Here is a 144,179-nt window from a genome sequence, read left to right as displayed (position 1 = left end):
CCCGTTTTCTCCCGCACTCCAAGATAATAAAATGTGAGGCTGGATGAACACAGCAGGCCAAGCAGCATCTCAGGAGCACAAAAGCTGACGTTTCGGGCCTGGACCCTTCGAAGGGTCCAGGCCCGAAACGTCAGCTTTTGTGCTCCTGAGATGCTGCTTGGCCTGCTGTGTTCATCCAGCCTCACATTTTATTATCTTGGAATCTCCAGCATCTGCAGTTCCCATTATCTCTGATACTCTTCTCCCGCACTCCAACCCTCTTTCATCAGAAACTGAAACAGCCGCAGCCAGGAATGCTTGTTGAACCTTTGTGTGAGCTCTCAGTGAAATACACACCACAAGGACAGCCAGCAATGATTCCCAAAGCTGCAGAAATTCTTTGTTCCTCACACTGATCGACTTTCGATTCTGTTGACCACTCTCTTGTCCAATTGCTCAGTCTCTCTGTTGCGTCCTCTTCATGATCCTCATTCCCGCTCAGTTTCGTGTCAGCCACAAGTTTGAAAAGACTGTATTTGGTCCCACAGAATGGGTGTGGATAGAGATTAGGCAAAGCTCAAGCCCCACTGGACATCAACAGATTGTGAAAGTGATCGGTCTGTTTCCACTGCCCTGTTAGTTAGTGGGTTCTAGATCACAGCTACCTGCAACATTAGAGGAAATCACTTCGCTTCCCAATTGCTTAACTGCTCACCTTAAATCCACGTTCCCTACTCGCCTTCTGCCGCTGGAAACTGTTTCCCCTAAATTACTCACCCAAAGCCCTTTTTGATTTTTGTTTAAACACCATGATTAAGTCACATTGCTGATCTCGGAACTGCTTCACTCGGTCCTCAGAACCGATCTCTCTCAATTACACACTGTGCATACTGTTTGAATGAATCTCTGCTGCACCCTCCTCGTGGCCCTGATTGCGCTCCCTTTCCCTCTGGAGAGCCTCGCAGAGTTTGGGCGGGCTGACAGGTACAAACCTGGCAGCGGGAGAGAAGGATCTACAAAGTCCAGCGATACTGGCCCGCATTTCCCTACCTGGTTCTTCCTCCATCTGCTCGCTCCTGGGCTCAGGACTGAAGCTGTTTATATTTCAGTGGTGGTGAAATGCCACTGAAGTGGTCAGTGGCACTCCGCTCATGCCCATGGTAATGAATCCCTGGTGCTGGCAGGAGTGTTTGTCATTGCCCGGCTAGTGAAACAGACGAGGCAGATCGTGGGGAATAGACTGCTGTTTCCGTACAGCCAGGGTGAGCTCGACACAGCAACTGGGGCTGTGGTTACAGCTAAACCAGAGGAATGTTCACCAACTCGTTAGCCCAGGGCAGGAATGAGGAAAAGGCCCATTGTACTTCTCCTACCTGGAGTTTTTGAAAGGGTGCACTGCAGTCGGTATTGCTGATAAGAAGATTTTGTGCTTGTGGCCTGTTTTGTGCGGTTATTTCAGAAACTAGAATGTCATCCAACAACTAGAAGCTGTTGCTGATCATTCAGCAGGCTGTGTGGGTCACATCACTGTCAAAAACTAATCCTATTTCACATTGCACCCAGCACTCAGCGGAAACTGCAAACCCGCAAACATCACAGAGCCCATCAGCTGGCAGCTCGGCAACATTAGTTACTACAAATACTCCCACCACCACACATACACACACATCCTCACTCTTTCGCACATTCGCTCACACACTAATGCACACACTCTCTATCTCATAAACATGCACAAATACACACTTTCTCACCCACACTCTCTCACACACCCAATGTCACACATGCACGCTCTCAGACAGTACACATACACACTGTCACAGAGAAAAACACAGGCACACTCACTGACACACCTACGCACAGTCACATACCCACATTCTCACACTTTCACACACAGACACACATATGCTAACTCAAAAACACTGATACACTACCTTGCAAACACAAGGCTGCAATAACATGCACACTGACAACAGCACACTCTCACAGACCCAAACACACTCTAACTCACACATCTACACATGCATTGGCGCAAACACACTTGGTGACACACATGCCCACACCAACCACTGGGGATGGTTGCTGATGGTGGTACAGTGTTCAGCACCGTTTGTGACTCCTCAGATACCGAAGCAGTCTGTGTTCACATGCAACAAGATCTGGACAATATCGAGGCTTGGGCTGACAAGTGGCAAGTAACATTCATACCACACAGATACCAGGCGCTGGCCATCACCAATAAGAGACAATCTAACTACCGCCCCTTGACATTCAGTGGTGTTACCATCACTGAATCCCCCACTGTCAACATCCTGAGGGTTATCACTGACCAGAAACTCAGTTGGACTCACCACATAAACACAGGGCTACAAGAGCAGGTCGGAAGCTGGAAATATTGCAGCAAGTAACTCACCTCCTGACTCCCCAAAGCCTGTCCACCATCTACAAGGCACAAGTCAGGAGTGAGATGGAATACTCCCCACTTGCCTGGATGGGGACAGCTTCAACAACACTCAAGAAGCCCAACACCATCCAGGACAAAGCAGCCGCTTGATTGGCACCACATTCACAAGCATCCACTCCCTCCACCACTGACGCTCAGTAGCAGCAGCGTGTACTATCTACAAGATGCACTGCAGAAATTCACCAAAGATCCTCAGGCAGCACCTTCCAAACCTACGACCACTTCCATCTAGAAGGACAAGGGCAGCAGGTACATGGGAACCTCACCCCCTGCAAGCTCCCCTCCAAGCCACTCACCATCCTGACTTGGAAATACATCGCCGTTTCTGCACTGTCACTGGGTCAAAATCCTGGAATTCCATCTCTAAGGACATTGTGGGTCAACCCACAGCACATGGACTGCAGCGTTTCATGAAGTCAGCTCACCACCACCTTCTCAAGGGTCAACTAGGGATAGAGCAATAAATGCTGGACCCAGACAGCAACGTGCACATTGTGAAAAATGAAAAACATCACACACAAAATCACAGAGACAGGGAAAATGCCGATGCTGGAGAATCTGAGATAACACGGTGTAGAGCTGGACGAACACAGCAGGCCAAGCAGCATCAGAGCAGCAGGAAAGCTGACATTTCAGGCCTAGACCCTTCTTCAGAAATGGGGGAGGGGAAGGGGGTTCTGAAATAAATACGGAGAGAGGGGGAGGTGGATAGATGATGGATAAAGGAGAAGATAGGTGGAGAGGAGACAGACAGGTCAAAGAGGCGGGGATGGAGACTGTAGAGGTGAGTGCAGGTGAGGAGGTAGGGAGGGGATAGGTCAGTCCAGGGAGGACGGACAGGTCAAGGGGGCAGGATGAGGTTAGTAGGTAGGAAATGGAGGTGTGGCATGATGTGGGAGGAGGGGATAGGTGAGAAGAAGAGCAGGTTAGGGAGGCAGAGACAGGCTGGGCGGGCTGTGGGATGCAGTGGGGAAGGGGAGATTTTGAAACTGGTGAAGTCCACATCGATACCATTGGGCTGCAGGGTTCCCAAGTGGAATATGAGTTGCTGTTCCTGCAGCCTTCGGGTGGCATCGTTGTGGCACTGCAGGAGGCCCAGGATGGACATGTCGTCTGAGGAATGGGAAGGGGAGTTGAAATGTTTCGTGACTGGGAGGTGCAGTTGTTTATTGCGAACCAAGTGTAGGTGTTCTGCAAAGCGGTCACCAAACCTCCGCTTGGTTTCCCCAATGTAGAGGAAGCCACACTGTGTACAGCGGATGCAGTATACCACATTGGCAGATGTGCAGGTGAACATTTCCTACCTCCATTTCCTACCTACAAGCCTCATCCCACCCCCTTGACCTGTCCGTCCTCCCTGGACTGACCCATCAACTCCTTAACTCCTCACCTTTACTGGCTCTATCCCCGCCTCTTTGACCTGTCTGTCACCTCTCCACCTAACTTCTCCTCTATCCATCTTCAAGCTGCCTCCCCCCTCTCCCTGTTTATTTCAGAATCCCCTTCCCCTCTCCCACTCCTGAAGAAGGGTCCCGACCCAAAACATCTTCCTGCTCCTCTGATGCTGCTTGTTCCTCTGTGCTGATCCAGCTCTACACCTTGTTATCCCACACACAGAATCACACACAGTTTCGCCCACAGTAATTCAAGCACACACTAACACTGACTGTCGTGACCGATTAAAAGGCATGTTATTTATCCATGAATCTCATTGGCTAACCTAGAACCTTGGACATTGGTTTGAGGAAAAAACAGTGAGAAAAGAGCTGGCCACTGAAGGCACTGCCCGGATAGAACAGGGGCTCACTGTAATCTGGAGAGGAATTCCTAAAGAACATACCAGGAACTGTGCAGGACACCCTGAACAGCCTGGCTCAAAGTAATCCCACCTGCACATGTGCTTCTACCACTCTCTCTGGGGATAAGGTTCAGGAAAGCTTGCTTGTAAAGATTCCTGAATGGCAGGTCAGAGTATCCGCATTAAATAAACCACGGAACCACAGTGCTGGAGAGAATGGGAACTGCAGATGCTGGAGAACCCAAAATAACAAAGTGTGGAGCAGGATCTGCTGCCTGGCCTGCTGTGTTCATCCAGCTCCACACTTTGTTATCTCTTATTACTGCAGTGCTGGAGATCTGAGAAATTGCTGGAGAAACTCAGTAAGTCTGGCAGTGTCTGTCGACAGAAAGCATAATAAAGGTTTCAAGTGCAGTGACTCTTCCTCGTAAGGTATAGGATATAGGAGCTGAATTGGATCATTTGGCCCATTGAGTCTGCTCCACCATTTGACTATGGCTGATATGTTTTTCAACTCCATTCTCTGCCTTCTCGCTGTAACCTTGATCCCCTTATTAATCAAGAATCTATTTATCTCTGTCTTAAGTGCACTCAATGACTTGGCCTGTGCAGGCCTCTGTGACAATGAGCTCCACAGATTCACAGCTCCATACCCCGGCTGAAGAAATTCCTCCTCATCTCAGTTCTGAAGGCTCTCCCCTTCACTGTGGGGCTGTGCCCTCGTGCCCTAGTCACTCCGACTGGTGGAAACATCTTCTCCTGTACCCAGGCCTCTCAGTATTCTGTAAGGTTCAATCAGATCCACCCTCATCCTTCTTTTCTCCATTGAGGACAGACAGAGACCTCAACCACTCCTCATATGACAAGCCCTTCATTCCCAGGCTCATTCTTGTAAACCTTCTCTGGACGCCCTCCAATACCAGCATATCCTTCCTTAAATACACAGCCCAAAACTGCCCATAATATTCCAAATACAGTCAGACCAGAGCCGTATACACCTTTAGCAATTCATCCCTTGCCTTCCTAACTGCCAACTGAACCTGCATGTTAACCTTAACAGAATCCCGAACTCAGACTCCTTAGTCTTCCTGCGCTTCAGATTTCCAAAGTCTTTCCCCATTTAGAAAATAGTCTATTCTTCGTGTCAAAGTGCACAACCTCACACTTTCCCACATTGTGTTCCATCTCCCACCTCTTCGCCCACTCTCCCAACCTATCCAACTCTTTCTGCAGCCTCCCCACTCCCTCAAAACCGCCTGTCCCTTCCCTATCTTTGTGTCATCTGTAAACTTAGCGACAATGCCCTCAGTTCCTTCATCCAGATGTCTACTTCTTCAGGAAATTCTGTCAACACATTAATAATTGTTGAAAGATACTCGACTGAATCTTCTGTATTTTTTTTGACTAACTCCAAATTGCGTTGAGTATTTTGAAGAGTTTGTCACCATGAGTTCTTTCAAGTGCTGGTTATCTCACCATACCTTACCAAAACATGCTGCAGTGATTCCTTCCCCTGCCCCTATGGCATCTCCCACATTCAATTCTAGTCCCATCTTACCATCTTACACCATTCCTGGGACAACATGCCGTTCATTGGATATCCACTAGAGATTGGCATCATTTATACCCTCGCCATCTTTAAGATGCTGCTGAGCATCTGGACAATAGTTGACAATTTGGCCCAGCCCCTCACTGGCAATGTCGTGGCACACAACAACAAAGCCATGTTCCCGACAGCACACAGCTGCCAAGTCACAAAGTTAAACAGCATGGAACCAGGCCCTTTGGTCCAACTTGTCCATGTTGACCAGATTTCCTAAACTGAACACGTCCTACTTGCCTGTGTTTGACCCAGATCTCTACAAACCTTTCCTGTCCATGTGAAACACTCCCTCACATGCACAGCTCCATTTTCACTGTTCAAACACCAGGTCACACTGCCTCAAAGACCGAAATTGCTGGAGAAACTCAGCATGTCGAGCAGGATCACTGAACAGAGGAACAGAGTTAACGTTTCAAGTCCAGGGGTTCTTCTTCAGAAATTTCTACTGATGCGACTGGAGCAGGGTTACTAGATTCAAAACATTAATCTACTTTCTCTCCACAGATGCTACTGGACCTGCTGAGTTTCTCCAGCTCTAACTGAGTTGTTTAGGGGAATGGTTTAGAATCCTAAAGCCCCGCAGTAGTAGGTTCCTCACTGAGGGTGACATCCTTAGCCCCTTTGCCAAGGCCTATCAGTCACAGATGGCCCTGGCACATGCTCAGCAGACATTGTGATAATAGCCCTGCTTTCTTTCTAGCTCTCTGAGGCTGAGAGCTGGTCTCAGCTTGGCCAGGGGTAGTCCTGAATGTTCCTCAGTTTCCTTTCTCTCCTCTGGCTGTTGCATCACCATTGGGCACAAAGTTCAGTTTGAACCAAACAAGTAATTTCTGTAAATAAAATCAACTCCATTGCTAGAACTGTGTGAACCATGTTCTACAATAACTGCTCCATTTAATTTGTCCGTTTTAATCCTGCTCTTTAAAATGGGAACCACATTGTAATCTCCCTGTATACCTCTAATTCATATCATCTACTCCATTAACACTTTGGAGGACAAAATCTATCAACACAGAGCTTAAACCCTTCCCCCAATTTACACTGCGCTAACTTCTAAACTCACTTCGGAGTCATTCTAAACTAAAACTTTGAAGCTTTGATTTTAAAGTTAAACTGCAACGTCTTCGCTTTGCTTGTCATAAACCCAGCAGTATAAATATTTAATCTAGTAACACAGAATGGTGCTCCCAGATTTCCAAATGCAGTCACATGTTTTCTAGTTACAGAGATAATGGGAACTGCAGATGCTGGAGAAACTGAGATAACAAAGTATAGAGATGGATGAACACAGCAGGCCAAGCAACATCAGAGGAGCAGGAAAGCTGATGTTTCAGGACTTTCTGAAGAAGGGTCCTGACCCGAAACATCAAGCTTTCCTGCTCGTCTCATGCTGCTTGGCCCGCTATGTTCAGGCAGCTCTAAACCTTGTTATCTCACAAGTTCTCTTGGAACTGTTATATTTAGCTCATTGTCTAAATGACTTTCTGACAGTTTTTTTGTTAAAAGTTTTAGACTGATCCACATCCTTCTGCCTCGATATGAAATCCAATCCATATTCTGCACTTTTCAGTACACACTCATCAGTGTTAACCCTTGCAGAGCCAAACATCTTATACAACACTGATTTTCTTTAATTAACCTGTGTTTGTCCAAGTGACATTTAATTTTGTGCTGAGTTATGGTTGCTAGAAGTTTCCCCACCACTGATGTGAAATAGACTGGCCTATTGTCGCTGGGTTTATCCTGAGACCATTGTTTGGTGCAAAAGTATAACACTTCTATTCTCTGGGAGCCCTGGCACTGCCCCAGGCTAAGGAAAAGTGTACAATTATTGTCAGTGTCTCCATTCCTTCTACACGATCCGGCCCCAGTACCTCTTCAAATCTAAGTTCCAACAGTCTATCCAATACATTGCCCTTATCAATTTTGTGCCTTTCTCATGAGTAAGTAGGCTCCTTTCCTAAGTAACACCTGCTCCTTTCTTAAATAAATATTTGGTTTGCACAAAAACTGAAATATCTGCAGATGCTGGAAATCTGAAACAAAAACAGAAATTGTTGGAGAAACTCAGCAGGTCTGGCAGCATCTGTGGAGAAAAAGTAGAGTTAATGTTTCGGATTGAATGACCCTTCCTCAGAACAGAATTTAGTTAACACCTCAGCCATGCTCCCTGCTTCCAGAATTTTTTTTTTAGTTAATTGTGCCTACCATCATTTTACACTCACAGAATTTAGAATTTCTCTTTTCTATTAACTGCCATTCTCTTCTCACATTCTCTCTTCTTTTCCCATCTTTGTTCTGCCACCAAATTCTGAACCTTCAGCCTTCAGCTGAGTTCTCAGCTGTAGTTTCCACCTGATGCACAATCACACTTTATCATCTTTATCTTAATGTCTATCTCTTTGCCATCCAGGGAAGATCTGCCTTTATTTGTTTTAACTTTCACTTTGAAGGAAGCTGCTTTTGTCTCTCCCAGTCACTGAGCCCATCATTTGCTCCTGTTTTCCTACCAACCTTTGATTTATTACTTCCCCCCAGCTCGATTGTCACCTCTGACCTCCTCTTCCAGTACTGCAAATTCTCTTTAACCAGTGGCGCAGCCTCTTTCCGCTTCCCCCTTTTTATCTGTTGCTATCTTTCCTAAGCCCTGTATTGTTTTTTATAAGTTTTGGGACATGGGTGCTACTGGCAAGGCCCGTCCCTAGTTGCCCCCCTGAGAAGGTGGGGGTGAGCTGCCTTATTGAACCGCGCAGCCCATCTGCTGTGGGTTGACCCACAATGTCCTTAGGGAGGGAATTGCAGGATTTTGACCCAGTGACAGTGAAGGAACGGTGATATATTTCCAAGGCAGGGTGGTGAGTGGCTTGGAGGGGAACCTGCAGAGGGTGGTGTTCCCATGTACCTGCTGCCCTTGTCCTTCTGGACAGAAGTGGTCGTGGGTTTGGAAGGTACTGCCTGAGGATCTTTGGTGAGTTTCTGCAGTGCATCTCGTAGATAGTACCCACTGCTGCTACTGAGCATCATTGGTGGAGGGAATTATAGAATATTTAACACTCAGGCCTGTCATTTCTGGAGCCAGGTTTCTGTTATGCACATTAACTCCAATTTTGACTCTAACTTCATTACTTCTCACATCCTACCTAATTCCTTCTCTGGTATTATCTCTCTCTCAATGTGCAGGATCCTTCTCCCCAGTGTACTGGCCAAAATCAATTCTCAACCTGCCTCACAAAAACAGATTCTGTGAACTTTTATCCCATTGCTGTTTGTGAGATCTTGCTGAGCACAAAATGGCTTTTTCATTCTCTATGTTACAATGCTGCTTTCACTACAAAGCAGCTTCTTTGGCTGTAACATGGACAGGGATGAGCTGAGAGATGGGGCTATAGAAACATATGTTCTGCCATTCCACTGGGATGGAGGGGAGTGCTGTAGATGAAACTCTGACCTGGTTTCCAGCCCCATCCTGAGGCCTCCCTGGGGCTGTGGTATCAGCCACCACCTCACTGTGGAATGCACTGATCATTTCAGATATTGTTTCAGCTGGAACTAAACCTTCCTCACTGCCTGCTGACACAGTGCAGAATGTCACAACAATAAACACAGCTACAACCTCTCTTTTTTTGACGTCAAATATTGGGGGAAATATTTGGGCCATGCCCAAAATGGGTGCCAGCGAGCAAGGCATTTGCTGTCAGCGAATTGGAATAGTTCCCAATTGATGTCAGGGATTCTCCACGGTGGAGGGATCGGAGAGGGGGGTGGTTAGTGATGATAGGGTCAGAGCTGATGTACAAACTGAAACAAAACCAATTTGTTTACATGGCCACGTTGACAAACCAATTAAACACTTCCCAGTGGGATCATCACAAATGTAAGCTGGGAGATAGTGCTGGGTATTACAAGATAAACTTGTTTCTCTAGATGCTACCAGGATTTTGGGTTCAATTGCCTGTGGTGAAATATATAACGAATAATTAGCTGTGTGGAGAAAGAATTTGTACACTTTACCTTTCATGTCCAGTCTTCATTGTTATCTTTGAAGAAATTTGCCTTCGACAATCAGTAACAAAATGAAAGGCTGGGAAGGGAAGAACGGGAGCAGACTGGATACAGAATGGGTGAAGGGACAAAGGGTGGCAGTGGTGATGTGAAGGGAGTGGGAGTCAGGATTAGGGTCATTCCCACCGCACCTCCACCACCCCACCACACCCCTCCCCAATCCCTTATGAAGAAGGTTATAGTACCGGACCCAAGTGCACCAGAAACAACAGCAGAGTTTATAACTTGCAGCTGATAACTTTTTTAGATTTTTAACGTAATCAAGGGATAGGGAGAGAAAGTGGGAACATGGCATTGGGATAGAGAGGGTTATGGAGGAGGATGTTTTCTTTTGTACTGGAGGCCTGTGACCAGCGGTGTGCTGTGACCACGATAGGTGCTGGGCCCACTGTTTTTAGTCATTTATATAAATGGTTGCTGTAACTACAAGAGACATGGTTAGTAAGTCAGCAGATGACACTAAGACTGGTGGCGTAGCGGACCATTATCTCAGGTAACAACAATATTTGAACTGGACCAATGGGCCGACAATGGCAGATGGAGTTTAATTCAGATAAATGCGAGGTATAACATTTTGCTAAGGCAAAGCCGAGCAGGGATTGTAGATTTTATGGTAAGGTCCTGGGGAGTGTTGTTGAACAGTGATGAGGAGGTGCTGTTATTGGACTGGGGTATGTAAGGTCAAAAGCCACGCCAGCCCAGTTTATAGTCCAGCAGGTTTGGTCCAGTTAATGCAATCTTGGATTATTTCTTACTTTGGTTAGACCCTCGACATGTGACTCTCATACCCCTCGTATTATTGTCGATGTTTGGTTTGTCTGCAGCACCACCTCATGTTTAATTCTTTTGTAATTATCTCTCTACCTCACTAGAGGTGATGGTCTAGTGGTATTATCGCTGGGCTGTTGACTCTTAACTGCCCTCTGGGCAATTAGGGATGGGCAGTAAATACTGCTCTGTTAACAACACCCTCATCCTGTGAACAAATAAAAAGATTGGATTGTAGGTCATCCTTTCGCATTTTATTCAGCTGTTGACATTTTACTCACGCCATCTGCCACTTTTGATCACATAGAACATAGAACATTACAGCACAGTACAGGCACTTCGGCCCTCGATGTTGTGCCGACCTGTCATACCAATCTAAAGCCCATCTAACCTACACTATTCCATGTACGTCCATATGCATATCCAATGACGACTTAAATGTACCTAAAGTTGGCAAATCTACTACCGTTGCAGGCAAAGCGTTCCATACCCTTACTACTCTCTGAGTAAAGAAACTACCTCTGACATCTGTCCTATATCTTTCATCCCTCAATTTAAAGCTATGCCCCCTCGTGCTTGCCGTCACCATCCTAGGAAAAAGGCTCTCCCTATCCACCCTATCTAACCCTCTGATTATTTTATATGTTTCAATTAAGTCACCTCTCAACCTTCTTCTCGCTAATGAAAACAGCCTCAAGTCCCCCAGCCTTTCCTCGTAAGACCTTCCCTCCATACCAGACAACAACCTAGTAAATCACCTCTGCACCCTTTCCAAAGCTTCCACATCCTTCTTATAATGCGGTGACCAGAACTGTACACAATACTCCAAGTGCGGCCGCACCAGAGTTTTGTACAGCTTCACCATAACCTCTTGGTTCCGGAACTCGATCCCTCTATTAATAAAAGCTAAAACACTGTATGCCTTCTTAACAGCCCTGGCAACCTGGGTGGCAACTTTCAAGGATCTGTATACATGGACACCAAGACCTCTCTGCTCATCTATACTACTAAGAATCTTACCATTAGCCCTGTACTTTGCCTTCCGGTTACTCCTACCAAAGTGCATCACCTCACACTTGTCTGCATTAAACTCCATTTGCCACCTCTCAGCCCAGCTCTGCAGCTTATCTATGTCTCTCTGTAACCTACAGCATCCTTCGTCACTATCCACAACTCCACCGACCTTAGTGTCATCTGCAAATTTACTAACCCATCCTTCTACACCCTCATCCAGGTCATTTGTAAAGATGACAAACAGCAGTGGATCCAACATCGACCCTTGCGGTACACCACTAGTAACTGGTCTCCAGGATGAACATTTCCCATCAACTACCACCCTCTGTCTTCTTTCAGCAAGCCAATTTCTGATCCAAACTGCTATATCTCCCACAATTCCATTCCTCCACATTTTGTATAATAGCCTATTGTGGGGAACCTTATCGAACGCCTTGCTGAAATCCATATACACCACATCAACCGGTTTACTCTCATCTACCTGTTTGGTCACCTTCTCAAAGAACTCAATAAGGTTTGCGTAGCACAACCTTCCCTTCACAAAACCGTGCTGACTATCCCTAATCAATTTATTCTCTTCTAGATGATTATAAATCCTATCCCTTATAAACTTTTCCAACACTTTACCAACAACTGAGGTAAGGCTCACTGGTCTATAATTACCAGGGTTGTCCCTACTCCCCTTCTTGAACAGGGGAACCACATTTGCTATCCTCCAGTCATCTGGCACTATTCCTGTAGACAATGACGAGTTAAAGATCAATGCCAAAGGCTCGGCAATCTCCTCCCTGGCTTCCCAGAGGATCCTAGGATAAATCCCATCCGGCCCAGGGGACTTATCTATCTTCACCCTCTGAAGGATTTCTAATACCTCGTCTGTGTGAACCTCAATCCCACCTAGTCTAGTAGCCTGTATCTCAGTATTCTCCTCGACAACATTGTCGTTTTCTACAGTGAATACTGTTGAAAAATATTCATTTAGTGCTTCCCTTATCTCATCTGACTCTACACACAACTTCCCACTACTATCCTTGATTGGCCCTAATCTTACTCTCGTCATTCTTTTATTCCTTAAATACCTATAGAAAGCCTTAGGGTTTACCCTGATCCTATCCACTAACAACTTCTCATGTCTCCTCCTGGCTCTTCTGAGCTCTCTCTTTAGGTCTTTCCTGGCTACCTCGTAGCCCTCAAGTGCCCTAACTGAGCCTTCACATCTCATCCTAACATAAGCCTTCTTCTTCCTCTTGACCAGAGATTCCACCTCCTTCGTAAACCACGGCTCCCGCACTCTACAGCTTCCTCCCTGCCTGACAGGTACATACTTATCTAGGACACACAGGAGCTTTTCCTTGAATAAGCTCCACATTTCTAATGTGCCCATCCCCTGCAGTTTCCTTCCCCATCCTATGCTCCCTAAATCTTGCCTAATCTCATCGTAATTGCCTTTCCCCCAGCTATAACTCTTGCCCAGTGGTATACGCCTATCCCTTTCCATCACTAAAGTAAACATAACAGAATTGTGATCGCTATCACCAAAGTGCTCACCTACTTCTAAATCTAACACCTGGCCAGGCTCATTACCCAGTATCAAATCTAACGTGGCTTCGCCCCTTGTTGGCCTATCTACATACTGTGTCAGGAAGCCCTCCTGCACACTCTGGACAAAAACCGACCCATCTATAGTACTCGAACTATAGTGTTCCCGGTCAATATTTGGAAAGTTGAAGTCCCCCATGACAACTACCTTGTCTCTCTCACTCCTATCGAGATTCATCTTTGCTATCCTTTCCTCTACATATCTGGACTTATTCGGAGGTCTATAGAAAACTCCCAACGGGGTGACCTCTCCTTTCCTGTTTCTAACCTCAGCCCATACTATCTCAGTAGACGAGTCCCCAAACATCCTTGCTGCAACTGTAATACTGTCCTTGACCAGCAATGCCACACCTCCGCCCCTTTTACCATCTTCTCTGTTCTTACTGAAACATCTAAATCCCAGAACCTGCAACAACCATTCCTGTCCCTGCTCTGTCCATGTCTCCGAAATGGCCACAACATCGAAGTCCCAGGTACCAACCCATGCTGCAAGTTCACCCACCTAAATGACCAACTTACCTCATTGGCTGTAGATAAAGGCATTTTGTACCTGGGTCCATCGCCATGCTTTCAGCTACACACAGAAACTTAGAAGCAGGAGTAGGCCATTCAGTCCAATCTTCAATCCAACTTCTTGCTTGCCGGTGCCATCTTGCTTCCCTGAAACTTTATTTCGGACCACCCTACTCTCAACCTTTTCTATAGTTAAACTCCAATTTTGGTTCCCATCCCCCTGCTGAATAGTTTAAACCCACCCGAATAGCCTTAGCAAATGTCCCCCCCCCCCCACCCCGGTATATCGGTACCCCTCTGGTTCAGGCGAAGACCATCCTGCTTGTAGAGGTCCCACCTACCCCAGAAAGAGCCCCAATTATCCAAGAATCCAAAACCCTCCCTCCTGCACCATCCCTGTAGCCACATGTTCAACTCCTCTCTCTCCCTATTCCTCGCCTCACTAGCAAGTGGCACGGGCAACAAACCAGAGACAACAGCTCTGTTCGTCCTAGCTCTCAGCTTCCATACTAGCTCCCTGGATTTCTGCCTTCAATCCCCATCTCTCTTCCTACCTATGTCATTGGTGCCAATGTGGATCACGACTTGGGGCTGCTCCCCCTCCCCCTTAAGGATCCCAAAAACACGATCAGAGATATCACGAACCCTGGCACCTGGGAGGCAACACACCAACCGTGAGTCTCTCTCGTCCCCACAGAACCTCCTATCTGTCCCCCTAACTATGGAGTCCCCATTGACTAATGCTCTGCTCCTCTTTCCCCCTTCCCTTCTGAGCAGCAGGGACAGACTCTGTGCCAGAGACCTGTGCCCCACTGCTTTCCCCTGGTAAGTCCCCCCCCCAAACAGTATCCAAAACGGTATACTTATTGTTGAGGGGATCCCTGCACTGCCTGCTGGTTCCCTTTCCGTCCCCAGACCGTAACCCATCTGCCTTTTTCCTGTACTTGAGGAGTGACTACCTCCCTGTAACTCCTCTCAATAACCCCCTCTGCCTCCCGAATGATCCGAAGTTCATCCAGCTCCAGCTCCAGTTCCCTAACGCGGTTTTCAAGGAGCTGGAGTTGGGTGCACTTCCCGCAGATGTAGTCAGCAGGGACACTAGTGGTGACCCTTAGCTCCCACATTCTGCAGGAGGAACATTCAACTGCCCTGACCTCCACTCCCATTATTCTAAATTCCCAAGACTTAAAAAATAAAGAATAAAAAATAAATTTGTTACCTTACCAGTCAGGCACACAGAACATTTTTTTTGGTTAGAGGAGGAGGATGGATGGGAGACACTACCCGGGTAGTGTTTCGGGTAACGCAACCACACAAATATATTACCTCACGTACTCACCAGCCCCGTGTCGGCTCCTGCTCAGTGTCCCTCTGCCTATTCACGAGATAAGCTTTTTAAAGATTCAAAAACAGTGACTCACCGGCTTCGCGACAGGCTCCTGCTCCAAGCTCCCGCTCGCGCTGCTGCTGCAACCAGAAAAATGCAGAATCCTATTATTCAGCCAGTCAACCCTCTATTCACACCATTAGTTTGATCCTTTGATCTCTCTGCCCATTGATCTCTCTGCTTTAAACTCTATCTGTGTGCTTCTGCCTCTCACTTCACCTGACGAAGGGGCAGTGCTTTGAAAGCTTGTGATTTCAAATAAACCTGTTGGACTATCATTTGGTGTAACGTGACTTTTGACCTTGTTGAACAGAGAGATGTAGGTGTTCAGATGCGTTGTTCCTTGAAAGTGGCATCGCGGGTAGGCAGTGTGCAAAGGGCACATTTGCCTTTATAGGTCAGAGATTGAGTTCAGAAAGGAGTTAGGGCACCATGTGACTGCTGTACAAGACATTGACGTGGCCATGTTTGGAGTGCTGTGTACAATTCTGGTTTCCCTGCTATAGGAAGGATGTTATTTTGCCAAGAAGGCCAAAGATTGTGGGCAAATGGTTGAGAAACTTATCAACCATGAATGAATGACAGAGCAGGCTCGATGGGCTGAGTGGCCTAATTTCTGCTCCTATGTCTTATGGTCTTATTAAACTGGAAGGGGCGCAGGAAAGATTTGCAATGATGTTACCGAGACTAGACAGTGTGAGTTATAAGGAGAGGCTGGATAGGCTGGGACTTTCTTCCCCAGAACGTAAGAGGCTGAGGGGTGACCTTATAGCAGTTTATAAATTCATGAGGGGCATGGATAGGGTGAGTAGACAAGGCCATTTCCCCAGGGTGGGGGAATCCAAAATTAGAGGGGCGCAGGTTTAAGGTGAGGGGGAAAGGTTTAAAAGGGACCTGAGGGGCAACATTTCCACACAGAGGGTGGTGCGTGAATGGAACAAGCTGCCAGAGGAAGTGGTGGGGGCTGGTACAGTTACAGCATTTAAAAGGCATCTGGATAGGAACATGAACAGGAAAGGTTTAGAGGGATATGGGATGAACACAGACAAATGGGACTCACTCCATTTGGTTGGCACGTATGAATTGGTCTGTTTCTTTGCTGTATGTCTCTGTGTCTCTAGAGGATCAGCCATGATCATAGTGGATGACAGGATCAAAGGACTGAATGGCCTACTCCTGCTTCTAAGTTTCTGTGTGTAGGTGAAAGCATGGCGATGGACTCAGGTACGAATTGCCTTTATCTACAGCCAGTGAGGTAAGCTGGTCATTTAGTTGATCTCATTATGGTTTCACATAGTTTTATATTTTGTGATTACTTGTGGAACAGTTGGGCACAATGAACGATGCTCTTCCCTGAGTTAAAGCCTGACAATAGCCCGTGTAAATCTGAAGAAAGAGTAAGGTGCAGGTGTGCTGCTTGAGGAGAACTCAAGCTGAGAGAGCGTGTATTTCTGGGAATCTGGTGCAGTGAGTGCAGAGGGGAAACGGTGCCTCTTGTATTACTCTCTGTTGTTTATAGTTTGTGAGGAACATCATTGAGAGTGACAAGGACCAGGGAGCAAGGGCTGCAGAGTAATTGATATTCTTTGATATTATGCATCTTCCATAAACTTATATGCAAAGGGGCCAGGTCAGGTCAGGAGAGCCATGGTTGCACTGTGCTACTCCTGATCTAAGTGGGTAGCTGGGGCACACATCCCGAACCAGGGACCAGCATCTGAGCAGGAAGCTGCAGCTCCCAAAAACCTAGGTTTCTGAGCTGGACTGCCAGCTAAGCACACTGCGGAGCGTCTGCGAAGGTAACTGTACAGATAGGTGGTCACCCTGCAATCTAAAACTCCGCAGGCAGAAAGGGAATAGATGACCACCAGGCAGAACAAGAGGACTAGGCAGGCAGCCCAGGAACCCCCTGTGGCTATTCCACAGATATAGCACTCTGGATACTGTTGGGGGTAATGGCCTCTCGGGGGAAACCAGTAACAGCCAAGTTCATTGCACTACAGCTGATGCTGTTGCAAGAGGAGAAAGTGTGGGAATGTAGTAGTTATAGGGGATTCCATTGTGATAGAAACAGATAGGTGTTTCTGTGGCCGCAAACAAGACTCCAGGATGGCACATCACCTCCATGGTGCTGGGATCAAGGGTGTCTCAGAGGAGCCACAGGACATTCTGGACCAGGAGGGTGAACAACCAGTGGCAGTAATACACTCTGTACCAAGGACATAGCTTAAACAAACAGAGGCCCTACAAGCAAATAAACGTGATTTAGGAAGCAAATTGAAAAATAGGAACTCAAAAATAGTGATATCAGGATTACCAGAAGTGCCAGATACTAATCAGCATCTGTGTGAGAAGGAAGGTGAAATCAAAGTGAAGAACAAAAGAGTGAATGGCAAATAAGAAAAGTTGACAAGGAGAGAGATCACAGGCCAGGATCAGACAGGGACGCTGTGAAATATAATGGGAATGAGATATTATTGTGAAAAAGACAAGCCCTCAGCCTTTGTGTCTTAATGCTGAGAACTTTCACAAGAAAGTCAATTCATCACCTTGTTTCTTTTTTAATTTATTCATTATGTGGGATGTGGTTTTCGCTGGCTGGGCCCAGCATTTATTATTTTGAGAAGGTGGTGATGAACTTCCTCCTTGAACCATGTGCTACAGGTTGACCCACAATGCCATCAGGGAGGGAATTCCAGGTTTTTAAACCATGGACAGTGAAATAATGGTGACATATTTTCTGAAGGAGGGTTCCAACCCGAAACATCAGGTTTCCTGCTCCTCTGATGCTGCCTGGCCTGCTGAGTTCCTCCAGCTCCACACCATGTTATTTCCAGTTCAGGACAGTGAACGGCTTGGAGAGGATCTTGTAGGGGTCGTATTGCCATGTATCTGCTGCCCTGTCCTTCTCGATGGAAGTGGTCGTGGGTTTGGAAGGTGCTGCCTGAGGATCTTTGGTGAATTTCTGCAGTGCATCTTGTAGACAGTACACATTGGTGCTACTGAGTGTCGGTGTGTAGGGCAGTACCTGTGAAGGAGGATAGCTGAATGTGAGATAAGGAAAGTGTCAAGGAGAATGACAAGGAGAATCCTGAGGAAGGGTCACTGGACCCGAAACGTTAACTCTGTTTTCTCCTTCACAGATGCTGCCAGGCCTGCTGAGCAACTTTGTTTTTGTTCCTGATTTACAGCATTCGCAGTTCTTTCAGATTTTATTTTGTTCAGGCTCCACATTGCCTGTCATAATATTCCTCCTCGCAAGTTCCCTGTGAAACCACAAACGCTACTCCGCTGCTTTTTCCATTTTCTCTTTGCTTCCAAAGTAGTGAATACCTGGAGATTCACTTTCCACCCCTGGTCACCCTGCAGCCATTTCTCTATAATCTCTCTGATATCATAACCATTCACAACTATTCCTGTGATTTATCGATCCAATCCTGACGCTGACCGAGAGATTTGAGGCAATGTTTCAGTTCAAACCCTTCCAGCACGACTAATGATTGGAAAAAGGAACTCCGTGTCTCTCTCCACAGAAACACTCCCCGACCTGCTGAGGATTTTCCAGTACTTTCTGCTTTTTATGATGGATTTAAAAATAAATAAAATGCTTAAAATAACTGGGTGTGAGAGAAGGAGAATGTTTTTCACAGTGTGTTGTGGTCTGGAACGTATTTGCTAGAACAGGCCATTGGAAGCAGACACGATAATAAGAGTGTCTCAACACGTGTTGATCCAGTCCTCCAAAGAGAACTGGATCAACACGTGTAAACATAGAACATCGAACTTAGAACATAGAACATAGAACATGGAACATAGAACATAGAACATAGAACATAGAACATAGAACACAGATCATAGAACAATACAGCGCAGAACAGGCCCTTCGGCCCTCAATGTTGCGCAGGCCTGTGAACTAATCTAAGCCCCTCCCCCTACACTATCCCATTATCATCCATATGCTTATCCAATGACTGTTTAAATGCCCTAATGTGGCTGAGTTAACTACATTGGCAGGCAGGGCATTCCACGCCCTTACCACTCTCTGAGTAAAGAACCTGCCTCTGACATCTGTCTTAAATCTATCACCCCTCAATTTGTAGCTATGCCCCCTTGTACAAGGTGAAGTCATCATCCTCGGAAAAAGACTCTCACTGCCCACCCTATCGAATCCTCTGATCATCTTGTATGTCTCTATTAAATTCCCTCTTAGCCTCCTTCTCTCCAGTGAGAACAGACCCAAGTCCCTCAGCCTTTCTTCATAGGGCTTGCGCTCCAGACCAGGCAACATCCTGGTAAATCTCCTCTGCACCTTTTCCAATGCTTCCACATCCTTCCTGTAATGGGGCGACCAGAACTGTACGCAATATTCCAAATGAGGCTGCACTAGCGTTTTGTACAGTTGCAGCATGACATACCGGCTCCAGAACTCAATCCCTCTACCAATAAAACCTAACACACCGTAAGCCTTCTTAACAGCACTATCAACCTGGGTGGCAACTTTCAGGGGTCTATGTATCTGGACACCAAGATCCCTCTACACATCCACACTACCAAGAATCTTTCCATTGACCCAGTATTCTGCCTTCCTATTATTCTTCCCAAAGTGAATCACCTCACATTTATCCGTATTAAACTCCATTTGCCACCTTTCAGCCCAATTCTGCAGTTTATCCAAGTCTCCCTGCAACCTGCAACATTCTTCCACACTGTCCACCACTCCACCCACTTTAGTGTCATCTGCAAACTTACTAACCCATCCAACTATGCCTGCGTCCTAGTCATTTATAAAAATGACAAACAGCAGTGGTCTCAAAACAGATCCTTGAGGCACACCACTAGTAACCGGACTCCAGACTGAATATTTTCCATCAGCCACCACTCGTTGCCTTCTCACAGAAAGCCAGTTTCTAATCCAAACTGCTAAATCTCCCTCAATCCCGTGCCTCTGTATTTTCTCCAATAGCCTACCATGTGGAACCTTTTACTGAAGTCCACGTACACCACATCAACTGCCCTACCCTCATCCACATGCTTGGTCACCTTCTCAAAAAACTCAATGAGGTCTGTGAGACACAACCTGCCCTTGATGAATCCATGTTGACTATTCTAATCAAATTGTTGCTTGCTCAATGATTATAAATCCTATCTCTTATAATCCTTTCCAAAACCTTTCCTACAACAGACGTAAGGCTCACAGGTCTATAATTACCTGGGTCATCCCTACTGCCCTTCTTGAACAAGGGCACAACATTTGCAATCCTCCAGTCCTCTGGTACTGAACCTGTAGACAATGAGAACTCAAAGATCAAGGCCAAAGGCTCCGCCACCTCCTCCCTAGCTTTCCAGACAATTCTCGGAAAAATCCCATCTGGCCCAGGTGATTTATCTACCTTCACACCTTCTAGAATTGATAACACCTCCTCCTCACTAACCTTAATCCTTTAAATTCTAGTAGCCTGTAACTCAGTCTTCTCCTCTACAATATTCTCCTGTTCCTCACATGAGAAATAATTGTTTAGCACCTCTCCGATCTCCACAGGGTCCACACACAATTTCCCACTTTGGTCTTTGATTGGCCCTATTCCTACCCTCGTCATCCTCTTATTCCTCACATACCTATAGAAAGTTTTAGGGTTCTCCTTTATTCTACCTGCTAATGTCTCCTCATATCCCCTCCTTGCTCTTCTTAACTCTCTCTTTAAATCCTTCCTAGCTAACCTGAAACCCTTAATCGCCTCACCTGAACCATCTCGTCTCATCGTCACAATGAGCCTCCCTCTTCCGCTTAACAAGAGATACAATTTCTTTAGTAAACCACGGTTCCCTTACTTTATCGCTTCCTCCCTGCCTGACAGGGACATACCTGTCAAGGACACGCAATATCTGTTCCTTAAACCAGCTCCACATTTTGATTGTCCCCATCCTCTGCATTTTGCTAACCCATTCTATGCCTCCTAAGTCTTGCCTAATCACATTATAATTGCCCTTCCCCCATCTATAACTCTTGCCCTGTGGCATGTTCCTATCCCTTTCCATTGCTAAAGTAAACATAACCGAATTATGGCCACTCTCTCCAAAGTGCTCACCTACCACTAAATCAAACACCTGGCCTGGTTCATTACCAAGTACCAGATCCAGTGTGGCGTCCCCTCTTGTTGGCCCTTCGACATACTGTGTCAGGAAACCCTCCTGTACACGTTGGACAAAAACTGATCCATCCGAGTACTAGAGTTATAGCATTTCCAGTCAATGTTGGGGAAGTTAAAGCCTCCCATTATGATCACCCTGTTCCTTTCACTCCTGCCTATAATAGTTTTGCCGATCCTCTCCTCCACATCCCTGGAACTTTGCGGAGGCCTCTAAAAAACTCCCAGCAGTGTTACTCTCCTCTCCTGTTTCTGACCTCAGCCCATACCACCGCAGTAGACGAGTCCTCATCAAACGTTCTTTCAGCCACCGTTATACTGTCCTTGAGTAACAAAGCCACACCTCCCCCTCTTTTACCACCTTCCCTGATCTTAATGAAAGATCTAAACCCTGGAATCTGCAACATAAAGGGAAAAGAAAACTGCAAGAGTGAGGGAATTCACTAATAGAAGCTCAAAGGGCTAGTACAGACACAGATCTGAACGGCCTTGTTGGCCAGTACCTATTGGTCACTACACTAGTGATTATACTTATTAACTACTTTGCCAGCCTGTAAATCATTCTGGGATGTAGAATCCCTACAGTGCCGAAAGAAGCCATTTGGCCCAACATGTCCACACCAATCCTGCAAACAGCAACAAAAAACAGAAACTGCTAGAAAAGCTCAGCTGGGCTCGCAGTGAGGAGTCAATGGCCTAATGGTATTATCGCTGTCTGGTAAACCCAGAGATCCAGATAATGTTTTTGGGTCCTGGGTTTGAATCCTGCCACGGCAGATGGTAGAATTTGAGTTCAATAAATGTCTGGAATTAAGAATCTAATGATGGCCATGAGTCCATTGTTGATTGTTGGAAAACCCCAACTGGTTCACTAATGTCCTTTAGGGAAGGAAACTGCCATCCTTGCCTGGTCTGGCCTACATGTGACTCCAGACCCACAGCAATGTGGTTGACTCTGAACTGCCCTCTGGGCACTTAGGGATGGGTAATAAGTGCTGCCTGGTTAGTGACACTCTCATCCTGCGAATGAATTTAAAAAAAGCACATCTGTGAAGAAAAATCAGAGTTAACGCCTCAGGTATGATAAGCCTTCCCCCAAACTGATGGTAGCTAGGTGAGTGAGGGGGTCAGGAGTAAACAATAGGTGGGGATAGAGCCCAAAGTAAGAGAAGATCCATTGGACAGACAAAGGAGTTGCTAACGATCAGGCTGGGAGGGTGAGTAGCTGTTAATGGGACAGTTAGTAACTAACAATGGCAGGTGAGTAGTGGCAGACTGTGTGGTAACAAGGCCTGGTGTGTGGGGTGGGGGCTGGGACATGGGGAGTTTAGCCCCCAAAATTCTTGAACTCAATATCCGGAGGGCTGTAGGGTCTCCAAGTGGAAAATGAGCTTTTGTTCCTCCAGCTTGTGCTGGGCTTCACTGGAACACTGCAGTAAGCCTGAGACAGAGATGTTGACCAGGAACAGGGTGGTGCATTGAAGTGGCAGGCAACGGGTAGTTCAGGGTCTTTTTTACAAGCAGAATGTAGATGTTCTGCAAAACGGTCGCCAAGACTGTGCTTCGTTTTCTTCAATGTAGAGACCACATTGTGAGCAGTGAATGCAGTCGACTAGATTGTGGGAAGGGAGGTATGTTTGGGCCCTTGGATACTGAGGAGGTAAATGGGCAGGTGTTGCACATTCGCCGGTTACAGGGGAAGGTACCGTAGGGCTGTGGGGAGGTGTTGGGGATGAAGGGAGTGTGGTCCAGGGTGTCCTGGAGGGCACGGTCCCTGCGGAAGGCGGACGATGGAGGGGAGGGGAATATGTGTCTGGTGGTGGTATCTGGCTGGAGGTGGTGGAAATGGCATCTGATGATTTTCTGGATGTGGATGCTGGTGGGATGGTAGGTGAGGATAAGGGGAACCCTATCGCTGTTGTGGGAGGGAAGAGAAGGGGTGAGAGCGGAAGTGCGGGGGATGGGTTGGACCTGGTTGAGGACCCTGTCAACAACGGAGCTGGGGAATCCTTGGTTGAGGAAGAAGGTGGACATATCGGATGCCCCCTTGTCAAAGTTGGTCTCATTGGAATATATACAACAGAGACGGAGGAACTGAGAGAATGGGATGGAGTAAAAACAGAAGTTGCTGGAAAAGCTCAGCAGGTCTGGCAGTATCTATGAAGATAAAACTGAAGTTAATGTTTTGTGTCTGGTGAATAGTCGGATTTCTCCATAGATGCTACCAGATATGCTGAGCTTTTCCAGCAACTTCATTTTTGTTCCTGATTTACAGCATCTACAGTTCTTTCGTTTTTATTTAGAATGGGATGGAGTCTTTACGGGAAGTGGGGTGTGAGGGTGTATGGTCCAGGTCGCTGTAGAAGTCGGTGGGTTTGTAATGGATATTAGTGGCCAGCCTATCCCCAGGAATGGAAACAGAAATGTCAAAGAAGGGAAGGGAGGAGTCAGAGATAGACCAGATGAAAGTGAGGGCAGGGTGGAAATTGGAGGCGAAATTGATTAAGTTTTCCGATTCTCGACGAGAGAGGGAAGCACCACTGATAATATCATCGATATTTCGAAGGAAGTGTTGCGGGTGGGGGCCGAATGGGACTGGAAAAAGGAATGTTCCGCGTACCCCATGAAGAAATGGGTATTACTGGGGCCCATGAGGGTATCCATGGCAACTCCTCTTAGCTGAAGAAAATGAGAGGAGTTGAAAAAGAAGTTGTTGTGGGTGAGGACGAGCTCGGCCAAGTGGAGGAGGGTGGGGGTGGGTGGGGATGGCTCAGGTCTTTGCTGCAGGAAGAAGCGGAGAGGCCTGAGACCCTCCTGGCGGGGAATGGATATGTAAACGGATTGTATGTCCATGGTAAAGAGGAGGTGGCTGGAGCCAGTAAACTGGAAATTCCAAACCTGGCTTAAAGCTTCAGAGGAATCATGGATGTACATGGACAGGGACTGGTCCGGGGAGAGAAGACTGAGTCGAGGTAGGAAAAGATGAGGGAGGGGCAGATGCAGGCTGAAACGGTGGGTCTGTCTGGATAGTCCTGTCTGTGGATTTTGGGAGGGGGTAGAAGTGAGCTGTGAAGGGCTTGGGGACTATCAGTGTGGAGGCAGTGGGAGGGAGATCACCAAATGAAATGGGGTCAGTTACTGTAGTAGATATAATCGCCTGGTGCTCTATGGTGGGGTCATGGTCCAGTGGAAGGTAGGAGGAGGTATCTGAGAGCTGGTGCTCAAGCTTTGCAAGGTAGAGGCCAGTACACCAGACTACAACAGCACCACCCCGATCGGGAAAGTCAGGGTTGGATCTAGGTGCACAGAGTACAGTCAGTCTCGGGGGGGAGATAGGGTGGATTGGGTGAGGGCAGAGTGGCAGACAAATTGAGGGGAAGAGCGTCCCACCCAGACCTGCCTCCCTACCCTATCCCTGCATTTCTCACGGCCAATCCACCCTAACCTGCACAGCTTTGGGCTGTGGGAGGAAACCCACGCCGACACGGGGAGAATGTGCAAACTCTAAGTAGACAGTCGCCTGAGGCTGGAATTGAACTCACTCTTTGGTGCTGTGGGGCAGCAGAGCTAACCGCTGAGCCACCGTGCTGTCATATTTGAGGTTTGTGTTTTTATTTGTTTTATAACCTTCAAAATGTGTCTTGCTCACAGGAAAGTGGATGTCCTTTTGGAATGTTTTTTGCTCAGGCCCTTGTTAGAGGTGGGCAGTTGCTGGATTAATCCTCTTTCCATGTTGTAGACTGCGGGTCTCGAACTTGCTCTCACTGCGGTAAAGCAGGAAGTTTGTTAAACCAGTATCAGTGGTTTCAACTGGCCACCAGCCAATCAACTTCAGGCACACCACCGGACTGGAATGTTACTGGGCAGGTTCAGCATGTTCTGTGGTTTCTCAGATTCAGTTAATATTTACATTGATATCCACAGTACGTGCCTATGTTCGAGCATTTAGGTAGCTGCCGATTCTGCAGATTCTTCCCCCTCTGTCACAGTCCAATCCTCCTTCCTCTTGGGATCTTACACTGAGATACAGAGAGTGTCCAGCCCATTCATTCTGAGCGCACCTTTACACACCAAACAATCTTTCCCCCATCTCCCTACCTCCTCACCCTGGCACTGTCATTGCTGGTGAGAACAGCAACAACAGCTCAGTGGGGCCCATGGCTGATGAAGGCAAGACCCAAGACTCACCATCTGACTCAGAAACAGAATCAAGCAGGAAGTTGCCCACGTACCATCCCAAGTCTTTTCTGAATGGGCTGCTGAGCCAGGATCCAGGACAGAATCATGGAAAATAGGAACAGGAATGGGCCATTCGGCCCCTTTAAGCCTGCTCCACCATTTGTTGTGCTATTGGCTGACAAGCCTGTTCCTGGTTTTACCCCAAGGAACACTGCAGTAAGCCTGAGACAGAGATGTTGACCAGGAACAGGGTGGTGCATTGAAGTGGCAGGCAACGGGTAGTTCAGGGTCTTTTTTACAAGCAGAATGTAGATGTTCTGCGAAACGGTCGCCAAGACTGTGCTTCGTTTTACTCAATGTAGAGACCACATTGTGAGCAGTGAATGCAGTCGACTTGATTGTGGGAAGGGAGGTATGTTTGGGCCCTTGGATACTGAGGAGGTAAATGGGCAGGTGTTGCACCTTCGCCGGTTACAGGGGAAGGTACCGTAGGGCTGTGGGGAGGTGTTGGGGATGAAGGGAGTGTGGTCCAGGGTGTCCTGGAGGGCACGGTCCCTGCGGAAGGCGGACGATGGAGGGGAGGGGAATATGTGTCTGGTGGTGGTATCTGGCTGGAGGTGGTGGAAATGGCATCTGATGATTTTCTGGATGTGGATGCTGGTGGGATGGTAGGTGAGGATAAGGGGAACCCTATCGCTGTTGTGGGAGGGAAGAGAAGGGGTGAGAGCGGAAGTGCGGGGGATGGGTTGGACCTGGTTGAGGACCCTGTCAACAACGGAGCTGGGGAATCCTTGGTTGAGGAAGAAGGTGGACATATCGGATGCCCCCTTGTCAAAGTTGGTCTCATTGGAATATATACAACAGAGACGGAGGAACTGAGAGAATGGGATGGAGTAAAAACAGAAGTTGCTGGAAAAGCTCAGCAGGTCTGGCAGTATCTATGAAGATAAAACTGAAGTTAATGTTTTGTGTCTGGTGAATAGTCGGATTTCTCCATAGATGCTACCAGATATGCTGAGCTTTTCCAGCAACTTCATTTTTGTTCCTGATTTACAGCATCTACAGTTCTTTCGTTTTTATTTAGAATGGGATGGAGTCTTTACGGGAAGTGGGGTGTGAGGGTGTATGGTCCAGGTCGCTGTAGAAGTCGGTGGGTTTGTAATGGATATTAGTGGCCAGCCTATCCCCAGGAATGGAAACAGAAATGTCAAAGAAGGGAAGGGAGGAGTCAGAGATAGACTATATCAAACTCCTTTTCGTATGTATACACTGTGCTGAGCTGATGGTGCCAGTGAATTCACGCTCAGGTAAATAGGGCACTGTCCAGGAATGAGTTATCACATAAACCAGGGCCTCTTCCTACAACTGGTTTCCAGGCAGTAAAATCGTTAAAGGTCCCAAGGTGATTTTGTTACCGACTGAGAGAAGGTCAGAAATGAGAGGTAATTGGATAAAGAGCCAGTGTTTGAACCAGGTTTGAACCTGGGTGCCCAGTTTCCAGTGATAATACCAGCAGGCTGCCTCCTCCCTCTCAACGATATAAGTCAGTAACGGGGGCTGAGAAAACTAACAATGGTGGGCAAGCCGATCAGTTACCCCAGGGTGTGTTACCTGGCTCATGCCTGGGCCTACCATCAGGGACAGAGAGGGAACAGTGCATTGGTCTATAACTCCAGCCTTGCTGAATGATTGTTGGGAGAGCGTTGGTTGGGGGGGTGGGGTGGGGGCGCAAACTGAATTGGGCCTTGTTTTCAGATATTTCTGGAGGTTTGAAGTTTGTGAATGTGTACAGTGATGGATGGGAGAAAGACAGTTAACAACAACCCCTACAGGTTGTGGGTTAAATAACAGCGAGTGTCTCCCACAGCAAACGGCAAACTGGAATTCAAAAAGTGCAGTTTTATCAGCTGCCAGTTTCGCTCAGCGTTACCTTCAGGAGGAGCTGGGATCCTCTCCTCCAGGCCCTCGGCAGCTTAATGTGTCACATCTGTAACACCATGGGCTTTTGGAAAAGAAAAGTCTGAAACAAACGGGGAAACTGCCAGAGTACAGGTGAATGACCATCTAAAGCGATGTTAATGTAACTCTGGTATTCACCGTCCCTCTGCACTCACATGAACTCATTGTGACTAGGGGCAGACAGAGGAGAGCCCAGCTCATAGCCTAAGTGCTGCTAAACTGCAGCAGTCTTCGCAGCCAGCTGCTTATGTTGCTGAGGGACCCAGCCGGGTCGAGACATTTCCCCCGATTGAGGAGTTTACAATGAGGTCACCACTGAACTGTCAGATGGCAGGCAGGGCACTGAGGTGTGCAATCAGCAAGTACTTCCTGGGAAATCCTAGCATCCCTCCTTAGGATCCAGGGGTACTGGGCATCAATGGGAAGCTATGGAAGGCGAGGGTCAGTATATCTTTGGTGATAAGGGATGCTGAGGGAATGGGGTCAGAACACAGGCCTGGCATTTTCTGTAACCTTGGCCACCCCCACTTGCCTATGCACCAGCCGTGGGATGTACTGAGTTCTGGTGGTGGCACTGGGGCAATTTGCACAGAATACACAAATCCTTCCCTCTAACAATTCAATAGTTTCAACAACTTTAATAATACCGAAAGTTGTTCACTTTGGAAGGGAGAAAAAAAGAACAGAATGTCACTTAAATGGAGCTAAGCTGCAACGTAGAGGGAATTGGGGAAACCTGTACACAAAACACAGCGAGCTAGCACACAGGTACCGCAGGGAATCAGGAAGGCACAGGGAATGTTGGCCTTTCTTTCAAAGGGATTGGAGCATGAGAATAAGGAATTCTTACTGAAACTGTACAAGGTGCTGGGGAAACCATATCTGGGATACTGTGGTGTCCAGCTGGACGAACACAGCAAGCCAAGCAGCATCAGAGGAGCAGGAAAGCTGGCGTTTCAGGCCTGGACCCTTCTTCAGAAATGGGGGAGGGGAAGAGGGTTCTGAAATAAATGGGGAGAGAGAGGGAGGCGGACTGAAGATGGATAGAGGAGAAGGTAGGTGCAGAGGAGACAGACAAGTTAAAGGGGCGGGGATGGAGCCAGTAAAGGTGAATGTACGTGGGGAGGTGGGGAGGGGATAGGTCAGTCCGGGGAGGACGGACAGGTAAAGGGGGCAGGATGAGGTTAGTAGGTAGGAAATGGAGGTGGGGCTTGAGGTGGGAGGAAGGGATTAACTTGTCCGTCCCCTCTCCACCTATCTTCTCCTCTATCCATCTTCTATCCGCCTCCCTCGCTCTCCCTATTTATTTCAGAACCCTCTTCCCCTCCCCCATTTCTCAAGAAGGGTTGAGGCCCGAAACATCAGCCTTCCTGCTCCTCTGATGCTGCTTGGCCTGCTGTGTTCACCCAGCTCTATGCCTTGTTATCTCAGATTCTCCAGCATCTGCAGTTCCGACTATCTCTGGGATACTGTGATCAGTTCTTGTCCCTCTTTTAAGGAAAGATATTTCAATGGCAGCAATTCAGAGACAGTTCACTGGGATGATCCCAGATAGGGAGGGATTGTCTTATGAGCAAAGGCTAAACAGTGGGGACTCTATTCACTGGGGTTTAGAAGAAGGAGCGGTGATCACATTGGGATTCTTAAGGGGTTTGACAGAGTAAATGCTGATAGGATGTTTCCCTCATTGGAAAGGCTAGGACCAGAGGGCACAGCCACAGAATAAAGGGGCGCCAATTTATGAGTGAGATGAGGAGGAATCTCTTCTCTCAGAGGGTAGTGAGTTTTTGGAACTCCTCACCACAGAGATCCATGGGGGCATAGTCCTTGTGTATATTTAAGGCTGAGATAGATTCTTGATCAGTCGGGGAAAGACAGTGAATTGGATGAGAGAAATGTTGGATCAGCCATAACCCTATTGTGAACATCACAGCAAGCCTTAGGGGCTGAATTTCTTATTCTGTACCTATTTCTTATGGTCCTATTGCCTTATTATAGTAAAGATGTCAACTACTGACTCTGTAATGCAAGTAATTTTTTTTTATGAGAGCGATGTCCACATCCATAACTCTAATGATTCTCTTCTCTATGTTTACATCAGATTTTGGAAATACACGATAAGTAACATCATTGACAAATAGTGAGTACACAACAAAACATCAATCAACCGTTTCATATGTTGACGTAAATATTTTATCATTAATCAGCATTTATTAGATTCTTGGTTAACCCTGACTTGGTAATTTCCGAACCCTGATTCTTACAGTCTCTGATTCTAGAGAGATTAAAACATGGACTGGATCAGAAAGCTTGAAATCAGATTCTAATTAGTGAGTAACCTGTGAAGGAGGGAAGTGAGATTAATTATCTGGTGCAGAAGTCACCCAAACTTTCCGATGGGCCCAAAGTGAAGAAGTGTGATCCTCTGGTAAAAACCAAGGATGGTGTGGGGGGGTTGGGGAACTGATCCTGAGGCTGGAGGGTGTCGGGGTGGTCACAGGCCATTCAGGGGAAGGGCTTTGGGGACACAGTTTGGGGAAGGGGGTGGGCAGTGTTTGCTGATGACACATTCCTGGAGTAGGAGGCTCTGGTGGGAAGGTGCTGTAAAAGGAGTGAGTGGCTGGGATCAGGGGGAAAACAAAGATTGCGTGAAGCATTTTTCAGGGCCCTGTTAAGGACCCTGCCCCCTCTCCAGCCTCAAACCAACACCTTCTGCAAGCCCATTGGACTCTTCCATGGGACACACTGGGTGGAGTTCTCTCTGATAAAGCTGTAACCATTGAGAGGCAAGATAACTAGGTGTGGAGCTGAATGAAAAGCCTTTTCTGATGAAGGGTCTAGGCCCGAAACGTCAGCTTTTGTGCTCCTGAGATGCTGCTTGGCCTGTTGTGTTCATCCAGCTCCACACTTTGTTATCTCGGATTCTCCAGCATCTGTAGTTCCTATTATCTCTGAAACCATTGAGAGGCAAGCTGGCTTCTGTGTTAAAGTTGGCAATCTGTGACACCCTCTCACGGATTTCCAACTTACACCATGTCCTCAGCAGCTCAACCCGAGCTCACGGAGAAATGAGCTGGCCAGCTCTTGGTTCTGACATTGAAAGGAAAATGTTGCTCATCAGACTGTGTCCCAAACCAGGCGAGGAATCATGGCCAACAAAGCTGAAACTATGGAGGAGAGATTCTGACGGCAGGGCCTTATAGACAGGAGTTTGAAGGTTGCTGTTGTGAATGTGTGGTTGACTCTAGCACCAATTAGAGGGGTTGTTGGTGTGGGTGTACTGTGGGTTCATGTACAGAGCATTAGCTGGCTGCCCATGAGGCAGTGTGCATGATGGTAACTTGTGGTTCCTCTCAATGTCCCGGCTGGTCATCCACTTTTCCACGTCAAAGGGCCAGGCGTAGTCGTTGCTGTAATCAGGATCTGCAGGGATTTCAGAAAACGTTTTGTCAGTGACGTTAACACCACAATGATGGACCCCATGCACCACCCCCCCAAAACACACCGCCAACGAGAAATAAAACTCACATACACCTGACATCAAAGGTTTCAGAGTGAAATGAGCAGTTAAACCCCGACCCATTACAGAAACAAACATTAATGAAACTGCGAGATACTGGAGTCAGACATGAAAACAGCGTGAGAGCTGGAGGAACACAGCAGGATGGGCAGCTTCACAGGGACAGGAATAACACAGTGTGGGGCTGGAGGAACACAGCAGGACGGGCAGCATCAGAGGAGCAGGAATAACACAGTGTGGGAGCTGGAGGAACACAGCAGGACGGGCAGCTTCAGAGGAACAGGAATAACACAGTGTGGAGCTGGAGGAACACAGCAGGACGGGCTGTTTCAGAGGAACAGGAATAACACAGTGTGGGAGCTGGAGGAACATAGCAGGACGGGCAGTATCAGAGGAACAGGAATAACACAGTGTGGGAGCTGGAGGAACACAGCAGGCCGGGCAGCATCAGAGGAACAGGAATAACACAGTGTGGGGCTGGAGGAACACAGCAGGATGGACAGCATCAGAGGGACAGGAATAACACAGTGTGGGGCTGGAGGAACACAGCAGGATGGGCAGCATCAGAGGGACAGGAATAACACAGTGTGGGAGCTGGAGGAACACAGCAGGACGGGCAGCATCAGAGGAACAGGAATAACACAGTGTGGAGCTGGAGGAACACAGCAGGATGGGTAGCTTCAGAGGGACAGGAATAACACAGTGTGGGGCTGGAGGAACACAGCAGGATGGGCAGCATCAGAGGGACAGGAATAACACAGTGTGGAGCTGGAGGAACACAGCAGGACAGGCAGCATCAGAGGAACAGGAATAACACAGTGTGGAGCTGGAGGAACACAGCAGGACGGGCAGCATCGGAGGAACAGGAATAACACAGTGTGGGGCTGGAGGAACACAGCAGGATGGGCAGCATCAGAGGGACAGGAATAACACAGTGTGGAGCTGGAGGAACACAGCAGGACAGGCAGCATCAGAGGAACAGGAATAACACAGTGTGGAGCTGGAGGAACACAGCAGGACGGGCAGCATCGGAGGAACAGGAATAACACAGTGTGGGGCTGGAGGAACACAGCAGGATGGGCAGCATCAGAGGGACAGGAATAACACAGTGTGGAGCTGGAGGAACACAGCAGGACGGGCAGCATCGGAGGAACAGGAATAACACAGTGTGGAGCTGGAGGAACACAGCAGGACGGGCAGCATCGGAGGAACAGGAATAACACAGTGTGGAGCTGGAGGAACACAGCAGGACAGGCAGCTTCAGAGGGGCAGGAATAACACAGTGTGGAGCTGGAGGAACACAGCAGGACAGGCAGCATCAGAGGGACAGGAATAACACAGTGTGGGAGCTGGAGGAACACAGCAGGATGGACAGCATCAGAGGGACAGGAATAACACAGTGTGGAGCTGGAGGAACACAGCAGGTCGGGCAGCTTCAGAGAAACAGGAATAACACAGAGTGGGAGCTGGAGGAACACAGCAGGACGGGCAGCATTAGAGGGACAGGAATAACACAGTGTGGGAGCTGGAGGAACACAGCAGGATGGGAAGCATCAGAGGGACAGGAATAACACAGTGTGGAGCTGGAGGAACACAGCAGGACGGGCAGCATCAGAGGAACAGGAATACCACAGTGTGGGAGCTGGAGGAACACAGCAGGATGGGAAGCATTAGAGTTGCAGGAATAACACAGTGTGGGAGCTGGAGGAACACAGCAGGACGGGCAGCATTAGAGCAGCAGGATTAACACAGTGTGGGAGCTGGAGGAATACAGCCGGACAGGCAGCATCTTAGGAGCAGGAATAACACAGTGTGGGAGCTGGAGGAACACAGCAGGACGGGCAGCATCAGAGGAACAGGAATAACACAGTGTGGAGCTGGAGGAACACAGCAGGACGGGCAGCATCAGAGGAGTAGGAATAACACAGTGTGGAGCTGGAGGAACACAGCCGGGCAGGCAGCATCGTAGCAGCAGGAAATCTGATTGAAGAAAGCAGGACAACAGCATCTTCACAGGACATTTGGGAATGGGCAATAAATGTGCACAAAGATTCTACAAGCACATAGGGAGAAAATATTTCTACAGTCCTCTCCACAACCACAGCGTTATGGGTCAAGGCAAGATGCTCAGGAAGCAGGCTGGTTTAGACCTGGTACAGTGTAACGGAATGATGCTGGATAAATTTCTGTGTGTGTTGAGTATATAACAAGCCGGCTGGATAAAGGGGAAGCAGGACCTGCAGGTTTGGATTTCTGAAAGGCATTTGATAAGTTGCCTGTAAAAGCCACAGCTTAAGACGTGTTTGTGGTGTTGGGATCATGTGTTGGTGTGGATGGAGGCTGGACATTACACAGGAAACATGCAATTACAGCAAACAGATCACTTACAGCTTGGCAAACAATTCCAATGGAATTCCAAAGGACCAGTGCTGGGATCTCAACTACTTACATTCCTTTTGGATAAAGGAACTGAGGGTGTGGTCACCATATTTGCTGATGATGCAGAGATAGGATAGTTAGTTGTGAGGACGAGACAAGGTCTCTGCTAAGGGGTTTAGACAAGGTCGGTAAAGAACAAGCATATGTGGATAAGTATATGGGCACACATGGAATAGTGTAGGTTAGATGGGCTTGAGATCGGTATGACAGGTCGGCACAACATCGAGGGCTGAAGGGCCTGTACTGTGCTGTAATGTCCTATGTTCTATGTTCTATGTTCTAAAATTACAGCACAGAAACAGGCCCTTCGGCCCTCCAAGCCTGCGCTGATTGAGATCCTCAGGCTAAACCTATCATCTATTTTCTAAGGGTCTGTGTCCATTTGCTCCCTGCCCATCCATGTACCTGTCCAAATATATCTTAAAGGACGCTAACATGTCTGCGTCTACCACCTCCACTGGCAATGCATTCCAGGCAGTCACCACCATCTGTGTTAAGAACTTTCCACGCATATCTCCCTTAAACTTTCCTCCTGTCACTTTGAACTCATGACCCCTAGTAATTGAGTCCCCCACTCTGGAAAAAGCTTCTTGCTATCCATCCTGTCTATACCCCTCATGATTTTGTAGACCTCAATCAGGTCACCCCTCAATCTCCGTCTTTCTAATGAAAATAATCCTAATCTACTCAACCTCTCTTCATAGCTAGCACTCTCCATACCAGGCAACATCCTGGTAAACCTCCTCTGCACCCTCTCCAAAGCATCCACCTTTTGGTAATGTGGCGACCAGAACTGTACACAGTATTCCAAATGTGGCCGAACCAAAATCCCATACAACTGCAACATGACCTGCCAACTCTTGTACTCAATACCCCGTCCAATGAAGGAAAGCATGCCATATGCCTTATTGAACACCCTATTGACCTGCGTTACCACCTTCAGGGAACAATGGACCTGAACACCCAGATCTCTCTGTTCGTCAATTTTCCTTAGGACTGTTCCATTCACTGTATAGTTCGCCCTTGAATTTGATCTTCCAAAATGCATCACCTCGCATTTTCCTGGAGTGAACTCCATCTGCCATTTATCTGCCTAACAGTCCAGTCTATCTATATTCTGCTGTAATCTCTGACAGTCCCCTTCACTATCAGCTACTCCACCAATCTTCATGTCATCTGAAAACTTGCTGGTAAGACCACCTACACCTTCCTCCAGATCATTTACATATATCACAAACAACAGTGGTCCCAGCACAGATCCCCGTGGAACACCACTGGTTACAGGTCTCCAATCTGAGAAACTCCCTTCTACTACTACTCTCTGTCTCCTGTTGCCCAGCCAGTTTTTTTATCCATTTAGCGAGCACACCCTGGAACCCATGCAACTTCACTTTCTCCATCAGCCTACCATGAGGAACCTAAAGTTGGCTAAACATTAGACTCATGGGTATAATGTGGAAAAATGTAGGGTTGTTCACTTTGGACAGGAAGAATAGAAAAGCAGAGTATTATTTAATGGAGAGAGGCTGCAGGATGCTGGGGTACAGAGGGAACCGTGTTTGCTGGTCGAAGAACCACAAAAATTCAGCCCACAGGTCCAGCATGTGATTGGGAAGGCAGGTGGATTGCTGGCTCCTATTACAATGGGATGGAGTATACAGCTCATAAGATCACACAGAGCATAAAAAGCCCTTCAGCCCATCGAATCTGCACCAACAAGGTAGGTCTTGATCAGGAAGCTTCACTTGGTCACAAAGAGAGGTCACATTTGGAGGGAGACACACCCTGAGTGAGTAAATAATTCTGGGAATTTGGAGGCAGTGTGCGAATTTGGTGCAGAGGGGCACAGGTGCTTCTCACTTGCTTTTCTGGCTCATATATTTTTTTCAGCAGGATATAGTAAAGCCCAGAATCAGGGCCCAGCACAACGCAATAAAACTTACATTCATTGGTTGGTAATAATGACTAGTCTGACTATTTACAACCTAAATGACCAGAACGAAATTTAACAAAAACAAATTAAAAGTGAACTAAATAACAGGAAGATGCTGGTCCAGACAATGTATTACACCTGCATGATGTGGGGGCTGGTGGACCCCATTATGGCTCACACTGACCCCATCTGTAGCAAGTGTTGTCTGCTTGAGGAACTCTGGCTCAGAGGTGATGAGGTGGAGCCTGAGCTTCAACACTGTGACACATCAGCGAGCGGGGGGTGGGAGTTATCTGGACACTGTGTTTCAGGAGGCAGTCATATCCCTTCGATTAACCACCTCAGATTTGGTCAATGGTCAGGGACAGGAGGTGTGACTATGAGTGAGGCTGGTAGAGGGATCCAGGAGGTGGTGCTGAAGGCGCCTCAACCCTTCAACTTGTTGAATGGGTTTGAGGTTCTTGCTCCCTGTGTGGGCGAGGGTGGGGGCTGCAAGGAGGATGAGCAAACTGATCCCAGCACTGTTGTACAGGGAGCCATTCAATGGGGAGTGGGGAGAGAGAAATGTAGTTGTAATCAGAGATATTACAGGCAGGGGGTGTACAGGCTGTTCTCTGTGGTCAGGATTGAGAGTCCCGAGGGATGTGTTCCCCTGCCCCATTCCCTCATTGAGAATGTCTCATCTGGGCTACAGAGGAACATGGAGTGAGAAGGGAAAGATCCTGCTGTTGTGGTCCATGTTGGCACCAATGAAATCAGTACAAAAGGGAAAGACGTTCTGCTGAGAGAAATTGATCAGCTCAGGGATAAACTGAAAAGCAGAACCAAAAAGGCAATAATCTCTGGATTACTACCTGAGCCACGAGCTAATTGCCATGGGGGAGCGGGATCAGTAGGAAAATGGTAAATGTCACATCCCTGTTTAAGGGAGGGAGCGGAAAACAGGAAATAAGAGATCAGTAAATGTGATCTTGGTTGTTGGTAAGATTTCGGAGTCCATTGTAAAGGATCAGATTGCTGAGCATTCGGAAGTCCATGGGAAAACAGGGCAGAATCAACACAACTTTATCAATGGGAGGCCATGCCTGATAAATCTGAGAATTCTTTGAGGAGGTAAAGAGCAAGTTAGACAAAGGAGAGCTGTTGGATGTGATCTATTTGGATTTCCAAAAGGCCTTTGACAAGGCGCTGCACAGGAAGCTGCTAAGAATACAACCCATGGTGTCAGGGGCAAGGTATTGGCATGGAGAGGGGGTCGAATGAGTGGCTGAGGGTGGAGATAAAGGGGTGGTTTTCAGGATGGCAGCTGGTGGCTAGTGGATTTCCACTGGGATCAGTGTTATGCATGAACAATCTGGATGAAGGAACTGAGGGCATTGTTGTTAAGTTTACAGATGACACAAAGATAGGTGAAGGGACAGGTCATGTTGAGGAAGTGGGGAGGCTACAGAAGGACTTGGACAGGTTGGGAGAGCGGGCAGAGAGGTGGCAGATGGAACACAATGTAGGAAATTGTGAGGTTGTACACTTTGATAAGAACCATGAAGGCAGAGACCATTTTTGAAATGGGGAAAGGCTTTGGAAATCTGAAGCACAAAGGGATTTGTGAGCCTGAGTTCAGTATTGTCTTTATATTAATGTGCAGGTTCAGTTGACAGTTAGGAAGGCAAATGTAATGTTAGCATTCACCTCAACATGTGGAGGTGCCGGTGTTGGACCAGGGTGGACAAAGTCAGAAATCACACGACATCAGGTTATAGTCCCACAGCCAGATGAAGTCACCTGATTAAGGGGCTACGGTCCGAAAGCTTGTGATTTCAAATAAACTTGTTGGACCGTAACCTGGTGTTGTGTAGCTTCTGAGTTAATCTCAAGAGGGCTGGAGTACAATAGCAGGGATGTGCTTCTGAGGCTGTATAAGGGCTCTGGGTCAGGGCACATTTGAAATATTATGAGCAGTTTTGAGAATGTGCAGATCCCAGGGATAAGGGGTCTGTCATATGAGCAGAGGTTGAGGGCTCTGAGTCTGTACTTGACGGAGTTTAGAAGGACAAAGGGGGGATCTGATTGAAACTTACAGAGTACAGAGAGGCTGGACAGAGAAGATGTGAAGAAGATGTTTCCATTAGTAGGAAAGACTGGGACCGAAGGGCGCAGACTCAGAGTGAAGGGATGACCCTTTAGAACTGAGATGAGGAGGAATTTCTGCATCCAGAGTGCAGTTTATCTGTGGAGTTCATTGCCACAGAGGTCTGTGGAGGCCACATCACTGAATGTATTTAAGACAGAGATAGATAGATGATTGATTGGTAAGGGGATCGAAAGTTACATGGACAAGGCAGGAGACTGGAATTGAGTAACATATATAACATAGCCAAATGGTGGAGCAGACTCAATGGGTGAATGGCGTAATTCTGTTCCTATATCTTATGGTCTTAGGTTCCTTTCAATGAAGGAGATTACAGAGGATTAACATGATAGATTCGGTTCTAAGGAAAGGCAGGTGAGCAGGGTATTAGGTGAGGGCAGGAGGATGGGGGTGTGGTGGGGGGTGGGGAGGGTGTGCAGGAGCCCAGAACAAGAGCAGAACATCATGTTAGAAATGTATATATTCATAGACTATGAGAAACTGGAAAATGAAATTGTCCTGAATTGAAGACACTTTATCGTGTGATTTCTGGGAATTGAAAAGTCAATAGATCAGAGAATTTTGGATTTTCTGTTTGCTGGAAAACATTCCACAGAGGTTTTAAGAGAGGGAAGAAATGAATTAATTGTTTTGTACAAAGTTGACCTAAAGAGAGCTTTCATGCAACCTACTGTTCGCAAAGTTTGGGGAAGGAATTAAATTCTTCTGTGATCCATTTGAAGATGTTGTTGTTGAATTGGAGTTGGAGGATTTTTTGGATTGAGTGCTGAAGCTTGTTCTTCCATCTTTCAGGTTTCCGTTTGTCGCAGTCCTGCTCCACTCTGTAAGTAGAAAGAAGCTCAGTATCACAGGGCACACAGAAGGCCATTCAGCCCATTAAGTCAGTGCTAGCCCTCAGAAGGACTAATACAGCCAGTGCCATTTCAACATTGTCTCACTTTAGCCCTGCACTTTCCTGCTTTTCAGTTAATGATCCAATTGACTTTTGAAATTGTCAGGTAACCTTTGACTTTCAGGAAGTATATTTCAGATGCCAACCACTCGCTGTGAGAGAAAATTTGTCCTCCTGTCATCATGCTTCTTTCTGAACGGTAATGAGGCAGGTTTAATAAATGACCTCAGAGCAAAAGATCCCCTGGGCAATAGTGATCATAACATGATACAATTTAACTTGCAGTTTGAGAATTGAGAAACATGGGTCTGAAACAACTGTGTTTAACTTAAATAAAAGGAATTACAATGAAATGAGGATAGAATTAGCTAACGTGAACTGTGTGGATAGATTAGCAGGAATGACAGTAAGCACGCAGAGGCAGATATTTAAGGAGGTAATTCATGAATCTCAGCAAAACCATATCCTAGTGAGGAGGGTAAGATTCTGAGAGACGGATAAACCTACCTTGGCAAACTAAGGAAGTTAAGGACAGTAGAAAGTTGATAGAAAAAGAACGTAAGGAGGCTAAAGTCAGCGATAGCCCTGAAAATGGGGATAAATTCAGAGTCCAGCAAAGGGGGTTTTAAAAAACAGGAGAAAAAAACTATGAGGGCAAGCAAGCAAAGAATGTAAAAACTGACAATAATAGCTTTTTTGGTAACATACGAAAGGAAGAGAGAGGTCAAAATGAGCATTGGCCCCTTAGAAAATAAATCAGGGAGACAATTATAGGAAACAAGGAAATGGTAAAGGAGCTAAACAGATATTTTATGTCAGTTTTTACGTTGCAAGATACTTCAAACATCCCACTCATACTAAAGGTTAGAGAGGAGGAGTTAGTAACATCACTGTTACTAGAGAAGTTATATTAAACAAACTAAAGGGGCTGAGGGCAGATAGGCTCCCAGACACTGATGGCTTGCACCCCTGGATCATAAGAGAAGTAGCTACAGAGTTCATAGACAGGAGGATTGGAAAACTGCTAAATGTGACAGGCCTGAAGGAAAGAGGGAGGTGAGAAGCTAAGTACAGGCTGATTAGCCTGATGTGTATTGTTAGAAAAATATTGAAATAAATTATTAACAAAGTAATGGTAGAACATTTAGAAAATTATATTCTAACGTGCAGAGTCAGCATGGCTTCATGAAAGGGAAATCCTGTCTGACTAATTTAGTAGAGTTTCTCAAGGAAATCTCAACCAGATTGGATGAGGGGCATCAGTAGGTGTGCCGCATTTGAACTTCGGCATTCGACAAGGTATTTCACGGAAGATATTTGCGGGTGGTGTTGGAGACAGCACATTGGCACAGATAGACCATTGGCTCATGGGCAGGAAACAGCAAATGCGGATAAGGGATTCTTTTTCAGATTGGCCACCCATGACCAGTGATCCACAGGGATGAGTGCTGGGACTGCAACTGTTCACAATTTATATTAATGACTTGGAGGAAGGAAGTGAATGTACTATAGCCAAATTCATTGACAACGCAAAATTAAGCGGGAAGCAATTGGGAGAGGGATTCAACCAGTTTACAGAGAGATATTAGTAAGTTATATAAGTGGGCAAAATGTTGGCAATTGGAGTATTAATGTGAGAAAATGTGAATTTGTTCATTTTGGAAAGGAGACTAAAAGAACAGATTATTATTTAAATGAAAAAAGATCTGCATAAAGCTGCAACACAAAGGGAGCTTTAGGGGCTTATTCCTGAAACACAGAAAGCAGGTAATCAGGAAGGCTAATGGAATTGAAAAAAAAACTGCCGATGAACTCCTTTAGTAATTTCAAAGGTTTCTTGAAATATTGTGTGGATAGTTCAAGAGGGAAGGTGCAGTAATACATCTTGTCTTGGGAAATCAGCCTGGCCAGGTGATTGAAGGGTCAGTGGGAACAGTCATCTTGAGGCGGCACCGTGGCTCGGTGGTTAACACTGCTGCCTCACAGCACCAGGGACCCGGGTTCAAATCAACCCTCGGGCAACTGTCTGTGTGGAGTTTACACATTCTCCCCGTGTCTGCGTGGGTTTCCTCCCACTGTCCAAAGATGTGCAGGTTAGGTGGATTGGCCATGCTAAATTGCCTGTAGTGTTCAGGGATGTGTAGATTAGATGGGTTACAGGGGCATGGGTCTGGGTGGGATGTTCTGAGGGTCAGTGTGGACCTGTTGGGCCGAAGGGCCTGTTTCCACACTGTAGGGATTCTATGATAATTTTGTAAGTTTTAAGATAATTATGGAGAAGGCTAAGACTGGTCCTCGAGTGTAAGTGCTAAACTGGGGGGAGGCTAATTACAACTGTATGAGGTAGGAACCAGCGAAATTAAAGGTTGGGAGGAGCTGTTTGAGGGTAAATTCACATCTGACATGGAGTCTTTTAGAGGCTAATTGATCTGAGTTTAAGGAGGAACATGTTCCTGTGAGGATGAAAAATAAGAATGGCGATATTCAGGAACCCTAGATGACAAGTGACATTGAAATATTTGTCAAAGAGAGAGAGGAAGCATGTGTAAAGTCTAGGAAACTGAAATCAAGCAAGGCCCCTGTTTCTGAGCTGTATGACTCTATAATTCCTCGTCAGAAATGATTTGTAAAATGTCCAGTTGTGAGTCTTACCTGAATACTCGCTGAGTTGAAAAGGGCCGCAGCACAGGTGAATTCTCCACTGGGTGCGAACATTATCCTTCATTAAACAGTGAAACACAAAGATGAAGAGTCCTGTGAAGATGAAGCAAATAATTGGAGCAGTTTGGCTTCTGTGGGCAGTGATGAGAAAGCACAGTGTTTAAATTGCTCCAAACTACAGCATGAGAATTCTGAGTAAAACATTAACATCTCAGACCAGCCCTTCTCCAGCCTGTTACACAGGAACAGCAGGAGGCCATTCATTCCCTCTTGTGCCTATTCCAACAGGAACAGAGGAAGGCCGTTTAGTCCTGACCTCAGTTCTGTCAGTCATGAACAGGAGGAGGTCATTCAGCTCCTTCAATCTGTGAACATGGGCCAATCCAATCTTCTGCCCACAATCCCCCTTAACTGTCAAAAATCTCTTCACCCACTTTGAAGTTTCAATTGACTCCAAGATTTGATGTTGTTGGGCTGAAGTGGAGGTGGTACAGAAGGGGAGAAGCTTCCAGAATCAGCCATGAATAGACTATGGTCTCCTGCACCACGCTCTGTAGGGGATCCCTGCCCCACACTCTGTAGCGGGGGACCCTGCCCCACACTCTGTAGGGGGGGATCCCTGCTCCACACTCTGTAGGGGGGATCCCTGCCCCACACTCTGTAGGGGGGATCCCTGCTCCACAGTCTGTAGTGGGGATCCCTGCCCCACACTCTGTAGGGGGGGACCCTGCCCCACACTCTGTAGGGGGGATCCCTGCCCCACACTCTGGAGGGGGGATCCCTGCCCCACACTCTGTAGGGGGGATCCCTGCTCCACACTCTGTAGGGGGGACCCTGCCCCACACTCTGTAGGGGGGATCCCTGCCCCACACTCTGTAGGGGGGATCCCTGCTCCACAGTCTGTAGTGGGGATCCCTGCCCCACACTCTGTAGGGGGGAATCCCTGCCCCACACTCTGTAGGGGGGATCCCTGCTCCACACTCTGGGGGCACGAGCTGAACTTGTCTCTCTATCGGGCCTGATCAATCGGACCTTATCTGCAGGTGGGAGCCCTGTGACCTGCTGAGGTACAGGTTGGTCACATTACACTGACCTTGGAGAGAGTTGAAAATGGTGAAGAAATATGTGAAGGTCACTTGTGCGGGTCCCCAGGCGAAGAATGCAAACCCCCAGGTGAGCCCGAGCAGGATGGTCAGGCTGACGCTGCTCTTCAGATGGTGCAGGGTCTGGGTCAGTGTGCTGCCACTCAGTCTCTGTATCCTCATGGCCTGCACCTGCCTGAGCACCACGATAAACATGGCCAGGTTAATGAGGAAGACCAGCCCAAAGTATACTACCACCGACAGGTAGAAAGCGGTACCATTCCTCAACCAGCAGCTGCAAAGACAAACAAAATGTCGTCATTCTCAGATTTAACCCCATCGCATGGTGCTCCGTTCACCAGCCCCCGCCCAACCCCCCATTCGTTACAGCAAAACACCACACTCACAAAATCACACAGACAGCAGGGCAAATCAGAGAGTACACCCCCCCCCAACCCCCACCCCCGTCACACCCCCCCAACCCCCACCCCCATCACACCCCCCCAACCCCCACCCCCGTCACACCCCCTACCCCCCACCCCCGTCACATCCCCTACCCCCAACCCCCGTCACACCCCGTACCCCCGTCACACCCCCCCAACCCCCACCCCCGTCACACCCCCCCAACCCCCACCCCCGTCACACCCCCACAACCCCCACCCCGTCACACCCCCTACCCCCCACCCCCGTCACACCCCCTACCCCCCACCCCCGCCAGAAACCCCCACCCCCACCCCCGTCACACCCCCCCAACCCCCACCCCCGTCACATCCCCTACCCCCAACCCCCGTCACACCCCGTACCCCCGTCACACCCCCCCAACCCCCACCCCCGTCACACCCCCCCAACCCCCACCCCCGTCACACCCCCACAACCCCCACCCCCGTCACACCCCCTACCCCCCACCCCCGTCACACCCCCTACCCCCCACCCCCGCCAGAAACCCCCACCCCCACCCCCGTCACACCCCCCCAACCCCCACCCCCGTCACACCCCCCCAACCCCCACCCCCGTCACACACCCTACCCCCGTCACACCCTCCCAACCCCCACCCCCGTCACACACCCCCACCCCCCACCCCCATCACACCCCCTACCCCCCACCCCGTCACACCCCCCCAACCCCTACCCCCGTCACACACCCCCACCCCCCACCCCGTCACCACCCCCATCCCCGCCACACCCCCTCACCACCCCCACACCCCCCCACCCCGTCACACCACCCTCCACCCTCAAATCCCCCCACCCCCGCCACACCCCCCCACCACCCACCACCCCCACACACCCCCACCCGCGCCACACCCCCCCCACCCCCGCCACACACCCCTCACCCCCGTCACACACCCCCCACCCCTGCCACCATCCCCACCCCCGCCACACCCCCCACCCCGTCACACCCCCCCATCCCTGCCACACCCCCTCACCACCCCCACACCCCCCCACCCCGTCACACCACCCACCACCCTCAAATGCCCCCACCCCCACCACACGCCCCCACCACCCACCACCCACACACACCCCCACCCGCGCCACACCCCCCCACCCCCGCCACAACCCCCCACCACCCACCACCCCAACACACCCCCACCCCCGCCACACCCCCCCACCCCCGCCACACACCCCTCACCCCCGTCACACACCCCCCACCCCTGCCACCATCCCCACCCCCGCCACCCTCCACCACACACACTACCAGCCCTACCCCCGCCACAGACCCCCACCCCCAACCCCCACCACACCCCCAAACCCCACCACACCCCCTCACCCCCGTCACAGCGCCCCCCCCACCCCCGCCTCAACCCCCACCCCATCACACACTCTCCACACCCGCCACCCCCCCACACACCACCACCACACCCCCACCACACACCCCCACCCCCATCACACCCTCCCCACCCCCCCACACCCGTCACACTCCCCCACCCCCATCACAGACCCCCAACCCCTGCCACGTCCCCCACACACCACCACCCCCCCATCCCCGTCACACCCTCTCTACCCCCGCCACACCCCCCCAACCCCGCCACCCCCTCCACCCCCACCACCACCACCCCCACCCCCGCCACACCCTCCCTACCCCCGTCGCACACCCCACCCCGTCACACCCTCCCCACCCCCGCCACACCCTCCCCACCCTCCCCACACCCTCCTTACCCCGTCACACACTCCCTACCACCGTCACACCCTCCCCACCCCCGCCACACCCTCCCTACCCCCGTCACTCCCTCCCTACCCCTGCCACACCCTCCCTACCCTGCCACACCCTCCCTACCTCCGCCACACCCTCCTTACCCCTATCACACCCTCCCTACCCCGCCACACCCTTCCTACACCTGCCACACCCTTACTACCCCCCGCCACACCCTCCCTACCTCCGCCACACCCTCCCTACACCTGCCACACCCTCCCTACTCCCGCCACTCCCTCCCTACCCCGCCACTCCCTCCCTACCCCCGTCACACCCTCCTTACCCCGCCACACCCTCCCCACCCCCGCCACACCCTCCCCACACTCCCCACACCCTCCCCACCCTCCCCACACCCTCCTTACCCCGTCACACCCTCCCTACCACCGTCACACCCTCCCCACCCCCGCCACACCCTCCCTACCCCGTCACACCCTCCGTACCCCTGCCACACCCTCCCTACCCCCGCCACACCCTCCAGCCCCTACACCTCCTCCCTACACTGTCACCTCATCAAGGCCCTACACCCCCTCCCTATCCCCATAAACCCCTCCAGGGCCCTACACCCCCTTCCTATCTCTGTCATCTCCTCCAGCCCCCTATCCCCCCTCCCTATCTCCATCACCCCTTCCATCCTCTACACCCACCCCCTATCTCTGTAACCTCCTCCTGGCCCCTACACCCCCTCCCTATCTCCATCACACCCTCCAGGGCTCTACACCCCCTCCCTATCTCTATCACACCCTCCAGGGCCCCTACACCCCTCCCTATCCCTGTCACCCCCTCCAGGGCCCTACATCCCATCCCTATCTCTGCCACTCCATCCAGGACCCTCCACTCCCTCCTTATCTCTGTCACACCCTCCAGGGCCCCTGTACCTCCTTGCTATCCCTGTCACCCCCTCCAGCCCCTACATCCCCTCCCTATCCCTGTCACCCCCTTCAGGCCTCTACATCCCCTCCCTATCCCTGCCACCCCTTCCAGGGCCCTACACACCTTCCCTATCCCTGTCACTCCCACCAGGGCCCTACACCCCTTCCCTATCTTTGTCACCCCCTCAAGGGCCCTACACCCCCTCCCTTTCCTTGTCGCCCCTCCTGGCCCCTACACACCCTCCCTATCTCTATCACCCCTCCAGCCCCTACATCCCCTCCCTATCCCTGTCACCCCCTCCCTATCTCTGTCACCCCCTTCAGGTCTTTACACTCCCTCCCTATCTCTATCACACCCTCCAGCCCCTACATCCCCTCCCTATCCCTGTCACACCTTCCAGGGCCCTACAACTCCTCCCTATCTCTGTCGCCCCCTTCAGGCTCCTACACCACTCCCTAACCCCGTCACACCCTCCAGCCCCTACACCCCCTCCCCATCTCTGTTACTTGAACAGGGACATGTACTAAACCACTCCTTCCCATTGGCTGTTGATGTTGAATTCTGGAAGTAACAGTCTACATGTTCATTGTTGAAGAGAGTGTTGTTTATTCAGACTCCACCCATCCTGTGGAGGTCGCTCATGGCTTTGGGTTCCCAAGGCAGGAGCTTATCAGTCAGTTTAAGCACCAGCTATAGACAGAGAAACCCGATAGACAGTGCCTCAGAAAGACCCTATAGACAGCGCCTCAGAGAGACACTACAGACAGCTCAGAGAGACCCTATAGACAGTGCCTCAGAGAGACCCTACAGACAGTGCCTCAGAGAAACCCTACAGACAGTGCCTCAGAGACACCCTGTAGACAGTGCCTCAGAGAAACCCTATAGACAGCACCTCAGAGAGACTCTATAGACAACACCTCAGAGAGACTCTATAAAGTGCCTCAGAGAAACCCTATAGATAGCACCTCAGGGAAACCCTATAGACTGTGCCTCAGAGGGACCCGATAGACCATATCTCAGAGAGACCCTATAGACAGTGCCTCAGAGACACCCTATAGACAGTGCCTCAGAGAGGCCCTACAGACAGGGCCACAGAGAGGCCCTATAGACAACACCTCAGAGAGACCCTATTGGCAGTGCCTCAGAGAGACTCTATAAACAGTGCCTCAGAGGGACCCGATAGACCATGCCTCAGAGAGACCCCACAGACAGTGACTCAGAGACACCCTATAGACAGCACCTCAGAGAAACCCTATAGTCAACACCTCAGAGAGACCCTATAGACTGCGCCTCAGAGAGACCCTATAGACTGCGCCTCAGAGTGACCCTATCGACTGCGCCTCAGAGAGACCCTATTGACTGCGCCTCAGAGAGACCCTATAGACTGTGCCTCAGAGAGTCCCTATAGACAACACCTCAGAGAAACCCTATAGACTGCGCCTCAGAGAGATCCTATGGACAACACCTCAGCGAGGCCCTGTAGACAGTGCTTCAGGGAGACCCTATAGACAGTGCCTCTGAGAAACCCATATCTGGCCTGGCACAGGAACAGAAAAATGTTCGCATCATACTGGGAATGGACAGAGGGAAATGAGGAGCCAATCAGAGCAAAAGAGAAGGCCTGTGAGTATGTGAGAGACAGAAGTGAAGCTAGAGGAATGGTCCTACTGGGCTGAACATGGCTGGGGAAAGGGTGAAGTGATGTGCGAAGGGGAGGAGTGAGTACAAACTGCAGGATCCCAACAGGAGCTTCTTTTTGCAAATGAATGAGGCCAAGCTTTGAGCTGATTTTGTTGAAATATGTGTTGAGTGTGGAAGCTGTAAAGAGCTGAATTGCTGGATAAGATGATTCTGCTCCAGATTGTATTAAATATGACCAGAGTGCCGTGAGAGAAAAGTGGAAACAAGGTGAAGAATTCCATTCTCAACACTGTTGTGTTCCTGACACTTCAACTGGAAGATGAATTATGAAATGGAGAATGTTCAACTTACAACATGTCGGCTGGATTTGAAGATTTCAGTTTTGTTTCGTAACCATAAAAGTTGACATTGATCGAGAGTAGTAACCCCACAACAATCACTGGGAAACCTGTTTGGTGGAAAACACACGGATTGAGACCCAGAAGGTGATGGTTACTCCCAGGCAAGAACTTCAACTGCTCAGAGAAATAACTCACCCCATCCAATTAGGCAGAACTTCAGCATGTAATGGCGGATGTAGATATTGAAGACCTTCACCAGTGCAAAGTACATGTGGACTGCCTCAATACACATCCAGGAGAAGGAGCTCAACAGGAAGTAATGCATCAAGGCAGCCACAGTAATACAGAGGCCTGGGCTCTTAAACGAAGCCATCCATGAATTGGTCAGGAAGAAAATATTCAGCATGAACAAGGACATGCATAGGTTCATCAGGATCTTCGAGGGATAGTCACGACGCACATTCCTAAACACACAAATTAATCACTAAGTTCGGACAATTAGATCAATTCTTGTATCAATAGTGACCTATCAGAGGCAGCAGCTTTCCCCAGGAAACATCATCAGAAAGGCCCTGAGGTGACCAAACAGCGATGTGTAGCTTAGGTAAGAATGGATGGGATGCTCTGAGGGTTGGTGTGGACTTTTTGGGCCAAAGGGCCTATTTCCACACTGCAGGGATTCTATGATCTATGGATCACCACGTTAAATGGGACAGACTTCACACAGATCTAGCAACTCAAGGACTGGGTATCCATGAGACGCTGTGGGCCATCAACAACAGTAGAATTGTACTCCAGCATAATCTGTAACCCCATAGCCCGGCATATCCCCCACTCTACCATTACCATCAAGCCAGGGGATCAACCCTGGTGCAATGGACAGTGCAGGGGGGCATGCCAGGAGATATCAACCTGGTGAAGCCTCCAACCAGCGAAAGCAGCAAGTGACAGACAGAGACAAGTGATCCCACAACCAAAGGATCAGAACTAAGCTGTGCAGTCATGCCACATTCAATCATGAATGATGGTGGACAATTAAACATCTCACTTGAGGAAGAGTCTCCACCAATATCCCCATCCTCAATGATGTAAGAGCCCAGCCCAACAGTGCAAAAGGTAAGGCTGAAGCATTTGCAGCAAACTTCAGTTCAAAATGCCGAGTAGATGATCCATTTTGGCCTCCTCCAGTAATCCCCACCGTTACAGATACCAGTTTTCAGCCAATTCGATTCACTCCACATGATATCAAGAAACGTTTGGAGACACTGGATAGTGCAAAGGCTACAGGCCCTGACAACATTCCTGCAATAGGACTGAAGACTTGTACTCCAGAACTTACCACTTCCTGAGCCAAACTGTTCCAGTCCAGTTACAACACTGGGATCTACCCGATGATGTGGAAAATTACCCAGGTATGTCCTGTACACAAAAAGCAGGACAAATCCAACCCGGCCAATTACCTCCCCATCAGTCTCCTCTCGATCATCACTAAAGTGATGGAAGGTGTCAGTAACAGCGCTATCAAGCAGGACCTGCTCAGCAATAACCTGCTCAGTGATATGCCAGTTTGGGTTCCATAGAAAATAGGAGCAGAAATAAGCCATTGAGCCCTTCAAGCCTGCTCCCCTATTCAGTATGATCACAGTTGACCATCCAACTCAGTCCCCAGTTCCTGCTTTCTCCCTGTACCCTTTGATCCCTTTATCTAAATCTAACTCCTCCTTGAAGATATCTAATTTAGCCACTTTTCGTGATAGAGAATTCCACAGGCTCACCACTCTCTGGGTGAAGACATTTCTCTTCATGTCAGTCCTAAATGGCCCACCCCATATCCTTCAACTGTGGCCCCCTGGTTCTGGACTCCCGTGGTCACTGGGGACATCTTCCTATGTTTACCCTGGCTAGTCCTGTTAGAATTTTATTTATTTCTGTGGGCTGACCCATCATTCTTCTAAACTCATGGAAACACGGTCCTAACTGATCCAGTCCCTGTTCACAAGCCAGTCCTGCCATCTCAGAGATCCTCCTGGTAAACCTTCACAGCACTGCCTCCATTACCAGAACGTCCTCAGAAAAGGAGACCAAACCTGTACACAACATTCCAGGTGCAGGCTCACCAAGTTCCTGTATCACTGAAGTAACACATCCCTGCTCCTGTACTCCAAACCGCTCACTCCTCCACTGTCTAACTTCCTGTTTGGGAAATAATACAACTTGTCCATTATTCTATCTTCTGCCCACTTCTCCTTCAAGGTGAGATTTGTAATGATTTCAGATGAACTGTTCGATTGGTCTCCAGGCTGTTCAATTTGTACAAAATGTCAATGATGTAGTGTCAATATCATACCATCGATCAACCATTAAAGTTAAAACTAGGAAGCTTCTTGCAGAGAAATAACTTACTCAAAAGAAATGTAGGTCAGTAAGATCAACCCCAGAAATAAAGAGGAAACTCCACATCCAATGTAACTGATGATGGTGAGAATCCAGCCGTTAACCGGATCGATCATTTTCCTGGAGACATTCTGACGGAAAGAGTTTGAGATTAGAATTTCCCAGTGAGACTGACTGGGTACGAACCCACCCACCCCCACATCCCTACCCCCACCGCCACACCCCCACCCCCACACCCCCACCTCCTCCATGCACACACAGCCCAGTGTGGGCACAGACTGGGTACAGACCCACCCCCTGCCCAAAAAACACACACACACACACACACACACACACCCCACTCAGTAAGAATGACTGCGGAGAGCACACCGCACCAGCACCCCCCCCCATCCAACGCCAGCTCTGTGAGAGTGGCTGTGTACATTTCTTCCCACCTCCCAGACCTCTCCCATCTCCACACAGCCCCATGAGAGGAGATTCTGTCCAAGAGGAGGCTGCAGAACAGGGCCACTAGATTGACGCTGGGATGAAGGGGTTACATCAGGAGAACAGGTTGTCGTGATGTTGCAGTAATGTTGTAGCGATGTTATAGAGATGTTGCAGTAATGTTGTAGCGATGTTATAGTGATGTTGCAGTAATGTTGTAGCGATGTTATAGAGATGTTGCAGTAATGTTGTAGCGATGTTATAGTGATGTTGCAGTAATGTTGTAGCGATGTTATAGAGATGTTGCAGTAATGTTGTAGCGATGTTATAGAGATGTTGCAGTAATGTTGTAGCGATGTTATAGTGATGTTGCAGTAATGTTGTAGCGATGTTATAGTGATGTTGCAGTAATGTTGTAGCGATGTTATAGTGATGTTGCAGTAATGTTGTAGCGATGTTATAGAGATGTTGCAGTAATGTTGTAGCGATGTTATAGAGATGTTGCAGTAATGTTGTAGCGATGTTATAGAGATGTTGCAGTAATGTTGTAGCGATGTTAGTGATGTTGCAGTAATGTTGTAGCGATGTTATAGAGATGTTGCAGTAATGTTGTAGCGATGTTATAGTGATGTTGCAGTAATGTTGTAGCGATGTTATAGAGATGTTGCAGTAATGTTGTAGCGATGTTATAGTGATGTTGCAGTAATGTTGTAGCGATGTTATAGAGATGTTGCAGTAATGTTGTAGCGATGTTATAGTGATGTTGCAGTAATGTTGTAGCGATGTTATAGTGATGTTGCAGTAATGTTGTAGCGATGTTATAGAGATGTTGCAGTAATGTTGTAGCGATGTTATAGTGATGTTGCAGTAATGTTGTAGCGATGTTATAGAGATGTTGCAGTAATGTTGTAGCGATGTTATAGTGATGTTGCAGTAATGTTGTAGCGATGTTATAGAGATGTTGCAGTAATGTTGTAGCGATGTTATAGTGATGTTGCAGTAATGTTGTAGCGATGTTATAGAGATGTTGCAGTAATGTTGTAGCGATGTTATAGTGATGTTGCAGTAATGTTGTAGCGATGTTATAGAGATGTTGCAGTAATGTTGTAGCGATGTTATAGAGATGTTGCAGTAATGTTGTAGCGATGTTATAGTGATGTTGCAGTAATGTTGTAGCGATGTTATAGAGATGTTGCAGTAATGTTGTAGCGATGTTATAGAGATGTTGCAGTAATGTTGTAGCGATGTTATAGTGATGTTGCAGTAATGTTGTAGCGATGTTATAGAGATGTTGCAGTAATGTTGTAGCGATGTTATAGAGATGTTGCAGTAATGTTGTAGCGATGTTATAGTGATGTTGCAGTAATGTTGTAGCGATGTTATAGAGATGTTGCAGTAATGTTGTAGCGATGTTATAGTGATGTTGCAGTAATGTTGTAGCGATGTTATAGAGATGTTGCAGTAATGTTGTAGCGATGTTATAGTGATGTTGCAGTAATGTTGTAGCGATGTTATAGAGATGTTGCAGTAATGTTGTAGCGATGTTATAGTGATGTTGCAGTAATGTTGTAGCGATGTTATAGTGATGTTGCAGTAATGTTGTAGCGATGTTATAGAGATGTTGCAGTAATGTTGTAGCGATGTTATAGAGATGTTGCAGTAATGTTGTAGCGATGTTATAGTGATGTTGCAGTAATGTTGTAGCGATGTTATAGTGATGTTGCAGTAATGTTGTAGCGATGTTATAGAGATGTTGCAGTAATGTTGTAGCGATGTTATAGAGATGTTGCAGTAATGTTGTAGCGATGTTATAGAGATGTTGCAGTAATGTTGTAGCGATGTTATAGTGATGTTGCAGTAATGTTGTAGCGATGTTATAGTGATGTTGCAGTAATGTTGTAGCGATGTTATAGTGATGTTGCAGTAATGTTGTAGCGATGTTATAGAGATGTTGCAGTAATGTTGTAGCGATGTTATAGAGATGTTGCAGTAATGTTGTAGCGATGTTATAGTGATGTTGCAGTAATGTTGTAGCGATGTTATAGAGATGTTGCAGTAATGTTGTAGCGATGTTATAGAGATGTTGCAGTAATGTTGTAGCGATGTTATAGTGATGTTGCAGTAATGTTGTAGCGATGTTATAGAGATGTTGCAGTAATGTTGTAGCGATGTTATAGAGATGTTGCAGTAATGTTGTAGCGATGTTATAGTGATGTTGCAGTAATGTTGTAGCGATGTTATAGAGATGTTGCAGTAATGTTGTAGCGATGTTATAGTGATGTTGCAGTAATGTTGTAGCGATGTTATAGAGATGTTGCAGTAATGTTGTAGCGATGTTATAGTGATGTTGCAGTAATGTTGTAGCGATGTTATAGTGATGTTGCAGTAATGTTGTAGCGATGTTATAGTGATGTTGCAGTAATGTTGTAGCGATGTTATAGAGATGTTGCAGTAATGTTGTAGCGATGTTATAGTGATGTTGCAGTAATGTTGTAGCGATGTTATAGAGATGTTGCAGTAATGTTGTAGCGATGTTATAGTGATGTTGCAGTAATGTTGTAGCGATGTTATAGAGATGTTGCAGTAATGTTGTAGCGATGTTATAGAGATGTTGCAGTAATGTTGTAGCGATGTTATAGTGATGTTGCAGTAATGTTGTAGCGATGTTATAGTGATGTTGCAGTAATGTTGTAGCGATGTTATAGAGATGTTGCAGTAATGTTGTAGCGATGTTATAGAGATGTTGCAGTAATGTTGTAGCGATGTTATAGAGATGTTGCAGTAATGTTGTAGCGATGTTATAGAGATGTTGCAGTAATGTTGTAGCGATGTTATAGAGATGTTGCAGTAATGTTGTAGCGATGTTATAGTGATGTTGCAGTAATGTTGTAGCGATGTTATAGAGATGTTGCAGTAATGTTGTAGCGATGTTATAGTGATGTTGCAGTAATGTTGTAGCGATGTTATAGAGATGTTGCAGTAATGTTGTAGCGATGTTATAGAGATGTTGCAGTAATGTTGTAGCGATGTTATAGAGATGTTGCAGTAATGTTGTAGCGATGTTATAGTGATGTTGCAGTAATGTTGTAGCGATGTTATAGTGATGTTGCAGTAATGTTGTAGCGATGTTATAGAGATGTTGCAGTAATGTTGTAGCGATGTTATAGAGATGTTGCAGTAATGTTGTAGCGATGTTATAGAGATGTTGCAGTAATGTTGTAGCGATGTTATAGAGATGTTGCAGTAATGTTGTAGCGATGTTATAGTGATGTTGCAGTAATGTTGTAGCGATGTTATAGAGATGTTGCAGTAATGTTGTAGCGATGTTATAGTGATGTTGCAGTAATGTTGTAGCGATGTTATAGAGATGTTGCAGTAATGTTGTAGCGATGTTATAGTGATGTTGCAGTAATGTTGTAGCGATGTTATAGAGATGTTGCAGTAATGTTGTAGCGATGTTATAGAGATGTTGCAGTAATGTTGTAGCGATGTTATAGAGATGTTGCAGTAATGTTGTAGCGATGTTATAGTGATGTTGCAGTAATGTTGTAGCGATGTTATAGAGATGTTGCAGTAATGTTGTAGCGATGTTATAGAGATGTTGCAGTAATGTTGTAGCGATGTTATAATGGTGATGTAGTGATGTTGTAGCGATATTGTAGTGATGGTCTAGTGATGTTGGAGCGATGCTGTAGCCATGTTGTGGTGATGTTGTAGTGATGTTGTAGCGATGTTATAGAGATATTGTAGAGATGTTGTAGCGATGTTGTAGTGATGTTATAGTGATATTATAGTGATGTTGTAGTGATGTTATAGTGATGTTGTAGTGATATTATAGTGATGTTATAGTGATATTATAGCGATGTTATAGTGATATTATAGTGATATTATAGTGATGTTATAGTGATATTATAGCGATGTTGTAATGATGTTATAGTGATATTATAGCAATATTATAGCGGTGTTGTAGTGATGTTGTAGTGATGTAGTGATATTATAGTGATGTTGTAGTGATGTTTTTGTGATATTATAGTGATGTTATAGTGATGTTGTAGCGATGTTGTAATGATATTATAGTGATGTTGTAGTGATATTATAGTAATGTTATAGTGATATTATAGCGATGTTGTAATGATGTTATAGTGATATTATAGTGATGTTGTAGTGATATTATAGCGATGCTGTAGCGATGTTGTGGTGATGTTGTAGCGATGTCATGATGTTGTCGTGATGTTGTGGTGATGTACTGGTGATGTACTGATGTTAGAACATAGAACATAGAACATAGAACAGTACAGCACAGAACAGGCCCTTCAGCCCACAATGTTGTGCCGACCATTGATCCTCATGTATGCACCCTCAAATTTCTGTGACCATATACATGTCCAGCAGTCTCTTAAATGACCCCAATGACCTTGCTTCCACAACTGCTGCTGGCAACGCATTCCGTGCTCTCACAACTCTCTGCGTAAAGAACCTGCCTCTGACATCCCCTCTATACTTTCCACCAACCAGCTTAAAACTATGACCCCTCGTGCTAGCCATTTCTGCCCTGGGAAATAGTCTCTGGCTATCAACTCTATCTATGCCTCTCATTATCTTGTATACCTCAATTAGGTCCCCTCTCCTCCTCCTTTTCTCCAATGAAAAGAGACCGAGCTCAGTCAACCTCTCTTCATAAGATAAGCCCTCCAGTCCAGGCAGCATCCTGGTAAACCTCTTCTGAACCCTCTCCAAAGCATCCACATCTTTCCTATAATAGGGCGCCCAGAACTGGACGCAGTATTCCAAGTGCGGTCTAACCAAAGTTTTATAGAGATGCAACAAGATCTCACGACTCTTAAACTCAATCCCCCTGTTAATGAAAGCCAAAACACCATATGCTTTCTTAACAACCCTGTCCACTTGGGTGGCCATTTTAAGGGATCTATGTATCTGCACACCAAGATCCCTCTGTTCCTCCACGCTGCCAAGAATCCTATCCTTAATCCTGTACTCAGCTTTCAAATTCGACCTTCCAAAATGCATCACCTCGCATTTATCCAGGTTGAACTCCATCTGCCACCTCTCAGCCCATCTCTGCATCCTGTCAATGTCCCGCTGCAGCCTACAACAGCCCTCTACACTGTCAACGACACCTCCGACCTTTGTGTCGTCTGCAAACTTGCTGACCCATCCTTCAATTCCCTCGTCCAAGTCATTAATAAAAATTACAAACAGTAGAGGCCCAAGGACAGAGCCCTGTGGAACTCCACTCACCACTGACTTCCAGGCAGAATATTGTTGTCGCGAAGTTGTCGCGATGGTGTGGTGATGTTGTCGCGATGGTGTGGTGATGTTGTCGCGATGATGTGGTGATGTTGTCGCGATGTTGTAGCGATGTTGTAGTGATATTATAGTGATGGTGTGGTGATGTTGTCGTGAGGTACTGGTGATGTACTGATGTTGTAGCGATGTTGCAGCGATGTTGCAGCGTTGTTGCAGCGATGTCGTAGTGATGTTGTAGTGATGTTGTAGTGATATTGTAGTGATATTATAGTGATGTTGTAGTGATGTTATAACAATGTTGTAGTGATGTTATATCAATGTTGTAGCGATGTTGCAGCGATGTTGCAGCGATGTTGTAGTGATGTTGTAGTGATATTATAGTGATATTATAGTGATGTTGTAGTGATGTTATAACAATGTTGTAGTGATGTTATAGTGATGTTGTAGTGATATTATAGTGATGTTGTAGTGATATTATAGTGATGTTGTAGTGATATTGTAGTGATGTTGTAGTGATATTATAGTGATATTATAGTGATGTTGTAGTGATGTTATAACAATGTTGTAGTGATGTTGTAGCGATGTTGTAGTGATGTTATAGTGATATTATAGCGATGTTGTAGTGATGTTGTAGTGATATTGTAGTGATATTGTAGTGATGTTGTAGTGATGTTGTAGTGATGTAGTGATATTATAGTGATGTTGTAGTGATATTATAGTGATGTTGTAGTGATGTTATAACAATGTTGTAGTGATGTTGTAGTGATATTGTAGTGATATTATAGTGATGTTGTAGTGATGTTATAGTGATATTATAGTGATGTTGTAGTGATGTTGTAGTGATATTGTAGTGATATTGTAGTGATGTTGTAGTGATGTAGTGATATTATAGCGATGCTATAGTGATATTTTAGCAATGTTGTAATGATGTTATAGTGATGTAGTGATATTATAGTGATGTTGTAGTGATATTATAGCGATGTTGTAGTGATGTTATAACAATGTTGTAGCGATGTTGCAGTGATGTTGTGGTGATGTCGTGATGTTGTAGTGATGTTGTAGTGATATTGTGGTGATGTTCCCCTGACTATAATTCAGTGGTGATTGAATGTATGTGCCTGTGTTAATGAGAGAATTTGACAGAGTCATCCTCCTGATGGGTTGGGGTTGTAACATAAAATCCAAAAGGGGGCAATGTCAGGAATCACACACCCCAGCAGAGGGCAGTAGGAGTTTGGAACTGTCTCCTCCCCTCCCAATAACACTCATTGTTCAAAATCAATTGTAAGTTTTCAGGAATGAGTTTGATGGATCTGGTTGTGTGCCCAGGGCTAGTGGGTCAGGAGCTAATGGTATTAAAGTAAAGGGTAATGACAGTCCAGATGCAGATTAGCCAGGATCTAACCAAATTTCAGAGCAGGATTAATGGGCCGAGTAGCCTCATCCTGTTTCCCAGGGCAGTTATTGTTTTCACAGCTATCATCTGACACAGCTGAGGAAAAAGAGCAAGGTAATACAAACGACAAAATACGAGGAGACACAGGAGGGCAAAAATACTAACAGCAACAAAGGGTGGCATGTTAACACACTGGTTAGCGCTGCTGCCTCACAGCACCAGGGACCCGGGTTCGAACGCCCCTTGGCAACTGTCTGTGTGGAGTTTGCACATTCTCCCCATGCCTGCACAAGTTCCCTCCAGGTGCTCTAATTTCCTCCCACTGTTCAAAATGTGCAGGTTAGGTGGATTTGCCTTGCTTAAGTTTCCAGTAGTGTATAAATTAGATGGATTAGCGATGGAAAATGCAGCATTGCAGGGATGGGGTGAGCCTGGGTAGGATGCTCTAGGGAAAGTTGGAGTGGATTTGTGGGGCCAAATGGCCTTGTTTCCACTGTAGTGATTCTGTGGAGAAATTGTAGTCGCCCTTAGCCAATCAGAATCCTAATTATGATGTCTTTCCTTTCAATGAACTCCCTGATAAGGTTTGAGTAATAAATGAAATATAAATTAAAATGAGTGAATCAGAAATTGTTCTCCCTGTTGTATCTTGATGGCTTGACCAGACCATCCCCAGAGTACCCTTGGTTAATTTCGAACAGACCACATGGTCGCGGGGAGAGCTGGGTATAGAATACTTTATTCCAGGATTTCACCAGACTGCAGGAGTTAATACAAAGCAGTTCTACATTCGCAGTCAGCTTGCTCAGAGACTGAGTGGAATCCAGAACAGATGGAGCAGGGGAGAGATTCAGGATCAGGTACTGAATCCAGGTTTATGCCCATTAGTGTAATCACAGTGAGCTGCACTCTCTTCTTCTGACCGAGCATTCACAGAATGGCCCTCATTAACACCAGAAATGATAGCTTCCCCCAAATATAGAGTCTGCCCAATGGACACGCTCACTCCAATGGCACTCGGTCCCCACAGAGACATCTTAATCCTAAACCCAGAGTGAAACCTGCTCAATTCTTACCAATAAAACACCAAAGTGTGTAAGATGGTTACAGTAACAGGTTGTATATTCAGATTTACTGATGACAACTTCACAGCCGGAGGAACTCCAGCCTCCAACTCCATCTGAGGGAAAGATAGATACATTTCAAATCAGTGACTGGGATTGATTGATTTGTTGCTGTCACGTGTACTGAGATACAGTGAAAAGTGTTGTTTTGTGCACCGTGCAGGCAGCTTGTACCATACAGAGTGCATTAGAGCAGCAGCACAGAGTGCAGAATACAGCGTTACAGCAGCAGAGAAGATGCAGAGAGAGATCAGAATTAACATTTGAGAGGGAGATAATGGGAACTGCAGATGCTGGAGAATCTGAGATAACAAAGTGTGGGGCCCCGAAACGGTCTAGGCCTGAAACATCAGCTTTTGTGCTCCTCTGATGCTGCTTGACCTGCTGTGTTCATCCAGCTCCACACTTTGTTTACATTTGAGAGGTTTGTTCAAAAGCCTGATAACACTGGGGAGGATGTAGTCCTCGAATCTGTTGGTACATGTAATCAAACTTTTATAATTAAGCAGTGGTGAAGTTTATAGGAAGCACAGCTTAGATTCCAGCTGCAGCTACAAAGGTCCTGTTCTGGGCACTACCTCAGAATGATTCAGGTCCAGGCTCCAATTATTAGAGAAATCAAAATTCTGAGGAAGGGCCACTGAACCTGAAACATTTAATCTGATTTCTCTCCACGGGTTTGGCCAGACCTGCTGAGCTTTTCCATCAATGTCTGTTTTTGTTTCTGATTTCCAGCACCCACCATTCTTTTGCTTTTTATCTTCCCTAATGATTAAGACATTGAAACAAAGAAACAAAGAAACCTACAGCACAGGAACAGGCCCTTCAGCCCTCCAAGCCTGCGCCGATCAAGATCCTCTGTCTAACCTGTCATCTATTTCCTAACGGTCTGTGTCCATTCGCTCCCTGCCCATCCATGTACCTGTCCAAATATATCTTAAATGACACTAACGTGTCTGCGTCTACCACCTCCACATTGGGATAAGGGCATCAGTAGCCGAGCCAGTATGTGTGCCCATCGCTAATGGGCAGCATTGTTACAGCCGTGTCAGATAGTAGTTAAGGGTCAACCACATTCCTGAGGCTCTGGCAGCTCCCAAAAGGGGAAACAGTCCTATCACATTTCCCCATCAAGTTCCTCTAGGAATCTTTTATGTATCAACATGGTCACCTCTCATTCTGGTGTATTTCAATGATTATGGGTCCAATTTAATCAAACTCTCTTAATAAAACAATCCTTCCATACCCAGGATCAGCCAAGTGAACCTTCTCTGAACTGTCTTCAATGCCAGTCCATCTTTCCTTAGTTAAGGAGGCCAAAACTGCTCACTGTATTCCGCCTGAGGTCTGGTTAGGGCCTGGTACAAAACTTTCCTACTTGTGTATTTTATTCCCTTTGAAATAAAAGTCAGCATCCCATTTACCTTCCCTGTTACCTGCTGAATTTGGATGGCAGCTTTTTGTGATTCACAGACAAGGATCCCCAAACCCCTCAGTGCTATAACTTCCTGCAGCCTTTTCCCCAAGTAAATACTATTCAGCTCCTCTGTTCTTCCTGCAGAACCTCACAGTTCCCCACATTATATTCCAACTGCCATCTTTTTACTTATTTGCTTAACCCATCTCTACCGCTCTGCAGACTCTGTGTCACCCTCACCACTTGCCCTCCCACCTATTTTTCTGTCATTGCAGGCTTTACTTACCTGAGTCATTGACAAATCTTGTAAATAAATGTACCTCCACTGATCCCTGTGGCATTTTGATGGTTATAGGTTACCATCCTGAAAATTACCTCATATTCCAACTCTCTGTCTTCTGAGAGTGAGCCAATCCTCTACCCATATTGATATATTACTGCTAACTGCATATGCTTTATCAGATTAATAGAACATAGAACATAGAACATAGAACAGTACAGCACAGAACAGGCCCTTCAGCCCACAATGTTGTGCCGACCATTGATCCTCATGGATGCACCCTCAAATTTCTGTGACTATATGCATGTCCAGCAGTCTCTTAAATGACCCCAATGACCTTGCTTCCACAACTGCTGCTGGCAACGCATTCCATGCTCTCACAACTCTCTGCGTAAAGAACCTGCCTCTGACATCCCCTCTATACTTTCCACCAACCAGCTTAAAACTATGACCCCTCGTGCTAGCCATTTCTGCCCTGGGAAATAGTCTCTGGCTATCGACTCTATCTATGCCTCTCATTATCTTGTATACCTCAATTAGGTCCCCTCTCCTCCTCCTTTTCTCCAATGAAAAGAGACCGAGCTCAGTCAACCTCTCTTCATAAGATAAGCCCTCCAGTCCAGGCAGCATCCTGGTAAACCTCCTCTGAACCCTCTCCAAAGCATCCACATCTTTCCTATAATAGGGCGCCCAGAACTGGACGCAGTATTCCAAGTGCGGTCTAACCAAAGTTTTATAGAGCTGCAACAAGATCTCACGACTCTTAAACTCAATCCCCCTGTTAATGAAAGCCAAAACACCATATGCTTTCTTAACAACCCTGTCCACTTGGGTGGCCATTTTAAGGGATCTATGTATCTGCACACCAAGATCCCTCTGTTCCTCCACGCTGCCAAGAATCCTATCCTTAATCCTGTACTCAGCTTTCAAATTCGACCTTCCAAAATGCATCACCTCGCATTTATCCAGGTTGAACTCCATCTGCCACCTCTCAGCCCATCTCTGCATCCTGTCAATGTCCCGCTGCAGCCTACAACAGCCCTCTACACTGTCAACGACACCTCCGACCTTTGTGTCGTCTGCAAACTTGCTGACCCATCCTTCAATTCCCTCGTCCAAGTCATTAATAAAAATTACAAACAGTAGAGGCCCAAGGACAGAGCCCTGTGGAACCCCACTCACCACTGACTTCCAGGCAGAATATTTTCCTTCTACTACCACTCGCTGTCTTCTGTTGGCCAGCCAATTCTGTATCCAAGCAGCTAAGTTCCCCTGTATCCCATTCCTCCTGACCTTCTGAATGAGCCTTCCATGGGGAACCTTATCAAATGCCTTACTGAAGTCCATATACACCACATCCACAGCTCGACCCTCATCAACCTTACTAGTCACATCCTCAAAAAACTCGATAAGGTTTGTAAGGCATGACCTACCCCTCACAAAGCCGTGTTGACTGTATTTGATCAAGCCATGCTCTTCCAGATGGTCATAAATCTTATCCCTCAGAATCCTTTCTAACACCTTGCAGACAACAGACGTGAGACTTACCGGTCTATAATTGCCGGGGATTTCCCTATTTCCTTTCATGAAGAGAGGAATTACATTTGCCTCTCTCCAGTCCTCAGGTACGACTCCAGTGGAGAGCGAGGATGCAAAGATCTTCGCAAGTGGCGAAGCAATTGCATTTCTCGCTTCCCATTAATGCATTTAAAGTGTGAAGCTTGTTCTTAAGACGCACCAAATACTCTTAAAGATCTAACACGAATGAAGCTGGTTGTGGAAACGAGAACTCACAGTTTTGCTTAAAGTCCCAGAACACACAGGTAACTTGCTCATCATCCTGTGTGAAACAGAAACACCAGGGTTACATCCATAGGCCATCAACACCTCTCTGTTCCCCCACCCCCACAGTCACCAACTCCCTCTGCCCCCCACCAAACCATCCACACCCTCTGTCCCCCTCAGTCATTAATACTCTTTGTCCCCCCAGCCTGTAATACACTATGTCCTCCTCAGCCTGTAATACCCTCTATTCCCCCTCAGCCTGTAACACCCTCTGTTCCACCCCTCAGCCTGTAACACCCTCTGTTCCACCCCCTCAGCCTGTAACACCCTCTGTTTCACCCCTCAGCCTGTAACACCCTCTGTTCCACCCCTCAGCCTGTAACACTCTTGTGACTGCTCAATCATCAATACTGTTTGCGCCCCCAGAATGCAAATCCCTCTGCACCCCACCCGCCCCCCGAAGCTGAAACAGCCTGTAATTCTGAAATCTAACTGTACGATTCTGATAACGGCCGAAACTGTCATCCAGAGAGAAAGGGAATCTTCATCAACTCCATCACACACAATCCCGCTTCACACTCACCCTCACACACTCACCCATTACACACCCGCCCACCACACACCATCCTGCTCCACCCTCACCCTCGCACACTCACCCATTACACACCCATCCATCACACACAATCCCGCTCCATACTCACCCTCACACACTCACCCATTACACACCCGCCCACCACACACCATCCCGCTTCACATTCACCCTCACACACTCACCCGTTACACACTCACCCATTACACACCCGTCTATCACACAATCCCGCTTCACACTCACCCTCGCACACTCACCCATTATGCACCCGCCCACCACACACAAACCCACTCCACACTCACTCTCACACACTCACGCATTACACACCTGTCCATCACACACAATTCCGCTCCACACTCACCTGTTACACACTCACCTGTTACTCACCTGCCTATCACACACCATCCCGCTCCACACTCACCTGTTACACACTCACCTGTTACTCACCCGCCTATCACACACCATCCCGCTCCACCCTCACCCTCACACATTCACCCATTACACACCCGCCCACCACACACAATCCCGCTCCATACTCACCCTCACACACTCACCCATTACACACCCGCCCACCACACACCATCCCGCTTCACATTCACCCTCACACACTCACCCGTTACACACTCACCCATTACACACCCGTCTATCACACAATCCCGCTTCACACTCACCCTCGCACACTCACCCATTACGCACCCGCCCACCACACACAAACCCACTCCACACTCACCCTCACACACTCACCCATTACACACCTGTCCATCACACACAATCCCGCTCCACACTCACCTGTTACACACTCACCTGTTACTCACCCGCCTATCACACACCATCCCGCTCCACCCTCACCCTCACACATTCACCCATTACACACCCGCCCACCACACACAATCCCGCTCCACCCTCACCGTCACACACTCACCCATTACACACCCGCCCACCACACACCATCCAACTTCACACTCACCCTCGCACACTCACCCGTTACACACTCACCCATTACACACCCGCCCATCACACACAATCCCGCTCCACCCTCACCCTCGCACACTAACCCATTACACACTCACCTGTTACACACCCGTCCATCACACACAATCCCACTCAACCCTCACCCTCGCACACTCACCTCTTACAAACTCACCCATTACACACTCACCAATCACGGACAACCCCGCTCCAACCTCACCCTCACACACTCACCCATTACACAACTGCCCACCACACACAATCATGCTCCACAGTCACCTGTTACACACTCACCCGTTACTCACCTGCCCATCACACACAATCCTGCTCCACACTCACCCTTGCACACTCACCTGTTGCACACCCGTCCATCACACACAATCCCACTCCACCCTCACCCTCGCACACTTGCCCGTTACACACCCATCCATCACACACAATCCCGCTCCACACTCACCCTCGCACACTCACCTGTTGCACACCCGTCCATCACACACAATCCCACTCCACCCTCACCCGTTACACACTCACCCGTTACACACCCGTCCATCACACTCAATCCCAATCCACACTCACCCGTTACACACCCGCCAATCACACACAATCCCACTCCACACTCACCCGTTACATACGCGTCCATCACATACAATCCCGCTGCACACTCATCCTCGCACACACACCTCTTACATACCCATCCATCACACACAATCCTGCTCCACCCTCACCCTCGCACACTCACCCATTGCACCCGCCCATCACACACAATCCTGCTCCACACACATCCTCGCTCACTCACCTGTTGCACACCCATACATCACACACAATCCCGCACCACACTCACCCTCGCACACTCACCCGTTACACACTCACCCGTTACACACAGTCCCGCTCCACCCTCACCCTCGCACACTTGCACGTTACATATCCGTCATTCACACACAATCCTGCTTCTCACTCACCCACGCACACTCACTCGTTACACACTCACCCGTTACACACCCGTCCATCACACACAATCCCGCTCAACCTTCGCCCTCGCACACTCACCTGTTACACACTCACCCATTACATACCCGCCCACCACACACAATCCTGCTCCACACTCACCTGTTACACACTCACCCGTTACTCACCCGCCCATCACACACAATCCCGCTCCACCCTCACCCTCACACACTCACCCATTACACACCCACCCACTGGACACAATCCCGCTCCACACTCACCCTCGCACACTCACCTGTTGCACACCCGTCCATCACACACAATCCCGCTCCACCCTCGCCCTTGCACACTCACCTCTTACACACTCACCCATTACACACCCACCCATCACACACAATCCCGCAACACGCTCACCCTCGCACACTCACCCGTTACACACCCATCCATCACACACAATCCCGTTCAACCCTCGCCCTTGCACACTCACCACTTACACACTCACCCATTACACACCCACCCATCACACACAATCCCGCTCCACACTCACCCTCGCACACTCACCTGTTGCACACCCGTCCATCACACACAATCCCGATCCACCCTTACCCTCGCACACTCGCCTGTTACACACTCACCCGTTACACATCCGTCTATCACACACAATCCCGCTTCACACTCACCCGTTACACACTCACCCGTTACACACCCATCCATCACACACAACCCCGCTCCACACTCACCCTCGCACACTCACCCATTACACCCGTGCATCACACATAATCCCGCTCCACCCTCACACACTCACCCATTACACACCCGCCCACCACACACCATCCCGCTTCACACTCACCCGTTACACATCACTCGTTACACACCCGTCCATCACACACAATCCCGCTCCACCCTCACCCTCACCCTCACACATTCACCCATTACACACCCACCCACCACACACAAACCCACTCCACACTCACCCTCGCACACTTACCCATTACACCCGCCCATCACGCACAATCCCGCTCCACACTCATCCTCGCACACTCGCCCATTACACATCCGTCCGTCACACACAATCCCGCTTCACACTCACCCTCGCACACTCACCCGATACACACTCACCCGTTACACACCCACCCATCACACACAATCCCGCTCCACACACATCCTCGCACACTCACCTGTTGCACACCCGTCCATCACACACAATCCTGATCCACCCTCACTCTCACACACTCGCCCGTTACACACTCACCCGTTACACATCCGTCCATCACACACAATCCCGCTCCACACTCACCCTCGCACACTCACCCATTACACCCGTCCATCACACACAATCCTGCTTCACACTCAATCTCACACACTCACCCATTACACACCCGCCGACCACACACCATCCCGCTTCACACTACCCTTGCACACTCACCCGTTACACATCTCCCATTGCACTCCCATCCATCACATACAATCCCGCTCCACCCACGCCCACTCACCTCTTACACACTCACCCGTTACACACCCACCCATCACACACCATCCCGCTCCACACACATCCTCGCACACTCACCTGTTGCACACCCATCCATCACACACAATCCTGATCCACCCTCACCCTCGCACACTCGCCCATTACACACTCACCCATTACACATCCGTCCATCACACACAATCCCACTTCACACTGACCCATTACACACTCACCCGTTACACACCCGTCCATCACACACAATCCCGCTCAACCCTCGCCCTCGCATACTCACCTCTTAAACACTCACCCGTTACATACCCACCCATCACACACAATCCCGCTCCAACCTCACCCTCACACACTCACCCGTTACACACCCGTCCATCACACACAATCCCACTCCAGACTCACCCTCACACACTCGCCCGTTACACACCCATCCATCACACACAATCCCGCTCCACAATCATCCTCGCACACTCACCTGTTGCACACCTGTCCATCACACACAATCCCGCTCCACCCTCACCCTTGCACACTTGCCCGTTACACACTCACCCGTTACACATCCGTCCATCACACATAATCCCGCTTCACACTCACCTGTTACACACTCACCCGTTACACATTCACCCGTTACACACCCATCACACACAATCCCGCTCCACACTCACCCATTACACACCCGCCCATCACACACAATCCCGCTCCACATTCACCCTCGTACACTCACCCGTTACACACGCGTCCATCACATACAATCCCGCTGCACACTCATCCTCGCACACTCACCCGTTACATACCCGTCCATCACACACAATCCTCCTCCACCCTCACCCTCACACACTCACCCGTTACGCACCTTTGCATCACCTTCCTTCCTTTCAATTAAAGTGACTATGGAAGGTGACCATGTTCACCTGCCCTTTCCAAACCCCCCCCCCCCCCTTACACACTAAGGCACACTTTGGATAAAATATCAGGCCCATTGAGCACTGGAGGGTTTTACCTGTTTCACTGTTAGATGTTTCAAGGTAACTTTAACAGGCTCACTGAGATTCAGCACATTTTTTCCTTTAACGCTGCTGGAGACCACATAACTGTTCAACTTCTGCTGACTTAGGGTCCTGTCCTGTGATTACAACAATCAACAGTTTACATTGTACAGGGTCGTATTGATCAATAAACACCACAGGCAATAACAAGACCCTTAGAAACCCATTGTACCCAATACTGGTAAACGCTGATCACACTGTGTGGTAGATAATGAATGGCCCTGATCTACACTGCGCATGTCAGGTTGTATTCACATCAGTTTATAAAATTAGAGTGAGAATTAAGGTTATCTAATTGGGATTAGGGTTAGGGTTATATAATTGGGTTTACAGTTATATAATTGGTGTTAGGGTTAGGGGTTATATAATTTTGGTCAGGATTATATAATTCGGGTTAGTGTTACAGTTATGTAATTAGTGTTAGGTTATATGATTGTTGTTAAGGTTGCGGATATATAATTAGTGTTGGGTTATATGATTGGTGTTAGGGTTGGGGATATATAATTAGTGTTGTGTTATGTAATTGGTGTTAGAGTTGGGATTATATAATTAGGGTTGGGTTATATAATTTTGGTTAGGATTAGGGTTAAATGAATAGATTAGATTCGATTAGATTCGATTCACTACAGTGTGGAAACAGGCCCTTTGGCCGAACAAGCCCACACTGCCCCTTACAGCATCCCACCCAGACCCATCCCCCTATAACCCACACACCCCTGAACACTACGGACAATTTAGCATGGCCGGTCGACCTAACCTGCACATGTTTGGACAGTGGGAGGAAATCAGAGCACCCGGAGGAAACCCACACAGATACAAGGAGAATGTGCAAACTCCACACAGACAGTCGCCCGAGGCTGGAATCGAACTGGGTCCCTGGTGCTGTGAAGCTGCAGTGCTAACCACTGAGCCACCGTGCCGCCCTAAATAGGTCATACTTAAATGTATTGACAAATATTCACACAAACGAACATCATTTTTGTAAACTTGAAATTATTGAATAAACAGCTTCAGTCTCTCACAGTGAGCTGGTAGCATCCCTACCTCTGAGTGAGTTGACTCATGAGGAGAGATTAGGCTGGTTTGGACTATATTCACTGTTGTGAATGGATATCTCATAGAAACCTATGAAATTCTAACAGGACTAGGCAGGGTTCAGAATGTTCTCAATGGTGGGCGTGGGGGTGGGTTTGGGGTCGTAGCGGGTGGCTCCAGTGTCAGCGTCACAGTTTCAGGATAAAGTGGTCAACGGTTTAGGTCTGAGATGAGGAGAAATGTTGTCACCCAGAGGGTGGGGAGCCTGTGAAATTCATTACCACAAAAAGTGATTGAAACCAAAACATTGTGTTTTTGAGAAGCAGGTAGATACAGACCCTGTGGCTAATGGGATGAAGGGGATACCTGGGAGGGTGGGATTCAGGTACTGAGCTCAATGGTCAGCCCATGATTATATTGAATGGTGGAGCAGGCTGAAGGGGCTGTATTCCTTACTCCTGCTCCTACCTTCTATGTTTCTCAACTTCAAGTCCCATCTCTGTATGCATTACTTTCACTGAACAAATTGATTTGAGAATATCTAACTGCAAACTGATTTAAATTGTACTAATTAATTAAACGAGGGGCAGTTGTGCGAACAAGATAACTTACTTCAAAGAGTGAGGTTTCTCCATAAAACTGGAATTGTATCCGAGATTTCAGATGCTGCTTCCCAGCTGACCATTTGTGTAAAATTGGAGGCAATTCAATGAAAGCCACAGGATTATCGAGTAATGTTTTGTTCATATAGATCTATAATTAACCAGACAGTGTTCAGAAAAGCTCTCTGTGCAGTCGATACACTAACAGCATTTTGAAAATTACAATTCACTTCTAGAATTCTTCTAGGATTCAGTGCTGGTGAAAGCAATTTGATGGTAATATTACTGTCATAGCCATGCAGAGGGCATGAAAACAGAGAGCGCTGGAGAAACTCAGCAGGTCTGGCAGCTTCTATGGAGAGAGAAGCAGAGTTAATGCTTTGAGTCTGATATAGCTTTTTTTTCAGAATGAGTAAGCCATCCAAGTAACTGAACTGAAGATCCATAGGCTGGAGTCAAATCCCACCATGACTGCTGGGAATTTCAATTCCATCATTGAATGAGCTGTTCTCTGCAATGAGAGGGTAGGCTCCAAACACTGTGAGGTCTAGCCCAGTGTTAGCAATAAGGGCATTAACTGAAGCCCATGTAGCAATGTGGAGTGAAGGGGGAGGAGCCCATCGTGATGTGGGAATGGGTCACGCAGGCTGGTCAATGAAAGAGCTTTGTGGAGTGTATATATAACCAAGTCAAATTAAGCCGCGTTAACATTTCCAGTCTGATCGTTCTTTATCAGAACTGAGAAAGAGTCACTGGAATTAAAACATTAACACCGATTTCTCTCCATAGATGCTGCATTTGTGCAGCTTTTCTGTTTATGTTTCAGATGTCCAGCATCCATAGATCTTTGTCTGATTCAGTGAAACAGAATAACTGCAAAGGTAGTAATCTCTGGATTACTACCTGGGCCACAATGAAATTCAGAAAGCACAATTTTACACAAGGCTCAGAGAGGTTTTTATTTGTTCATGGGATATGGACGTCTGAGAATGGGATGAATTCCCCTATTCATCATGGTGAGATTCAAATCCAGGTGCCTAGAACATTAGCCTACTGCCCTGGATTCCTATCCCAGCAACATCCCCAAAAACCATAGCCTCCTCTTCTCCATGGTACTCCTCGGCAGCCTTTCCTTCTTCCTCACCCCCTCCTCTCACACCCCTCCCTATCACACACACTCACCCGTCCACCCTACTCCAATTCACCCCCTCTTTCTCTCCCTTCCACCCTACCAGCTGTCTCCTCTCCAACCCTGTCCTTCTCCATCCCTCCATCTCCCTGATCCACACACCCCTCCCCTGTACTGCGTGCCTCCCACTTCTCTTGTTACCCCATGCCCCTCCTGCCTCCAGATCCTGTTGCCACTCATCACCCTGTCCCCACATTTTTCACCCTGCCAAACCCCCATACTCCTTCCCTCTCTGAACCCCCCCATCTGTTCCCCACCTCACTCCAGGTATTGTTATCTCCATTTTACCCACTCCCACCTCCACCTACCCCAGCTCCACCATTCCCCTCAGTCTTGCCCCCTCACCTCTTGGACAAATCCATCAATATATGACAGCACTCCAAAGGCAATGCCCCAAAAGTGGATGAAGTCGATGTTGACCATAGCCATGGAGATGGTGTCTGTGGTGATGGTAACTTCATTGCTCCCGAACTCCAGGTTATTTCCCAAGGTTTCCATCATCTGTAAAATGCTGCAAGGAAGATAACACTTTGACAAATGCTAAAATGAACCATCTCCGTGGCAACAGGGCAGCCCTGAGGGCTTTGCCTGGAGTAAGATCCATTGTGTATGTGTGTGTGTGTGTGCGCAAGTGTGCGTGCGTGTGTGCGTGTGTGTGTGCATGTGTGAGTGTGAGTGTGTGTGTGTGAGTGGGTGCGTGTGTGGGTGCGTGTGCGTGCGTGTGCATGTGTGAGTGTGCGTGTGAGTGTGCATGTGTTTGTGCGTGTGTGTGTGAGTGTGCATGTGTGAGTGTGTGTGTGTGCATGTGTGAGTGTGCGTGTGTCAGTGTGCATGTGTTTGTGCGTGCGTGTATGCATGTGCGTGTGTGAGTGTGCATGTGTGAGTGTGCACGTGTTCGTGCGTGCGTGTGTGTGCGTGCGAGTGTGTGCGTGCGTGTGCATGTGTGAGTGTGTGTGTGTGCGCGCGTGTGTGCATGTTTTTATTATTAGGTTCCCTACAGTTGGAAACAGGCCCTTCTACCCAACACGTTTACACTAACCCTTGAAGCATCCCATCCGCCTGTAACCCACAAACACCCCTGAACAGTTTTGGGCAATTTAGCATGGCCAATCCACCTAGCCTGCACATCTTTGGACTGTGGGAGGAAACCGGAGCACCCCGGGGAAACCCACACAGACATGGGGAGAATGTGCAAGCTCCACACAGACAGTTACCCGAGGCTGGAATCGAACCCGGGTCCCTGGTGCTGTGAGGCTGCAGTGCTAACCACTGAGCCACCGTGCTGCCCTGAACTTTACCAGGAGGCATTGATGGCCCCTAACCTTCCCAGGATGTGACACCAGTGGGGAGCACATAGATATCAGCAGGATCCCAGCATTTGGTCTAAAACAGCCCTGCCACTGCTGCTATGGTAATGTCTCTCCCTGAGTACCTGAGAGGTGGGAATGTGATGGCCACCTCCAAAGTGAAGCTCAAAGGAGCAGGAACGTCCCACACATTGGTTGAGGAACCACGCACTGAACAAATTCCGCAACTTTCTAACATCTTTGAATCCACTTCAGCCACAGGTGAGATCCCAGAGGACTGGAGAGTAGCCAACATTGTCCCATTGTTTAAGAAGGGCAGCAGGGGTAATCCAGGAAATTACAGGCTTGTGAGTCTCACATTGGTGGTAGGGAGATTATTGGAAAAGATTCTCAAGAAGATCTATATGCATTTAGAAGTAAGTGGACTTATTAGTGGTAGACAGCATGGTTTTGTCGGGGGGAGGTTGTGTCTCACGAACTCGGTCTAGTGTTTTGAGGAGGTGATGAAGATGATTGATGAGGGAAAAGCGGTTAATGTTGTTTACATGGACTTCAGTAAAGCCTTTGACAGGGTCCCTCATGGCAGACTGGTACAAAACGTGAAGTCACGTGGTATCAGGGGTGAGGGGCAAGATGGTACAGATCTGGCTTAGTCATAGGAGACAGAGGGTAGCTGTTGAAGGATGCTTTTCAGAATGGAGGGTTGTGGCTAGTGGTGTTCCACAGGAATCAGTGCTGGGGCCTCTGCTGTTCTTGGTCGACATAAGTGAATTGGAGGAAAGTGTGGCTGGTCTCATTAGTAAGTTATGGGTGACACAAAGGTTGGTGGAACTGTAGATGGTGAGGAGGATTATGAAAAGATACAGCAGGATATAGATTGCTTACAGACATGGGCAGAAAAGTGGTAGATAAGTTGGACAAGCATATGGACGTACACGGAATAGTGTAGGTTAGATGGGCTTCAGATCGGTATGACAGGTCAGCACAACATCGAGGGCCGAAGGGCCTGAACTGTGCTGCAATGTTCTATGTTCTATTTAGATAGGGTTTAATCTGGGCAGATGGGAGAAGATGAATTTTGGAAGGTCAAGTACAGGTGAAAATTATGCAGCCAGAAACAGAACCCTTCGGAGTATCGTTATGCAGAGGGATCTGGGTGTGCAGGTCAACAGATCACTAAAGATGGCAGTGCGGGTAGATAATGTCGTAAAAAAGGCCTATAGCATGCATTTTTTCTGAAGAAGGGTCTAGACCAAAATTGTATCAGAGATAACAGGAACTGCAGATGCTGGAGAAGCTGAGACAACAAGGTGTGTAGCTGGATGAACACAGCAGACCAAGCAGCATCAGAGGAGCAGGAAAGCTGACGTTTCAGGCCTAGACCCTTCATCAGAAATGAGGGAGGAGAAGGGAGTTCTGAAATAAATAGGGAGAGATGGGGAGGCGGATCGAAGATGGATAGAGGAGAAGATAGGTGGAGAGGAGCCAGACAGGTCAAAGAGGCAGGGATAGAGCCAATAAAGGTGAGTATAGGTGGGGACATAGGGAAGGGATAGGTCAGTTCTGGGAGGACAGACAGGTCAAGGAGGCGGGATGAGGTTAGTAGTTGGGAAATGGAGGTGCGGCTTGAGGTAGGAGGAAGAAATAGGTGAGAGGAAGATCAGGTTAGGGAGGCAGGGACGAGCTGGGCTGGTTTTGTGATGCAGTGGGGGAGGGGATGAACTGGGCTGGTTGTGTGGTGCAGTGGGGGAAGGGGAGATTTTGAAGCTTGTGAAGTCCACATTGATACCATATGGCTGCAGGGTTCCCAAGTGGAATATGAGTTGCTGTTCCTGCAACCTTCAGGTAGCATCATTGTGGCACTGCGGGAATCCAGGATGGACATGTCATCTGCGGAATGGGAGGGGGAGTTAAAATGGTTTGCGACTGGGAGGTGCAGTTGTTTATTGCGAACTGAGCAGAGGTGTTCTGCAAAGCGGTCCCCAAGCCTCCGCTTGGTTTCCCCAATGTAGAGGAAGCCACACCGGGTACAGCAGATGCAGAATACCACGTTAGCAGATGTGCAGGTGAACATCTGCTTGATGTGGAAAGTCATCTTGGGGGGGCCTGGGATGGGGGTGAGGCAGGAGGTGTGGGGGCAAGTGTAGCACTTCCTGCAGTTGCAGGGGAAGGTTCCCGGTGTGGTGGGGTTGGAGGGCAGTGTGGAGCGGACAAGGGAGTGACAGAGAGAGAGGTCCCTCTGGAAGGCAGACAAGGGAGGGGAGGAAAGATGTCTTGGGTGGTGGGGTCGGATTGTAGGTGGCAGAAGTGTCGGATGATGATGGGTTGTATCCAGAGGTTGGTGGGGTGGTATGTGAGGAGACACGGCCGAGGGAGTTCTCAACCACTGCAGGGAGGGGGGAAGAGATGTTGTGGTCCTTGAAGAACGATGACATCTGAGATGTACGGGAGTGGAATGCCTCATTTTGGGAGCAGATGCAGCGGAAGCAAAGGAATTGGGAATAGGGGATGGAATTTTTGCTACGCTCAGTTCGCAGAAAACAACTGCACCTCCCAGTCGCGAACCATTTCAACTCCCCCTCCCATTCCTCAGACGACATGTCCATCATGGGCCTCCTGCAGTGCCACAATGATGCCACCCAAAGGTTGTAGGAACAGTGTCTCATATTCTGCTTGGGAACCCTGCAGCCCAATGGTATCAATGTGGATTTCACAAGCTTCAAAATCTCCGCTCCCCCACCGCATCCCAAAACCAGCCCAGCACGTCCCCACCTCCCTAACCTGTTCTTCCTATCACCTATCCTCTCCTCCCACCTCAAGCCGCACCTCCATTTCCTACCTACCAACTTCATCCCACCCCCTTGACCTATCCGTCCTCCCCGGCTGACCTATCCCCTCCCTACCTCCCCACCTATACTCACCTCTACAGGCTCCATCCCTGCCCCTTTAACTTGTCTGTCTCCTCTCCACCTATCTTCTCCTCTATCCACCTTCGATCCGCCTCCCATTCTCTCCCTATTTATTTCAGAACCCTCCTTCCTCCCCCATTTTTGATGAAGGGTCTAGACCCGAAACGTCAGCTTTCCTGCTCCTAAGATGCTGCTTGGCCTGCTGTGTTCATCCAGCTCTACACTTTGTTATCTCTTATGGCATGTGCATTCACTGGAAGGGCATTGAGTGTGGGGATAGACAGGTTACACTGCCGCTTTATAGAACTTTAGTTCGGCCACACGGGGAATATTGTGTACACCACACTACCAGAAAGATGTGGACGCTTTGGACAGGACACAGAAAAGGGTCACCGGGATGTTGCCTGGTACAGGCGGGATTATAGCTGTGAAGATAGGTTGGACAGGCTGGGTTTGTTTTCACTGAAACGCAGGAGGTTGAGGGTGACCTGATAGAAGTTGAAAAGATTGTGAATGGCATGAACAGAGTGAGGCTTTTTACCGGGGAGAGGGGTCAGCTACTCGGGGACACAGGCTCAAGGCGCGAGGGGTGATGTTTAAGAGAGATGGTGACAGCCGGCACAGTGGCTCAGTGGTTAGCACTGCAGCCTCACAGTGCCAGGGACCCGGGTTCAATTCCAGCCTCGGGTGACTGTCTGTGTGGAGTTTGCACATTCCCCCCGTATCTGTGTGGGTTTCCTCCGGGTGCTTCGGTTTCCTCCCACAGTCCGAAGATGTGCAGGTTAGGTGGATTGGCAATGGTAAATTACCCATAGTGTTCAGGGACGTGTGAGCTATAGGGGGATGGGTCTGGGTGGATGTTCCAAGGGACTTGTTAGGCCGAAGGGCCTGTTTCCACACAGTAGAGAATCAAATCTAATCTAATGTGCGAGGTAAGTTTTCACACAAAGGGACACGAGTGTCTGGAACGCGCTGCCAGAGGAGGTGGTGGAAGGAGACACAATAGCAACATCAGGATGAATACATGAAGAGGGAGGGGAATAGAGGGATATGGATCCTGTAAGTGAAGACAGTTTTAGTATGGAAGGGCAAAATGTGTCAGCACAGGCTTGGAGGGCCGAAGGGCCTGTTCCTGTGCTGTATTGTTCTTTGTTCTATCTTCTCTCAGGACAGCTGAAAGTTAAAATCGCTCTTCCTTTGCTGCATCCATCTCATTTCTGCATTTATCTCATTACCTCATTCATAGCTGCTACATGGATACTTCTCTCTCCAACTCCCGATACTCTCATTCCTGTTTCTTCATTCTGCCTATAGAGTTTCCATTGCTACAGCAGGTATATCTCATCACATCCATCCCAGAGGTAAGCTCTTTGTCTAATGAGGGGGAATGGCACGATTAGGCCAATACTGTCCAGAGTTTAGAGGAATGTGAAGAGGTCTAGTTGAGATGTGTAAGATGTTAAAGGGGATTGACAAAGTACACATTGAAAGGGTATTCCCTAATGTGGGGCAATCTCGGATGATAGGTAATAGTTTTAGGATAAGGGCTGGCAGATTTAAAACAGAGGAGAAATTACTTCTTTCAAAGAGTTGTGAGTCTGTGAGATTCATTCCCCCAGAGTGAGATGGAAACTGGGACAATGGAATCTGTGAATTAGCTCCAACCAACAGACCCTGCTGTTATCAGAGATAACACAGCGTGGGGCTGGATGAACACAGCAGGCCAAGCAGCATCTTAGGAGCACAAAAGCTGACGTTTCAGACTCTGCTCTTCCTCTCCAACATGCTACTTTTCTTTCCCTCTCCTTCACTTATTCTGCAGTTTTGAGTTTTCTGTGGACATGCAGACCCAAAAACTTCATCCCTGGTTTTTACTCTGCTTGAACTTTGTTTTGGACTGTTTTTGATTGAACCTTATGGAGACGTTTCCCCAGGTCCCAGTTGGTGCTGGGTCTGTTGTACCCGTCCTACTGGGACCTGGGTCCAGACACATGCTGCTGGACTCAAGCCTATCATTCTCCCTGGTTCTCCCTGTCCCCGTTATCTGCTGTTAGAGCCCCACAAACATCTTTTTGGGATCTTACTGTGTGCTAAATGGCTCCTGAGTTTCCTCTGCTATCACAGTGACTAGTCTTCAGAAACACTTTGCTCACTAGTGCGTAGTTTAAGGAGCCCTGAAATTTTGATAGGTGCTATGGAAATGCAATTTTGTTTGGGTGAGTTCTGCACATGTATTTGATAATGAGGAGGTACTGACCTCACAGAGAAGCCGGTCAGGTCATCGGTTTTGTTCAGGATGTTGTGAATTATCTCGACCACGACCTTGCCCAGCGAGAGATCGATGATCGCCACATCCAAAATGGTTGTTGTTTTGGAGACGACAATCTCCACGTCCCTCGGCGACAGGCTCGCAGCCTCACCAATAAGGTTCAACAAGTGCCTCGCCACATCTTCCACATTGCCTGTGGAAGGAAGGGGTTAACTCAAGGCAGGGGGGTAAATTCAGACATTGGTGGTACATTCAGACATGGGGGTGTAAATTCAGACATGGGGGTAAATTCAGACATGGGGGGTAAATTCAGACATGGGATATAAATTCAGACATGGGGGTAAATTCAGACATTGTTAGTACATTCAGACATGGGGGTAAATTCAGACATGGGGGGTAAATTCAGACATGGGATATAAATTCAGACATGGGGGTAAATTCAGACATTGGTGGTACATTCAGACATGGGGGTAAATTCAGACATTGGTGGTACATTCAGACATGGGGGTAAATTCAGACATTGGTGGTACATTCAGACATGGGGGTAAATTCAGACATTGGGGGTAAATTCAGACATTGGTGGTACATTCAGACATGGGGGTAAATTCAGACACGGGTTGTAAATTCAGGCATGAGGGTAAATTCAGACACGGGGTGTAAATTCAGACATGAGGGTAAATTCAGACACGGGGTGTAAATTCAGACACGGGGGGTCAATTCAGACATGGGGGGTAAATTCAGACATTGGGGGTGTAAATTCAGACATGGGGTAAATTCAGACACGGGGTGTAAATTCAGACACAGAGGTAAATTCAGACATTGGGGGTAAATTCAGACATTGGGGTACATTCAGACATGGTGGTAAATTCAGACACAGAGGTAAATTCAGACATTGGGGGTTTATTCAGACATTGGGGTACATTCAGACATTGGGGGTAAATTCAGACATGGGGGGAAAATTCAGACATGGGGGTGTAAATTCAGACATACCAAGCTCACCTCCCTCCGAACCTATCCCCTATCACAACATCTCAGCCATTGCAGTGTGGGCTCAGCACCTGGTGGCCTCACTGCCCCCAGTTCACTGCCCATTAGAAAATACTTTACTCTGTCTCCTTTACTCCCTCCGTCTCTCTCTCTCTCTCTGTCTCCCTCCCTCTGTCTGTCTGTCTCCCTCTCTCTCTGTCTCCCTCCCGCTGTCTGTCTGTCTCCCTCCCTCTCTCTGTCTGTCTCCCTCCCTCCATCTCTCTCTATGGCTCCTCCCTCTCTCTGTCTCCCTCCCTATCTGCCTTACTCCGCAGTCCTTCTCTACGTCTCCCTCTCTCTCTGCCTCCCTCCCTCTGTCTGTCTCACTACCTCCATCCCTCTCTATGTCTCTCTCCCTTTCTCTGTCACCCTCTGCCACTCTCCCTCCTTCTCCATCCCTCTCTCTGTCTCCCTCCAGCCCTCTCTATGCCTGTCTCCCTCTCTCTCTGTCTCCCTCCCTCTGTCTGTCTGTCTCATTCCCTCCATCTCTCTCGCTGTCTCCCTCCCTCTCTCTGTCTGTCTCACTCCCTCCAGTTGTCTCTATGTCTCTCTCCCTTTCTCTGTCACCCTCCCTCCTTCTCCCTCCCTCTCTCTGTCTCCCTTCCATTTCCTCCCTCCCTCTTCCTGTCTTGTCTTCCCTCCCTCCCCCTTCTCCCCCTCCTTCCCTCTCTCCCTCCCCTTCCCTCCCCACTCTCTCCCTCCTGCTCCCTCTCTTTCCCTCCTCCTCTCTCCCACTCTCTCTCTTCCCCTCCACCTCTCTCCCTCCCTCACCTCCTTCTCTCTCTCCCCCATCCCTCCCATCCACCCCTCTCTCTCTGTGTTGTGAGGTAGGCTACCTGTGAGGTCAGCCCTTACCCTGACACTGATGGACTGCCCTGGTCCATAGAGCCTGGGCTGATACAGCGTGGTGGTCTGCTGGGTCAGTTCAGAGGACAATGCCAAGCCCAATACTGTGGCTCTGGATTTGTGTGTATAGGCCAGATCAGAGGGGGAAGGCAGATTTCCCTCCCTGAAGGGCAGTAGTGAACCAGATGGGATTTTTACTGAGAGTTTCAAGTAAAGCTAGGAGACATGCAAATGCAGTGCCTGAAGCTAAAAGATCTACCAACAGGTGATGATCCTGCAGGTAGTTCCCAAAAGACCCTTACCTGCTGTTATTGGAATGGTTTCCATTCCTTGGATACTGTTTGGCAGGGTTGGCTTCACTCTGCACTGTTCCAGGTTCGGTTTTGACCATTCTGCTTGATCAGCGTCAGCACCCAGTTTACTGCAAAGCACAACAAACACACTCAGGGACATCATTCAGCTACACCCTGGCAGCAAGTAGCTGGGGAACAGCAGGGACTCTCCCCATGAGGGTAGGTGAATGAGAGACTGCACTCAGTGAGGTTCATGTGCGATCTAATAATATCAATTCACCCAGCGGCTGTGTCAGAAAGTGGGAGATGAAATAGGGAGAGGGAGCACACTTGTATCTACCAGAAGCAATCACTGGTTTGGTAAAAATTTGTAAAAATATCCACAAAGAAAGTTTTGGTCTAACTGATTAAGGACATTGGGGAGACTTGCCTGGAAGACTGTGCGGAGATCAGTTTCTATCCTTACAGACTGTGACACTAAACTTCGAGGGATTGTAGCAAAGGTTTCCTAAATTCAGCAGCACATATACTAAAGTAGGAATGATACAGAGAAGATCAGTATGGCCCCTGCGCAAGGATGACTCACAAATTTACGAAGCATTCCATATATTTTCGCAGTAGCACGGTAGCTCAGTGGTTAGCACTGCAGCCTCACAGCGCCAGGGACCCGGGTTTGATTCCAGCCTCGGGCAACTGTCTGTGTGGAGTTTGCACATTCTCCCTATGTCTGCGTGGGATTCCTCCGAGTGCTCCAGTTTCCTCCCACAGTTGAAAGATGTGCAGGCTAGGCGCATTGGCCATGCTACATTGCCCGTAGTGTTCAGGGATGTGTAGCTTAAGTGGGTTGTCGGGTCTGGGTGGGATGCTCTGAGGGGTGGTGTGGGCTTATTTGGGCCGAAGGGCCTGTTTCCACACCGAAGGGATTCTGTTAGATGTGGAGCTGTAGTTCTGCGATCAGGGACTGAATAAACTGAGTTGATATTCACTGGGGTTTAAAGAGGAAGTTGATCACATTGAAACATCTGAGATTGTGAGGAGGCAGTGAGGGTCGGCACTGAGAGGGTATCACTCCCTGACAGAGGGGTTTGAAACTTGGGCACTGTCTCAGGACAAGGGGCTGACCATTTCGGACCAAGATGAGGAGCAGTGCCTTCACTGGGTCTAATGGCTGTTAGGAGCTGCTTCCCCTGGAGGGTGTGGGTGCTTCATTGTTGAATATATTTCAGACTGGGACAGACAGCTGATTGGTCTTTGGGAATTGAGGGAAACGGAGCGGGCGGGAAAGGGAAGTTGAAGACTGAGTTTAGCTGTGATGGTATTGAATGGTGAGGCAGGACTCAATGGTCTCCACCTGGTGCTTTTCTCATGTTCTTAAACAAACAGGTGGAAAGTTTGCAGCTGACCTCACTGATCTTAATCCTAAGATGCTGCGTGGCCTGCTGTGTTCATCCAGCTCCACACCTGGTTATCTCACTGATAGTCAGTTGCTCAGTCAGCTCTGAGTGCGTTTGCTGTTTGGAGCCAAACAGCTTCCCATAGAACGCCTGAGATAACCCGGCACTCCTCACCATTTTCTCTCAGCCTGTTTCTGTGCATTCCTCACACAGTTTAATTGGACAGTGTTCACTGGTGAGATCGAAGGCCAGATATAATCACCCTCGTCAGTGCTCATAGGGTCTCTTGGACAGGAACCTGGATCTGAAGGGAAAAAGGTTATCGATACCTGAGACAACATCTTAAAGCAAACATTTGTATAAAACCAGCAAGGGCTGATGCTAAAAAGATGGGTTTGTGTCATCTATTTGTCTGGGGGCTTCAAAATGCAGTTACACTATTTGAGTTATACCAGGTCGAACCCTGAGAAATGGGAGCAGGGAGACACTATTCAGTCTGTCCAACCTGTGCCGACATTCACTAAGATCACACATGATCTTCTCCTATAGCCCTTTTCCCCACATTGCCCTCACAACCCTAACCAATTAAGTGAATGAAAGTGGCTCCCCAATGTCACTCGCTGAACCATTGAAGGGTATGGGCCAGAGAGCGATCAGAGACACTGCAATAAGGAAAATCAGACCAAGTTGCCAGCGTCTCCCAGGAGAGATAGCTCCACGAGATGAGTGACCAACTGGCCAAATATGTCCCAGGGGCCACAGGCAGCAGCACACACCCCCACCCCCAACACACACACTCTCACACACACACAAAACACACACCCACACACACGCACCCACATACACACACTCTCACACACACACAAAACACACACCCACACACACACACTTACACACACACACACACTTACACACACACACACACACACTCTCTCTCTCACAAAGCACACACACACACACACATACACACTCTCTCTCTCACAAAGCACACACACACACACACACTCTCTCACAAAGCACACACACACATACACACACACACACACTCTCTCTCACAAAGCACACACACACATACACACACACACACACACACTCTCTCACACACACAGACACACACACACACTCTCTCTCACAAAGCACACACACACATACACACACACACACACACACACTCTCTCGCTCTCACAAAGCACACACACACACACACACACACACACTCTCTCTCACAAAGCACACACACACATACACACACACACACACACACACACACACTCTCTCTCTCTCACAAAGCACACACACACATACACACACACACACACACTCTCTCTCTCACAAAGCACGCACACACACACACACACACACACACACACACACACTCTCTCTCACAAAGCACACACACACACACACACACACACACACACACACACTCTCTCTCTCACAAAGCACACACGCACATACACACACACACACACACACATACACACTCTCTCTCACACACACACACATACACACACACACACACACACACACACACACACACACACACACACACACACACACACACACTTACACACACACACAACATTTTCACATGGCATTGCACTTCTTTAGCCCAGCTCACAGACTGAGGACAGATACCAGGTTCACCCAGCTAGTGGGGTACTCCTGGAATGTTCCACAATCAGAGAGCTCAGTATCATTATTGGCGCTGCCCCTTCCCAGGCCAGTGGGGAGTATTCCATAACGCTCCTGACTCGTGCCTTTGGTTAATTCATTCGTGTGATGGGGATGTCACTGAGCAGGCAGCATTTATTGCCATCCCTAATTGCTCAGAGGGCTGTTCAGAGCCAACCACATGGCTGCAGGCCTGGAGTCACAGGTAGGCCCAGATGAGGTAAGGATGGCAGTTTCCTTCCCTAAAGGACGTTAGTGAACCAAATGTTTTTTTTTCCCAATAATTGGCTATGTATTTGTGGTAATTATTAGAATTTTAATTCCAGATTTTAATGAACTCAAATTCTACCGTCTGCCATGGCAGGATTCAAACCCAGGTCCCAGAGCATGGCCTGGGTCACTGGAGGAACAGGCCAGCAATAATACCACTAGGCAGTCTCCCTGTGAATGGTGGGCAGGATTTGGGGAGTCAGGAAGTGAGTTATTTGCTGTAGGATTCCGAGCCTGAAACATGCCTGTACAGGACATCGAGAGCCTATCTAGGGAGAGCATTTGTACAAAGATTACTGAAAAACCCTTCCTTCAGTATCATGGGGTCAAAACGCTGGAATTTCCTCCCTCAGGGCATTGTGGGTCTACCCTACAGCAGCTGGACTGCAGTGGTTCGAGAAGGCAGCTCACCCCCAACTTCTCAATGGGCACCTAGGGATTGGCAAGAAATGTTGGACCAGCCAACGACACCCACATTGCAATATTAAATGTTACAAGAATGCCCCCCAAATCTTATGGAGGGTGAAGAGTATGGGGACATTGTGAAGGGGTCAGGGTTCAGTTTTGGGGTTTACAGAATCATGTGCATCTATAGTACAGAAAAAAAACCCTTAGCCCTTTGAGTCTGTAATAGTCAAAAAACCACCTGACTATACTGATGCCATTTTCCAGCTTTTGGCGCATTATCTTGGCATCACAAGTGCACATTAAAATTCTTCTTCAATGTGATGAGTGTTTCTCATCTCCCACCCTAACAGGTAGTGAGCTCCAGTTTCCCACTGTTCTCTGAGTGAGAAGGTATTTCCTCACATCCTCTCTAAGCCTCCCGCCTCACATCTTAAATCTATGAACCTGGTCATAAAAACATAAGAACCAGAACCAGGAGCAGGCCCTCTGGCCCTTTGAGCCTGCTCTGTCATACAATCAGATCATGGCTGATCTTTTCATGGCCTCAGCTCCACTTACCCACTCTTTCACCATAACCCTTAATTCTTTCACTATTGAAAAATTATCTATCTTAGCTTTAAAAGCATTCAATGAGGAAACCTCAACCACTTCACTGGGCAGGGAATTCCTCAGATTCACAACCCTTTGGGTGAAGAAGTTCCTCTTGAGCTCAGTCCTATATCTGCTTCCCTTTATTATGAGGCGATGCCCTCTCGTTCTAGTTTCACCTGTTAGTGGAAGCAACTTCCCTGCCTCCACCTTATCTATTCCCTTCATAATCGTACACGTTTCTATAAGATCTCCCCTCATTCTTCTGAATTCCAATGAGTATAATCCCAGTCTATTCAGTCTCTCCTCATGGTCCAACCCTCTCAACTCTGGAATCAACCGAGTGAATCTCCCCTCGATCCCTTCCAGTGCCAGTACATCCTTTCTCAAGTAGGGAGACTCCAGGTGTGGCCTCACCAACACCCTATACAGCTGCAACATAACCTCCTTGCTTTTAAAGTCCAGCCCTCTAGCAATGAAGGACAAAATTCCATTTGCCTTTTTAATTACCTGCTGTACCTGCAGATCAACTTCCTGCAATTCAAGCACAAGGACACCCAAATCCATCTGCACAGCAGCATGCTGCAATTTTTCACAATTTAAATAAAGCCCATTTTACCGTTATTCCTGGTCATTGAATCTTCCACCAAGGGCAATGTTACTATCCATGCCCCTGATCATTTCATACATCTCAATCACATTGTCCCTCAGCCTCCTCTGCTCCAAGGAAAACAGCCCCAGGCTGTCCAATCTCTCATCCTAACTGAAACTCTCCAGCCCAGGCAACTTCCTGGTAAATCTCCTCTGTACCTTCTCCAGTGCTCTCACTACCCACCTGCAATGACAATTCCAGATCTGTCCACAATACTCAGCGGTGGCCTAACCAACGTTTTATACTCTTCCAGCATCACCTCTCTGCTCTTAAACCCAAGGCCTTGGCTCGTTAAGGCAACTATCCCATATGCCTTACCTGCTTTGTCCTCTTTAAGGGACCGGTGTACAAGCGTACCAAGGTCCCCCTGATCCTCAGTGCTTCCCACGGTCCTACTGTTCATGTGTTCCCTCGCCTTGTTTGTCCGGCCCAAGTGCATCACCTCACACTTAACTGGATTGAATTTTATTTTCCAGTGATCAGCCCAGTTGACCAGCGCATCGATATCCTCCTGTAACCCAAGGTTAGCCTCCTCACTATTTACCACCCGACCCATCTTTATATTGTCTGTGAACTTGCTGATAGCCCTCCTACATTCAAGTTTAAATCATTTATATTAACCGCAAATAGCAAGGGTCCCAACAGTGACCCCGGTACGACCTCACTGGACACAGACTTCAAGTCAGAAAAACACCATCAACCATCACTCGCTGGTCCCTGTCCCTCAGCCAATTCTGGATCCGATCTGTCAAATTTCCTTTGACCCCACAGGCTCTTACCTTCACTATCAGTCTCCCATGAGGGACCTTATCAAAAGCTGTGCTGAAGTAGGCGACATCAAACACACTGCCCTCACCTACACACCTGGTCACCTCTTCAAAAAATTCAAATCAAGTTGGTCAGACACAGGCTCCCTTTAACAACACCATTCTAACAGTTCATGATTAATCCCTGCCTCTCCAAATGCAGAGTAATTCTGTCGCTCAGAATTGTTTCCAACCATTTCCCTACCTTACAGGTTAGACTGGCTGGCCTGTAGTTTCCTGGTTTATCTCATGCTCCCTTCTTGAACAACAGTACCATGTTACCTGCCCTATGGCACCTCTCCTGCAGCCAGTGCCCCTGCTATATCCTCCCCACCTCACATATTAACCTGGGATATATTTCATCCAGTCTGGAGATTTATCCACTTTAAGCCTATCAGACCACTCAGAACCTTCTGTCTGTCTCTGCTAATTTCTTTACTTGTATCACACGCCCTCTCCCCAATTTCTATACTTGTTCCTCTCACTAGTGAGCACCAACACAAAGTGTTCATTTAAAATCCCACCTACATCCTCTGGACCCACACACAAACTACCAACGTGCTCCTTAAGTGGACCCTACTCTTTTTCGTCAACATCCTTTTTACCCTTAATGTACTTGTAAAATAACTTTGGAATTTCCTTTATTTTATGCGCCAGTATCCTTTCATAGCCCCTTTAGCTTTCCTAACCTCCCTCTTGCACATTCTATATTCTACTAGGACCCCGGCTGTTTTGAGCCCTCAGTATCTGCCATAAGCCTCCACTTTTTCCTCTGAATCCGATGCTCTACATCGCTTAACATCAGGGTTCACAGGATTTGTTCCACCCTTTTGCTTTTCTGGAAAATGTTGGCCCCGTTCTTTCCATATTTTCTTCCTGCCACCCCACAGTTCAGAGACAGATTTACTCGCAGGTTCTTCTGAACCATGGTGGCCAAATCACAGCTGATCTTAGTAAAGGTGACCTTCCCCCCGTTGAGATATGTGTTTTCAGGCCCATTCTTGTCCTTTCCCTAATAATCCTGAATCTCTGAGTTATGATCACTCCCCACTGATACTTCAAACACTTGCCCAGGTTCGGTACCTAAAACTAAGTCCAGACCACCCCGTCTCTTCAAGGCCCTGTTTGTTCTGGATAGGGTGGGAGGGAGGGGTTTGGGGGGGTGGAAGGAGCTGATTTCTAGAGTTAATGGGATTAGCATGGTGACTGTTTTAATCCAATCCGTCGGATTTTGGGCTGTACCTGAGTTCACATGGCACTGAAAATGCCTGCTCATAGCTGCCTTGTCCAGACCATTTGTCAATTTGCATCAGGGAAATATATAGAAAGTTTTGTCTTGTGGGTGGGGGTGAGGGCAAACGTGGGAGGGATTTGGGTGGAGGGTGAAGGCGAGTCAGTGTTTGGGGTCACCTTAGAAGACAGGAGGGGATGGCCATTGAATATTGCTGAGACAGGGATGGATTGATTTTCGTGGGGAACAGGGAATCCCAGGATCAGGGTGGATGGAATCCACGACACAATCAATCGACCATGATGTTATTGAATGGTGGCAGAGGATCAAGGGGCCAAGTGATCTCCTGCTCCTCATTCGGATGTTTGTCTGGTCTTATTGCTGTAATCCACCCAGCTGCAGTAAATATTGAGACAGGCTTAGGTTGTTTAATTTCAATATCACGGGGAGAATCTGTAAGCAAAGCTAATTACCAAAGGTACAGATATGGATTCTGTCAGGATGTGCAGTCAGAATCAGCTTGGATTCTTGGTAACTTTGATTTATCAATCTTTCTGTTATCTGCTGCTTTATTTGATCTGTAGTTTTTCTTGATGTTGCTTGCAGCCTGAATGTGCAATTGTACCTGCTAGAATTCAAAGAACATTGGTTACAGCACATTCGCAAACTCTTTTAATTAAAAACGCGGCTTTATTGACAACGTTTAAACTGAAGCATGAACAAAACTTTAGAGCTGCAATTTATTCAGTGTCCTACCTATCCTCAGAAGATTGAATTTTCTTTCGAACCTGCAAATAAAACTGAGTAAATGTTTATTTTTAAACAGACAGAGATGCTCACGCAAGGAATTTCCCTTCTTTTGGGATATTAACACAATAGTTCAAAGTTGCTGGAAAACAGATAGCACAGTGCAAGGGACCAGTGGTGTCACACGCTAATCTGAGTCAGAACAATAGGTACAGACAACCCAGGAGGAGTCTATTCAGCCCACTGAGCCTGTGATAGCTCTTTGTCAAATCGAACCAATTAGTCTGATTTCTCCGTTCTTCAGCCATAGCTCAACAAATGTTCAAATATTCAGAACATTCCAGATACAGCTAATGGTGCACTGAAACATCATCTGCTCCTCCACTTTGATTCTCCTGCCAACCTCTGTCAATCGGTGACACTCATGAAATTATTTCTCTTCAAAAGGATCCTTCATGTTTCATAGAACATAGAACATAGAACATTACAGCACAGTACAGGCCCTTCGGCCCTTGATGTTGTGCCGACCTGTCATACCGATCTTAAGCCCATCTAACCTACACTATTCCATGTACGTCCATATGCTTATCCAATGACAACTTAAATGTACCTAAAGTTGGCGAATCTACTACCGTTGCAGGCAAAGTGTTCCATTCCCTTACTACTCTCTGAGTAAAAAAATCCACCTCTGACATCTGTCCTATATCTTTGACCCCTCAATTTAAAGCTTCGCCCCCTCGTGCTCGCCATCACCATCCTAGGAAAATGTCTCTCCCTATCCACCCTATCCAACCCTCTGATTATTTTATATGTTTCAATTAAGTCACCTCTCAACCTTCTTCTCTCTAATGAAAACAGCCTGGAGTCCCTCAGCCTTTCCTCGTAAGACCTTCACTCCATACAAGGCAACATCCTAGTAAATCTCCTCTGCACCCTTTCCAAAGCTTCCACATCCTTCTTATAATGCGGTGACCAGAACTGTACACAATACTCCAAGTGTGGCCGCACCAGAGTTTTGTACAGCTTCAGCATAACCTCTTGGTTCCGGAACTCGATCCCTCTATTAATAAAAGCTAAAACACTGTATGCCTTCTTAACAGCCCTGTCAACCTGGGTGGCAACTTTCAAGGATCTGTGTACATGGACACTGAGATCTCTCTGCTCATCTACACTACCAAGAATCTTACTATTAGCCCAGTACTTTGCATTCTGGTTACTCCTACCAAAGTGTATCACCTCACACTTGTCTGCATTAAACTCCATTTGCCACCTCTCAGCCCAGCTCTGCAGCTTATCTATGTCTCTCTGCAACCTACAACATCCTTTGTCACTATCCACAACTCCACCGACCTTAGTGTCGTCTGCAAATTTACTAACCCATCCTTCTATGCCGTCATCCAGGTCATTTATAAAAATAACAAACAGCAGTGGATCCAACACCGACCCTTGCGGTACACCACTAGTAACTGGTCTCCAGGATGAACATTTCCCATCAACTACCACCCTCTGTCTTCTTTCAGCAAGCCAACTTCTGATCCAAACTGCTACATCTCCCACAATTCCATTCCTCCGCATTTTGTACAATAACCTATTGTGGGGAACCTTACCGAACGCCTTGCTGAAATCCATATACACCACATCAACCGGTTTACTCTCATCTACCTGTTTGGTCACCTTCTCAAAGAACTCAATAAGGTTTGTGAGGCACGACCTTCCCTTCACAAAACCGTGCTGACTCTCCCTAATCAGTTTATTCTTTTCTAGATGATTATAAATCCTATCCCTTATAACCTTTTCCAACACTTTACCAACAACTGAGGTAAGGCTCACTGGTCTATAATTACCAGGGTTGTCTCTACTCCCCTTCTTGAACAGGGGAACCACATTTGCTATCCTCGGTTTCAAACCGATTTCAGGCCTCACGCCTGCCAAGGGGCAGCTGGCAAGATAAGAATCAGAGCCTGCCCACATTGTCCAGCTGAGAGAACTCCCACTCACCGAAACAAGTCACACACAACCAGCCGTCTGATCAGTGCTGAGGGAGCGGGCACTGTCGGAGGGTCAGTGCTGAGGGAGTGGGCACTGTCGGAGGGTCAGTACTGAGGGAGGGGGCACTGTCGGAGGGTCAGTGCTGAGGGAGGGGGCACTGTCGGAGGGTCAGTGCTGAGGGAGCGCCGCACTGTCGGAGGGTCAGTGCTGAGGGAGTGCCGCACTGTTGGAGGGTCAGTACTGAGGGAGTGGGCACTGTCGGAGGGTCAGTGCTGAGGGAGTGGGCACTGTCGGAGGGTCAGTGCTGAGGGAGGGGGCACTGTCGGAGGGTCAGTGCTGAGGGAGTGGGCACTGTTGGAGGGTCAGTGCTGAGGGAGGGGGCACTGTCGGAGGGTCAGTGCTGAGGGAGTGGGCACTGTTGGAGGGTCGGTGCTGAGGGAGTGGGCACTGTTGGAGGGTCGGTGCTGAGGGAGTGGGCACTGTCAGAGGGTCAGTGCTGAGGGAGGAGGCACTGTCGGATGGTCAGTGCTGAGGGAGCGCCGCACTGTCGGAGGGTCAGTGCTGTGGTAGTGTGCACTGTCAGAGGGTCAATGCTGAGGGAGTGCTGTATGGCCCTTGAGGAGATGTTTGTGCTTTTTATCGCATGTTTTAATATCTCTCATGGATTAAGCTGAGGGCGAGTGAGCCATTGCATTAATATTTACTTGTCAGGAAATAGCTACATCTGGGTTGAGAGATTGTCCAAATTTCCTCCATTAAAGCTGTAAAGGCAGTTCCGAGAACAGCTGGCCTTACCTTGCTGGGCTTTATAAGGATTCTACTGTGGGCATTATATCTGAAAAAGGAATGTTATTTGTCACTGAATGGAAGGACGCCTTTCATATTGTCAGTAAACCCATGCAACTGTGCAGCTGTCAGCCAATGAAGCCAATCATTTTGGAAATCCTACCCCACTTTTCCATTCGGGGCGCCCACCATCACAGGGACAGCTCCCTCTCCCACCGTGAGGTCCCTCCCCAGACCACTGAAAAATCCCCCCAAACCAACCACTCACACACACCATGCACACACACACACTCACTCACACACACACACACATACACTCCAACCACACACACACACACACACATACACACACACACTCCAACCACACACACACACACACACACACACACACACACACACAATCTAACCACACACACACACACACCCACACCCACACACACAAACCACACACACACACACACACACACACACCCCAACCCCACACACACACTCACACACATGCACACAAACACTCACACACACACACTCCAACCACACACACACACACACACACACGCTCACACGCTCACACACACACACTCCAACCACACACACACACACAAACACACACACACACCCACCAACCACACACACACACTCCAACCACACACACACACACACACCAACCACACACACACACACACACACCCACACACACACTCACCAACCACACACACACACACACACACACACCAACCACATACACACACACACACACACACACACACACACACACACACACACCAACCACATACACACACACACACACACACACACACACACACTCACGCGCACACACGAACCACACACACACACACACACACACACACACACACACGCTCACACACGTACATACACACACACACACCAACCACACTCACGCGCACACACACACAGATACATATTGTCAGTATTGCCAAGGTATTGTCAGTGCTCTATCAGGGGATTGTCAGTGCCCTGTCAGGGTATTGTCAATGTGAGGAAGGTAATCAAAGGATGTAGCAGGATGTAGATCAGGTGGAAAGTTCGTCACAGAAATGGCAGATTGGATTTAATCTGTGCTCATGTGAGGTGATGACTTTGGGAGATCAAGTGTAAAATGAAAGTATGCAATAAAAGGCCAGACCCATAGGAGCATTGCTGTGCAGAGGGAACTTGTGATGCAAGGCCACAGCTCCCTGAAAGTGGCAACACAAATAGATAAGATGGTAAGGAAAGCATACAGCATAATTGGCTTCATCAGTTCAGGCAGTGAATATACACGTTGGCAAGTCACATCGCAGCTGTATAAAACTTTAGAGAGGCCACATTTGGAGTACTGTATGCACTTCTGTTCACCACACTCTAGGAAGGATGTGGAGGCTTTGAAGAGGATGCAAAAGAGGTTTACCAGGATATTATTTGGTTTGGGGTGTATCAGGTGTATGGAGGGGTTGGACAAACTTGGATTGTTTTCACAAGAGCATAGGAGTCTGAGGGGTGTCCTGATAGAAGTGTATGAAGTTATGAGAGGCATGGATATGGTGGATAGTCAGAGCCTTTTTCCCAGGGTGGAAATAAAAACTACTAGGAGATATATGTTTAGTGGAAGCAGAGACAACAGTAACATTTAAGAGACATTTGGACAAACACAGGAACAGACAGGGGATACAGGGGTATGGACCATGCGCCGGTGAATGGGATTAGTTTAGAATGGTGTTGTGCTTAGTTCGGATGTGAGTTTGCTTCGTCAGAGGCTCACTGATGATGTTACCTAGAATGGTGACGAAACGTCTGAAAACGAACCTTCCAGCTCAGCGAGCAAACTCACATCCAGAACCTCAACCTGAGCTACAAATCTTCTCAAAACTCGCTATTGTGCTTAGTACCGGCATGTTGGGCTGAAGGGCCTGTCCCTGTGCTGTACTGTTCTATGTTTTAACTGCTTCCAAATGCATTGGCATCTCTCTAAGTATGATGCCCAGTGTTGTGCATGGTAGTCCACATGGAGTCTCGCCAATGCCCTGTATGACTGAAGCACTGTCTCCCTTCTTTAGTGTTCAATTCTCCCCACTATAAACTATCACATTCTCACCGCTTTCCTGACTATTTGCTATAGCTGCAGGCTAACTCTCTCTGATTCATGCACGAGAACGCCTGGATCTCTGCATGTCAGGGCTCTGTGCTCTCTCACCACTTTGATAATATGTATTTGTATTTCTTTCTACCGAAATAAACCATTTCACACTTTCCCGCATTTTCCTCCATGGCCAGATCTTTGCTCCTTCCTTAACCTCTGTATATCCCTTTGCAAGCTTCTTATGTCCTCTTCATGGCTCACTGTTCCACCCAGCTTTGTGTCATCAGCAAGTTATGGTGACAATATTTCACAGACTGATGGCTGTGCGTTTGTACAGGTCACATCAATGGATCAAACACTGACCTGTCCATAGACTCCACTGTCAGGTCCAGAAACAGAAGTTCTTCAGTGCTGAAGATTGTGTTTAGCTGTGCAGGAGATTGGGGTAAAGCATAAGCAATCAGGAAGAGATGACAGCGTTTGAAACATTATTGTCCATTCAGTGAAAACTACACAGGAGACTGAGCCTCGAGGCAGAATAACCATACATCTCAGATTTCACTCAATGACAGGTCAGAGAGAGGCTCATGCTGAGTGGAATGCAGGATGAAAAAACTCCGAGCTTCGTAACGTTGCTGCTCAACAGTGTTTTCAAGATCAAATTATCTAAAAGGCACATCCGACCTTAGCCCTGAGCCTCCATGGCAACTGAAGAACTGGGAAAAGATTGACAGCTGGGGCATGGTGTTGTCAGGGTAGGCGTAGGGAAGGGTTGTGGGGTTGGGGGGGTTTGAAGTGAGGGCAGGAGTGTGGAGGGTGAGGCCGGGTTATGGGGGAGGAGGAGAGCTGCGCGATAGGGGTGGGTTTTGGGATGAGTGGTGGAGTGTTGAGGGTGAGGGGTGGGCTGTGGGATGAGGGGGTGGAATGTTGAGGCTAAGGGGTGGGCTGTGGGATGTGGGGGTGGAGGGTTGAGAGTGAGGGGTGGACTGTGGGATGAGAGGGTGGAGTGTTGAGGGTGAGGGGTGGGCTGTGGGATGTGAGGGTGGAGTGTTGAGGGTGAGGGATGGGCTGTGGGATGTGAGGGTGGAGTGTTGAGGGTGAGGGATGGGCTGTGGGATGTGAGGGTGGAGTGTTGAGGGTGAGGGGTGGGCTGTGGGATGAGGGGGTGGAGGGTTGAGGGTGAGGGGTGGGCTGTGGGATGTGGGGGTGGAGCGTTGAGGGTGAGGGATGGGCTGTGGGATGTGAGGGTGGAGTGTTGAGGGTGAGGGGTGGGCTGTGGGATGAAGAAACACTTTGTCCTGGTTCAATACTGTGACCTCACCTACCCATCACCTACCCCTTCACCTCCACCCTCACCTACCCACCACCTGGTGTATCAGTTAGCACAGGGGCTCTGTGCCCTTCAGGGTGGTGTGTCCTGGGGAACTTTGCTGTGTGCTCCTGGTGCAGAGCTGGTACCTTCTCTCTGAGGGTGCTCACTGTGAGGTTTTGCTGTGTCTGTGTTAACCGAGCCCTCACTTACCCAACGTTCTGTAATATTCCTGACATTGTACACGCCGACGCTCCTGGGACTGACCGTGCAACTGAATAACATCGTAGTCTTGAAGAAACACACTGAAATAATAAGAAATATGTTTGCTAGTATCCGAGAACCAGAGAAACTAAGATCAGAGGCCATTCAATCCATCAAAGCCTGGCCTGGCATTCAACTTGATTATATAACTCAATGCCATATTTCCATCCTCTCCCCATAATCACGGATGTTTGCTAATCTCCGTCCGTATGTTGTAAACATATTCCATGCTCTCACCTCCACAGCCATCTGCTCGATCCCACTCATCACATCCTGCCAATCAAGCTAAGGCCCATTTATACTTACTCTGTATGTCCTTGTTTGCTATGATCTGCCTGTACTACTCGCAAAACTTAGATACATGTGACTATAATAAATCAAATCAAATCATACAATTTGCTAACAGTCTAACTTTTATTCATGTGAATGCTATCCTTAGCACACTATGAACTTTTATTTTCTGTAATAACCTTTCTGTTTTGGCAGAATTCCACAGGTTCACCTCATTTCTCCTCATTTCAGTCCCAAATGGCTTGTCTATCCTGAGACTGTGACTCCTTGCTCTGGGTCCAGCATCCAGGCTGTCTAGCCCTGTCAGAATTTTATACATTTCAGTGAGATCTCCTCTCATTCTCCTGAGCTCCAGTGAACAGAGGCCCAGACACCCCAATCTCTGTTACTGTGACAAACCTGCCAATGCAGGAATTGATCTGGTGAACATTCCCTTGATGGTGAATTTAACATCTCATAGGCAGGGATCAAGAAGCCTAATGGGATACTATCTTATAGTACATGAGGAATTCAATATAAAAGTAAGGATGTTGTGTTTCAGTTGTACAGAGTGTTGGTGAGACTACATCTTGAATATTTGGTAGGTCCTTGGTCTCCTCATTTAAGGAAGAATGTAAAACGTTGGAAGTGATTCGAAGGTTTGCCGGATTAATAGCTGAAATGAATGGCTTGTCACATGAGGAAAGGGTGGACAGGCTGGCCTTGTTTCCACAGGAGTTTAGGAAAGTGAGGGACGACCTGATGGAAGTGTACAAGACCCTGAATGACCTTGACACTGTGCGCATGGAAAGAAAGTTTCTCCTTGTGGGTCACTCCAGAATGAGGGAGCACTGTTTTCAAATTAGACACGGTCCTCCCAGGATAGAGAGGAATAAATTTCCGTCGAACTTTGGAATGGTCTGCCTCAGATAATATGCTTTGTTTGTTCTCTCCCTGCTGAAATGGACAATTTCACATTTTCCCACTTTATTCCACATTTCCCAATGGGGCTTCTTGCCCAATCACAATGGCTCAGTGGTTAGCATTGCTACCTCACAGCGGTAAGGACCCAGTTTCGATTCCACCCCCAGGCGACTGTCTGTGTAGAGTTTGCACGTTCTCCCCATTTCTGTCTGGATTTCCTCCGGATGCTCCGGTTTCCTCCCCCTGTCCAGTGATGTGGATTGGGACTAGGCTAAATTGCCCATAGTGTTCAGGGGTGTGTGGCTAGGTGGGTTAGCCGTGGGAAAATGCGGGGTTACAGAATTACGGTAAGGTGGGGGTGGGTGGTTTGCTCTTTGGAGGGGTACTGTGGGCTCAATAGACCAAATGACTGCCCCGTCTCTGTAAGGATTCTATGTCAACTATCTTTATCCTGTTTCATCGTAGCAACTTACATTGTACCCATCTCTGAGTCATTAGTAAATGTGATAGGCATAACTCCTGTCCCTTTAGCCAAGATGCTGATGTGATAAGCAGTTGAGATGCCAGGACTGGTCCACATGACACACCATATGGTTACATTTCCCCAACCTGAAACGTTGCTCATTCTGTTGCCTTTCTTTTGGCAGCCAATCCTCTACACAATCCATAAAATTTCTCTGGGCTTTTATTTACCGCAATAACTTTGATATGGCACCAACTGAATCTTGTAAATCTAAGTACAGCCCATCCTCCTGCTCCCCTCTATTTACAGAACATCAAAGAATGCTGACGAATAAGTTAAACATGATTTCTCATTCACAAAACTCACATTTCCGCAGACACTGAAACAGTCCATGCTCAAACACAACAAGAACGGGACAATATCCCTCGGGTTGGACATTCACGCCACACAGATGCCAGGCTCTGACTGTCCCCGGTAACAGAGAATCTCAACATTTCATGACATTCAACAGTGTTAGCATCACCAAATCCCCCACCATCAACATAGCCATAGAGTAATACAGCATGGAAACAGGCCCTTCAGTCCAAACTGGTCCATGCTGACATTGGTGCCACTCCGCCAGTTCCAATTACCCGCATTTGGTCCGTATCCATCTAAACCCTTTCCCGTCATGTACCTATCCAAATGTTTTTTAAATGTTGCTATTGTACCTGCCTCGACCACTTTCTCTGGCAGCCCATTCCATATACGTACCACTCTCTGTGTGAAGAAGTTTCCCCTCAGGCCCTCCTTAAACCTCCCCTCTCTCACCTTAAACCTGTTCCCTCTAGTTTTCAATTCCCCATCCCTGGGAAAAAGACTATATGCATTCATCCTATCTATGCCCCTCATAATTTTATACCCCTCACTTAGGTCACCCCTCATTTTCCTATGTTCCGAGGAATAAAGCCCTAATCTGTCCAACCTCTCCCTGTAACTCAGGCCTACAAGTCCCGGCAACGTGCTTGTAAATATTCTTTGCACACTTTCTAGTTTAACTATGTCTTTCCTAAAACAGGGTGACTAAAACTGTACACAGTACTCTGTGTGGCCTCACCAACAACTTATACAACCGTAACATAATGTCCCAACTCCTATACTCAATGCCTCGATCAATAAAGACCAGCATGCTAAATGCCTCTTCACCACCCTGTCAACCTGTGAAGCCACTTTCAGAGAACTATGTACTTGTACTCCTAGATAATAAAATGTGAGGCTGGATGAACACAGCAGGCCAAGCAGCATCTCAGGAGCACAAAAGCTGACGTTTCGGGCCTAGACCCTTCATCAGAGAGGGGGATGGGGGGAGGGAACTGGAATAAATAGGGAGAGAGGGGGAGGCGGACCGAAGATGGAGAGTAAAGAAGATAGGTGGAGAGAGTGTAGGTGGGGAGGTAGGGAGGGGATAGGTCAGTCCAGGGAAGACGGACAGGTCAAGGAGGTGGGATGAGGTTAGTAGGTAGCGGGGGGTGCGGCTTGGGGTGGGAGGAAGGGATGGGTGAGAGGAAGAACCGGTTAGGGAGGCAGAGACAGGTTGGACTGGTTTTGGGATGCAGTGGGTGGGGGGGAAGAGCTGGGCTGGTTGTGTGGTGCAGTGGGGGGAGGGGACGAACTGGGCTGGTTGAGGGATGCAGTAGGGGAAGGGGAGATTTTGAAACTGGTGAAGTCCACATTGATACCATATGGCTGCAGGGTTCCCAGGCGGAATATGAGTTGCTGTTCCTGCAACCTTCGGGTGGCATCATTGTGGCAGTGCAGGAGGCCCATGATGGACATGTCATCAAGAGAATGGGAGGGGGAGTGGAAATGGTTTGCGACTGGGAGGTGCAGTTGTTTTTTGCGAACTGAGCGGAGGTGTTCTGCAAAGCGGTCCCCAAGCCTCCGCTTGGTTTCCCCAATGTAGAGGAAGCCGCACCGGGTACAGTGGATGCAGTATACCACATTGGTAGATGTGCAGGTGAACCTCTGCTTGATGTGGAATGTCATCTTGGGGCCTGGGATGGGGGTGAGGGAGGAGGTGTGGGGACAAGTGTAGCATTTCCTGCGGTTGCAGGGGAAGGTGCCGGGTGTGGTGGGGTTGGAGGGCAGTGTGGAGCGAACAAGGGAGTCACGGAGAGAGTGGTCTCTCCGGAAAGCAGACAGGGGAGGGGATGGAAAAATGTCTTGGGTGGTGGGGTCGGATTGTAAATGGCGGAAGTGTCGGAGGATAATGCGTTGTATCCGGAGGTTGGTAGGGTGGTGTGTGAGAACGAGGGGGATCCTCTTGGGGCGGTTGTGGCGGGGGCGGGGTGTGAGGGATGTGTCGCGGGAAATGCGGGAGACGCGGTCAAGGGCGTTCTCGATCACCCGCATGGGCCCCAGCTATGCCTGCCTCTTTGTAGGTTACGTGGAACAGTCCCTCTTCCGCACCTACACAGGCCCCAAACCCCACCTCTTCCTCCGGTACATTGATGACTGTATCGGCGCCGCCTCTTGCTCCCCAGAGGAGCTCGAACAGTTCATCCACTTCACCAACACCTTCCACCCCAACCTTCAGTTCACCTGGGCCATCTCCAGCACATCCCTCACCTTCCTGGACCTCTCAGTCTCCATCTCAGGCAACCAGCTTGTAACTGATGTCCACTTCAAGCCCACCGACTCCCACAGCTACCTAGAATACACCTCCTCCCACCCACCCTCCTGCAAAAATTCCATCCCCTATTCCCAATTCCTCCGCCTCCGCCGCATCTGCTCCCACGACAAGACATTCCACTCCCGCACATCCCAGATGTCCAAGTTCTTTAAGGACCGCAACTTTCCCCCCACGGTGATCGAGAACGCCCTTGACCGCGTCTCCCGCATTTCCCGCGACACATCCCTCACACCCCGCCCCCGCCACAACCGCCCCAAGAGGATCCCCCTCGTTCTCACACACCACCCTACCAACCTCCGGATACAACGCATTATCCTCCGACACTTCCGCCATTTACAATCCGACCCCACCACCCAAGACATTTTTCCATCCCCTCCCCTGTCTGCTTTCCGGAGAGACCACTCTCTCCGTGACTCCCTTGTTCGCTCCACACTGCCCTCCAACCCCACCACACCCGGCACCTTCCCCTGCAACCGCAGGAAATGCTACACTTGTCCCCACACCTCCTCCCTCACCCCCATCCCAGGCCCCAAGATGACATTCCACATCAAGCAGAGGTTCACCTGCACATCTACCAATGTGGTATACTGCATCCACTGTACCCGGTGCGGCTTCCTCTACATTGGGGAAAACAAGCGGAGGCTTGGGGACCGCTTTGCAGAACACCTCCGCTCAGTTCGCAAAAAACAACTGCACCTCCCAGTCGCAAACCATTTCCACTCCCCCTCCCATTCTCTTGATGACATGTCCATCATGGGCCTCCTGCACTGCCACAATGATGCCACCCGAAGGTTGCAGGAACAGCAACTCATATTCCGCCTGGGAACCCTGCAGCCATATGGTATCAATGTGGACTTCACCAGTTTCAAAATCTCCCCTTCCCCTACTGCATCCCTCAACCAGCCCAGTTCGTCCCCTCCCCCCACTGCACCACACAACCAGCCCAGCTCTTCCCCCCCACCCACTGCATCCCAAAACCAGTCCAACCTGTCTCTGCCTCCCTAACCGGTTCTTCCTCTCACCCATCCCTTCCTCCCACCCCAAGCCGCACCCCCCGCTACCTACTAACCTCATCCCACCTCCTTGACCTGTCCGTCTTCCCTGGACTGACCTATCCCCTCCCTACCTCCCCACCTACACTCTCTCCACCTATCTTCTTTACTCTCCATCTTCGGTCCGCCTCCCCCTCTCTCCCTATTTATTCCAGTTCCCTCCCCCCATCCCCCTCTCTGATGAAGGGTCTAGGCCCGAAACGTCAGCTTTTGTGCTCCTGAGATGCTGCTTGGCCTGCTGTGTTCATCCAGCCTCACATTTTATTATCTTGGAATTCTCCAGCATCTGCAGTTCCCATTATCTCTGATACTTGTACTCCTAGGTTGCTCTGCTCAACAACACTCACCAGGACCTTACTATTTACTGGAGAAGGCCTACCTTGGTTTGACTTTCCAACGGGCAGCACCTCACCCTTATCTGTATTGAATTGCATTTGCCAACCCTCAGCCCATTTCTACATTTGATCAAGATCCCTCTGGAATGTTTGATAGCCTTCTTCGCTATCAGTGATACCTCCTAATTTTGTGTCATCTACAAAATTACTAATCATACCTTGTAATCCACACCCTGATCATTTACGTAAATAACAAATAACTAAGGTCCCAGCACCAACCCCTGTGGCACACCACTGGTCAGAGGCCTCCAGTCCGAGAAACAATCTTCGACCATCATCTTCTGCTTCCTACCATTGAGCCAATTTTGAATCCAATCAGCTAGCTCTCCCTGGATCCCATGCAACCTAATTTTCATGACTAGCCTGCCATGCAGGACCTTCTCAAAGGACTTACTAAAGTCTACATAGACAACATCCACTGCCATACCCTCATCCATCCTCTTGGTTACCTCTTCGAAAAACTGCAAAAGATTTGTCACACATGACTTACTGCACACAATCCATGCTGAATATCCCTGATCAGACCTTGACTATCCAAATATTGGTTGATCTTGTTCCTGAGTATCCTCTCCAATAACTTGCCTCCTACTGATGTCAGACTCACTGGCCTGCAATTCCCTGGCTTGTCTTTGCTACCTTTCTTAAACAATGGAACAACATTAGCCACCCTCCAGTCTTCTGGAGCTTCACCAGTTGCTAAAGATGAAGCAAAACTCCCTGCAAGAGCCTCTGCTATTTCTTCCCTTGTCTCCCACGATCTCCAAGCCACTCACCGTCCTGACGTGGAAATATATCGCTATTCCTTCACTGTCACTGGGTCAAAATCCTGGAATTCCCTCCCTAAGGGCATTGTGGGTCAACCTACAGCAGTTGGACTGCAGCAGTTCAAGAAGGCAGCTCACCCCCACATTCTCAAGGGGCAACTGGGGACGGGCAAGAAATCCTGGGCCCAGCCAGTGACACCCACGTCCCACGAGTAAATAAAAAGAAAATGATGATGCTGCCTAATTAGCTTTAACTTTCCAAATTTCTCTGCTATAACATCTTTAATTATAGCTTCTGACATTTTCCCCTGTGTACATGTTAGGATAACCGACATGTGGTTTCCAGCTTCCGCTATGATCCTCTCTATTTGAATAAAGAAATTACATTTGTGATTTTTACAATCTAATTGATCCTTCTCCGAATCAAATAACTTTTGGAGAATTAAAGCCATTGCGTCAACTATTTGCCTCGTCACTTCCCTGAAGAATCTCACTGAGCTTGATGGGTGTTATTCTGTAATCTAACAGCTTTGTCATGTCTCTGTGAAGATCAGCAGAATTTAATTAGACCATGATCAGGTTGGGAGCGTTTATCTTTCACCATTAATAATCCTCTCATTCACTGCACTACCATGGCCTCCTTTCCCAGGGACGGGCTAGCGTTAAATTGTTTAGAGGCTTATTTCTACTGAAGTGTGGCACAATCAATAAAAATACAATAATGACATGACATTTACCACGAATACCACTGTGCGCTGATGACACAGGTGACATGGTCAATGATGACACAGTGACTGACGTTGCATGTAAACTTGTGAAGATCTGTGAAAGTGCAGTTAAGGTGGTTATTCCTGACGGAGGTGAGGATGAGCTGGTTCTTCCTGAGGCAGTTGAAGATGAGGCGGTTATTCCCGAAGAAGTTGAGGATGGGGTGGTTCTTCCTGAGGGAGTTAAAGATGAGGTGGTTCTTCCCGACGAAGTTGAGGATGGGGTGGTTCTTCCCGAGGGAGGTGAGGATGGGGTGGTTCTTCCTGAGGGAGTTAAAGATGAGGTGGCTTTTCCCGAAGAAGTTGAGGATGGGGTGGTTCTTCCTGAGGGAGGTGAGGATGATGCTATTATTCCTGAGTGAGTTGAGGATGAGGTGGTTCTTTGTGCCAGAGTTGGAGAAGTGATTAAATCTGAGGAGTAATGTAAAATTAAAGTTAATTTTGTAAATTTGAGAAAGAAATTTAGGACAGCATAATTTCCAAGACCAATGTGGAAAATAAACATTGAATATTCATTTTATTTTCTTTATTCATTCACGGGATGAGGGCATCACTGGTTAGGCAGCATTTATTGCCCATCCCTAATTGCCCAGAAGGCAGTTGGGAGTCAACCACATTGCTGTGGGCCTGGAGTCACATGTAGGCCAGACCAGGTAGGGATGGCAGTTTCCTTCCCTAAGGGACATTAGAGACCCAGAGCTGTTTTTCCCAACAATCAATTCACAGTGATCATTAGATTCTTGATGCCAGATGTTTATTGAATTCAAATTCCACCATCTGCCACGGCAGGATTTGAACCTGGGTCTACAGAACATTATCTGGGTCTCAGGATTAATAATTCAGCGAAAATGCCACTAGGCCATCACCTCCCCGAATCATTAAGCGAGTTTATGTTGGCCTTATTCTGTGGAAATTCTCGAAGAAGTGAAGTAATGGAATCAGCTTAGAACCATTTCTTTTGTAAAAATTGTAAGGTAAATGGGAAAACAAATATTCTCTATTCCCAGTGAGACCTTAGCGGTGAGTATGGGAGCTTTGTTCCACACCGGCTGTGATCAAAAGAACTTTAACGTGTATCACGGACACCAACCTGCCATTGGTCTTATCCTGCTCTGTCCTTTACAGCTCAGGAAATGTTCCTGAAGCAAAGCCACTGATGTTTATTTTGTTCATTTGTGGGACGTGGGCATCACAGGCTGGGCCCAGCATTTATTGTCTGACCCGAGTTGCCCTTCAGAAGGTGGGGGTGAGCTGCCTCCTTGAACCACTGCAGACTTTATCCATATGAACACAATATTCAGGAGGTCAGCGGGTCAGGAGGTCACTGGTCAAGAGGTCAGCGGGTCGGGGAGCCAGGGTGGTAAGAGGGCCAGGGTGGTGAGGGGGCTGGGGCGGTCCATGTGGTTGGAGCACTAGGCAGGGATTAGTGATGGAACTAATATTTTCAGGACACTGTGGGCCCTGACCACGCCAATAGTTCATTGGGTTTACTATGTAACGATCTTAATGGGTCCCATTGCATTGTCATTTCGCAGTAGGGGCCATGTGCAGACTGTGAGAGCCAAAGGGAGATCCACCTTAGACAGCGGCCAGCCAATCAGACACTTGACAGCTCAGTCAACTGAGCAGTGCCATCTGGGAAAGGTGGCCACTGTTGGAATTGCAACATTAGTCCAGGTCAGGACCTATCAGTGGGGAGGTTGAAGGGCGGGGCGAGATCTGGGCTTGACATAACAGAGATAAGTTACAAAAGAAGGGGGAAAAGGGTCAGCTGGCCCGTTTGGTCTTCCCTGTTCCCCAACTACAATACCAGCAGGACAGGAGGCGATAAAGTGACCATTAATTGACCAGTTAAGAGTTTCAAATGGATGGGTCACAGGCCCCACTCTGCAACTCGCCCATACCCCAACCCCCAAACCCCTGTTTCTATGAGATTTCGGATGGTTATGGTCTGGCTGGGAGGTGCCAGGCCAGCCTCCTGTGGGGCGCCCACACCACAAACCTGCACTGCCCCACCCCTCATCAGAGAGGAGTGGGAGGTGCGGCCCCTCATTGCTGCAGTCTCCAGGGCGACTCCAAATTCCACAACCCATTGTGAAACCCACCCCCATTACTGGGGACAGAATGGAGAAAACAAAGCTGGAAATGAAATGCTGAGGGTTTTGGAGGATGATGGTGGAAGATTCACTGACACCTGTCTTCAGAAAGGTGGCTACAGAATCAAACAGAGGGGTAATGGCAATGTCACTGGGCTGGGAGGGCTAATGAACAAGGAGAGAGCTTCAACTCCAAACAAAATCTGGAATTGAAAGTCTTTAGCAACGGTGACCATTGATTGTCTTAAAAATGCAAATGTCCTTCTGGGTGTGAAACTGCGATCCTTCCCTAGTCTCGCTCGCGTGTGGCTCCAGACCCACAGCAAATCCCACTGGGAATAGCCCAGAAAGCTACATAATGCAAAGGCAATTAGAAACGGGCAGGAATAACTTCATCAGTGATGCCCACATCCAGGGAAATGATAAAGAGTTGAAAGTGGACTCATCACAGGAGCCAACAGAGAACATGCAATGGAAGAGAAAGAGCTTGGAGTGAAAATAGAGATGGGAGTCTTATATTTGCTGAAAAAAGCAACATTTTGTCTCACATTCAACAAAACAGGTGACAGCCAATCTCATGTTAATTTCTCAGGGTAATGTCTAGATCAGTCAGAATCAACCTGACCAATCTACAAATTAACAAAGATCGGAAGTTAACTGTCAGTGATTGTGAACGTGTACTTCCCCGAAAGCAATTCCTCTCCTTTTCAAAGCCCACTTGCCAAATTGCCAATCCTGCCATACAGCATTAATTGTAGTTGCTATTTTGGCCAGTTGCCTGCAATCCTTAAGGGTTTAACAAAACAATTGTTACTCTTGAAACTTCTCAAGGGAAGGCACAATGTGACAATCAACAAGGTGGAGAAACAAACTGTCCACAAAGAGGAAAACACAAGAGAGCAGAAACACCTCCTGGATTTACCTGTAGGAGAGGGAGGTTTTGGAGTGCTTGTGGCATCAGCTGAAGCTGCAGAGAAACAGACAGAAACATTAACAGTGACACAATTCGGAATTCAATCAAAACAACCGAAATTCTTACATTTCAGTTACAGTGACCACTGCTCAGAACTTTTCTGAGGGAGCACCGCACTGTCCAAGGGTCAGCGCTGAGGGAGGGCTGCACTGTCAGAGAGTCAGTGCTGAGGGAGCGCCGCACTGTCCAAGGGTCAGTGCTGAGGGAGAGTCGCACTGTGGGAGGGTCAGTGCTGAGGGAGAGTCGCACTGTCCAAGGGTCAGTGCTGAGGGAGCGCCGCACTGTCGGAGGGTCAGTGCTGAGGGAGCGCCGCACTGTCGGAGGGTCAGTGCTGAGGGAGCGCCGCACTGTCGGAGGGTCAGTGCTGAGGGAGCGCCGCACTGTCGGAGGGTCAGTGCTGAGGGAGCGCCGCACTGTCGGAGGGTCAGTGCTGAGGGAGCGCCGCACTGTCGGAGGCTCAGTGCTGAGGGAGCGCTGCACTGTCGGAGGCTCAGTGCTGAGGGAGCACTGCACTGTCCAAGGGTCAGTGCTGAGGGAGCGCCACACTGTCCAAGGGTCAGTGCTGAGGGAGCGCCGCACTGTCGGAGGGTCACTGCTGAGGGAGTGCCGCACTGTCGGAGGGTCAGTGCTGAGGGAGTGCCGCACTGTCAGAGGGTCAGTGCTGAGGGAGTGCCACACTGTCCAAGGGTCAGTACTGAGGGAGCACCGCACTGTCAGAGGGTCAGTACTCAGGGAGCGCCGCACTGTCGGAGGGTCAGTGCTGAGGGAGCACCGCACTGTCGGAGCGTCAGTGCTGAGGGAGTGCTGCACTGTTGGAGGGTCAGTGCTGAGGGAGTGCCGCACTGTCGGAGCGTCAGTACTGAGGGAGTGCCGCACTATCGGAGGGTCAGTGCTGAGTGAGCACTGCACTGTTGGAGGGTCAGTGCTGAGGGAGCGGGCGCTGTCGGAGGGTCAGGGCCGAGGCATATATTTCCTCTCATAGATGGATGAGATCTCAGAAAGTGTGAAGAGTAGGATAGGGGTTTGGGCTCATTGTGATCTCCACAATTTTCCTCTCTGAATGAACCTGGCTTTGGGATCTTGCTCTATGTGTTTTCGCTACTTTTTTTGTGACAGTATAGCAGTCACTTCAGAAGCCTGTCATCGGTTACGATGTGCATGGAAGCTTGCCGACGTTTCTGGTGAGTCAGTGGAAATGATGCTGCTCCTTCCTATAGAAGTTTATGTCTAACCCAGCTGTCAGCCTTCAGCCTCCAGTTCCTGCACACTGCACTACAGCCTCTGTGCAGAGGGAAACACATTGTGGCAGGAGATATTGTGAGGCAAAATACAGACTGGGTGATCGCTTCGCAGAACATCTATGTTCTGTCTGCAAAAAAAACCTGAGCTTCCAGTCACTTGCCGCTTCAACAAACCACGCTGTTGCGTGGCCAACATCTCTGTGTCCCGCTCGCTGCAACATTCCAGCAAAGCTGAGTGCAAGCTGGAAGAACAACACCTCATTTTCTGCCTGGGGACCCTACACCCCTCCGGACTCAGTATCGGGTTCAATAATTTTCGAACCTGGCATCTTTTCCCATGTCTTTACCCCCGCCCCCACACCCCAGGCCTTGTCCTGCCATGGGCTGCTTTCAGCACCGCCATTCTCACCTACTCATGGTCTCCATTAGCAACTTTATCTCCCTCCCTCGCTCACCATTATCCATCTGTTTGTTTGTCTTCCAATTGTGCTCTCTCTCTCTGGGCTTTTTTTTTAGATTCCCTACAGTGTGGAAACAGGCCTTTCGGCCCAACAAGTCCACACCGCCCCTTGAAGCATCCCACCCAGACCCATCCCCCTATAACCCACACTCCCCTGAACACTATGGGCAATTTCCCATGGCCAATCCACCTAACCTGCACACCTTTGGACTGTTGGAGGAAACCGGAGCTCCCAGAGGAAACCCACGCAGACCCGTGGAGAATGTGCGCTCTCCACACAGACAGTCGCCCGAGGCAGGAATCGAACCCTGGTCCCTGGCGAAATGAGGCTGCAGTGCTAACCATTGAACCATCGTGCCGCCCATCTGCCTATCTACGCACTCTTTTTTCCCTTCCACCCGATATATGCTACATCTTCTGAGCTGTAACAATTCTGAAGAAGGGTCACTGGACATGAAACTTTAACTCAGTTTCTGTCCTAAGATCCTGCCAGCCCTGATCACTTTATATTTTCCTGATGACAGACATTGAAGTCATTAACCTGTCATTTCCTTTCTCCTCCCCCCTCCTATTTTGAATAATAAAAGAGTTCCCAATGCTGTCACCCAAACTGATGACACTCTCTCCACAACAGGGGAGGTGTGAAATATGTAAAATAATTCACCGACTCTCTCACCTCCTTCCTCCCTTCCATTGCCTGTAGTGAGACAATGGCCTAGTGGTATTATCACTGGACTGTTAATGCCGCGACCCAGGTAATTTAACAAAATGTGGAGCTGGATGAACACAGCAGGCCAAGCAGCATCTCACGAGCACAAAAGCTGACGTTTCGGGCCTAGACCCTTCATCAGAGAGGGGGATGGGGAGCGGGAACTGGAATAAATAGAGAGGGAGGGGGAGGCAGACCGAAGATGGAGAGAAAAGAAGATAGGTGGAGAGGACAGTATAGGTGGGGTGGTAGGGAGGGGATAGGTCAGTCCAGGGAAGATGGACAGGTCAAGGAGGCAAGATGAGGTGGTAGGTAGGAAATGGAGGTGCGGCTTGAGGTGGAAGGGATGGGTGAGAGGAAGAACAGGTTAGGGAGGCAGAGACAGGCTGGACTAGTCTTGGAATGCAGTGGGGGGAGGGGACGAACTGGGCTGGTTTTGGGATGCAGTGGGGGGAGGGGACGAACTGGGCTGGTTTTGGGATGCAGTGGGTGGAGGGGAAGAGCTGGGCTGGTTTTGGGATGCAGTGGGGGGAGGGGAGATTTTGAAGCTGGTGAAGTCCACATTGATACCATATGGCTGCAGGGTTCCCAAGCGGAATATGAGTTGCTGTTCCTGCAACCTTCGGGTAGCATCATTGTGGCACTGCAGGAGGCCCATGATGGACATGTCATCTAGAGAATGGGAGGGGGAGTGGAAATGGTTTGCGACTGGGAGGTGCAGTTGTTTATTGCGAACCGAGCGGAGGTGTTTTGCAAAGCGGTCCCCAAGCCTCTGCCTGGTTTCCCCGATGTAGAGGAAGCCACACCAGGTGCAATGGATACAATATACCACATTGGCAGATGTGCAGGTGAACATCTGCTTGATATGGAAGGTCATCTTGGGGCCTGGGATAGGGGTGAGGGAGGAGGTGTGGGGGCAAGTGTAGCACTTCCGGCGGTTGCAGGGGAAGGTGCCGGGTGTGGTGGGGCTGGAGGGGAGTGTGGAGTGGACAAGGGACTCGCGGAGTACCGCAACTTTCCCCCCACAGTGGTCGACCAAGGACCGAAACTTTCCCCCCGCAGTGGTCGAGAACGCCCTTGACCGCGTCTCCTGCATTCCCCGCAACACATCCCTCACACCCCACCCCCGCCACAACCGCCCAAAGAGGATCCCCCTCGCTCTCACACACCACCCCACCAACCTCTGGATACAACGCATCATCCTCTGGCACTTCCGCCATCTACAATCCGACCCCACCACCCAAGACGTTTTTCCATCCCCACCCTTGTCTGCCTTCCGGAGACACCACTCTCTCCGCGAGTCCCTTGTCCGCTCCACACTCCCCTCCAACCCCACCACACCCGGCACCTTCCCCTGCAACCGCAGGAAGTGCTACACTTGCCCCCACACCTCACCCCGATCCCAGGTCCCAAGATGACTTTCCATATTAAGCAGAGGTTCACCTGCACATCTGCCAATGTGGTATACTGTATCCATTGTACCAGGTGTGGCTTCCTCTACATTGGGGAAACCAAGCGGAGGCTTGGAGACCACTTTGCAGAACACCTCCGCTTGGTTCGCAACAAACAACTGCACCTCCCAGTCACGAACCATTTCAACTCCCCCTCCCATTCCTCAGACGACAAGTCCATCATGGGCCTCCTGCAGTGCCACAATGTTGCCACCCGAAGGTTGCAGGAACAGCAACTCATATTCCGCTTGGGAACCCTGCAGCCCAATGGTATCAATGTGGACTTCACCAGTTTCAAAATCTCCCCTTCCCCCACTGCATTCCAAAACCAACCCAGTTCTTCCCCTCCCCCCACTGCATCCCAAAACCAGCCCAGCCGGTCTCTGCTTCCCTAACCTGTTCTTCCTCTCACCCATCCCTTCCTCCCACCTCAAGCCGTACCTCCATTTCCTACCTACCACCTCATCCCACCTCCTTGACCTGTCCATCTTCCCTGGACTGGCCTATCCCCTCCCTACCTCCCCACCTATACTCTCCTCTCCACCTGTCTTCTTTTCTCTCAATCTTCGGTCCGCCTCCCCCTCTCTCCCTTTTTATTCCAGTTCCCTCTCCCCATCCCCCTCCCTGATGAAGGGTCTCGGCCCGAAATGCCAGCTTTTGTGCTCCTGAGATGCTGCTTGGCCTGCTGTGTTCATCCAGCCTCACATTTTATTATCTTGGATTCTCCAGCATCTGCAGCTCGCATTATCACTGACCCAGGTAATGTTCTGGGGACCCAGGTTTGATTCCTGCTGCAGCAGATGGTGGAATTAGAATTCAATAAATATCTGAAATTAAGAATCTAACGATTTCCATGAATCCATTGTGGAATGTCAGGGAAAAACCCATCTGGTTCACTAATGTCCTTTAGGGAAGGAAACTGCCATCCCTACCTGGTCTGGCCTACATGTGACTCCAGACCCACAGCAATGTGTTTGACTCTTAACTGCCCTCGGGGCAATTAGGGATGGGCAATAAATGCTGCCTGGACAGTGATGCCCTCATCCCATGAATGATTAAAGGATTTCCTGATGTGTAACTGCTTCCTGGATGTTATTTGCATCTCCTGTAGTGAATACTGCTGCAAAATACCCTGTTTATTCATCTGTCATTTCCTTTTTTCCCATGTTTTCCCATGTTTAATTCTCTACTCTCACCCTCCATACAATAGACATTTTGTTGTCTCTTTACTTTTATAAAAAAATTCATCAGCTTTCTCTCATACTCAGATTTCTCCTCTTTATTCATTTTTTTAGCCATACTTGGCTGTTTGTTTTTATATTCTGACCAATCTTCGGACTTGCCACCTACCTTTGCTCAACTTTATGTTTTTTTGTTAACTTGGTGTTATCTTTAAGATCTCTAGTTAATTGTAGATTTCCTTCCGGTCAGAATGCATTTCATTCTGTGATTTCTGAAGTACCCTTTATCATTATTGACTTCTCCTTAAACATTATTTAAAGCTCTGTTTCTGTACCCTCCCAATGCCTTTATTTACATTTCTTTCTCTGGAACTTTCCTGCTTAAACACACTACTCTCTGTTTCTGTGAAGAGAGAGTGAACAGAACAATTGTATCCAGTGCACACTATGTGTAACTCACCACATCGGAGTGTGGAATCCATCGCCAGTGTGTTACTTGTGAAATTCAAATGCTGTGCTGACCAGCTGATGATATCTCCATCTGAACAACCCAAAGTGGAAATCTCCAGAGCACTTTTCGAATGGTTCCAGACTCTGAAATAGTACAAGTCTCCTAAAAAATTCCAGGATATATCAAACTCAATCTTTGAGCTGTTTAAATTGGAGAGTTGGTATCTTCCCAGGAAGAGGGATCCTCTGGACTGAACTCTGCTTGCTGATGTATTGTAAGCTTTTATCTGTGATCCATTCAAATAGACAGTCAGGGAATTGGAAGATTCACTCCAAGTGAAACACACTGTGTGCCAGGTGGTTAATGGCAAAGAGGCCTGGGTTTCTATCGTTGTACCACAGAGCCACACTGTCAGCTGGCTATTCTGGCTTGTAATGGCCAGTTCCTGGCCCCTCCCAGTTGCTGCAATGTGATAGGTGAATGCTGCCCAATTCTTAATTTTGCTTGTCGGATAAATGTCGACGCACACAGTCAGCTCAGTCAGCACAGGAATCTCCACTCCTTCAGACAAACTGCCATACTTGGAGGGTATATCAAACATTGCCTTCTGACCATTCATAGGAACACTTTCTGGGACAATAGGAATCACAAGAGGTTACACACGAGAAGTGGTGTGCCTTTAATAATCACAAACCTGTAACTATCTAAATATTTACTCTCATGTTAACAACTTGCATTTTACATTGACTAGACTCCGAGTGAATTACACAACTAAGGTTGTGGAAGCACTTTAAACTAAATAGTGGGCAGTGGTTTCTGTTGGGTGGGAAATTATGGAAGAAGTTAAAAGGGGAGGGGGTGTTCAGCAGAGGTTATTAAAGTTTCCAGAACAACTAATCAGACAGAGAGTATGGAAAGGGTCAGGAATTGAACTTCAGGCACAGCAGGTAAGGGGGCAACGACAAGAAGGGAGGGGATGGGAGGCAGTCAACACAGGACCGAGGATGTTGTAATGAAATATACGCATAACATGGAACAGGGTGGGGGAGTTTGGAGCAGAGATTGAAATTAGCAGGCAGGATGTTGCGGGTATCACAGAGATATGGCTGCAAGGCGTTCAGGGCTGGGATCTAAATATCTAAGGATACACTTCCTATCAAAAAGACAGGTTGATGGGGCAGGGTTGCCTTGTTCATGAGAAATGAAATTAAATTGATAACAAGAAGAAATATAGAGTTGGAAGGCGTAGAGCCTGTGTGGGTAAAGTTGACTGCAGATCAGGATTACTGAGGGAGAAAGGGAATGGGTGACCAAAAGGCAGAAAAAAAGCAGGAAGGCAGTGCAGGTGTTCCCTGCGGTCATCTCCCTCCAAAACAGGTATTCCGTTTTGGATACTGTTGGGGGAGAAGGCTCACCAGGGAAAGGCAGCAGTAGCCAAGTTCATGGTACAGTGGCTGGCCCTGCTGTACAGAAGGGCGGGAAAAAGAGTGGAAAGGCGATAGTCATAGGGGATTTGATTGTAAGGGGAGTAGATAGGAGGTTCTGTGATCGAAAACGAGACTCTTGAATGATATGTTGCCTCCCAGGTGCACGGGTCAGGGATGTCTCACTTCGGCTGCAGAACGCTCTGGACAGGGAGGTTGAACAGCCAGCTGTTGTGGTGCATACATGCACCAATGATATAGGTTAAAAAAAATGGGATGAGGTCCTACAAGCAGAATTTAGGGAGTTAGGAGCCAAGTTAACAAGTAGGACCTCAGAGGTAGTAATCTCAGGATTGCTACCAGTGCCATGTGCTAGTCAGAGTAGAAATGCAAGAATAAGCAGGATAAATGAGTGGCTTGAGAGAATGTGCAGGAGGGAGGGGGTTCAGATTTCTGGACATTGGAACCGGTTCTGGGGGAAGTGGGACTATTACAAATCGCAGAGCACAGATGATGAATGCAAAGGGACAGGCGGTCTGAGGTGCATTTGTTTTAATGCGAGAAGCGTAGTAGGTAAGGCAGATGAACTTAGGGCTTGGATTAGTACCTGGGAGTATGATGATATTGGTTGAGGGATGGGCAAGATTGGCAACTAAATATCCCAGAATATAGATGCTTCAGGCGGGACAGAGGAGGAGGGAAAAGAAGTGGAAGAGTTGCACTACTGGTCAAAGATGATATCACAGCTGTGCTGAAGGAGGGCACTATAGAGGACTCTAGCAGTGAGGCAATATGGGCAGAGCTCAGAAATAGGAAGGGTGTGGTAACAGTGTTGGGGGTGTACTACAGCGAGCGTGAGATAGAGGTACAAATGGTAAACAGATTATGGAGAGGTGTAGGAGAAACAGGGTGGTGGTGATGGGAGATTTTAATTTTCCCAACTTTGACTGGGATTCACTTAGTGTTGGGGGTTTAGATGGAGCAGAATCTGTAAGGAGTTCCCAGAAGGGTTTTATAGGGCAACATGTAAATAGTCCAATTCGGGAAGGAGCCATACTGGACCTGGTGTTGTGGAAAGAGCCTGGCCAGGTTGTTGAAGTTTCAGTAGGGGATTACATTGGGAATAGTGATCACAATTCCGTAAGTTTTAGAATACTCATGGACAAAAACGAGACTGGTCCTAAAGGAAGAGTTCTAAACTGGGGGAAGGCAAACGATAGCAAAATTCGACAGGAGCTAGGGAATATGGATTAGGAATAGCTGTTTGAGAGTAAATCCACATTTGATATGTGGAAGACTTTTAAAGAGAGGTTGATAAGCATGCAGGAGAGACATGTTCCTGTGAAAATGAGGGATAGAAAAGACAAGGTGAGGGAACCATGGACGACAGGTGAAATTGTGAGACTAGCAAAGAGGAAGAAGGAAGCATACACAAGGTCTAGGTGACTAAAAACAGGCGAAGCTTTGGAAGAATATCGGGAAAGTAGGACCAATCTGAAATGAAGAATTAAGAGGGCTAAAAGGGGTCATGAAATATCTTTAACAAACAGGGTTAAGGAAAATCCCAAAGCCTTTTATTTGTACATAAGGAGCAGGAGGGTAACTAGAGAAAGGGTTGGCCCGCTCAAGGACAAAGGAGGGAAGTTGTGCGAGGAGTCAGAGAAAATGAGTGAGATTCTTAATGAGGACTTTGTGTCAGTATTCACTGAGGAGTGGGACATGACAGATGTTGAGGTTAGGGACAGATGTTTGATTACTCTAGGTCACGTCAGCATAAGGACAGAGGAAGTGTTGAGTATCCTAAAAGGCATTAGGGTGGACAAGTCCCCAGGTCCAGGTGGGATCTAGCCAAGGTTATTGAGGGAAGTGAGAGAGGAAATAGCTGGGACCTTAACAGATACCTTTGCAGCATCCTTGAGCACTGGTGAGGTCCTGGAGGGCTGGAGAATTACTAATGTTGTCCCCCTGTTTAATAAGGGTAGCAAGGATAATCCAGGTAATTATAGACTGGTGAGCCTGACGTCAGTGTTGAGGAAGCTGCTGGAGTAGATACTGAGGGATAGGATCCATTTATATTTCAAAGAAAATGGACTTATTAGTGATAGGCAGCATGGTTTTGTGCAGGGAAGGTCATGTCTTACCAACTTGATAGAAAAATTTGAGGAAGTGACAAAGTTGATAGATGAGGGAAGGGCTGTAGATGTCATATACATGGACTTCAGTAAGGCGTTTGATAAGGTTCCCCATGGCAGGCTGATGGAGAAAGTGAAGTCACATGGGGTCCAGGGTGTGCTAACTAGATGGATAAAAAACTGGCTCGGCAACAGGAGACAGAGAGTAGTAGTAGAAGGGAGTTTCTCAAATTGGAGACCTGTGACCAGTGGTGTTCCACAGGGATCTGTGCTGGGACCACTGCTGCTTGTGATAGACATAAATGATCTATGGGAAGGTCTAAAAGGACTGATTAGCAAGTTTGCAGATGACACGAAGATTGATGGAGTAGCAGATAGTGAAGGGGTCTGTTGGAGAATGCAGCAGAATATAGATAGACTGGAGAGTTGGGCAGATAAATGGCAGATGAAGTTCAATCATTTTGGAATGATGCATTTTGGAAGATCCAATTCATAAGCAAACTATACAGTAAATGGGAAAGCCCTAGGGAAAATTGATCTACAGAGAGATCTGAGTGTTCAGGTCCATTGTTCCCTGAAGGTGGCAACGCAAGTCAATAGAGTGGTCAAGAAGGCATACAGCATGATTTCCTTCATCGGACGGGGTATTGAGTACAAGAGTTGGCAGGTCATGTTACAGTTGTATAGGACTTTGGTTCGGCCACATTTGGAATACTGTGTACAGTTCTGGACACCACATTACCAAAAGGATGTGGACGCTTTGGAGAGGGTGCAGAGGAGGTTCACCAGGATGTTGCCTGGTATGGAAGGTGCTAGCTATGAAGAAAGATTGAGGAGATTAGGATTATTTACATTAGAAAGACAGACATTAAGGGGTGACCTGATAGAGGTCTACAAAATCATGAAGAGGTATAGACAAGGTCGATAGCAAGAGATAACGAAGTGTGGAGTTGGATGAACACAGCAGGCCAAGCAGCATCCTAGGAGCACAAAAGCCTTCATCAGAAGTGTCTAGGCCTGAAACGTCAGCTTTTGTGCTCCTGAGATGCTGTTTGGCCTGCTGTGTTCATCCAGCTCCACACTTTGTCATCTTGGATTCTCCAGCATCTGCAGTTCCCATTATCTCTGATGGACAGCAAGAAGCTTTTTCCCAAAGTGGGGGACTCAATTACTCGGGGTCAAGATTCCAAAGTGAGAGGGGAAAAGTTTAAGGGAGATGTGTGTAGAAAGTTCTTTACACAGAGGGTGGTGGGTGCCTGGAACGCCTTGTCAGCGGACGTGGTAGAGACGGGCACGATAGCGTCATTTAAGATGTATCTAGACAGATACATGAATGGGCAGGGAGCAGAGGGATACTGATCCTTGGAAAATAGGTGATAGGTTTAGCTGGAGGATTTGGATCAGGGCGTACTTGGAGGGCTGAAGGACCTGATCCTGTGCTGTAATTTTCTTCGTTTTTTGTTCTTCTTTGTTCTTTGAGGAACTGTAGAGGGAGGGAGACCCTGATGGGAATTGTGTTCAGGCCCCCTAGCAATAATCAGGATGTAGGGCAGAAAATAAATCAGGAGATGGAAAAGGCCTGTAAGAAAGGCACTATTACAGTCATCACAGGGCACTTCAACATGCAGGTAAGTTCCTGATTAGTTATTTCACCATTTAGTCATCTAACAACAGCCTCATTTTAGAATCTTGCTTTGCACAAATTAGTTACATATTTTCCAGCTTTGTGAATGGCTGTGGTAAGGTTAATTCCTTAGCGTTGCAGTGGAATGTCCCGAAGTGGTGACAGACTCCTTAAAAATGCAAATATCTCTCTGGAGAATTTGACAGGCCTACCTCTCTCTGTTGTACCAAACGTCCAGAGACTCGATATCCAACAAGTGCACTTCCCAAAGTCCCAAAAAAAACCTTCAAATGTGAAACCAGAAATTAACGCAACATTTACTTTCTCTTAAATTGTGAACAATTGTCACCTGTGAGATGATGCTGGATGAAGTTGAAGATCCCAAAGACAACCAACCAATGAAATGCCTGCTGAGGGCTGAAATTTTGTAGTGATTCACAGAAAGTCATCCTGAAAACTAAAACAGGAGAAGTTTGAAATGAGTTGAACTGTCATTGTCAGGGGAAGCCAGTAGCAGCTTGTGAAGGTGGAGAATGACCAGCAGGACTCCATCACAAATTGTTTTTATAGACCTTTTCAAACAAGGGGCAGCAGCGAGGGTCTCCGGAACAAATCTCACAACTCCTTCTGCTGAAACATGGCCTGGGGGTGTTGGAGAAAGAAGCTTTCGGTCTGCAGTCTAACAGCCTCGCAGCTCACTGTCCACCTGGTAACTCAGGGCTTTAATGGGTCAACGAGCCATCGGCACCGCCCAGCCACATGGTTAATGGAAACCTCACAGGAACTTACAAAAACCAAACCAAAGTAACATTATCCACTGTGGAAATGTAACCCCACTTCCTACCATCACCATCCCACTTCCTGCTGTTTCCATCCTACCTCCTGCCGTCTCCATCCCACTTCCTGCTGTCTCCATCGCACCTCCTGCTCTCTCCATCCCACCTCCTGCCTCATCCACCCCACCTCCTGCCATCTCCATCCCATCGCCAGCATTTCCATCCTACCTCCTGCCAACTCCATCCCACCACCTGCCAATTCCATCACACTCCTGCTTGTCCAGCCCACCTCCTGCCATCTCCATGCCAACTCCTGAAGTGCCTATCCCACCTCTGAACATGTCCAATGCACCTCCTGCCATGTCCATCCAACCTCCTCCATCTCCGTTCCAACTCCTGCCATCTTCATCACACCTCCTGCATCTCCATCCCACCTCCTGTCAACTCCATTCCACCTCCTGCCATCTCCATTCCACCTCCTTCCATGTCCATCCCACCACCAGCCATCGACAGTCCATCTTCTGCCATGTCCATCCCACATCCTGCCATGTCCATCCCAGCTCCTGCTGTGTCCATCCCAGCTCCTGCCGAGTCCATCCCACCTCCTGCTGTGTCCATCCCAGCTCCTGCCGATGTCCATCCCACCTCCTGCCGTGTCCATCCCACCTCCTGCTGTGTCCATCTCTCCCTGGATGTCTCTGTGGTCCATTGGTTCCATGTATAGCCTCTATTGGATTTGAAGCACAGTGTTCCTTCCTATTCTAAGTCTCAATGTCAAAGGTAAACTCGAAGTGAGTTTTCCGGGGAAAGGGCTTGGTGTTTCGTGTAACGATAACATCCAGAGCAAGCAGATGACCCTGGCTCCGTGTCTGTAATGAGGCTGGCTATAACCACCAACACTACCCATCAGGACCTCGAGACAAACTGCTTCTGCACCACTCAAACAACATGTGACTTCATCAAATTGGGAGGAGCCTAATGCAGCTCTAACTCTTCCTGCTACAAGAGAAATGTTAGTTCAATTTCCTGACCCAATGTGAGTTTTCACAAAGAACTGGACAGATTCTCCGTCCAATTAGATGTTTGTGATGGCCCATTGCTGGGCCAAACTCCTCAAGCCCCTGTCCATCCAATCATATCATAGGGGAGGCCATTCAGCACCCCCCAGCCCTCCCTGTCAGTGTCTGGTTTATCTGCCCCACCCCCTAAACTCGCATTATATTTAGCCCCTTTTGCCCACTTTGCTAAACCCCTGAAACCACAGAAACCCAGTGGGAATTGAGAGATCTCACCGCCCTGTCACATCAACAATGGCTCTGGGCTGAAGCAGGCAGTAGGAGGAGGGAGGGCCAGGGGGAGATAGAGGAACAGAGTTCCTGGTTTCTACCTGACCTTGGTGTAAGGAAATGATTCAGGCATCACCAAAGAAAAGTGGGCTTTGATTTCCATTTTCATTTTCATTTCCAGCCCAAGGTCAAGAAAATGCTTTCCCCTCCTTCATGCTCATTCAATCACCTCAGAACAGGTGAGTGTCTGCACCCCCCAAATCCACTCCCCTCCTCCATTCACTCCTCCAATCCCTTCCTCCACCCCATTCCACACCCCTCATCCATTCACTCCTTCACTCCCCTCCTCTATTCCACCTTCACCCCCCACCATTCCCCTCCTCCATTACCTCCTCCACCCTCTCCATTCCCCTCCTCCATTCCCCCCTCCACCCCCTCTATTCCCCTCCTCCATTCTCCCTCTTCCATTCCCCCTCCAGCCCCCCTTCCCCTCCTCCATTCCAACCCCTCCACTCCCCTCCTCCATTCCCCCTCCTCCATTACCTCCTCCACACCCCTCCACTCTCCTCTTCCATTCCCCTTCCACCCCCTCCCATTCCCCTCCTCCATTTCCCCCTTCATCCCCTTCCCTCCCCTCCTCCATTGCCCCCTCCACCCTCTTCCATTCTCCTTCTCCACTCCCCACTTCATGCCCCTCCACCCCATTCCCCTCCTCCATTCTCCCCTCCTCCATTCCCCCCTCCCCTCCTCCATTCCCCCTCCACCCCCTACACTCTCCTTCTCCACTCCCTTCCTCCATTCTCCCCTCCTCCATTCCACCCTTCACGCCTCTGCACTTCCCTCCTACATTCCCCCTCCACGTCCTCCATTCCCCCTCCACTCCCCTCCTCCTTTCCCCCCCACCCCTCCATTCCCCCCTCTATTCCCCCATCACTCCCCTCCTACACCCCATGCCACTCCCCTCCTCCATTCCCCCCTCCACCCTACCCCACAGCCCCTCCACCCTCTCCTCCATTGCCCCCCACCTTTCCCCAAATCCCATTCTGCTGAGTCGGAGATGAGGTTTATTTCCCTGGGCCCTGTGTCAACCTGCACGAGCGGATTTTATTCAAACAGAGCAGCGCAAAGACCAATGCTGACGGGTCAGTTGACCTGGGTGTGCAGCAATTCCTAACCTGGGGCTATATTAGCAGAGACCCCAGGGTCTCCCTGATCCCTATGTCCTCACCCACACAGCTCCACCCCACCCCTGTCCAGGGAATGGGGCTGTCAAAATGGATCATTGCATTTCCACAATACTTTCTGAATTATCATTCTTATCTGATGGCACGGAAGCCTGCACTTATACAAGGTCTCACTGCTCTGCACCATATTTACACATTTACACTGACCGAAACTACTGCATAAACATCGTTAATGAACTGGCACTTAGACAAGTTACAACCTGCACTTCGATAGCACCTGTCACAGCGTCAAGACCTCCTGAAGTGTGTGATAGCTCATGACATGTGAGAGCAGTGTAATTAGTTGCTGCTATAATAGAGGAACTCCACAGACCCCATCCCCAGCAGCTAACTTACACTTGGCATGAAAACAGAAGTTGTTGGAAGAGCTCAGCATGTCTGGCAGCATCTATGAGGAAAAATCAGAGTTAACGCTTCAGATCTAGTGACGCTTCCTCAGTCACCCAACCCAAAACATTAACTCTGATCTTTTTCTTCACAGATGTTTCCAGACCTGCCAAGCTCTTCCAGCAACTTCTGTTTTGGTTCCAGATTTACAACATCCACAGTTCTCTAGGTTTTTATTATACTGGCTTGCTCAGGCAATCAGCTAAGTGATGGTTTATTTCCCAATGTTGGTTAATGTTGCCCAGTGTCTCTGCATTCCTTCAGTCAGTGCTCAGGGATATTTTACACTGCCCTGGGGCAGCAGAGAGGGTGGGCAGATGGGGCCATTGATTCAAAATCTCTTTTGGAAGGTGGCAGAGTACAGAACTCCCTCAGTAGCACATGGTGCCAGCCCAGGGTCATCCTCTCACCCAGAGACAGGATCGTTCTCAGGCAGGGCTGACTGCTCCTGGCTCCTGAAACACAGCAAAAAAATACCAGAAGAAAATGTGTCCAATAAATGACTCCACTCAGGAGTAAATTGTAAAAGAGCTGCATGCTGCTTTCAGCTATTGGACAGATGAATATTTGTGATAGATTTGCTAAGAACATATTAATAAAACCGATGGTTACAAATATTTGTTACTGAGTTGTTTGTTGTCTGGTGTTTGAATCACTCACCTGTCATTGTCAGTTAGAAAGATCTGAACCGTGGAAGTAGATCGTACAGGTTTGGTCTTTTAGCCCCAGTGCGTGCTCCTGCATTGTTCAGCCATTCCTGAAAGCCTGGCTTGGATTTCTCTGGAGAAAGCTGCACACCAGCCCCTGTCTCGGGGATTACATTGTGTTTCTGTTACACACTAACCTGTTCGCTGGTGTATTGTAAATGTTTACAGCTCTGCCTTCTCCAAGCCAACCTCCAATCGTTCACAGCTATCTTGAGCGATCACGCACCCTGTCACAGTGCTGTTCACCTGGTTAAAAGTCAGGCCACACCTTTAAACTGCCTGTGCTCACTTTCACATCCCTCTCTGTACAGCTGGGCTATTGTAGACACATCCCTTCCCCCATAGGCAGACTGGATAAGGGTGGCAGACTGTCCTCACTGATGGTCACGAGTCAACTCAATGGGGTTTCACTGACCACCCAGTGACTCCATAATAGCACCTAACGAGGTGAACCTCACCACCTCCTCCCTCCACCTCGCTGAAATTTCCATGTGGATGGGGGGCGGTGTGGGGGCAGCTACTGGGTTTCTTGGGGTCCCCAACAAATGGTCTCATTCTACCCGAGTGGTATCTTGCTCATGGCAGGGGAGGCACAGACTGAGGTGTGTGGGGGGGTGGGCTTGCGCAGCATCCTTCCCTGCCCCCAGTGGGAGTCAGATAAGGTGGAAAGAAGCTCTTGCAGGTCCCTACCATGCCCCCACTTGTTTCCCCCCACCAGTCCCCCACACCCCACTCTCCCCTCATTCCCCCACCCCCATCCCACACCCCTCCCCACTTCCCCAATCCCTGCCCAGCCATATCAATGTAATCAGACAGCTTTCCATTTCTCAGATTTATGAATTGGAGTGGAATTCGGACTTCAGTAACAGACTCAGCAGAACAGTTTTGTAACTTGAGAAACAAGTGCACCATATTGCTGAACAGTCTGACCAGCTGTTGCTGTTTGAGGGAGAATTTGAGGCTGAGCGGTCCACAAGAGGATCTTTCCAATTCAGGAAACCCTGGCCAACAAAAGCCCCCAGACAGCACTAGCTGCAGGGGGCCACAAAGCTGTAAGTGCCTAAAGCAGCAGAGATGAAATACTCAGGGCCTGCAGACTCCAACTGCTTCTTTCCTCTTTCTGCCGATCTCACCACCCTGCTCCCCACCCCCCCGACTTTCCCCTTTCTCTTCCTCTTTTTCTGTCTTTCACTTCCTCTCTATTTGCCCCATTTCCCTTTCTCTCATCCACTCTTTTTCTTCCTCTCTCTTACTCTCTCCACCTCTGTCTTCCCTCCTTTCTGTTCCTACCTCTCCCACTCTCTGTCCCCCCTCCATTTCTCCCTCTCTATCCCCCTGCTATCCTCCCCCTCTGCTGTCTCCTCCTCTCTCCCCACTCTTTCCTTACCTCTATCCCCCTCTCTCTTTCACTCTCTCTCCATGTGGGAAAAAGACAGAACAAGTAAAAAAGCTGGAAGTAAGATTTCATCCCAGTAAAGGCCTACGACCAGCTGGCCAGCCATTGTATTGTGAAATGACCAGCACTGTGCAGATGGCAGTGTGTCAATTAGGCTAAAACCAGAAACACAGTGCAACAAATGACATTTGCCCCATGGTCTGGGTTTCTGAGTTTCAGAATTTGATTTTCCCTGAATATGTTTTGATTGCAGCTGTAGTAAATGTGTTGAACAGTGTGCCTCCTGCCTGCCCTCATTGTGAATAAGGGTATGTTTGGTTTTTTTTGGGGTGGGGGGATTTGAGGACTACAGTTTAAGTTGCAGGGTAGAGTTATTTGCTCTTGGTGATGAAACCTCATGTGAATTGCATCTGTCCGGAGCAGTAATGCATTCTCTCCCCCTTGGCCCTGGCACTCTGCCACCCACATCTGGCACACAAACCATACCCTCCACCTCTTTAGTAGCTTCCAGTTCCCTGGCTCCCAGCACTTTATCTTTACCATGGACGTTCAACCCCATGTACACATCCATACTCCACAAGGAAGGCCACCAGTTTGTTCCTCTCCGACAGACCCATTCAGTCCCCATCCCCCACCAATACCCTCCTCCCCCTTGCCAAACTAGCCCTCATCCTCAATAACTTTTCCTTCAATTCTTCCCACTTTCTCCAAACCAGTCGGTTGCAACAGGTACTCACATAGGCCCCCGCTACACCTGCCTGTTTCTCAGTCATGTTGAACAGCCCCTGTCTCAGTACGGACATTGGTACTGCTCCCCAACTCTTCTGCTGTTACATCAATCACTGCATCGTTGCTGCATCCTGCAGCCAGGCTGAACAGAAGCAGCCCATCGACTTCGCTAACAACTTCCACCCTGCCCACAAATTCACTTGGTCTATCTTTCCCCCTCCTCCATTTCCATTTCTGGTGACAATTTACAGACCAACACTTGCTAAAAACCCACAGACTCCCATAGCTACCTGAACTACACCTCCTTCTACCTTGTATCCTGCAAAACCTCCATCCCGTATTCCCAATTCCTCCATCTCCATTGCATCGGCTCTGATGAGGAAATGTTCCACTCCCAAGCATCCGAAATGTCCTCCTATTCCAAGTAGCATTCCTTTCCTCCCTCTGTCATCCAGACAGCCCTCCACAGTGCCTCCTCCATTCCCAGCTCCACAGATCCTAACCATTTATGGACTTCAGCAAGGCATTTGATAAGGTTCCCCATGGCAGGCTCATTCATAAAGTCAGGAGGTATGGGGTACAGGGTGATTTGGCTGTCTGGATTCAGAATTGGTTGGCTGACAGGAGACAGAGAGCGGTTGTAGATGGTAAGTATTCTGCCTGGAGGTCAGTGCTGAGTGGTGTCCCGCAGGGCTCTGTTCTTGGGCCTCTGCTCTTTATAGTTTTTATAAATGACTTGGATGAGGAGGTTGAGGGGTGGGTTAGTATGTTTGCTGATGACACAAAGGTTGGAGGTGCCGTTGATAGTATCGAGGGCTATTGCAGGCTTCAGTGAGACATTGACAGTATGCAGAGCTGGGCTGAGAAATGGCAGATGGAGTTCAACCTCGATAAATGCACAGTGATGCATTTTGGAAGTTCAAACTTAAATGCTGAATATAGGATTAAAGGCAGATTCTCGGCAGTGTGGAGAAACAGCGGGATCTTGGTGTTCAAGTGCATAGCTCCCTCAAAGTTGCCACCCAAGTGGATAAGGTTGTTGAGAAAGCATATGGTGTTTTGGCTTTCATTAACAGGGGGATCGAGTTTAAGAGCCACGAGGTCATGCTGCAGCTCTACAAAACCCTGTTGAGACCACACTTGGAATATTGTGTCCAGTTCTGGTCGCCCTATTATTGGAAAGATGTGGAGGCTTTGGAGAGGGTGCAAAGGAGGTTTACCAGGATGCTGCCTGGACTGGAGGGCTTGTCTTATGAGGAGAGGTTGACTGAGCTTGGACTTTTCTCTCTGGAGAGAAGGAGGAAGAGAGGTGACCTGATCGAGGTGTACAAGGTAATGAGAGGCATGGATAGAGTCGATAGCCGGAGACTTTTCCCCAGGGCAGGATTGACTGCCACGAGGGGTCATAGTTGTAAGGTGTTAGGAGGAAGGTATAGAGGAGACATCAGAGGGAGGTTCTTCACCCAGAGAGTTGAGAGCGCATGGAATAGTTTGCTAGTGGTAGTCGTGGAAGCGGAGTCATTAGTGACATTTAAGTGACTGCTGGACATGCACATGGACAGCAGTGAATTGAGGGGAATGTAGGTTAAGTTATTTTATTTTTGGATTAGGATTATTCCACAGCACAACATCGTGGGCCGAAGGGCCTGTGCTGTGCTGTACTTTTCCGTGTCCTATGTTCATTCCCCACCAAACATAATAAAGATAGCGTCCTCCTTGTCCTCACTTCCACCAACTCCAGTTAGACCCCCCACCTGGAACATCTTCCAACCCCACCGCATCCCCACCCCCACCCCTCGCTGCCTTCCACACAGACCACTCCCTTCACCACTCCTTAGCTCACGTCAAACACCCCACCAACCACTCCAACCCCCCAGGTACCTTCCCCTGTAACTGTAAAAGATGTAACACCTGCCCATACATCACCTCCCTCACCTCCAGGGCCCTAAACAGACTTTACAGGTGACACAGTGCTTCACCTGCATTTCTCTACAACCTAGTCTGCTGCATCTGGTGCTCCCAGTGTGGTCTTCTCTACATTGGTGACCGCTTCATCAAGCATCCTCACCTGGCCCATATCGGCCTGCCTAACGTCCCAGCCACTGCCCATTTATACTGCTCCTCCCCCCACCCCCACTCCCCTCCGACATGTCCGTCCTCGGCCCCCTCCAGCGTCACTGCAACTCGGAACACAAATTTGAAAAACAACACCTTATCTTCTGCCTGGGCACCCTACAGCCCGGAGGACTCAACATTGAGTTCTCTAATTTCAAATAACCTTCCCATCCATCCCCTGCATCCCCTTTCCAGCCCCACCTCCCCCATTCTATTCCACCTTCTGACTCTCTCTTCCAGCTACCAACCAGATTCATCCTTCCCATCGACCAACCAGGTGGTACCTACCACCGGTGTCCACCCATCACCACCATTCCGCTACCCTCCGCCATCCCCCCTTTACCTTCAGCTCCCCCACCCCCACATCCAGTCCTGAAGAAGGGTAATGTTCAAGACGTTGACTGCTCCTTTCCTCCAGATGCTACCTGGCCTGCTGTGTTCTTCCCGACTCCTGTTGTCTACCCTGATATCCAACATCTGCAGCTTTTTTTTTGTCTCTAACTTGAGAGAGGGAAAGCTGCAGGGCTCTGGGCAAAATAGTTTAATTCATGAACCTGCCAAGTGCCATTTCCAATGAATGGAATCTGAGTATTTACAAACAGACATTGCTTCATTACAGAGATAACGGGAACTGCAGATGCAGGAGAATCCGAGATTACAAGGTGTGGAGCTGGATGATGAAGAGTCTAGGCCCGAAATGTCAGCTTTTGTGCCCCTGTGCACAGTGCTGGCACTGACTGGATTGCTGTGCAGGTGGCTGCCATTGATTCAATAGGCTGAATGGCCTCATTCTGTGATATTGATAACCTTTCTTCTGCCTCGGTATGGCCAACTAACACTGTAACGTGCAATGTGAAATATTTTCTCATTGATTTTGATTAAGTGGGAAGCTTCTACTCTTGGCTCTGTTCTTTTTACAGATGGTGTTGTTGACCCACCTCGAGCAACCTCTTTATTTACCCCTCAAGCTTGGCATAGCTGTCACAAGCTGATTTATGTACGACCCAACCCCAAGACAGGAGTACCTGTTGGACACTGGCCAATCCCTGAATCTTTCTGGCCTGATCAAAACTCCCCTACACTGGTAAGTATCAGTGACCAAGACAGGTTGTTTGACTTTACATGAACTCTTCTTTGCAATTTGACTTGGTTGTGTTTTCTCCTTAATTTAAAGAGTTTGATCTGTCAGTAATATAAATACTACATTAACAGGAAGCATATTTAAACTAAAGTTACATAACTGCCTTCACAAATTCAGTTGGTAGGAAATAATCCAGGGGGGACTGTAACATTGAAGCTGTAAGTAACGAAGCAGTGCCTCAGGGGCACAAAAGCTGGCATTTCGGGCCTAGACTCTTCATCATCCAGCTGCACACCTTGTAATCTCGGACCCTCCTGCATCTGCAGTTCCCGTTATCTCTGTAATGAAGCAATGTCTGTTTGTAAATAATCAGATTCCATTCATTGGAAATGGCACATGGCAGGTTCATGAATTAAACTATTTTGTAAAGCCCAGTTGACAAACAAATGACAGTCTGGGTGGATAAACAGGAGCTTCAGGTTGTTCTGTGAGGCAGATCACTGTGATTAGTGAGAGGCCAGGGGATAATGTGTCGAAACCATACTGTCAGTAGTATTAAACCATGAAAGAATTACAGTAAATGCACAGCAAATCTGCAAAGGAAGCAATGGATCTTGTTGGTGTAGATCCTTTATAAAAACATAAGATTTTTACAATAAATCAATTGTAGTTCCCACGCAGTTCTCTTGGTAACTCCAGCTAATCTGTTTTGTCCTTATGAAAGATGGGAAATGAGACAGACTGAGCTATGCCAATTAGTGGCTGAGGACTGTGTGAGAGGCCTGATAGCCCACATGGTTAAAGGGATCGTTGTGGAAGGGAGATCTGATTGAGGTGAGGGCGATCCTAACAGATTTAAAAAAAGGAGACAAGAAAAATCTCATTGTGTCAGTTGATGTTGGAAGGATGAGGGGATTCAGGTTACAGGTTTCAGGGAGGGTGGGGGTGGGGGGTGGGGACAGTGTCAGAAATGATGGCTTTACACAAGTGACACTGGCCTGAACTCTCTGCTCAAGGATGGTGATGACATGATAGCTGGTGATTTGAAAAGGACATTGGAAGTGGGGGTGGGGGCTGTGTGTAGGGGCTGTGTTGGGGGTGGGGGGGTGGGGGGACAGTGTTGGGAGGTGAGGTGGGTGAAGGAGAAAACACCTGCAGCTCTGTGGGGGAAACAGCACAATGACAGAAATGCCTTTACAAATCAGCTTCACCCAGTGAGTATGAGAGAACAAAGTGTGGAGCTGGATGAACACAGCAGGCCCAGCAGCACAAAAGCTGACGTTTCGGGCCTAGACCCTTCAACAGAGAGGGGGATGGGGAGAGGATTCTGGAATACATAGGGAGAGAGGGGGAGGCGGACCGAAGATAGATAGAGGAGAAGATAGGTGGGGAGGAGAGTATGGGTGGGGAAGTAGGGAGGGGATAGGTCAATCCGGGGAGGACGGACACATCAAGGATGCGGGATGAGGTTAGTAGGTGGGAAATGGAGGTGCAGCTTGAGGTGGGAGGAGGGGATAGGTGAGAGGAAGAACAGGTTAGGGAGGCGGGGCCGAGCTGGGCTGGTTATGGGATGCAGTGGTGGAGGGGGAGATTTTGTAACTCCCCCTCCCATTCCTTAGACGACATGTCTATCCTGGGCCTCCTGCAGTGCCACAATGATGCCACCCGAAGGTTGCAGGAACAGCAACTCATATTCCGCTTGGGAATCCTGCAGCCCAATGGTGTCAATGTGGAGTTCACAAGCTTCAAAATCTCCCCTCCCCCCCACTGCATCCCAAAACCAGCCCAGCTCGTCCCCTCCCCCCACTGCATCCCAAAACCAGCCCAGTTCGTCCCCGCCTCCCTAACCCATCCCTTCCACCTCAAGCCGCACCTCCATTTCCCACCTACCACCTCATCCCGCCTCCTTGACCTGTCCATCTTCCCTGGACTGACCTATCCCCTCCCTACCTCCTCACCTATACTCTCCTCTCAACCTATCTTCTTTACTCTCCATCTTCGGTCCGCCTCCCCCTCTCTCCCTATTTATTCCAGTTCCCTCACCCCATCCCCCTCTCTGATGAAGGGTCTAGGCCCGAAACGTCAGCTTTTGTGCTCGTGAGATGCTGCTTGACCTGCTGTGTTCATTCAGCTCCACACTTTGTTATCTTGGTTTCTCCAGCGTCTGCAGTTCCCATTATCTCTCTGTCTCTCCTCTCACTCAGTGAGTATTATCTCCAAGTCGGAAGTTTATTGCTTCAGTCTCACTCTGGAGATTTCACATCAGCATAATTGACATTGTTGTACCAGGTATTCATACTTTACCCCATCAGAGATGATCTGCTCATGAACACATTGCTGCTTGTGGGAACTTGCTGTGCGCATTGGCTCCATTAATGACAGCAATGAGATTTTTAAAATGATTTATTGACAATAATTTTGGGACGTGCTAAATTTGAATGACAGATATAAAAGGAAGCAAGTTGTTTTTCTTTCGATTGTGATTCAATTAAAACCACAAATATAATAATCCTGCTGATGGTGAAAATGCTGAAATACTCAGCAAGCTAGTGCAGAAATGATGGGCTGAATGGCCAGGTGGCTGGCCGTGGAGAGTGAGGTGGAGAATTACAAGCTGAGGGTCAACACAAGCAAACATCTCAAAGATCCACCGAACCCACCCTAAAGGTCCTCCTGTCACTCTGTCTCATCAGCCCTGTCCATGAGCTTGACTCCCTCCCCACATCAACATCCCATGTTTGATTCACCATGTGAAAAAATTCCAACACATTTTTCTTACACCCAGAGTGTTTACAACCAGTCTGTAGGTGAATTGAAGATTAGAATAAGCTTGTTGTATACAGACAGAGTGAGTGATAACTACAGCGTTTATACTTTGCCCTGCGAGAGTGAGATATACATTTAATTGGTTACACATTATACAGACCTAGAACTCCAGCAATCAGCACTACGTAGCCTTATATCATTCCTTTATACTTTGCCCTGCGAGAGTGAGATATACATTTAATTGGTTACACATTATACAGACCTAGAACTCCAGCAATCAGCACTACGTAGCCTTATATCATTCCTTTATACTTTGCCCTGCGAGAGTGAGATATACATTTAATTGGTTACACATTATACAGACCTAGAACTCCAGCAATCAGCACTACATAGCCTTATATCATTCCTTTATACTTTGCCCTGCGAGAGTGAGATATACATTTAATTGGTTACACATTATACAGACCTAGAACTCCAGCAATCAGCACTACGTAGCCTTATATCATTCCTTTATACTTTGCCCTGCGAGAGTGAGATATACATTTAATTGGTTACACATTATACAGACCTAGAACTCCAGCAATCAGCACTACGTAGCCTTATATCATTCCTTTATACTTTGCCCTGCGAGAGTGAGATATACATTTAATTGGTTACACATTATACAGACCTAGAACTCCAGCAATCAGCACTACATAGCCTTATATCATTCCTTTATACTTTGCCCTGCGAGAGTGAGATATACATTTAATTGGTTACACATTATACAGACCTAGAACTCCAGCAATCAGCACTACGTAGCCTTATATCATTCCTTTTTAGAATTGAGTGGTGTTGGCTGTGTTCACCATTTATTGACCATTCCTAGCTGCCCTTTCAGAAAGTAGAGGTGAGACAATACAATGGCTTAAAGAGGTATATTTTGTCCCTTTTTTTGTGAAGAAAGGTTGAAACAGAGGCACGGAACAGCCTGCTAGAAGCCAATAAAGTAAACAGCTTGTGATGCCTTGGTTTTTTTTAAATTAAAGTTGGAACAATAGAAGCAGCCTGAATGGGTGGAGTCTAGTTCCCACTGAAGCAGGAAGTTTAGTTTTAGCTTTCAGCAGTTGCAGGGATCCTGAAGATGGATGCAGAAGCTCTTATTCCTTTCTGTTACAGCTAAAATCTGGGATTCTCTTCCTGCTGTTAGAATTGCTCATGAGACGATCTATTTTACTGAATTTGTCTATGCCAAGGATGTGTTTATTGGGTGTTACTATTATTGGAACAGTTAATTAGTACTAAATATGTATATATTATTTTGTTAAGCAGTATATAGTGGTACAGTTAAGCCATTTTTTTCTGTCTGTATTTTAACTGAAGTGTAAAAATAAAGAGTAATTTGCTTAAAGTCAATTAATTTGACCAATCAAATTCCATCAGGAATATGCAATTTCGCTGAAATTTAGTTTTAAATTACTTGGGGAAAAGGAAGGATGAGAACGTACAAGGCATGATTAGTAAGTTTGTGGATGACACTAAAATAGGTGGTAACATGGACGGCGAGGAGGGTTATCAGAACTTGCAGCGGGATCTTGATCAGCTGGGGAAGTGGGCCAAGAAATGGAAATGGAGTTTCATACAGATAAATGTGAGGTGTTGCATTTTGGAAAGTCAAATCAAGGTTGGAGTTTCATGGTGAATGCTTGGGCCTTAAGGAATGTAGTGGAGGAGTGGGACCTTGGAGCTCAGGTGCATGGTTCTCTGAAAGTGGAGTCACAGGTAGACAGGGCAGTGAAGAAAGCTTTTGGCAAACTGGCCTTCATCAGTCAGGGCTCTGAGTGTAGATGTTGGGAAGTTATGGTGCAGTTGTACAGGATGTTGGTGAGACCGCACACGGAGAACTGTGTTCCGTTTTGGTCACCTTGCTATAGGAAGGATGTTATTAAACTGGAAGGAGTGCAGAAGAAATTTACGAGGATGTTGCCAGGACTCCAGGGACTGAGCTATAGGGAGAGATTGAGCAAGCTAGGACTTTTTAAATAGATAGCAACATAGGAGACAGAGGGGGGATCTTCAGAAAGTGTATAAGATCATCAGAGTCACGGACAGGGCGACTGCACTAGGTCTTTTTCCCAGGGTTGGGGAATCAAGGACGAGAAAGCATCAGTTTAAGGTAAAGAGGAAAGAACGCATGGGAACCTGAGGGGCAACTTTTTTTTTACACAGAGAGTGGTACACATATGGAACGAGTTGTCAGTGGAAGTGGTTAAAGTGTGTACACTAATAACCTTATTAAGACATTTGGATGAACGCATGGATAGGAAAAGTTTCAAAGGATATGGGCCAAGTCCAGCGAAGTGGGGTTAGTATGGATGACATTTTAGTCAACATGGACATGTTTGGGCCGAACGATCTGTAGACTCTGTAACTCAATGACACTTAACTTTACAGTGAGAAAAAGCTAGAGTCTAGACTGCCTTCTTAATTTTTTTCAGGGAGCTTGGTCGGGTCCATAACAGTGATGAGCTGCCTTCTTAAGCTGCTGCAGCCCTCCTGCTGTGGGTTGACCCACAATGCAATTGGGGAGGGAATCCCAGGATTTTGACACAGTGACAATGAAGGAACGGTGATATATTTCCAAGTCAGGATGGTGATTGGCCTGGAGGGGAACTTGGTGTTGGTGTTCCCATGTATCTGCTGCTTTTGTCCTTCTAGATGGAAGTGGTCGTGGGTTTGGAAGGTGCTGTTTGAGGATCTTTGGTGAATTTCTGCAGGGCATCTTGTAGATAGTACACACTGCTGCTACTGAGCGTTGGTGGTGGAGGGGGTGTAATCTTGTGGATGTGGTACCAATCAAGTGGCTGCTTTGTCCTGGATGGTGTTAAGCTTCTTGAGTGTTGTTGGGGCTGCCCCCATCCAGGGCTCTGGTGTGTGGCATGGGGGAATCATAGAGACTTTGCAGGGGGCTGCTTCCCTCCTTCTGAGGCAAGAAGCAAGGCAGTGAGTGAATTATAGAATCCCAACAGCACAGAAAACAGCTATTTGGCCCATCAAGTCTACACTGATCTTCCAAAGAGCATCCCACATGGACTGAGTCCCCACCCTATCCACACCACCCTACAATCCACCCTAACCTGCACATCTTTGGACTGTGGGAGGAAACTGGAGAAGCCATACAGACACAGGGAGAACGTGCAAACTGCACACAGACAGTTGTCTGAGGGTGGAATTGAACCTGGGTCTGTGATGCTGTGAGGCAGCAGTGTTAACCCGCTGAGCCACCGTGCAACCCAGCATCCCACTCCCTCCCACCAAATGTGGTGGAGACGTGAAGGCTTGGGAGTCAGCAAACAGGGTGGTAGTGGAAAGCGTGGCATGTGGAGGGCAAACGAAGCTACAAGTGAGTGAGGGTGGCGAGGGCCTGGTGGCCATGAGGCACCATCATGCACACGTGGGCTGATCAGTAGATGGTTCTCTGGCAGTGCACAGGAGAAACAGCTCACCACTGCCATCTGCAGGGCAGTTAGGGATGGGACCTGCTGAAACTCTCCAGCACTTTCCATTGTTACTTTCGACAGTGTAAATGCATTAAACGCTGCAATGCTGTTTTGAAGTTATAATGGTGTCGGATAATGTGAATGATTTTGGATATTATATTAGTGTTGGATATTATAATGGTGCTAGGTGTTGCAGTGGTGTTAGATAAGATAACATGCAGATTCAGTTACAGGTTAATTTAGCAGTTTGGAAAGTAAATTCAATGTTAGCATTCATTTCGAGAGGGCTAGGACACAAACAGAGATGTACTGCTGAGTCTCTATAAGGCTCTTGTCAGACTGCATGTGGAATATTGTGAGTTTTGGGCCTCATGTTTAAGGAAGGATTTGTTAGCAATAGGATCATGGCTAATCTGTCTGTGGTTTCAGCTCCTCCCACCTGCATTATCCCCATAACCCTTCAACCCCCTACCATACAATGTGTCTTAAATATATTTAATGAAGCTGCCTCTACTGCTTCCTTGGGCAGAGAATTCCGTAGATTCACCACTCTCTGGGAAAAGCAGTTCCTCCTCACCTCTGTCCTACATCTACTCCCCCTAATCTTGAGGCTATGTCCCCTAGCCCTAGTCTCTCCCACCAGTGGAAACTTCTGGCCAGCCTCTACCTTACCTAGCCCTTTCATAATTTTATATGTTTCTATGAGATTCCCTGTCATTCTCTCATTCTCGTAAATTCTAGTGAGTACAGTCCCAGGCGGCTCAACCTCTCCTCATAGGGTAACCCCTTCACATCTGGTGAAACCCCTCCGCACCACCTCCAAAGCTGGTATATCCTTCTTGAGTGCAGAGACGAGAACTGTGCACAATATTCCAGGTGCAGTGTCACCAGCACCTTGTACAACTGAAGCAGAACCTCCGTGCTCTTAAATACTACCCCTCTAGCAATGAAAGCAAACATTCCATCTGCTTCCTGATTACCTGCTGCACCTGTAAACCAGGTAAGGCAGGAGAATGGGGTTCACAAATAGATCAGTTGTGACTGAATAGTGAGCAGAGGTGATGGGCCGAATGACCTAATTTAAATGCTCCAATATCTTTTGATCTTATGATATAGTACTGGTGTTAGATGTTAAAATGTGTCAGCTGTTCTAAGGATGTTAGATATTTTAATGACGTTTGATGGTGAGCACAGCAGTAGCAGGAGAAATGGATCTAATTTAATAAAGCTATGGAAATTTGAAATCAGTTCAGTTGGTTTGATAACCTGTGTGCTGATGTGCTATATAACCTGCTGTAAAACATTCCTATATTTTATGTGATTTTTATTGTGTTTAATTTTGTTTGTGTTGCAGTTTCTATTTCCATGTATTACATTGGTTATCTTTTAGTGTTAACCTTCTAATTAAATTATTTAATCCATGACATCTTATTGCTGTCATGTTACCCAGGCAACTGTTGTGAAGCAGCAATTAGGCACATTGAGTGTGATCAATATTCCAAACTCCTCAACCCAAAGATCAGAGGAAACAGGCTGCTCATATTCATAGGCTCGATGTCAACAGTGCGGGCACTGAACAGTCAGTTTCCCTGCTTGCTTCTTAGATCCACCGAAGCTCTGCGTCTCCTCAGCGTGAACAGCTTGTCAATGGGATCAGTCAATCAATGAGTCATCCCTTCAACCAGCATCATGTTCCCACTTTAGATCAGCAGAGATCACAGGAACCCAAACGCTGGCTGAATGTTTCAGATGTCACACACCTGGTGGGGCGACAGGGATAGGGTCCACAATCTCAGTGGGTTGAGTCATGGAGCAGGATTCTGAACGATGGGGTGATGTTGGTGTCGTTGTTCACGTAGGGTCTGGGGCTAGGATTGAGGACTTGAGGATTGAGGATTGAGGGAAAAGAACAGTTTTCTGTAAAGACCAGGGTCATGAGATAATCACCAATTTGCTCCAATTCCTGATCGAAGTCTGAGAACCCCCTGTGTGAAAATGCAGAAACCCCCTTCAATAGCTGGACATCACCTCAGGCTGATTAAAATTTTTAATAATTGGAGCATTTTCTGCTACCACACTAGCAGAGGAAGGGAATTCATTTCAAATAGTTGAAAATCACTCATTTTGTTTCTCCCAATCTTTGTCCCAGGCAGCTCGATGTTCCATTGCTGGACTTAACGTCACAGACAATGTGTGAGCATGTGTAGTGAGGACACAGCTTACAGTAGTGTGGGTAGCAAACTCAGCCATTGTAAATCTAACACTGTGATTGCAGGTGTTGGTGTGTTTGCTGAGCTGGGAGGTTTGGTGCAGGCGTTTTGTCCCCTTACTGGGTGCCATCCGCGGTGCCGTGGATCTTCCTGCGAAGCGCTGCTGTCTTGTGCTGTTTCGAATTTATATGGTGTGGCTTTTGCTGCTTTGCATTTCACAGGAGGCTCCACGGCGCTGAGGATCTCACCTAATAAGAGGACGAAACGTCTGTCATCAAACCTCCCAGCTCGGTGAACACGCCAACGTCTACAACCAGCACCTAAGCTACAGATCTTCAACCAAACTCTAAACTGTGATTGTGCCTAAGTCACTTAGACTGCCCAACGTCATTGTTTCGTCTTTGTGGGCCAGTAATTATAGTCTATCCCCAGTTTCCCCAGAGAAGGTGGTTTTGAACAGCATCTTGAACTGTTGCAGCCCATTAAGAACAAAGAAAATCACAGATAACAAGGTGTAGAGCTGGATGAACACAGCAGGCCAAGCAGCATCTCAGGAGCAGGAAAGCTGACGTTTCGGGTCTAGACCCTTCAGAAAAAAAAGTTTTGCTGGTTGTTGGTTCGTTAGTAATTCTGTGAATTTGTTCATTGTTGGGTTAAATAAATAGTTGTTTCTTGTCACATGTAAAGTGGACATCAGGGATTTCCTTTCTTTTAACCAGCCTTTTAATAGATTACAAGGGGAAAGATGAGCTTCTCTGGGTGTTTTGGGGGTAATATGAGAGGGGAACCCATAATCCCAACGTAACAGGTTGGGATTGTGTTTTTAGTTTAAATATGAGAGGGATCAGCCATTCCCCTTTGTAACACCACCTTCTGTAGTTTCTTATAGCCCTGGGCAGAGCAGTTGCCATCCCAGGGCGTTATGCTCCTGGACAGAGTGCTTTCAATGGTGCATCTGGTGGAGGTGGCCAGGGACCTTATGGGCATGGCAGATTTCCTGAGCGTCCTGAGGAAGCAGAGGTGTTGCTGTGCCTTCTTACCCCTTGCATCTACATGAGAATTCCAGGGCAGATTGTCAGGTATCATCACTCTGAGGAACTTGTTTAGTGATTCCTCTATTCCCCAGCATGTTTTAAAACTACACAATACCTGCCCTGTATCATTCACTCATTTTGTCGAGTGTATGCTACCAATGTGCTCTCAATGGGTACTGCTGATTAATTCCTTTTTAGAATTTGTCCTGCCTCACCAATGAGAGTTTCTGCTGCTGAGGTGCCCTTTATTTCCCTTCTGATCTATTTAGTTACCTCCCCCTCCCATAATACAAATTATAAAGCTCCCTGCACATGAGAATCTCTCACAGACACCTCCACAAGAAGAATCACAATATACAAAAGATTCCTTGCTCATGGCATCTCCAATGGTGGAAATTTCAAAACACAATGTGGAAGTTTTCATTTTATTAACGTTTCATTCACTTAAATAATATCTTCCATCTGGGAACTTTGCATCATTATCCTATGTCTAAAACTTCTCTGGCCTTGTTTGGCTGCTCAGCCACTTCAACTGTCCAACTATATTTCCAGTTCCTTTATTTCAGTTCAGGAAGCTGTTGTACCTCTGCGAGGCTACACTTCAACAAAAAGCAATGACACCATGTTTCAAATAAGGTTGATGTTGAAAAGAAACACTTAATCCATTCTGTCTGATATTTATTCCATTGTACTTAAAATCTCAAGAAGCCTGACGTCCAATACTGAATTCCGCTCTTGTCCCATTTGTGACAATGTTTTCAGGTTCAATGATCTCTCCATTAATTTCCCCATTTGCCTCTCTCCAACTCTCTCCATTTATTCATGCATTTCTCCTCCCTCCTGCCCCCCCATTTCTTCCTCTATTTGTCCTCCTCCCTCACTTTCTACATTTATTTCATTAGTTCTCCCTGCTGTGATTATAACAGGGTCAGCCTGCTAGGAGCTCCCTAATTGGGCCTGTTAATCTGGTTCAATCAGGGAGCCCTGGCTAACACAAAAGGCTGAGTGTCAGGGCTATTGAGGCCCTGAACACCTGACTCAGTGAGAAGTAGGACTATTGTCAAAGGCTATGCATTTGTAAGTAAAGGGTGACTGGTAATGGGAAAGATCTGTAGCTTGGGTTATGGGTGAGGTTGTTGACTTGCTCACCGAGCTGGCATGTTTTTGTTCAGACATTTCATCACCATGTTAGGTAACATCATCAGTGGAGCCTCTGATGAAGCGATGTTATTCTGCTTCACTTGGAATTTATACTGTCGGTCCGTTATGGTGAGCACTGTCATTTCCAGTTTTGTTCTGTATGGGTTTGTATACGGGATCCAATTCTATATGTGTGTTGATTGTATTATGGGCGGAGAACCATGCCTTTAAGAATTCCCATGCATGTCTATGTTTGGCTTGGGCTACTACGGTTACCTTATCCCAGTTAAATTGATGGCCGTCATTGTCTGAATGTACCGATATTAAAGAGAGTTTGTTGTGTTGTTCCGCTGCCAGCTGATGTTTGTGTATTCTGATGGCTAGTTTCCTTCCTGTCTGTCCAATGTAATGTTTGTGGCAGTCGTTGCATGGTATTTTGTAAACCACATTGGTTCTGCATGTTGCGGGAATGGGGTCTTCAATCCTTGTAAATGTTTATCTAAGAAAGGCTGTGGGCTTGTGGACTACCACGATTCCTAGTGGTGTTAGGAGTCTTGTTGTCAGTTCCCATGAGATCTTGATGTAGAGCTGTGTGTCCAGTGTGTTAGGGTGTACTCTGTCTTCCTGTTGTCATCCGTTATATTGACATCTGTGCATGAAGCTGTAGGGATATCCGTTTAAAGATCAGTTTAAACTCATTTAATTTTGTATCAGTGTTTTCCTTCTCCTCAGCATAGTTCCGGAGTGTTGCAGTGTGTCCCGGCCCATTTAAATAGTGTCCTAATGCAGCTTTGTTTGTGGACGTTGGGGTGGATGCTGTGGAAGTTGAGGATTTGATCCGTATGGGTTGCTTGTCTGTTTCCTGAGGCTTGGAACTCCGTTTATCAATCATTCTACTTAACAGAAATGGAAGCTGATTGCTGTTTTCTTCCTCCCTTGTAAATTTGTTGCCTGCGAATGCCTGTCAATGAGGTGGTGGGTCTCTTCTAATTTGTTGCGTTTAATAACGAGAAATGCGTTGTCTACGTACTGGATCCACAGTTTAGTTTGAATGTGGGGGAGGGTGGTGTGTTCTAGTCTTTGCATTACTGCATCAGCAATGAGTCCTGAGATGAGTGACCCCGCTGGTGTACCGTTGGCCTATCTGTGTATTTGACCATTAAAGACAAAATGTGTGGTGAGGCAGAGGTCTAGTAGTTTAAGTACGTTGTCCTCGCTGATGGAACTGCTGGTCCATGTTGCTGTTTCCTCGAGTAATGTAGCCAGTGTTTGTTTGTCTAGTGTGATGTCAATTGATGTGAATAAAGCTGCAACATCAAAGGATACCTTAATCTCATAAGTAAGCAACATCGTTGGTGATGGGATGCTGATCTCAGTGGATTTATTTCAGTGGGGATGAGAGGAGAGCATGATCCTGGAGAAACTCCCTCACAATAGTCATCTGGCTCAGAGTTGAAGATCTGGAATCTGAGCTTCAAACACTGCAGCACATCCGGGAGGGGGAGAGTTACCTGGACCCTAAGTTTCAGGAGGCAGTCACACCCGGTAGATTAAGTAATTCAAATTCAGTTAGTGATCAGAGACAACAGGGTGTGACTGTAAGTGAGGCAGGTAGGAGGGATCCTGAGTTCAGGAGTGGAGGAGCCTCAGCTTTTGACCTGATCCAACAGGTACGAGAGACTTGCTCCCTGTGGGATTAAGGAAAAGGGCTGCGGGGAGGATGAGCCAGCTCAACATGGTACCATGGTGCAGAAGACCATTCAAGAGGGGGGAGCAAAAAGACAGGTAGTTGTTGTAGGGGATTCTATAATTAGGGGGACAGATAGTATCCTGTGCAAGCCGGATCGGGAGTCCCGCATGGTGTGTTGCCTGCCCGGTGCCAGGGTGCGGGACATCTCCGACCGGGTTGACAGGATATTAGAGCGGGAGGGGGAGAATCCAGTTGTTGTGGTCCATGTTGGGACTAACAACATCGGCAAAACTAGGGTAGAGGATTATGAAGCACCAGGAAAGAAATTGAAGTACAGGTCCTCAAGGGTCATAATCTCCGGATTACTGCCTGAGCTACGTGCAAATTGCTTTAGGAATAAGAAAATTAGGGAAGTAAACACATAGCTAAGGGATTGGTGTGGGAAAGAGGGATTCCATTTCATGGGGCATTGGCATCAGTTTTGGAACTGGGGGGTATCTGTACCGTTGGGACGGCCTCCACCTGAACCAATCTGGAACCAATGTTTTCGCGAAAAGGATAAATAGGGTGGTCAGTAGGACTTTAAACTAATGAGTCGGGGGGAAGGGGAAGGGGAAGGGAAAATGACAGTGAGGATGACGGTAAATGGAAAGGTAGGCAGCAGGTTAGCACGTGTGCAGGAGGGTGTCAGTTCAAGGCAGACCATGAAAGCAGCTAAAAGGAAGGATAGCTCAGGAGATACTATTAGAGATGTTGGAAATCACGAGGGTAAGAAAGCTAGCATAAAGGCACTTTACCTGAATGCTCGTAGCATTTGTAACAAGTTTGTTGAGTTAACAGCACAAATCATCGTGAATGAATATGATTTGGTAGCCATTAAGGAGGCATGATTACAGGATGGTCACGACTGGGAGTTAAATATCCAGGGGTACCAGACTATTCGGAAGGACAGACAGGAAGGTAAGGGAGGTGGTGCAGCTCTGATATTCAAGGACGTCATCAGGGCGATGCTGAGAGGTGATACAGGTTCTATTGAGAATGAGGTTGAATCCATTTGGGTGGAAATTAGAAATTCTAAGAAGAAAAAGTCACTGATAGGTGTAGTCTATAGGTCACCAAATAATAACATCACACTGGGGCAGGAAATAAACAAAAAAAAACTAATGCCTGTAAAAATGGTCCCCTCTATATGGGGGAGACTAAACACAGACTCAGGGACCAGCTCACGGTGCATTTGCACTCTGCACACATCAACAAACCTAACCTTCTGGTTGCCATCCACTTTAACTGCCCCTCCCATTCCCCCTGGTGACATGTCCATCCTGGGCCTCCTCCAATATCAGAGTGAGGCCAAACATAAAGACCATAAGACCATAAGACATAGGAGTGGACGTAAGGCCATTCGGCCCATCAAGTCCACTCCGCCATTTAAATCATGGCTGATGGGCATTTCAACTCCACTTCCCTGCACTCTCCCCGTCGCCCTTGATTCCTTCTGAGATCAAGAATTTGTCGATCTCTGCCTTGAAGGCATCCAAAGTCCCGGCCTCCACTGCACTCCATGACAATGAATTCCACAAGCCCATTACTCTCTGGCTGAAGAAATGTTGTCTCATTTCCATTTTAAATCTACCCCCTCTCATTCTAAGGCTATGCCCACGGGTCCTAGTCTCCCCGCCTAAGGGAAACAACTTCCTAACATCCACCCTTTCTAAGCCATACATTATCTTGGAAGTTTCTATTAGATCTCCCCTCAACCTTCTAAACTCTAATGAGTACAATCCCTTAGCCGTTCATCATACGTTAAACCTACCATTCCAGGGATCATCCATGTGAATCTCCGCTGGACACGCTCCAGGGCTAGTATGTCTTTCCTGAGGTGTGCGGCCCAAAATTGGACACAGTATTCTAAATGGGGCCTCACTAGAGCTTTATAAAGCCTCAGAACCACATCGTTGTTTTTATATTCCAACTGTCTTGAGATAAAAGACAAAATTACATTCGCTTTCTTAATCACGGACTCTACCTGCAAGTTAACAAAGAACAAAGAAACCTACAGCACAGGAACAGGCCCTTCGGCCCTCCAAGCCTGCGCCGATCAAGATCCTCTGTCTAACCTGTCATCTATTTTCTAAGGGTCTGTGTCCATTTGCTCCCTGCCCATCCATGTACCTGTCCAAATATATCTTAAAAGACGCTAACGTGTCTGCGTCTACCACCTCCGCTGGCAACGCGTTCCAGGCACCCACCACCCTCTGTGTAAAGAACTTTCCACGCATATCTCCCTTAAACTTTCCTCCCCTCACTTTGAACTCATGGCCCCTAGTAATTGAGTCCCCCACTCTGGGAAAAAGCTTGTTGCTATCCATCCTGTCTATACCCCTCATGATTTTGTAGACCTCAATCAGGTCACCCCTCAATCTCCGTCTTTCTAATGAAAATAATCCTAATCTATTCAACCCCTCTTCATAGCTAGCACCCTCCATACCAGGCAACATCCTGGTGAACCTCCTCTGCACCCTCTCCAAAGCATCCACATCCTTTTGGTAATGTGGCGACCAGAACTGTACACAGTACTCCAAATGTGGCCGAACCAAAGTCCTATACAACTGCAACATGACCTGCCAATTCTTGTACTCAATACCCCGCCCGATGAAGGAAAGCATGCCATATGCCTTACTGAACACCCTATTGACCGGCGTTGTCACCTTCAGGGAACAATGGACCTGAACACCCAGATCTCTGTTCATCAATTTTCCCTAGGACTTTTCAATTTACTGTATAGTTCGCCCTTCAATTTGATCTTCCAAAGTGCATCACCTCGCATTTGCCTGGATTGAACTCCATCTGCCATTTATCTGCCCAACTCTCCAGTCTATCTATATTCTGCTGTAATCTCTGACAGTCCCCTTCACTATCAGCTACTCCACCTTAGTGTCATCAGCAAACTTGCTGATCAGACCACCTACACCTTCCTCCAGATCATTTACATATATCACAAACAACAGTGGTCCCAGCACAGATCCCCGTGGAGCACCACTGGTTACAGCTCTCCAATTTGAGAAACTCCCTTCCACTACTACCCTCTGTCTCCTGTTGCCCAGCCAGTTTATTATCCATCTAGCTAGCACACCCTGGACCCCATGTGACTTCACTTTCTCCATCAGCCTGCCACAGGGAACCTTATCAAATGCCTTACTGAAGTCCATGTATACGACATCTACGGCCTTTCCCTCACCAATCAGCTTTGTCATGTCCTCAAAGAATTAACTTTGAGAGAATCCTGGGCCAACACTCCCAGATCCCTTTGTATTTCTGCTTTACAAATATTTTTCACCATTTAGAAAATATAATCTTTTTTCCAAAGTGCAAAACCTCACATTTACTCACATTGAATTTCATCAGCCATTTCCTGGATCACTCTCCTAAACTGTCTAAATCTTTATCACCCTCCCCAGCTCCTTGGTACTACCTGCCTGTTCATCTATCTTTGTATCAGCAAACTTTGCCAGAATGCCCACAGTCCCTTCATCCAGATCATTTCTTATACAAGGTGAACAGCTGTGGCCCTAACACTGAACCCTGCGGGACACCACTCGTCACCGGTGCCATTCCGAAAAAGCCTTTTATCCCAACTCTCTGCCTTCTGTCAGTCAGCCAAGCCAGTAGCTCACCTCGAACACCATGGGCCCTCACCTTGCTCAGCAGCTTCCCTGAGGCACCATATCAAAGGCCTTTTGGAAGTCTAGATAGATAACATCTACTGGGTTTCCCTGGTCTAACATACTTGTTACCTCTTCAAAGAATTCTAACAGGTTTGTCAGGCACGACGTCCCCTTACTGAATCCATGCTGACTTGTTCTAAACTGACCCTGCACTTCCAGGAATTTAGAAACGTCATCTTTAACGATGGATTCTAGAATTTTACCAACTACCGAGGTTAGGCTAATCAGCCTATAATTTTCCATGTTTTGCCTTGATCCTTTCTTAAACAAGATGGTTACAACAGCAATTTTCCAATCATCTGGGACTTTCCCTGACTCCAGTGACTTTTGAAAGATCACATCCAAAGCCTCTGCTATTTCCTCAGCCACCTTCCTCAGAATCTAGGATGTAGCCCATCGGGGACAGGAGATTTATCAATTTTTAGACCTTTCAGCTTTTCTAGCACTTTCTCTTTTGTAATGCCGACCATACTCAACTCTGCCCCCTGGCTCTCCCTAATTGTTGGCATACTACTCATGTCTTCCACTGTGAAGACTGACGCAAAGTACTTATTAAGTGCTTCAGCTACTTCCTTATCTCCCATCACTAGCCTTCCAGCATCAGTTTGGAGAGGCCCAGTGTCTACTTTTGCCTCACGTTTGTTTCTCATGTATTGAAAGAAACTTTTACTGTCATTTCTAATATTACTAGCTAGCCTACCTTCATATTTATAGAACATATAGAACATAGAACATTACAACACAGTACAGGCCCTTTGGCCCTCGATGTTGTGCCGACCTGTCATACCAATCTGAAGCCCATCTAACCTACACTATTCCATGTAGGTCCATATGCTTGTCCAATGATGACTTAAATGTACTTAAAGTTGGCGAATCTACTACCGTTGCAGGCAAAGCGTTCCATACCCTTACTACTCTCTGAGTAAAGAAACTACCTCTGACATCTGTCCTATATCTTTCACCCCTCAATTTAAAGCTATGCCCCCTCGTGCTCGCCGTCACCATCCTAGGAAAAAGGCTCTCCCTATCCACCCTATCCAACCCTCTGATTATTTTATATGTTTCAATTAAGTCACCTCTCAACCTTCTTCTCTCTAATGAAAACAGCCTCAAGTCCCTCAGCCTTTCCTTGTCAGACCTTCCCTCCATACCAGGCAACATCCTAATAAATCTCCTCCGCACCCTTTCCAAAGCTTCCACATCCTTCTTATAATGCGGTGACAAGAACTGTACACAATACTCCAATTGCGGCTGCACCAGAGTTTTGTACAGCTTCACCATAACCTCTTGGTTCCAGAACTCGATCCCTCTATTAATTAAAGCTAAAACACTGTATGCCTTCTTAACAGCCCAGTCAATCTGGGTGGCAACTTTCAAGGATCCGTGTACCTGGACACCGAGATGTCTCTGCTCATCTACACTACCAAGAATCTTACCATTAGCCCAGTACTTTGCCTTCTGGTTACTCCTACCAAAGTGCATCACCTCACACTTGTCTGCATTAAACTCCATTTGCCACCTCTCAGCCCAGCTCTGCAGCTTATCTATGTCTCTCTGCAACCTACAGCATCCTTCGTCACTATCCACAACTCCACTGACCTTAGTGTCGTCTGCAAATTTACTAACCCATCCTTCTACGCCTTCTACACCCTCTAAGTGCATCCACCTATCACCATCTCTCCTACCCATCCCCCCAGCCCCATCCCCTCATTCTATTTATATCTGGGCTCCCATCTCCCATAAAAATGACAAACAGCAGTGGACCCAACACCGACCCTTGCGATACACCACTAGTAACTGGTCTCCCGGATGAACATTTCCCATCAACTACCACCCTCTGTCTTCTTTCAGCAAGCCAACTTCTGATCCAAACTGCTATATCTCCCACAATTCCATTCATCCGCATTTTGTACAATAGCCTATTGTGGGGAACCTTATCGAACGCCTTGCTGAAATCCTTACGCACCACATCAACCGGTTTACTCTCATCTATCTGTTTGGTCACCTTCTCAAAGAACTCAGTAAGGTTTGTGAGGCACGACCTACCCTTCACCAAACCGTGCTGACTATCCCTAATCAAATTATTCTTTTCTAGATGATTGTAAATGCTACCTCTTATAACCTTTTCCAACACTTTACCAACAACTGAGGTCAGGAAATTTGATCCTCTCCTTCCCTATTGCTCTCTTTGTTATCTGGACGAACAACACCTGATATTTCGCCGTGGGAGCTTACAGCCCAATGGATTCAGCATGGACTTCAAAATCCCTCCACCCTCATCCTTATCCCATGTCCAGCCCTCCCTCTCCTGACCTGACCTAACATGTCCATCTTCCTCCTCTCCTACCCGCTCTACCCTTCCCATAGACCAATCACAATAACCCCTCTAAGTGCATCCACCTATCACCATCTCTCCTACCCATCCCCCCAGCCCCATCCCCTCATTCTATTTATATCTGGGCTCCCATCTCCCAACAAAGGATTTCGGGCCTGAAATGTTGACTTCCCTGCTGCTCGGTTGCTGTCTGACCTGTTATGTTTTTCCAGCCTTACGCCCGTAGACCCCAAGTGACCAACCTGGGCTACAGAGTCAACAAGACTGGGTTACACCCATTAGAAAATAAACTGAGGGAGATCAGAGATGACCCGACTCCCATGTCTATGCAGGTGCTTAGCTAATTCCTTGGGCTGCTAAATTATTATGGAACATTGATATGTGACCTGGCTCCATTCTGGCATGTTTGCATCCCCAAAATATGGGTCAGACTTGGAAATGGACACATAGAGAAGTTATAGCTTTCAGGCAAGTGAAAATATCGCTATGATCCTCCACAGACAGCTGCTCTTGCTGCTTCCTGAATCCACAATCAGTGCCGTGTGGTACCACATACACACGCTTAACCTTTCTCTCCAGCAGCATCACATCACGCTGGCTTAGAGCTACACAACTCCACAGTTCTACATCATCCTCTGGCTCATTCATTGTGCTAACAAGAAACTTTCTTTCCCTCTTAGTCAACAAGGACAAGATGCAACAACTCAAAAATACCCATGGCCCTCTGGAAACTTCATCCCTCATCTACCTTCTGACTCCACACCCACCCCACCCTCACCTCCTGTCGGGTATTCACCACCCCACCTAATGTTGAACGCTCTGTATTCAGCAAAGGCCTCAGTTTTATTCCCAACTCCCCACATAAATGAATTTTGGGCACAACATTAGGTTGAACTCTTCTTCCACCATCTTTGCCTCTGTGCCGATTTCTATAGGTAAGAAACCTCTCCCTGTCCCACAGACACCTTTGTCCAGTTCCAACACTGTCCATCCACTGGACCCTTCCTTCTGGGCTTCTAGCTGCACTCGATTGAGAACTGTTGACACAGCATTGGTTGCCTCAATTTCTCCATTCCCCTCACCCAATCCACCCTATCCCCCCCGCCCCGCCCCCGAGACTGACTGTACTCTGTGCACTTAGATCCAACCCTGACTTTCCCGATCAGGGTGGTGCTGTTGTAGTCTGGCGTACTGGCCTCTACCTTGCAAAGCTTGAGCACCAGCTCTCAGATACCTCCTCCTACCTTCCACTGGACCATGACCCCACCATAGAGCACCAGGCCATTATATCTACTACAGTAACTGACCCCATTTCATTTGGTGATCTCCCTCCCACTGCCTCCACGCTGATAGTCCCCAAGCCCTTCACAGCTCACTTCTACCTCCTCCCAAAATCCACAGACAGGACTATCCAGACAGACCCACTGTTTCAGCCTGCATCTGCCCCTCCCTCATCTTTTCCTACCTCGACTCAGTCTTCTCTCTCTGGCCCCCACCCACAAAATTTCCTCCGATATATCAGTACTGCTTCCCTCTTTGTCCGGAATTGGAAAAGTTAATTGATTTTGCTTCCAATTTCCACCCTGCCCCCACTTTCACCTGGAGTATCTCTGACTCCTCTCTTCCCTTCCTTGACATTTCTGTTTCCGTTTTTAGGAATAGAGTAGCCACTAATATCCACTACAAACCTACTGACTCCCACAGTGACCTGGACTATACACCCTCACACCCCACTTCCTGTAAAGACTCCATCCCATTATCTCAGTACCTTGGTCTCCGTCGCATATGTTCAGCTGAGGCCAACTTCGACAAGGGAGCCTCTGAAATGTCCACCTTCTTCCTCAACCGAGAATTCCCCAACACCGTTGTTGACAGGGCCCTCAACTGGGTCTGACACATGTCCTGCACTTCGACCTTCACCCCTTCTGTTCCCTCCCACAACAGCAATAGGGTTCCCCTTATCCTCACCTACCATCCCACCAGCATCCACATCCAGAAGATCATCAGACGCCATTTCCGCCACCTCCAGCAAGATGCCATTACCTGACACATATTCCTCTCCCCTTCCTTGTCCAGGGAACGTTCCCTCCGGGACAGCCTGGTACATTCTTCCTGCACCCCCAACACCCCTCACAGCCCCACGGCACCTTCCCCTGAAACTTGGCCATTTACCTCCTCCCTCCTCAGTATCCAAGGGCCCAAACATACCTCCCTTACCACAATCTAGTCGACTACTTTCGCTTCTCACAATGTGGTCTCTACATTGGGGAAAGGAAGCGTAGACTTGGCGACTGCTTTGCAGAACATCTACGTTCTGCTCGCAAAAAAGACCCTGAACTACACTTTGCCTGCCACTTCAATGCACCACCCTGCTCCCTGGCCAACATCTCTGTCTCAGGCTTGCTGCAGTGTTCCAGTAAAACCCAACGCAAGCTGGAGGAACAACACCTCTTTTTCTACCTGGGGACCCTGCAATCCTCCGGACTCAATACTGAGTTTAATAATTTTAGGGTGTAAACTCTCCCATGTCCCAGCCCCCCACCCCACACACTGGGCCTTGTTACCACATAGCCTGCCATTTCACACTACCCATTATTAGCTTTTAACAGTGTCCATTAACAGCTATTCACCTTCCCATCCTGATTGTTATCTACTCCGTTGTCTTTCCAGCTGTTCTACTGTCTCTTGGGCTCTATTCCTACATATCATTTACTTCTTACTCCCTTCCACCACCCTGTCTTCTGCATATAAACCAACATTATCCTTGCTACAAAAACAGAAGCTACTGGAAAACTTCAGTAAGTCTGGTAGCATCTGTGATGAAAAAATCCAAGTTAACATTTCAAGTCCAGTGACACGTCCTCAGAACTGATGGCTGCTAGGAAAGTAAAAACTGATAAAACTGCAGATGCTGTAAATCAAGAGCAAAAACAGAAGGTGCTTCTGAGGAATGATCAGCGGACCTGAAACATTCACTCTGATTTTTTCATCTCAAATGCTGCCAGACTTGCTGAGCTTTTCCCGCAACTTCTGTTTCTGT

At 47.9% G+C, this 144,179-nt stretch overlaps 2 protein-coding genes and 1 non-coding gene across 8 annotated transcripts in view; 1 reads left to right on the top strand and 2 right to left on the bottom strand.

Annotated features, from left to right (window-relative positions):
- Nucleotides 1-1,244, bottom strand: part of LOC125458867 (transcription cofactor vestigial-like protein 1) — a 15,683-nt gene extending 14,439 nt beyond the window's left edge. For both annotated transcript variants that reach the window (XM_048544630.2, XM_048544629.2), the window contains exon 1: nucleotides 1,030-1,244. In XM_048544630.2, the coding sequence (XP_048400587.2) occupies nucleotides 1,030-1,045 (16 nt within the window). In that variant the 5' untranslated portion in view covers nucleotides 1,046-1,244. The remainder of the gene's footprint in view (nucleotides 1-1,029) is intronic.
- A 28,277-nt stretch (nucleotides 1,245-29,521) lies between these two features.
- adgrg4a (adhesion G protein-coupled receptor G4a) lies at nucleotides 29,522-117,580 on the bottom strand. 5 transcript variants are annotated; one of them, XM_059651266.1, is made up of 25 exons: nucleotides 117,393-117,580; nucleotides 113,389-113,496; nucleotides 107,869-108,489; nucleotides 102,316-102,360; nucleotides 99,268-99,708; nucleotides 91,941-92,032; nucleotides 90,782-90,846; nucleotides 88,330-88,369; nucleotides 85,555-85,598; nucleotides 85,272-85,426; nucleotides 79,344-79,473; nucleotides 77,785-77,903; nucleotides 75,599-75,803; nucleotides 69,471-69,636; nucleotides 67,947-68,087; nucleotides 66,254-66,376; nucleotides 61,283-61,328; nucleotides 57,744-57,847; nucleotides 49,587-49,708; nucleotides 47,379-47,647; nucleotides 47,194-47,290; nucleotides 42,156-42,439; nucleotides 41,054-41,155; nucleotides 38,181-38,330; nucleotides 29,522-30,891 (listed from the first exon to the last, which is right to left on the bottom strand). In XM_059651266.1, the coding sequence occupies exons 1-25, from the start codon at nucleotides 117,397-117,399 to the stop codon at nucleotides 30,713-30,715; spliced, it is 3,855 nt and encodes a 1,284-aa protein (XP_059507249.1). In that variant the 5' UTR covers nucleotides 117,400-117,580; the 3' UTR covers nucleotides 29,522-30,712. The 5 variants fall into 5 exon arrangements, with proteins under 5 accessions (XP_059507249.1, XP_059507250.1, XP_059507251.1 ...); XM_059651267.1 differs by having other exon boundaries at nucleotides 85,555-85,586; XM_059651268.1 differs by having other exon boundaries at nucleotides 85,272-85,423; nucleotides 85,555-85,586.
- On the top strand, nucleotides 78,279-78,387 carry LOC125459081 (U6 spliceosomal RNA). Its single transcript, XR_007248953.1, has one exon. It is a non-coding gene; the product is annotated as a U6 spliceosomal RNA (small nuclear RNA).
- Nucleotides 117,581-144,179: the final 26,599 nt, after the last annotated feature.

The sequence above is a fragment of the Stegostoma tigrinum genome, chromosome 15 (genome assembly GCF_030684315.1).
Source record: "Stegostoma tigrinum isolate sSteTig4 chromosome 15, sSteTig4.hap1, whole genome shotgun sequence".
Lineage (NCBI taxonomy): Eukaryota > Metazoa > Chordata > Chondrichthyes > Orectolobiformes > Stegostomatidae > Stegostoma > Stegostoma tigrinum.
Note: the sequence above shows the minus strand (reverse complement) of the source record. Positions and strands in the feature narration are given on the sequence as shown.

Excerpts from the sequence above, each read along its gene's own strand:
- adgrg4a (XM_059651266.1), bottom strand. Across the intron at positions 92,033-99,267 it reads AGCGCACAGTGGTATTCGTG|TGTGTTTCTTCAAGACTACG; the intron begins GTAAATGTCATG and ends TTATTATTTCAG. Across the intron at positions 57,848-61,282 it reads CTGGGACTTTAAGCAAAACT|ATGGAGTTGGAGGCTGGAGT; the intron begins GTGAGTTCTCGT and ends TCTTTCCCTCAG.